The following is a 115,105-nucleotide window of genomic DNA, read 5'->3' as shown; positions in this document are numbered from 1 at the left end:
AAAGACAACACGCAATACACAGCTTCAATCATTGACCACGTGCAGTTTGAACTTAACACCTATCAGACTATACGACATAAAGAAAATAAGTTGATTTATGACTCGTGCACCCGAGTCCTGTCTATGCCACATTATGTAATTAGGCACGTGTGATACACATGACATGTTTTTATGTCTGTGGCTTGCAAACAAACTACATCCTTTTTTCTCGGATGACTGGATCTGACGGAAACTGGTGCAAACTCTTGTCAGTTTCAAGTCCTGCTTTGTACTTGGACGAATGACAGATTCCAGCCGCGCAGTAGTTTACTATCTCTACTGACATGATTTTTTTATTGGACCGAGCGCAAATTCAGAGAATATGTATTTTCCAAACCCAACATCTCTATATACATTCTTCATTGATAACAACTTCTTTTAGTGTATATGATTTTGTTTGACAACAGTATATGAATCCATACTGAAACGACGGATCAAGTACACTAAAAGAATTTGTTATCCATAAAGAATTTTACTTTCTGGTGACTGGCTATACTTCTAAAATGCCAATCAAACAGATCATCTTTCTCTACACACAATGAAACCTAGCATATCAGCAAATGAAACAGCCAATCGGAAGCCGTCGTTTCTTTTGAGTGCATATCCACCCGCTATGACTGGGTTCGGTCTCCCGAGGGCTTCGTTTCGGGGGAAGTAAGCCCAAGTACAAAATATTGCACTTTTGAATCGCGATTGTACGCTTATAATTGTGTTTATTTGTTTTTTTAAAAGCAGCAGTTATATTATATGTCATGAATAAGTGATAAATGTGTTTTAATTATGTTTGATTTTTTGGTTGCATGTGACCTTTAAGGTTCAGTAATACAGGGCAGTCATGAAGAAAACATGCATGAACATTATGATCCAATTCTGCAAGAAACTGCACGTCACAAATGACAATCAAGTGTTCCAAGGTCACGGTCGCAGAGCAGTCAGTATCTTGAGTGGCCACTGTTAGCATCCATGGTTGCTTGGCATAAGCGTCCCATAGACTGGACCAGATTCTGGATGAAGTTCCTGGGAATGAGTTGATACTCTTTCCCCCAAGGCCACAGACAGAGCAGGTGACGTCTATGGCTGGGGGGTTGCACTGTCGCACATGGCCATCCAATTCGTCCCACAAATGTTCAGTAGGGTTAAGATCCGGTGATGGCCAATCAAGAACCTGAACGTTGTTCTGGGCAAGGAAATCCCTGGTTATCCTTGCTGTGTGCGGGCAAGCGTTATCATGCTGAAAAATGACGTTCTGGTGGTTCATGAAAGGAAGGACAAGAGGCCTGATGATTTCATCACGGTAACGTCAAGCTGTCAAATTTCACTGGACCTGATTGAGATCTGTCCTGCCACTGTATGAGATGCCAGGACAAACCATGACACTTCCAGCATCAAATCTGTCCACTCCCTGTACACAAGTTGCAGCGTAGCGTCGATTTACAAGTGTTCGTTTGTCGGGACGTTGCAGTATGTAACGTCATGGGAGATGTTGGCGACACCACTGTCTTCATTGTTACCGATGTTGACGTGTAAGGACAGGTCCTCGCAAAAATCTTCTGGAACGAATACGTAAGCGTTTCCTGACAGTCTGATCAGAAATTGTTCTGAGCCCTGGCACTACCAATGCTGTGGAGGATGCTGTGGTGAACCTGTTCCGCAAATCTCGAAGCCGAAAAAAACCTGTCCTGAGAAGGCATGGTCACACGGGGTCGACCTGACCTGGAGCGCATTGACCCTTGCAGCTGGTAGCGATGCCAAAGTCTTGCTATGGTACTCTGTGACACATTCAGTGGCCTTGCAATCGCAGACTGAGACTCCCCAGCCTCCAAATGTCCAATCGCATTGTTTCGCTGATCCTCAGTAAGTCTAGGCCTGACTTTAACACCAAATGTAAGGTTGTCAACTGTCGCAAGAGCATTGAACTTCCACCCACCCATCCACCACCACCACCAAATGTTAATGTTAAATGTTATAATCCCTTCCGTTATATACATTACATCGTAAACCAAATAATCAGACGTAATGTTTCAGAACACACCGCTGTGTCACTTAAACAAGGATGAAGCTTTGTATTATTAGTTCTGTCTTGGGACTAAACGACACCGTTATTCACCATCTGGCACGTGGGATGAACATGCTGAAGAGCGAAAGAAACGCAACAAATGTCGCACTGAAAACATGTAGGGTCTGTCGAAGTTAATTATCATGATGTAGCGCACATGCTTTTGTTTCACTGTTTCAACTACTGTGCTTACCCCCTTGTAATACAAACCGATAGTTACGATTTGAATCTGTATGACCCATCAAAAGTTTAAATCATTCACTATGTGATGTTTAAATGTGTGGTTACATCGCAGATGAATTACTCCACTAACTTTGGGGAACCAGCTACAAGCCTTATGCAGATGAAATGCACAGGGATCATGCATCAAATTGCTGAGAAGCATGTGAAAATATTGTGCATGTGAAGAGCTTCGTTTGGGTGTAAAGTTTTGTTAAGAACTCGCTGATTAATGTTGAATATCTTTCGGCAAGATTCAGAGCTTAATCATGTATTTCCAATGTTAATTCTTCAGCAAGAAGATCGATGGGGTAGCCTAGTGCTTAAAGCGTTCACTAGTCACACCGCAGTCCCCGGTTCGATTTTCCCATCCGTGTGTGAAGCGCTTGAAATTGACATCCACCCGTGAAGGTCCCGTTTTAGAATAGGCGTTCAGTAACCCATGCTCGATAGTTAATACGTGATTGTGATGCTCATGTTGTTGATCACTGGGTTGTCTGGTCCAGACTCGGTTATTTACAAACCGCCGCCATATAGCTGTAACATAGCTGAGTGCGGCGTAACACTAAACTCACTGACTGACTGACTGGTATTGGCATCAAGGTATATACTGTCACTGACGAGGTTTTAGCACAGTTCTAAGTGTTACAAACCCTAAATTAAACTTGTGGGCATGGCTATTGTCTGCAAAACAGATCCTGAAACAACATACACAATGTAGCCCATGCTAACTGCAACAAATGTTTTAATTACAATACCTTCTAAAAATTTAGAAAGTGTCAATGTTCTCATTTTTTTTTGTATTTTATTAAGACAATTTTGGAACAGCTTGTTTTGTTTTTAGCACCACGTTCCTTCGGGAGAGTAGAATTTGGCGCAACACAGGTATTGTTCTGCAATAAGTACTCGTATAAATAGTGTTAGTGGGGATTTATTATTTTTTTTATTTTTCTGAGTCAATCAATTCCCTTCTTGGTATGGCGTTGAGCAAAAACAATCATGACTGTTACGCCATCTTCGCATCTTTCGAAACCTCATTGTCATCAGTGGGTCTCTTCGAAATCGATGAAACCAGTTGAATATGGCATACATTTTAGACGGAAGTTACTGTTTTCGTAAGTAGCGCAGTCACAAGTGAAACTCAATAAGTCACGAAAAGAGTGACGGATGGTACCTGAGGGGCGAGATACTCTTATACGTTGTTGCGAATATCTGGTGTCATCACCGATGCTCAAAGCATGTCGAAATCGTATAATACAGTTTTACAGTTTTCACCTCAGGATTTCACCACCACCGCCCCAATCATTCAAGAAAAATACTGTACATAATTAGAGTGAGTTAGTAAGATGGGGTTTACGCTGCTTTCAGCAATGTTCCAGCAATATGAAGACGGGAACACTAGAGATGTACCCGTGTGGAGATTTGAACCCTGGTCGTCGAAATCTTCAACCACTTGCCCAGCCCCTTCGCCCTACATATTTAGAAGTCAAGGTCACAAGAGGACACATGTAAAGATAGTAACAAATTAAGCACATGACACGAGTTACATATGTATATTTTCTAACACGGAGTGTATATTGTTTAAAGTCATTCACTGATGCTCCTGCTGCAAATCCGAGAAATCCACTGAAGTCGCTTGCCTACCGTCATGAATATGCAGCATGTCTGGTCAGGCTGGGGCCTTTTTATAAGCCTATCTACAGGATCTACATTTATCGTTGCTGTCCCTTTGCTTGCCCCTTTGCTGTTTCCATACTCCGGTCATATACCCCTGACAATCTGAGAATATTTGAGGCTGACAGTGGGATCGCATGTCCATGAAAAGACGGATTCAAACTGTTGCGACTTGAAAACAGAAACCTGCCACTGGTAGGCTCATCTTCCAAAAGTGGGTGAGGTTTAGTTTTACACGCGCTCAGATTATAACCCAGCTATATGACAGCCATCTCTACCATAATCAAGTGTGGACAATCCAGTGATCAACATAATGAGCATCGATGTGGGCAATTGGGAAGGGATGACAGGTGCCAACCATGTCAGCGCGTCTGACCACCCAGTGCAGATAGATGTGATAAGCATGATCAATATTCTAAAACAGACCTTCATGGGTTGGAAAGGGAGGAGATAATGAATTGTGAATCAAAGCCTATGTCTTGGAAGTGACATCTTTTGTGGGACAACTGCCACACTCATTTTGTGTACAGGAAAGACCCATGCATGAGAACATTAGACTGTAACCTCGAAAAGAAATCTCCTCAGTCACAATGCTCTGGAGGAAGGAAACTTCCCCTTTCTCTTTCATTGTCATGGACACTTTCTCAATCATATTTTTCTCAGACCGGAACAGGTTGGAACACGAAACCGGCCACAAATGTGCCAGAAGTTGCCTCTGTATGTAGATCTGATCTTAAACATGCATGATACCCATGAAGAACATGAGACAGTAACAGCTAATGAGATCAATTATGAAGAAAACAAAGCAAATGATATGCTATACATTTAATGACAAAAACAGAAGCAGAAACTGTAAAGCTGGAGAAAAGATGTCTTAAATTTGAAGGTTCAGAAATATACATAAATCATGAACATACATACATATATCATTAACAGGTCTACTCTAACCTGAGAAAAGAATTTTTTCACAGAGATCAGGCAACCTCCCTTGTCTCCAGTGACCTGAAAGCACAATTACTCTAGACATCTTCCTTTGTCTCCAGTGTGCCCAAAGCATACTTGTTCCAGACAACCTTGTGTAACTCCAGAGACCTCAAAGCATATTTATTCTGACAGCCCCCTTTGTCTACAATGACCATGGAGGAACCTAAAAGACTTTCATCTCAGTTGGCTTCACTGACAGCTTTTTCACACATCCTTCTTCTGAACTCAACAGATAACTTCTGACTGGAAACATTACTTTTTGCATATAGCAAGTGACCTTAGAATGAGATCCAACACCCAGAAGTGAAAAGTCTTTTATCAGTGTCTTTCAAATTAGACTCATTTTGTTCAAAGATTTCATTAAGTTCTAATGTTCTTTTTTAAAAATGAATCATCAAGTATCATGTTTAACACTTTATAATGATACAGGATGCAGTGTTGGGGAGAAGTCCTATTTGCTGTCTGGGTTGCTTGTAGAAAGGGCAAGGACCCAGAGCTGATAATGAGCCTTATCATGACTGAGACAACATCACCCAAACTCTCTCTGCTACATTTTCATCTTAATCTGTAAAGCATAATTCATTTACATAACACCTTGTATCCACCTGGCCAGTTGCACAATGGACCTCAAATCGTTATTACCCTTGATACTAACAGTGCACCATACAGTCTATACATCAAGTATGCTCAATGGGCTACACATTATTACCCTGACGGAATTGTACTTTCAAAACTGCTACTAAGCGCGATCATATTGGTCCATACATCCTGTTTTTCAGGTACCCATGTTATACAGCTGGGCGGACTGATTGCAATGTGGATGTAGTGCCTTACCCAGGGACACAACACGGTATAAGACCTAGGTAGCACATTTTGGTGTCTCCACCGGGATTCACACCTGGGCCTTCGGCGTGAAAGCCGAGCATGCTAACCACCACACCCCTCTGCTCCACTGGTTAAACCACTGGGGAAAGTTATGTCCATTGTTCTTGGAAGTGCTTTATCTGTATAACTTAGCATAACTGACCTAAGACTCTGATTAACTGACCTTGGACAGTTATTTCTATCTAAAAAACATAAAACTGTACTTATTTTGATAATCTTCACCATGCCTAATACATTACACATGTAATAAATACGTATTCCGTTGTAGTGTTAGCCCTTTAATACCCTCAATCCAGTATTTGTTATTTAAATGTTCTCTTCTCAAGCAAAGCATTCGCAGAGTTTATTTAAATAATTACTTTGTAAGGGTGATTAACCTATATACTATATATAACCCAATTTCCTTCCTTTTGTAATTCTTTGTCTTTTTGTACTGTAGAGTGCAATCTACTCAAATCTTTAAATGTAGTACTATATATCTAAGGAACACAAGTTTGTTACTACTACAGAGTCCATGAGTGAATTTAGTTTTACGCTGCACTCAGCAATATTCCGGCTATATGGTGGCGGTGTGTAAATAATCGAGTCTGGACCACACAATCCAGTGATCAAGAACATAAGAATCGATCTGCGCAATTGGGAACCGATGACATGTGTCAACCAAGTCAGCGAGTCTGATCTCTTGATCCCGTTAGTCACCTTTTACGGCATGCATGGGTTGCTGAAGGCCCATTCATCCCTGACCTTCACAGGCTGCAGAGTCAATAATAGTTGCTAAATGTATAACTATAATTAAAATGAGTGAGTTTAGTTTTTACGCCACACTCAGCAATATTCCAGCTATATGGCGGCGGTGTGTAAATAATCAAGTCTGGACCAGACAATCCAGTGACCAACAACATGAGCATCGATCCGCACAATTGGGAACCTTGCAATGACTTGTGTCAACTAAGTCAGCGAGTCTGACCACCCGCTCCCGATAGTCGCATCTTACGACAAGCATAGTTGCCTTTAATGGCAAGCATGGGTTGCTGAAGGCCTATTCTAACCCAGGACCTTCAGGGATAAATATGATTAAATATTTAAATTTTCCTCTGTCTTGTTTGCTTTCTTTCTTGTATTTGTTCACATCAAAATATAAAAGGTTTGTGTAGGATGCTGTACAGTGTGGTCAAGATTAGGTAATGTCTCACAAACTTTGGGAAAAAGGATTGCCCAGTTTGCTCCATTACCAACTTGAAAAAAATAACCCTGTTGTTGAGCATGACATATTTTAAATTAACCACCACTAACTCATGCAATAGTTAAAGTCTTTCGCTTGTTAATTTTTCTCTATATGACCAATACTATAGCCCGTCTCACAGTACTTGAATTACATCATTTTCACTATAACCTAGCCCTCCCTGCCATGCCGTTCAGGAACCTACACCTCACTGTAGCTACTTTTCAAGTTCAATCTGATCAATCCTTAATATCAAAATGATTTTCAGAAACTAATGTTAGACTATTTATTACAGAAAGTGTTGGTCTACCCGTAATATTATTTTCACGTTCATGTTCTGACCTATTGACTTTCAAACATACGATGTCCAATGCACGTGTGCCTGTGAGCAGTACAGCTGAACCTACATACCCAGACCTCAACTTGATTCGATTTTCGATATTGGACCCTCAATTTGATAATATTTTATCGAGTCTCCATACAAGTAAATACGTAAGATTTACTTTAACTTGCAGAGTCATCACTTTTAGGGTGAGATATGTCACCAACTTGGTGATGTCTGATACCAACAATTCTCATTGGATATTTAGCCCATTTCGCATTTCACCTTATTTCAATGCTCGAGGCTGCTAGAGTTAAGTCAAAATAATGTTCTGGCTGTAAGGAAATAATTTCAATAGGTACTAAAATATTGACTCGAAATAGTGATAACGGTTATCAAAAATCGAAAATGAAGTGCCAGATTCTATATTTGATGAATAAAATCGAATCACTGAAGCCCTTCTAAAGAACACAATAACCTTAAGCTGAGCTGTAATAATGCACACAGCAACATCATCAAAACAAAGATTGTGAAATAGATTGTGATCAACCCATGGAAATGCGCATTAGAATGTGGTCTTCAGTAACCATTTCATGTCGTAAGAGGCAACTTCATGGGATTGGTTGGTCAGGCTTCCTGACCTGGTCAACACGACATCATATCCCAAAAGAGTAGAATGATACTCACGATGTTGATCACTGGACTGTCTGGTCCAGATACCAATATTTCCAGACAGCTGTCACAGAGCTGGAATACTGCTGAGTGAGGTGTTAAACAGGAAACCAACCAACACTACACAGCATACAGAGCGCACTGGTACTGTTTTATCCTCAAGATGCTGAACGCCAGACTGGGCATCAAGCACTAAACTTAACACCCTTTTATGTCACTACCAGGGATTGCAACATCAACTTTCTTCACTCCATACAGATGTTCGATCCACTAAACTACAGTGGCGAAGACAACCCAAAGATTATCATGAGGATGAACCTCAGATAAAACACTGTTGACCACAGGGTGCATTAACATCGAAGGATACAGGCAACTGAGGTAAAACTTACAACCACTAAGCTAGACATGATCTTTCATATTCTGAGCCTGATCTACTCTAATCTATTTGGGGTGAATATGCAGGACATATTTAAGTTGTAGATGATATTTGACACAAGGAACCTTGTCAAAATTTAAAGACCCTGACTCAACAGTATTGTATGCCCCCTACCAAAACTAATGCTATTGTTTAACCTCACACTCAAGAATACCCCTGTTATATTTCACTTGTTTGTAAATCAAATTTAGAGTGAGTGAGAGAGTTTAGTTTTTCCACAGCATTCATCAATATTCCAATTGTATGGTAGCAGTCTGTAAATAATCAAATCTGGACCAGACAATACAGTGATCAACAGCATGAGCATGATCAGTGCAACTTGGAACCAATCACGTGGGTCAACAAAGTCAGTGACACTGACCACCCATCATGTTGCTCGTCTGTTACAAGATGCATGTGTTGCTAAAGATCAATTCTACCCTGGATCTTCATGGGTCTCAAATTTGGATCAGACAAGTGAATCACTGAATGAGATGAGTATAGCCATCAATCTACGCAACTGGGGCACAATGACCTGCATGAGTCAGAACCCCTTGAGTGTGTTAGTCAGCTATTTTGACGTGCATTTGATCTGTAAACATTGTAAAGAAGTACACTTGGAACCTGAATCTATTTTTAATGTTTATTCCACATTTCACAGTCAATAAATTTTATTCAATGCTAATATACAACCACTCATTGAGCTTGTTGTACACTCTCTCTGAAACGCAAATGGTACTCATATTATTGACAGAGTTGCCATAGTTACTGAAATTTATTTTAAAAAAAGCAAGCTACAATAACTGTTATCGACAGAAAATATGGATCATGCCGTAATCCACTTCTGATTTCAATAAATAGTGTTTACTGTATAACGATGACTTCTTTCCAGCATCAACTAAACAATCATCCCAATCTTCTCTTTCTAGTTAGCCAAGCATTTCCTTCTATTCTGTGACTTCTTGGTCTTTCAAAATTGAAGCCTGGAATTTTAATGTCCAGTGAAGGCAACACTTTTGTTATCACACCAGTAAGGGCAGTCAGTTTATTTTCTCTAATTGTGTATCGATGTCCTACGGAGAATACCATTGGCTTTCTCAATAGCACAGTTGCTGTTACAGTGTCTCCTCCCATCACCATATCCCTGCCTTCAGGGAGCTTCACCATTGCGGAAATGTTCCACATGTTGCAAAACAACATTTGAATATATTTGTCTGTCAAAGGTTTTGACCGACCACCTTCATTCTTTGTTAAGACGTAAAGCTGAGTCTCAAAGGTATCTCTCTGTTCAAACAGATCAGGATGACAAAAAAACATTCCTCTTTGAACAAATTCTGATTTCACTCCTCTCAAAAGAATGCCAACATTTTCACCCGCAGTACATTGAGGAACTGATTTATTGAAAACCTGGATATCAGATGCTGCTGTTTTAAGAGCATTTCCAAATCCAAGAATATCGGCACTATCACCTCTTTTAATAACACCCTGTTGTACTGTTCCAATGACAACAGTTCCTCTACCACGAACAGAAATTGCTCCTTCTATCGGCATATAAAACGGGCCAGATGTGTCTCGATCAGGGATCTGCACATGCTGATCTATGCTTTTCAACAAGCTGTGAATTGAGTCCTCACCAATGCTTGGATCACCCCCATGTAAAGCTTTAAGAGCTGATCCAGCGATAACAGGAGTGGTATCTCCATTGTATCCATATTCAGTCAATAGCTCTCGAATTTCTAATTCTACAAGCTCGACAAGTTCTGTATCTACCATATCTGTTTTGTTGATATATACAACAACATTCTTTATACCAATCTGTCGAGCCAGAAGTAAGTGTTCTCTTGTCTGTGGCATAGTGCCATCTGTAGCTGCCACAACTAATATTGCTCCATCCATTTGCGAGGCTCCTGTAATCATGTTTTTCACATAATCAAGATGTCCCGGACAGTCCGTATGCGCATAGTGTCTGTTGTCAGTTTCATATTCAACGTGAGTAGAATTAATTGTTATTCCACGGAGCTTTTCTTGGGGCGCTCTGTCAATTTCATCATATTTGATAAATCGGGTTCTGCTCCCAGATTTACTTGCAAGTACTTTAGTAATTGCCGCTGTCAAAGTGGTTTTACCATGATCAACGTGCCCTATCGTTCCAATGTTACAATGAGGTTTATCAGCAGTGCTAGTCGGTGATGTATTTGTGCAAAAAAGCTTTTGGACATTCCAACTGAGTTTAACCTGGGTCTCACTCAGCAGCATCCTGGTAGAAAGCTGATTAAAACGCCATGGCACACGCCACAGGTACTGGAACATGTGCGCGGCCATGTTTATCCTCATTGACCTTGACCCTGCGTAATAATAATCTTGACGTTTAAGCGGCCATTAAGAACCACTATACCTTCCTGATTTTTTACCGATTTTGGCAAAAAGAAATACATTTACACTTGTATGTTCCCAGTGTTAAGCTGATACGTTTCTGAAAAAAAAGAATTTGTAGAACTATGTTTGCGTGTTGATATTTCTTGTCATGTGTTATAAGGCACTTCCGGTATTGGATTGCACAACTTCCTTCAACTGATAAGTCAACAATAGGGTGATATTTTCCCCTGTGGTGCAATACCAGCTTGGACTATAAATACCGTCGTTTTCAGTGCTCATTGCTCCGTGCCTCTTACTCCCATTTGCAGGAGTGAGGAAGTCTCGTTCTTTAGGGAGAATTTAATTTTTGTCGTTATTTTAGGCTTTGTTTGCACTTAGGCCTTGACCTAGTGAGCAAGTCAGATTGAACTGTCACCTGACAAACGAGTAATTCTTTTCGCCAACTTTTTTGCGGACTTACCACAGGTAACTGTGTTGCCGAAGCCTTCAAAGAGGAGAGGTAACTTCATCACGTTCAAGTCCACAAGTTCAGAGGAGTTGGAAACAAAGGTCAATCTGTTCAAGCAACAGTCTGAAGAAGGTTCAGTTTATCAGGTTATGTCATTTGTATCAGGACAATTGTGTAGATTTTATTCAAGAGGAAAGGTATGTCGATACGGTGACGCTTGTCGATATCAACACACAGTAAGAAACTTATCAACTTCTACTGATCATCTACCAGGTGGACAACTTGTTGAAGAATCCCCTCCATCACTTCTGAACCCAAACAAAGAAGTAAATCCCAAGATCACTACTGAAGGTAAATATGAAGGCCTAAATCAGGAAAACTGTGATCAGATTGTTTCTCAGGCAAGCAACATTTCAAGTGAAAATACCACAAGTATCAAAATATGCAGCTTTTTTGCTAAGCGCAAGTGGTGCAGTTTTGGTAGTAAGTGTCGTTTTCTCCATGAAATTCCTGACTCTCAGAATGCAGTAAATCAAGCATCTTCACCTGCTCCTATAACATTCACTGAAGATTCATTATCAGTTCGACAACAAGACAATCACGATGATTTTCAAGCAGTAGATGGAAAACTAGCACCTGGAACTTTTTCTCAGGATGGCAAGAGTAATGAAAGAAAAATTTGTAATTTCTTTGCTAGAACTGGACGTTGTCTCTATGGGCAACGATGCCATTTCAGACATGATAGAACCCGACGGAAGGTTGTTAAACCTTCAGAAAATATCGACCAAGAAACTAAGAGAGAGACAGTGCAGGCTCCAGAGAAGTCTGAGAAAGCGGCTAATCAGCCTGAAGCAACTAAAAAAGACAAGAGACTTTGTCCTTATTTCAAGAAAGGGTACTGCAAATGGGGAGAGAGATGTCGGTTTTGGCATCCCGTGGACATGATGAATGATTTGACTGAAAATTTTAATGAGTCAGTTGAAATTCAAGAAACGCCTAATCATGGTGTTGAATCTATTAATGGGTCTGAAGCCAAACAACAGACAGACTCTGGTCGAAGACTGCAGACCTTCCCCAACAGGCCTCCTGTAAGGCCCCCAAATCAGAAAATCCTCTTGAAGAGAGAGACTGCCTCACAAGAAGAATTGGATAAGCTGAGGAAAACAGAGATTGAGCAGCTGCAAAAAAGATTTCCCAAAGACAGGTGCAAAGTCATTAAAGAAGGTCCTGACACGTTTCAGTGTAATGTCAACTTCCATCCAAGTGACCCAGATTGGGTAAGTAGTTAAACGAAATGCAGTGTTCTCGAATATTTTGAAAAAAACCCCAGTCATCAACTATGTTAAATTAATGTACTGGCCTATCAAACTACAAGTTTCAAAGTATATTGTTCCTATTTCTGAAGATTAACGTTTCACCAACGTGATCAGTTTATTGTATTTACTCATGTTTATTCCTTCTTTTGGTTAATGATAGCAATTTCCTTTATTCCTGTTACTTCTTTTTTGCAGCCATATGATGTCAAGAACTTTGAACTTGAATTTACTATCCCTTCATCCTACCCCCAGGAGGTATGTTGCAACTTATATATCCATTAGCAAAATATGCTTTGTGTTCCTTGTCGAATTTAAGAAAAAAATTAGATTGTTTGTTGAGAAGTTTTTAACGTTATTATATTTGTTTTAAGACCTTTCAGTAGAATTTTCTTATTAAATTTGACATGAGCTATGATTGAAGACCATGTGTATAGCAGGTAAAACAATACAACTGATGTGCAGATTTTGTTTCAACATCCTCATCATGAACTGTAGAAGTTGGGTAATGCAATTATGATTCGGCATATTCTTCAGATGTTGAGTATCTCTGTGCCAGAAGATCAGGATTTGCCTGCTACAGTGAGAAGGTACACAATGTTTTATAGTTAACTCGCTGACAAAACTTACTGGAACAGTTAAGACATGAAATGATGAAGAAATGAAGTAGCATCAGTACTAAGAATCAGGTTGGGTAGTTTGAAGTTTTGGTTTTACTGACATATCTCATGATAATTTAAGATTACCAAAAGTGTGTAGACAACAGTTGTATCCCATAAATATGATGAACACAATATCATAAAATCAATAATTATGTTTGAAGTACAGTCATGAAATAAAAAGTTTTAAGCTGTGAAATTTGTTGATTATTGTGGTGAGCATGATCTCTAATTTTCACAGATACCTGAACAGTTGTGTTGCTGACTGGGTGAAGGAGAAAAGGGACAGTCTGGAATCACAAGGAAATTATGAGATTATCTTCAGACCATTTCTCCGATGGTTTGACAAGAGCCTTGAAGCAAACGTTACTGAAGCTCTGAGACAGGTAAATCATGCACTGCTACACTTTTAACATGGACATATGGAGACTTGTGTGAGGCTGTGATACAGTAACTGATAATATACAGCAATTACAGTAGTCTTACAGCAATATACAGCAATCCTCGTATATTACGAATAAGACTTGTATTGCATGAAGCCGTGGGGAGGACAGTAAAGTGTATATCAATATCATTGCAAATGTTTATGTGTAACCAGGTTGACATAGCATGATCGAACCATTAATATATAGATACCTAATACCACTGACAGTGGTCAGTGTCAAAGTAACCAACCAGACTAAAGTTCCACTCTTTCTGTTTTCTAAATGTATGATGGGTACAACATGTGGAGTGGTGTATAACAATACTTTCTCACTCTAAAATGTATGATGGTATATTTATTTAGTAGTCTAGTAGCCTAGTAGGTAAATCATTTGGTTTTCTTTCTGAAGACCAGGATTTGTTTCCAAACATGCTGCCAAACAGGTTGTTTCTGATGTATTCTGGAAAAGTGGTGTCAGTGAAACTAATTTCTTCAGCTCACTTATTTCATCATCCATTTGACTTCAGGGATTCAGGGAGGGTCTCCTTTTTGTTTACAGATGAAAAGAGAAATCGTGGCTAAAGCAGCTGGCTTTGAGTTCATTAGTGCTACAGAGCTGCAGGAAAAGTACAAGACATCGGAAAATAACGATGACTCTGAACTGACCAGCTCTGAGGAGGGATCAGAGGAGTTCAGTGACGCTGATCCAGAGGAAACTGTTTCGGACGAGGACAGTGAACCCACAACTGTCTCCAACAATGCTGACCGTAGTGTGGACACAGAGAAGAAAGGAACGCAGATCAGTTTGAAAAATTTGCAGTTGCGAGAAGGAGCATCCACCTTGATATATGACAAGATTCACATAAACATTCAGTGTGGACGATGTAAAAACCACACTGACTTCAACACTCCTCCACATAGAGTCAACTCGGTGTCTTGCAGCAAATGCAACCAGACACAGCTGCTTACCTTCAGACCAGTACTCATGCACCAGTTCTCATCAATCATGGGCTACCTTGACCTTGAAAACTGCACAGCCTTTGACGTTGTGTTACAAGAGTGTGTGGGAAGGGTTGGTTGTGACAACTGCTCCAAAGAGTCAAAGATTGATGTAAGCCATCTACTTTGTCTACTTTATATATATAATGCTTTATGATAGTTATAGTGTTTATTTTCTCTATCTAGGTATTGACTGTTGATTAACGTGGGGGCAATGGGGTAGCCTAGTGGTAAAAGCATTCGCTTGTTGTGCCTAAGACCGAGGATCGATACCCCACATGGATACAATGTATGAAGCCCATTTCTGCTGTACCCCACCATGAATATTATTGGAATATTGCTAAAAGCAGTGTAAAACCATATTCGCTCACTCTATTCCCTGCCCTGCTTGATTAATTCAGACCTCCTTATATTCCTTTGACTGTATGGCGATATGTATCATAAGTCTGGAAAGGGGGAGTAGTATTATAGGCATGTTTTTGTTGTATTCAGCCTGTCTTTCTGTAACTGGTAAACTCACCCTGCTCAGTTTTGAGTGATACATGAGTCTAGTATTTGTTTCTTGTACCCAAAACAGGGATTTCTGCCTTAATGTGAGCCATGTATTTGGAAAAAACCCACATTCTCATGATGATTGTCATCACTGAATCAGTATCTTTTAATCGTTAGTAAATTTTGACTAATTTCAGAATTTTTTCCTAAATTCTAGGGTCTGGCTCCTGGTCAGGTGTCCAACACCTGGTGTCGTCACTGTCATCAGAAGTTGAAGATTGCTGCTGACTCAGTACAGTTTTTACAACTGCAGCCGTCTGGTGTCGTGACAGGTAGGTTGGACTAGGAATATATACATAAGTCCTTCAGTTCAGTATATTTTATGTTAACTCCGCACTCAGCAATTTGGCAGCGGTCAGTAAATAGTCAAGTTTGGACCATACAATCCAATGATCAACTATCTGAGCATCAATCTACACAATATGATGACATAAGTCATCCAACTCAATGAGCCTGACTACCAGATCCTGTTAGTCACCTCCTTCAACAAGCATGGTTAGACTTGAGGTAATTAGGGTGCCCACAAATACGAAAAGGTCCAAAAAATTAGCATAGTTCGAAAGTTCCAGAATTATCATGATTTCATCTTGAATATTTTGGCCTACTAACAAGTAAATTATGTTTGGTCACAGAGTAAGCTTAGGGGTCATCTTGTTTATTTTATTTATATTCCTTCTTTTTGACTTGAGAAAAACCATCATTGCTCAAACCCAGAAAATTAGAGATCCTCACACATTTTCCTCTAACCTATGTGTCAATATTTCAGACTCCAAACAGAAAGTTCATGAGGTTGCTGTTAAGAAACGACGGGTTCCAAAGGACCCTGCAATCCAAGAGGGAAAACCACTGCCAGCCAATGGTACCTGTAAACACTACAAGAAGAGTTACCGCTGGTTCAGGTGAGACATCACTGTCAGGTGGAATAAACATTGTTGTTGCAGCTGTAAGACTGTTGACCTCGCATAGGTTTATAATGATTTGATGGAAATACAAACTGTTTTGGTCTGAGCCACTTGCTGTATATTTTAGATGAAATGTGTGAATGAATTATGGTTATAAAGGCCTAAAATTTGTGGTCCAACTGAGTTCATAATAACTGCAGACTACAGAAACATAATTTAATAATCCACACATAAATATCTTATTCAATAAAAGTGAACATTCTACTTAAGTACATGACTTAAGTGCAGTCATATTGAGTATGTAATGCTGTACCAGCTAGGTTCTAACCCCTCCTGACCACCTACCTGGTGTATTTCAGGTTCCCATGCTGTGGTATGGTTTACCCATGCGATGTGTGTCACGATGAGCAGTCCGACGGTCATGAGATGGTGTTTGCCAACAGAGTCATCTGTGGCTTCTGCTGCAAGGAACAGGTGAATTTTCATGTCACTATGAGATATTGACCTGGATGAAAAACTAGTACATAGTGATATTTAGCAATACCGACCATCTGATTTCCTAATCATAACTTCAAAACTGTTGTATATGACTTGTTGAATTTTTGCAGCTAATACCAGGTTTGTGTTTGTGTTAGCAGTTTCTCATGACTTAGGCATTTTGTGTTCATTTTAAGAAATATATTTTCGGACCTGAACTGAAAATGAAGGTTGCTCTTGTTTCCTGATTAGTACTCAAAAAAAGATCAGGTTTACTGGCGAACTGGTGCTTTTTGATGATCTGTGCATCTTATTGTTTCATTTTTAATGTTTTCATAGCTCCAAATCCATTACAGGAATCTCAGTGAAACTTCTATACTGATCAACGTATATGGGAACTGGTGTCTTTTTATGATGTGAATAAGCTTTTTGTGACGTAACATATCTGTAATTATTTCTCCATTCAGGTGTATGCCCCAGACCGACCATGTACAACTTGCCAGCAGATGTTGACACGAGGGAAGTCATCACACTGGGAGGGAGGACTAGGTTGTCGAAACAAGGTCAAGATGAGCAAGTAAGGGAGCTGAATTCCTGCCACAGATAGAAATATATATGAATCGTGTCATTAACTAACAGGAACAATTTGCACTGTTTGAACATTGGAGGTTTCAGATGAGTGGAAGATGGGGGAGGTAGGGGTTGTTTGATGCCAAGGGATGTAACTCTGATCAGTCATCTGAAAAGGCATACTTTAGGTTTAGTGTTTATGGAGGGATTTTGAAGTAGGTTTTGTTATAAATGATCAGTTTTATAGGCATTATGTAGTATACTATTTAAGAACTTACTCGTTAATGGGTGAAATTCATTTGTAATCTGTCAATAGTTAGTCCATTTTCAAACAGTAGGTGTCTTCACTCATCAGGTATTGTACAATCTGATTATACTTTTATATAAATAGTCAAATTACTGAAATAATTGATGATTACCATCTTTTCTGACAGGAATGACAGCCAGAAATACAGTAATATGAACAAGACAATATCCAAACAAGCTCAGAAGCTGAAGGAGAGCAGGCAGAAGAAGGGAACCAAATCTCGACATGGCTAGCAACACTTAAGTGTTCTTGCAGCTTTATCAGCCTGCTCAGCTGTAACCATGTTTGGAAGACATTTCCACATCATAAGCAATGATGTGCGTGCACTTAGCTGCAAACTGCAAGCATATAGAGGCAGTTAGATTTGAATCCAAGTTTACCTATGAAGTTTTTTACTTACTTGTTTGAAAGAAATTTTGTCATAATTGTAATGATGTTTTATACCTTTATAAGAACTTGATTATTAATATTCTCAATATTTGGCATATGAATCACTCATCAGCTTAAAAGGTGACTTTGGCTTCTAAAAATTATCGTAAAATTACGATTTTTCGATTGTTCAGATGGAAACAGTTTTGACCAAGCCATAGAATATTTTGCATGAAACTATGTATGTGTGGTTACCACAGCTCAACTATTGCTTTTTCTTTCTCGAAAATTCTTTGCTTCTACAGTAGTATTTCCATGGGAACAATAAGGCCTGATTTAGTTTTGTGAGTTAAAAACACTCTAAGGTAGATCCTAGGGTACTCATTAACCTAGACGAATAAACTATGCAGATAGTCATTTTGGCACATCTGTAAATAAAGTATGTAGCTTTTATTAGTTGGTCAGTTTGTTGTTATTGCACTAACATTTCACCAGTGGAGTGGTGGGTAACGAGTGAGTGATTCTTGCTGTAAAGAGGTAAAGACAGATGTGGCAACTTGCAATGTGCATTATTTCATACTATAGGACATTATATAGTGCACATATCCATGCAACTATTACATGCTCAAGACGCTGGTATTTTTCTCTTGATTACTGGATGTCAATCTTTAATGGCAACGTTGTTATATATCAGTTTCAACTCCCTGGGGACCATACAACTTGCAGACACTCGGCACACTGAGTTTCCCTTCCTTACGAAGGAACCCATTCATATCTGGGTGGACTGGGGCACATACTTTGTCCATGTTTACTGCACGAGGCTGTACCCTCAACTACGTGTTTGACATAACCGATTCATGGGTTCTTTTAAATGCACCGGGTTGTATACTGTGTACTAGGGGTTTTGACAGTACTGTAAGAGTCTGCACCTAAAGTTGACTCCAAGGCTTTTACACCCACCCTGGAGGGCTCAATCCTGGAACCTAAAGCTCGCTGGATCACTGCCCTGGTGCCTCAGACAGCTCATCCACCATGCCCCCAAAAGGATGTATTGTCCTGTAGCAGAGACAACTTTTATTGACCCTTGGGGTACTCAAGGTATTCACTCTGTCACAGAATGTTACCAAGATAGATGACAGTTGCGTGGTAGCCATCAGAATGTATGTACAACCCCAACACATCCAGCAGCTGGCACTGGTAACTGGTAACCTCAAGCTGTGAGTTTGGCGCCCTTACTACCAGTTACTTGAAGTCACATATGGTAATAAAAGGAAATACTAGTATATTTAGGAGATAAACATCATGCGGTGGCCAATTTCAGGGTGTTACGGAGTATTTGAAGCATGGGAACACATTTGGAACCGACTGCGTCAGCTGTTTCTACCTATTAATATGTAGCGAACAGGCCTGCAGTTTCTGGGAATCAAATCCTATTTGATCGTGTTTTTCAACCAATCAGATTACAGAACACACTGACTTTTGGTTTACAATTGTGTAAACGGTCCTGTGAAGATCAGTACTAGAACTGATCCTCAGTAACCCATGCTTCTTGTAAGAGGTGGCTAATGAGATAGGGTGTTCAGGCGCTGACATGTCATCACATGCCCATCGTATATATCAATGCTCGTGCTATTGATCACTGGATTCTTTGGTCCAGACTCAATTATTTACAGACTAAGTATGTCATGAGTCACTGATGTGAATATTCTGGAACCCAAAGGATGTTCCTGATTCTACTAGAGAAGAAAAACATAATATGAGGCATATTTAATATTTAAGTGGATGTCAATACGCAGCATGAATTACTTGCAGAGTTTCACTTACCAAATATATAATGTATATTTCTCAAGACAAATAATAATAAAAAATAAAAATTTCATATGACTATACATGTAGTTCATCTGTAATGATTTGAGACACTAAAGTGAGCGAGTGAGTTTGGTTTTATGCCACACTCAGAAGAATTTCAGCTATATGGTGGCAGTCTGTAAATAACTTGAGTCTAGACCAGACAAGACCCGTGAAGGTCCCGGGGTAGAATAGGCCTTCAGCAACCCATGCTTGCCATAAAAGACGACTCAGCTTGTCGTAAGAGGCGACTAACGGGATCGGGTGGTCAGGCTCGCTGACTTGGTTGACGCGTGTCATCGGTTCCCAATTGCGCGGATCGATGCTCATGTTGTTGATCACTGGATTGTCTGGTCCAGACTCGATTATTTACAGACCGCCGCCATATAGCTGTAATATTGCTGAGTGCGGCGTAAAACTAAACTCACTCACTCACTAGACCAGACAAATCCTGTGACCAAAAGCCAGAGCACCGACCTATGCAATTAGGACATGATGAGAAAGAGAAAAGTTATGAACAAAATTTTGTTTTTCATCTTCAGTGGACAAGTACATAAAATTTGTTCCCAATAATACAATAAGTTGGAAGTTCTGCTCAAGATGTGGAACCCATGGATATCGTAGCTCTGTTAAATTCGTTACCAGACTTCTAATTAATCCTGAACCCTGGGTCGTCACAATGGCACTACAAATTGACCAAGCTGACACAACTCATAAAGATCATCATTTAATATACATTCTGTACATCAGCTGAAATTTTAAACACCTTTCAATTTACAATGATAAATGTACATGACAGGTCCTCTACAGCGAGTCTGGTGACACAGAATATACACACGCAATCCACCAATATATACAATCAGGATGGTTGTCTAGAACAGAGGTCCACACAGAAACAACTGATGTATATACATTCATCTCAGTACAAAACACGTCATGAAAGCACAACCATATTGAAAAACAAAATATCATTAACAATATTCACTGTAAAACTGACTACATATTCTGTGTATAAAAGATGGCGCAGACATGTCAATGTACAAAATCTCTATAAGTTAGGTTTGTCCCAACTTCGAACAGCTTTTCAATTAAATCGAGGTGAAAACATCCCTAAATGTCTTGGAAATTGTTTACAAACAAGGATCAATGAAAGGTTTGCACCCACAGATGCTGTCCCATCTAAAGGATGCAAGCCTGGACAGTGATTCACCGTCTTGATACTGATCGAGTTTATTGTTCATCATTGATAAACCACAGCACCTAATGCCATAACCTAAACAGTCCACACTGAATGTGAACGACAAAACTTCAACTGAAGGAAAAGTTATATGATGGAATCAGAAGTTACTTAGCAGATTTCTGTGGGAGGCAACACAAGACACTTTAGCAGCAAACTATTAGCACCTGGGAAATACTTACAACATACTGAAACTAGACTGTATTAATCTTACAACACAAATCTGATGTTAAATTAACATATTTCAATACATGTTGATGAATGTTTCAGCCCTTTGGCTTTAAGTGTAGCTGCAGTTAGTTGGGGATATTCCATTTTGCGAGCTTACCACTAGCCAATGCCAATGCTTTATGGGAAAAAGTAATACATTTCCATACAGGCTAAACATTTCCAAAGGAATGGCATAAATTGACACATTTTCCCTTAATTTCTCAGTTTCTTCTTTGGCTTATCATTTGCATTTTATCAATCATGTAAATCCAAGATCCCCTACTTGTTTTGAATGGTATAGGTTGCAGTTGGCCATTCTCCAAAACAGGGCATGATACAAGTGTGTTTTTAACATAAACCCATAAGAAAATACAATGTATTACACTGAAAAGTGCATTAGTGTCTGTTATGATGAGATCATGTTAATTTACCAGTGCTTATCAAAATAATAACTGATAACATAGGATAAAACAAAATGTGCTTTTTCAATAAATTAATGAGAAGAAATGATTTTATAGCATGAACTGATAGGTGTTTTACACTTAATAATATTTAATGTTTATTTTATGATGTAATAATCAAGTCATGCAGGTAACACATTAAACACAAACACAGGTGCAAAGAAAGTGAGGCTCAGAATCAAAGAAATCTAAACTTGTACCCAAAGTAACGATGCACTGAATCTTAGTGATACAGATTGGTTGGTTGGTTTGTTGTCCAACGTCAAACTCAGCAATATTCCAGCCATATGGCATTGGTCTGTAAATAAAGGAGTCCGGACCTGACAATCCAGTATCAACACCAAGAGCATTGCTCTACACAATTTGGAGACAATGATTTGTGTCAACCATGTCAGCCAGGCCCATAGTGACACAGAGCTCATGGTGGCAAATATATACTGAAAATATTTTACAGTGTGCAGTTCAGTTCTTCTGAAACTTTAAACAGAGAGAAATTTGTAGGCTATGATCCTATCAATTAAGTTACTACGTCACTGAAGTGAATTCAGCACAGGAAAATGTCTCCTGCAAGCTCCATCCCGGCTGGAACTTGAGTATTGCCTCACGTGTTTACATTCCTTTCATGTCACCAGCAACATTGAGTAAATAACAAAGTTCATATCAGCTTTGCCATGCTGGCATGTGACCTTTAGAATCTTGGCTAAACATTAACAAGTAGGAACATTAATCAGTCGCGCATCCACACATACCATTTTTGGCAACTTCCCTGACATATTACTTTTACATCTACATTTTTCTTCTTGTATGACATCAGTTTAACACTGTCATCAAGTTTAACTACTTGTCCAAAATCAAAAATTAATATATATATCTCTGTTTTATAAAACTAACACGTGTAGTATACATCTTATTACATATATATTTCCTATTCTTACCACTAGAAACCACCAGAAGTAATTGCCTCTTTATTTGTTGTATTTTTCTTTTGACTGACTCAAATTATAGCCATGGAATAGGACTGTTAGAAATATTGCCATGCATGAGTTAGAGCTAGAAAACTCTACAGGTGTACAAAGGCACCTATTGATTATCGAACATGAGAATTTTGCCCGGATTTTGGTTTAATTTGGAACTTATTTTAGTTTTTTCTTGAGTTGATTTTTTTCCACTACAAGGGATCAAACAGTCTAAGAGAGCATTCAAAACACACTTCAAAACATATTTCTGTACACATCAGGATTAGAGGACACACAACCCCCCAGTGTCAAAACAATCCTCATTTCAGTCAGGTCTCCTGATGAATGTTGGACATGTCCCACAAGTTTTGCCGTCACAATCTAACCAGCCAATTATGACATGAAAAGGCAACAGGTACACAGCCGTCTCCTTCAAACTAAACACTCCTATTACACACAAAATTTGCAAAAATTTCCTTCTGGCACTAGTGACACACTTGGGACTGAAGCTTCTGACCGGTTGTAGATACATCAATGAGAGAGTCCAGTTTTAGGCTTCTTTTAGCAATATTCCAGCAGTATTCCAGCAATATCACAGCGGACTTCAGAAATGGGTTTTACACATTTTACCCATGTGGGGAATCGATCCTGGGTCTTCAGTGTTACAAGTGACTACTTTAACCACTATCACACTGCCCTGAAACATCCATGAACACACACAGAAGCGGCATCTCAGCTAATCTCAGTCATAAATATCACTTGTGCAAAGTAAGATAACATACTGATCATAGACTTTCGTTACTGGTTAATGGCTCCAACGCGTTATGTCAGTTTGCCAATGCAAACTGTATATACACATATATCTCATATTTCATATTAATCTTTTCCAGAATCTAAAAGCATTTCAACAAACACCACACGGATGGGCTAAAACACCTCACAACTTAACCAAAATCATTTTTATTCCAGTAACGATTTTCTTGCCATTTTTTCTGCATAATTAATAGCAAGCCTATTGCAATATAGGAAGAGAACAGACTGGCCCAAAATGTTGTGATCAAGTGATTCAATGTAGTTCCAATAATTAAATAGTAATTGTTTTCTATAGCAAAGTACAAAAATGTGTTACAAACATCATGAACAAAGAAAGACAGTAGAATTTATATAAGATCTTGATTCATATTGCACATATGGAAACAAAATTGGCTTTGATTTATCCTCATCTGACTGTGAGCAAATGATAAACGACAACATTAAGCAACAACACAGGCACCTTGTCAAGCCCTGCAGTAAGCAATACTGTTGGAGTGCCCTACAAAGTCACAACGCTATGCAGTCCACTGGTGCACCAACACATGCTATTGATTATCGCACACATGCTCTTTAGTTTAATTTTATCAGCACTATCCTGAAGCAAGTCAGGAATTCTTAAGACTGGGTACATGGGGTTTTCTTATTTCTAAAATCAGGCTCAATATTAATAAAAATATGTTATTCTCATAACATGGATAACTGATATCAAAACTGATATAGGAAAATATCACTGATCTGCAACTATTCTGTTTATAAACTAAACATAATCAGGCACTTTTTAGTGCCAAAGAGTTTATACCCTCTTCAACCATAAACTTACAGGAACATAAAGGCATTGTCTCCTTGCTGAGGGGGCATTTCTGACACATACTGTGTGTTTATTCAGAATCCCTGCATTACAATGACAATGTACATGTCAACTATGTTAACACCAGGAACTCTTTACTGCAAAAGATACGGGAAATTTGTACTGCTACCCTTTCTATGAATGAGTGTGTTTTCATGCCTGGTGTGCTTCCTCACAAATATCACAGTTTTGTGTTCTACCCTATAACAAAAGTAAACCATTTGTCTACCCCGTGAACAATCTGCTCATTATGTCATCTACTGGTATTCACTTCCATACATACTTAGCCTGTTGAATGTGATGTCGTGGTTTTGTGATAGGACTAGTGTTGTCCCTTGTCCCAGAAACAGAATATCTATATTTCATAGCTCATGACAAGAGCTAGTGAGCAACACAAAGGCCAAATGACAGAGCAGAATGACAGTTAAGGCACACTATCATGCCACTTCTCCCAAAAAAATCAATATTGCATTTCTCTCATTAATACTACAGTCCATCTGGCTCAAAAGCTGACAGATGAATCGGAAATCTACCTCAAAAACTAATCAACATAAAATACTCAATGAAATGCTGATCATAAGCAAAACATCAGACCAACATTATGAGTTTTTTCAGAATCATGTCCTAAAAATAAAAGCAGTTGTTTAACAAACTATCATTAAAATATTGACACAGTTACCCACAGAGTTGATTCACTTTTGAGCCAAATGGACTGTGAAGCTACCACTGATTTATTAAAAAAAACAAAACTATGCATTGGTATAACATGAAATTAAAATGCTAGAATGAATCAATGCAACACTGCATGAAATCGAGTCTCGCGTCATCAGCCAACCAAACTACATTTCAAGCAAGCCCAACAGTTATGCCCCTTGGAATGCTCTTTACAGATATCCTATAACGCAACTTCTGATTGAGGCATGTTACAGTTATACATATATGGCAAGTGTTACCAGTTTGGAGACTGTTCGCCTCAAAGTTTCAATTAACGATTCCAGGCAAGTCTAAAGGGGTAACAAGTCTTTTACTGCATCAACAGGAAGCTAAAGTGAGTGTATATACCCCAAAATATATATTGTAGACTAACATATTGTCGAAAAAGCATGACAATGTATCTTTAACAACAAAGGCTAATCAGAAAGGTTTCACACACCCTTGTCCTTGTGAAGAGTAATTGATGCTGGTTTTGGTCTGCCCAGTACCAGCCCACTCACCCACACAAATTACTACCATGACTGCCTAGAGTCTGTGTACGTTACCTTAGTGTAGACTAGAATGCAATGCTGTTTAATGCTGACTAATCAACCAGTCATGCAGTCTACAAACAGGAGATCACCTACTAGAAACAAATCTCAGTGCAGTAGAACTATCACACAGCATTTTAATACAACAGAGCATATCACTGCCTCACAATTTTGTTCTGGAGAAGGTTTCAGTATTTCTGTGCATCAAGCCAGCCAGTCAACACTCATCAGAAAAAATATGTTTTTGCTACTTTGTTTCAGTAACAGTGAATTGTCACATCAGAGTATTTTTTCTGTTTATAAAACACATTTAACAGAAGAACAAATTGTAAAACTTAGCAATTAATCCAGATGACATAGTGGGTTGTCTTGCAGTTGTCCATGTACCCAACTTGGTTAAAACACTGTGATGTAACAGACTTAACAATACAGAGGTGATCACAATGATGTATCAGCTCTATCTCGTGGCTTGTGTCATGCAGTGAGAAAGTCCAAAGCTTTGTCACGATCCATATTCTCCTTGACAAGGGCTTCTCGAATCTTGTCCTCACCAAATCCTAATTCCTGGAACTGCACAAACATCTCGAGGTACTTCACAGCCTGAAATATGAACAATGTGCTAGGTCAAGACAGATATTCAGTCCTTTCAGACAATAAAAATAAAGTAACTTTCACATTCCAGGAACTTGCCAGTTGTACCGTTTTTGGAGTAAAGACATCTCTACACTTCCTCCTAGAAACAAAGAGTGAGCTGAGTGAGCTCTATGCCTCACTCAGCAATATTCTAGCTATATGGCAGTGTTCCGTTGAGTCTGAACCAGACAATCCAACAATCAACAGCATGATCATCTATCTATGCAACTGGGGTACGTTGACATGTGTCAACCAAGTCAGCGAGTCTGACCACCTGATCCCTTCTGTTGCACCTTATAACAAGCAAAAGTTGCTGAGAACCAATTCTAACCCTATCTTCACAGGTTACAACAAAGATGAACAATGAAAAACAAAATCAAAACACATAAACATAATAACTGTGAACTTTCTATCAAAACATTTTTCCATTCTTGTTTTCAAGCAACAGGATTCAATAAGAACCCCTTACACAATGAAGTAGAAATGAACTATTCATTTCTGAGCTTGAGTGGAATGAGTTTGAACACCATTATGAACTACATGCCTTACAATCAGTGTAGCCTTCAACTAAATGAGGGTCTCTAAATGCAAACTATGCTTACTCTGAGAAAATCTATAAACTTAAAAGAACAAAGGACTTCATTTAAATTGGAAAGGGGCCCCAGTGAATTGGGCTATTTAGGACTGAGGGCATTGTAGACTTGCTTCATTCAAAGTGTTTTTTTTATTAAAGTTAGATATGGAGAAAGGAAAACAAGGTTCAAGACGTTGACACAAAGAGTATGTCAGGTAATTACTCCAAGCCATTTATGAACACATGACAAATTCAGCAAATGTTGCTGAAGAGGTTGTCTGAGGTCGTAAATAAACCGGAGACCACTGACCAACTCTGGTCATGGTTGGAGAATATACACTGACAAGTAAAACATTCAAGTTCAATATATGATGGAGGTGATGGAGGCAACCGTACCTTCGGGAAATTGTTGTCAAACAGATTCAGTGCCACCTCAGCACGGATTGGGTTGAATCCTTTTTCTACCAGATTGTTAACGTGACACAAGTACTCCACCACCTGAAAACAAGATCGCAGCTACAATATGTCTACCATGCCCAGATGAGCTTAACTGTCCCATATCATGTCTATTAGCGGCATTGTGCTTGATGAATTCAAAAGAAGTTTAATCCATAATAGATCCTGGTCGTGTCCCATATCAGTTCCCAACAATCACGGTAATAATCTTAAGGAGTAAGTTGCAAGGCTCCAGATAATTTTTTAAAATCTGGAGTATGTACTCCTTGTTATTTCAAAATAAGAGCACTGGAAAAAATGTAAAGAACATTACATATATGCACAACATTGCTACTCTAGCGTAAACAAGTCAAAAAACAATAAAACATTACTTCTTCAGATAAAAACGTCTAAATGATTATAAAACTGTACATCATTGCTGTGGTGCATACCTGCTATGGTTATTTTTCCAATTTTTTCCTAATGTATCGTGTATATTTTTCACTCCATACACATGCCAATATTGCATTTATCTGGAGTCCTGCTATCGCCTTTAAACATCAGTGACAGATTACATGAGACTCAATACAGCAGATGATGTTCATAACAGACATCCTTAAAAAGTACTGACAGATAAAACAAACTGTGTCATGCCCCCTTCTACACGCTGTGTGTTATAGATGTAATGTGTATAATGAACTATGATTATCAATAGTCATTTTGAGTTTTCAACCCTAGTTTACTGTATCGAAATTTTAACTTGATTCACAGACCTCCAGTCATTAGTCTAAAAGGTCTTTGTGGACAAGATGAAGGCACAGTTTGAACATTTCTTTAGAGCCTGAAATGAATCATTGATCATGTGGATGAAATGAAGCAACTAAACGAAGAAACCAAACTCTTACAGTCATAGATGTGTTAAGGGTACAATGAATAATATTGTACATCCCTCTGCAATGAGTACTTTATATGAGCTCATTCTCTATATTAGAGTGTACAGGAAGTCTGCATGCTGCTGCATTTCTTCATCACCTGTTTTTCATCTGTTCCCCTGCTATGTACAGCCCGGGCCACCTGTGGTCGGGAGAAGCCCATGGAGATGAGGTTGGAAGCAAACTTCTGTGCTTCACTGGAGAGGGACGTGTAAGGATCGAACTCGGAGGGACTGGTGAGATCCGAGCTGCTGGAGGATGAGGACTGCACAGAGGAGGACATGACATCAGGTGTTGGGGGTAGGGGCTTGTAGGGGTTCCAAGTCTGAAACCAAAATCACACATGAATTGGTCTGATGCAACAACCTACCATGCTTAGAAATCTGTTCATAAAATTATCTTTAATTTATTGACACAAAGAGTATGTCAGGTAATTACTCCAAGCCACTTATGAACACAAGACAAATTCATATCAATAGTACATCTGTTACATAATATGTGACCATAAGGCCAGACAAATTATTTTTCTTGTTTCAAGGTTTCTTGTCCTCTGACAACCTAAAGACAGACGAAAAAAAAAATAGAAATGAAGTGAATAAGGGCAAAAAAACACAACTCAAACAGTATTTGCTTGTGAGTTTACATTTTTAGCCAATAAAAACATTAGGATTTTATTTTTGAACAGGAGAATTTTTTTTTCTTGTTCTTCAAAAAATACAGCAGGCAGATCAGTAAAACAAATAAAATTGGTCTGGCCTAAATAAGCAAATGTTTATCCAAATAGCAATCAAATCTGATTAATTAGCTTTGGGATAATGATGAAAATGATCAAACATCTGAAAGAAAAACAAACAAGCAACAAAAGACGACCTCAAGTGAAACTCAAAGTGAACATAAAGAAACAATAGAGCATGTTAGTAGTTTGCATGCTTAGTTAAATGTAAATACGGTAACTATGGTAATTCAGACATTTCAGAAAAAGCAGACTGACAACAGAAATGGGAGGGTTACGCAACATGCACACATGCATATTTTAGTTCAGTAGTTACTACTCTAGAATGATTAAATAGGCATAGACTCCTGAATGTCAGTGATATGAAGAATCATGTCCATCACGATCATGACCATCAATGTCAATATGACCTCACAAATGTAACCATGGTAACACTGTGAGTCACAGGTCACATGGTTTATACTGGGCTAGGGCATCAGTAGGCATTTCAGCCATGTTGCTAAGCTGCACGCAACCCACCTGTCCTGATGACGGCCTTGATGGCGGTGAATTAGAGAGAGGATACACAGAAGAGTTGTTGCTATGCTTCGAGGACAAGTCAGGATTACTTCGTGCTGGTCTCATACTTGCCTCGCTCTGTTGTGCAAACGTGACGGGAGACCCCTCCCGATGTCGACTGTACTTGTTCAATACGCCATTCCTTACAGCAGAAGTGGTCCCTGCTGCAAATGTCGTACTGGGCTCAGGGACACTGTTTTCACTTAACGTCTTTGATAAACTATCTAGCCCAGGGGACGACACTGGTCGGATTTTTGACATTGGGGTACCTATTGGGGGTAACACTTGTCTGTATATCATATTGCTTACAGCAGGATCCACTCTTGGACCGCTGTTGTCAACACTGTCTACAGTTTCGTTGTCACTGGCCTTGTAGGAGACACTGTTATTCCCCTGACTGTTGTAGTCTAGCCGCAGTTCAACATAGTCACCCTCCTCGAAGGGCTGACTCCGAGGAATGAACACCGGCACAGGACTCACTTTCTCCCTGTCACTGCCAGTCTGTTGTGCTGCTGAGCTCTGTACATCTGTATTTGACACAGCGCCATTGAAAGCAGGACTGTTGCATGTGTTATTTGACATGTTGGTATCACAGTTATTTGTACTGTTGCTAGGTGACACGTCTGTCGGTGGATTATTTGGAGGCCCTAGCAGTGTTTTGAGTTCCTCCATTTCATCTATCAACTGACGTTCAACATTCTCAAATGGGTCATCCTCCCTCTCAAACAGAGCAAGGTCAAGGTCGACAGGCTTTGTGGTTTCTTGTTTAACTGGTTCAACAGTCTTTGCTGGCATGATGGGAACTGGGGTGAGGATATCACTGGACATGGTAGCAATTGCTGGCTGAGGCAGAAGTGCAGGTGCTTGCTGGGGGAGTAATGCACTTCCCTGGAATGGTACTTCAGCTGCTCCATTTTCCTCCCCACCTGAGCTATCACTATCATCTGAATCATGTGGTTGAGATAACTCTTGGATAGCATTCGCCACCTTTTCTGCCTTCAGCCGCTCTTGTTCTACCTTGGCCTCTTCCCTTGCTTGTGCCCACCGCAACACAGCCTCCTCCGTCTCAAAAAGGTACTGAAAGAGTAGCAGCATAGACGTACGAGTGAGCATAGACAGAGCATGATCAGGTAGAAGCACATGTACTTTACCCTTTGGAAATCAATTCAACAACTTCAGTTCACTGAACACACCCTTGAAAAACCATCCCATTTACCATAATTATATTATTGTCACAATGGTACCGTTTCCCTTGTTAGTGATGTTATGCTTGTTGTTAAAGAATTTGTTGACACATCATCCAATAGCGGTGATTGTTGCTCACAATGTTGATCACTGGACTGTCTGATCCAGATGTGATTATCTACTGTTGTATAGCTGGAATATTGCTGATTGAGGAGTTCAACAAAAAAGAAACAACAAGCAGTATCAATGGAAAAAGCTAATCAGTTTGAACGATTGTATATCATATTTAGGGAAAATCCGGAGTTACAACTGGACTCCTGCAACCTATGCTTGAAGTAAGAGGCGACTGACATGATCGGGTGGTCAGACTTGCTGACTTGATTGACCCATGTCATCATATCCCTATTGCGAAGATCAATGCTCGTGCTGTTGATCACTGGATTGTCTGGTCCGGACCCGATAATTTACAGACCAACACCACATAGCGGAATAAAACTAAACTCACTCACTCATATTTAGAGCTGATGATGACACTACAGATTGCCTATGATGGTCGTCATTCCTATCATAATCTGACAGTCCATGGACAAAGAACACCTGTTCTAAAGTCATGCTCACACGAGATGGAACAAAATTTCATGTTTCCTGCAGTAACGTTTGTTCAGCATATATTTGTTTAAAGAAAGGTCTGAAATGTAAAACACAGTAATGCACTTACTTCATCATTCACGGCTCGGGAGGCTTTGGTCATATCCTTGAACTCAGGTGGTAGGAAAACCTACAAATTGGAGGAAATTGTGGTGAAATATAGAGCAGCATTATTACTTGTAAAGGGGTGAAATAGGTTTAAGTATAGGATAAAGCATGTTCAAACCACCATCTGTGGGAATTACAAACAAGCAAAGCTGTTTTTCTGAGGGAAATGCCTGAGGACAGTCCTGAAGGAAAACAGCCTTACTTTTTCATTATGCCCATGGGTCATGCTTTATCCTACTTTTAAACCAACTGAAGACACAGTTCAGTTATGATTTCAATATTTAGTGTTCACTGGGGTGAGACTAGCAGCAGATGCCTTGCCTTCCACAAGCTACCTGTGCCCTGTGCTGCCCACCCTACCCATCTTGCAAGGAACACACGGTTCATACCGAGAAACAATCTCATTCTTTACAGCCATCCTATGTAACCTCATGGATAAAACCGCCAAACTAGTAAGCAAAGGGATGTGGGTTCGAAACTCGGTGCCTGCACTTTACATGTTGAAACTTGTCAATATTGTCATATTTTACTATCATATTCAGAGATGGCAAGACAAAGTCATATCAATCTACAAAACAAGTTACAATTCAAATTTCGGGGTTGGAGGGACAATATCAAAGTACGGAAATATCCAGCGGCAGAGGTACGATATTAAAGTAATGCCACCTCATTTGCCTTGCAAGAACAATACAGTGGTGTCACTGGAGGTTTATAATGCTCCTTAACATAGATATATCTGATATGTGTGGAGGAAAGCCCAAAGTGATACAGGTTGGTTAACATGAGACACAAACAAAACAGACCCTAGCAATTAAGACACCTCCCCTCCCACAACCTCGAGAAAATGACCACCGTGCTGGGGGGAATGTCCTCGGAAACTTGAGAAAACGGTCACTATGCTGTAAGAAATGGCCAGTATAGTTTCACAAAGATCAAAGCAGAAGGACTTGAACATGAACAATAAGACATGTTGCATGTTTAAGTACTTGCTGTAGTTTGAGCACCAACCATAACAATACGAAGTACACTCAATACCAATCTGTATTTTGATAAGCAACTTCACACATTGTTTATTAAGGTAAGTAATATTTCTTACGACTGAAGGGGCTTGTTTCCTTGCAAAAAAACTTGGGTATTTAATAGTTGGAAAATTTCCTTATTCAGTTTTAAATGCTGAAGACTTTATTGACAGGTGTGCCATCACATTGATTAAGGACAATCAGTGAAGGAAGTCCTTAAGTCTTCCCACAGAGTTCCATAAAAGGAAGATGAATTAATTTTCACCAGATGCATGATGTCAAGAAAACATTAAGCATAACCTGGTTGTACACTGCACCCTTAATTAAACAAAGCTGAAACACAGTCCGGTTTCACATTAATAAATTATGCATTTCTGTGTGTGTTTTCTAATCACACAAGGTCACAGAAAATAAAATATATTACATTTGACCACTTTCTCATATGCATTTTGTATTTGTTCTTGTACATCTCAGGGCATGGTTGTAAACAAGACTGGAACTTACCCTTGGTGGTGGTTTGAACTTGAGACCCACTTTGAAAGGCACTCCATCTAGACAAGAAATGCTGGACGCTAGGCCTGAAACATCATCCAAACACCATGACTAAAAGTCACACAGGAAAATCTGACATAATTCTGGCTGAATATCTGTTCAATTCACTAACATGCATTTAGCATGTCTAGCTGCCACTAGTGAGTGAGTGAGTTTAGTTTTACGCCGCTTTTTAGCAATATTCCAGCAATATCACGGTGGGGAACACCAGAAAATGGGCTTCACATATTGTACCCATATGGTAGCTGCCACTAACTCTGTCTACACATACATCACACCCACACCCCACAGTGTTAAAACACAGAGCTCCAGATAAGGCATGTATTTGTGTATTTCATGCAATAAAAATCACTAGGTGATAGAGGATGAAACTCTGGGTGAAAATACTCAATTCTTGAAACTGGACTGGGAGTACACAAAATGCTAGTTACTCCTCAAAACATGCACTTACTCATATATGACCTGGCATGGGAGTAAATACCCAATTACTTGAAAAAGTATCTGGAGCTCTCAGAATAAGTGTTTGGTGTCAAAATCAAGTTACGTAACCTGATAACTTGATCAAGGTGAAATCAACCATGGGCTAGTTACATAGTTCCTGGTGTCTACACCTCAAAGCATGAACAAGGCAACACACAGGAGAGAGCATAGTAGTGCTGGTATTGACTTGCAACCTGTGATACACTACATTATGATGCTAAAATTACTGTCAAAGTATTGTGCAGCTGCGATACAATACGAATCCTGATATAAGGGACATGATATGTAAAACCTTTAATTCTAACACTTTAGGATCAAAATAAAAAAAATGTTTAAATGAAAGAATCTCTAAATTGTCACATTAGGCATTTTTTCCAAAACAAGTAAAAGATAAATAAAACATAATACAGTTATAAAAAGACAACATATATGGAAGACATCTTAAATATCTGCTGTCCCTGCACTCACATAATAGCATGAAATTTGTGATGATTTCAGTAATGGTATATCTTGACATATATCATGATTCGGCAATATCCAAAGTAAAACGTTGATGTATCATGGCCCATTTGGTGCACTGTATCAAGATAATGACAATGTAAAACTTTGTATTGATTCACTATATCAGTGACCCATGAATCAATGCATCAGACAGACAGACAGACAGACAGACAGACAGTTTATTCAGCATTTTAGGCCAAATGATCCATAGTACAGTTACATGTTTTTTTCCAAATTTTCATACGTATCACGTTTTACCTCTAAAAATAAACACATTTTTAAGAAAATGTGCAACAGAGATAATAACATCTTCATTTCAATGAATCGTCACACCATTAGTGCATTGCCAAAATAACCATGATGAATCGAAATAGTGCCTTTACTGCATTCCATGGCAATGTAAATAATGAGATGGCAGGGACAAAATGTTTTCAATGTGCCCTGACACTTTGATTTATTTAATGGACAATGCGATAAATTTAACCAGTTGAAATGATTCAGAATCTTTTTTTGCACCCGAACCGACTGTTTATTGGTGTACTCTCAATTTCACACATATTCACAATGGCACACCTAAATGGTCTGTCTGATGCCCCATGACCAATTCCGAAAAAAACTGCACTTATGTCCCTACCATATTAACAGTGTCTGTCAGACACCATTCCGTTGAAGACAACTGGGATTAGCATAGTCTAGCTTTCTCTGTCATGTTGCTGTTAAACACCACACGCAGTTATCAATATTCAATACAAACATCACCACCAACAATGGCATTACAAAGCAATAGGATTGAAAGACTGTATCTACAACGGTCAATATTTTACCTCGCATGGTCAATGCACTTTACAATGTACTTATCACATTCTTAATCACACTGTTAATAAAAGATGAAAATGAAATATGCGTAGCAGTGTACAAAATAGCATCAACCTGGTGGCCTGCTGCTTGCTAGTTACATGGCAGGCTTATGTTACAACTTTATTTCATAGCCTGCCCTATGGGCCAATACATTTTCCAAGGGCATATATATTCTTAAAAAAATAAGGGATAATGAACTTTCAATTTGGATAGGAAGTGTTAATGTTAACAACGTTAAACATTTCAAGGACAGAAATCTCATGAACGCACCACCAATTCCCTCTATTACCACCCAAAACACAATGCATGATATGCACGTACACAACACAGTAGCCTGATACAAGTGCATGGAGCCCCATTCTTGATTTTGACGTTTTTTCAAGAAGGTCGAGAAATCACTTTGAACATTAATTTTGACACTCATCTTGCACCACACATTTGTAAGTGTTTGTTTCTAGTCATTTGTTTTAAAATGAAAATCGTATACATGCGAATTACATACCATTCATCTTGCAAAAGCGACTACATTCCAAATAACTATGGTTTTAAGTGTAAATGGTGATGCACTCTCAAAACATTCAATAATATCAAACCAACATTGACGGACTCCTATAAATCTCCCAAATATTTTTAACTGTAAATAAACAAAATAAAGATCCCCTAGTTTTTGAAGGGTATATTTGACTATGTCATTGGCTACAGGAAACATTTCCAAACAATTTATAGCCGTGGTAGGCAGACGATGTCTGGTTAGACCATGATCAATTAAACCATAACATCCACATGCTTTCATGTTAACAGGGCCAGTGACATTTTTTCAGTTATCAGCCCTGTGGGCTTCAGAGATTTTAGTTTCATACACTGATGTAGTAAGTACATACCTGTGCTTGAACTTCTAGAATGACTTCTGCTGTATGGGTAAGCCATTTCCTTTGTGACCTACAAGAGATTGAACACACAAGACATTTAAGAACATAGCAAGACATGATTTTATTAATACATGTATTTTATTAATACAATAACCCAGAAACAAAACCATTTTAGGAAAATCTATTTTCAGCTGAAACCTTCATATTGTGTCACTGAATGAGTTCAGGGGGATATATTTAGCTGATTCACACAAATGATCAACTTGAAATAAAAATCAGTGGAAAATTGCTGTGATGGGAATTCTAAAGGAAAAAGACAATGTCACCCACATCTACAAAGTTACACAATGAAATTTACAAGGAAGTGATATAACCATTTGGTATATAGTGGGTCGTCAGGCCTGCTGGCTTGCTTGACACGTCATTGGTTCCTAACTGCACAGATTGATGCTCATGCTCTTGATCACTGGATTGCCAGGTCCAGACTTGATTATTTACAGACTGCCGCCATGTAGCTGGAATACTGCTGAGTGTGGCGTAAAACTGAACTCACTCATGATCACTATCATCAGACGCTACGTATGAGGACAGAAAAGGTTTAAACATATCCCAAAAAGTGGTGTTTCTGAAACAACACATAAGTTGTTTCAACATATATTAGAATATTCATAAAGTTAATTTATACTATACTATTTTGACATGGTTTAGGAAATTACTTGATCCTGATTTGTCAATTAAGCTATCAAGTTGTCATAACCACCCACTGGTTGAAATAGCCATATTTCTACCAAAAAAAATTAAAATTGTTGGTTGGTAGTTTGGGTTAATCATATCTGTAAAATTTTCTACATCATAACTAGCGCTGTGGTGTTATAACAGTAATCAGTACGGTGAGGGGGTTTCCTGAATTCTTAACTCTGCATGATAATCTTCTAAAATTAAATGAACTCATACTAAGTGAACGTATATGTCAAGGTAGAGACTGCAATTTGGTAGAATCAGAGATTCTACCAGCAGAAATTGCGATCAGAGCCTCTACCAGTAGAAACTGCGATCAGAGTTTCTGCTGGTTGAGTCTCTGATCCTACTAGTAGAGATTGCAGTCAGAGTCTCTACTGGTCGAATCTCTGATCCTACTAGTAGAGATTGCAGTCAGAGTCTCTACTGGTAGAATCTCTGATCCTACTAGAAGAGATTGCAGTCAGAGTCTCTACTGGTCGAATCTCTGATCCTACTAGTAGAGATTGCAGTCAGAGTCTCTACTGGTCGAATCTCTGATCCTACTAGTAGAGATTGCAGTCAGAGTCTCTACTGGTAGAATCTCTGATCCTACTAGTAGAGATTGCAGTCAGAGTCTCTGCTGGTCGAATCTCTGATCCTACTAGTAGAGATTGCAGTCAGAGTCTCTACTGGTAGAATCTCTGATCCTACTAGTAGAGATTGCAGTCATAGTCTCTGCTGGTCGAATCTCTGATCCTACTAGAGATTGCAGTCAGAGTCTCTACTGGTCGAATCTCTGATCCTACTAGTAGAGATTGCAGTCAGAGTCTCTACTGGTAGAATCTCTGATCCTACTAGTAGAGATTGCAGTCAGAGTCTCTACTGGTAGAATCTCTGATCCTACTAGTAGAGATTGCAGTCAGAGTCTCTGCTGGTCGAATCTCTGATCCTACTAGTAGAGATTGCAGTCAGAGTCTCTACTGGTAGAATCTCTGATCCTACTAGTAGAGATTGCAGTCATAGTCTCTGCTGGTCGAATCTCTGATCCTACTAGAGATTGCAGTCAGAGTCTCTACTGGTCGAATCTCTGATCCTACTAGTAGAGATTGCAGTCAGAGTCTCTACTGGTAGAATCTCTGATCCTACTAGTAGAGATTGCAGTCATAGTCTCTGCTGGTCGAATCTCTGATCCTACTAGAGATTGCAGTCAGAGTCTCTACTGGTAGAATCTCTGATCCTACTAGTAGAGATTGCAGTCAGAGTCTCTACTGGTAGAATCCCTGATTCTACTAGTACAAATTGCAATCATAGTCTCCACTGAATTGTCAAATTCCAATTCAGCTGGTAGAAACACTGATTTATCTGTGGGACAACAAAGACACTTCACTTGCTGAACAATAATGTGCATTTTACTCAGGTATATACTGTTTTACAGATTTACAGTGTAACACCTCTGACATCTGACATACCTACGCCCCAGAATATCTACATTTAGTTAAAACAATAAAAGACTTATAATATATATTATATTATAATGGAACAGTCCTAAAGGCCAATTAATCCATGACAGTAAAGGAAGAACCAAGGGGTTAGTCCCACTTGTCCGATTAGTTTGATGTGCCGACAGATAATCCCGGATGGTTTGTTGTTATGAGGTGAAGGTGGCATGTGGCCGTTCTGGGAGGAATGGTGTTGGGGGAAGCGGATAAAAGACAGCATGCATTTAACATCTGACTGTAGACAATAGGAAAATAAGTAAATCACTAAGCTTTTCCAGGCAACTAAAAGATCTAGCAACAACCTAAAAAACTGATTTTTCCTACAACCAGCACCAGCATGTAAGGAAGGTGTGACATATTGTTTTATGTTTACATTATGTTTACATATATGAAAATAAATTTTGTTTTTCTAAATATTCACTGGCTTGCATAAGTGTAGAATTGCGGTATCTACCCTGACAGATCTGCACCTCTACTGGTAGGGATTGTGATTGTATAGGTTATTTCATATAATCAGAGTCTCTGCCAGAAGAGACTCTGATCGCAATTTCTACTAGTAGGATAGGAGATTCTACCAATAAAGACTCTGATTGCAATCTCTACTGGTAGAGACTCCGATCACAATCTCTACTGATAGAATCTCTGATTCTACCAGATCGTAATCTGTACCCTGACATATATATTTAAAAGGTTGTAATGTTATCCTTTCCATTGCTGGTACATAAACAGACCCAAACAAGCTCAAAATGGGTTTGATAACAGCTTGTGGACTTACTCAATCAACGTAAACAAAGGATAAAGGTGCAAATAGAAAGAATTTGTTATTTGTTTTCTTTAAGGGTGTTCACAATGAGGTTAAACAGTAAATAGCTTAAACGGACTGTGTGAAATGTGACAGGGGTACTATGATGGCTACTTGGACCTTTTGTGCAAAATGACTGTATCAATTACGTGGCTTCACAGGACCTAGGTTGCATATTGTATATGGAATCTGTTTTGATCAACACAGGCTCTTCATTCATCAAATAGTATCTTGCCAAAAAAGAGCTTTTTCTTCATTTTGCCAATGACAACATCATTATTCTGTATATCACCTGTCTTGTCCATCATTGTCTATTGTGAAGAGATCTTTTTTTCTTTTAAACCTAAAAGCGTGAAGTCACGCTTGGGAAATGTTTAATGCACAATCAAGTAAGCCCAAGCATTGTTTATGTTACTTGGGTAAGAGTTCCATATAACATTTGTAAGTTAATATACACTAACATTATTAACAAAACATAACACAACAATTACTTGAGAACTAAAAAATTGACAAAGTCACAAAATTTAAGTTGTGTTAGGTTTAGGGGAACGGAGGAAACTCTTTCGTAATTGGTAATTCAAATACCGTGAGTGTGATAATGGGAGGAGGAGGTAAAATACACACCTATTCAAACAACTGCCATATACATGTAGAGTGTAATTCCCAAAGCAATTGTTTCATAAACATCAACACAATGAACAACGGACATCACGACAAGCAACTTTCAGGTTATCCGGAAGCCATAATGTGAAAGTACATGTCACAATCAACGCTCTCAAACATCAATTCCAAAGAGATATAAACATGCTTCTAATTTCGTCCACACTAGACTGTCATCATTTTAAGCACTTTTCCACATGTTTCAACTCTCAGCTGTCGCTCCAGACTGCTGTTTTGCGACGAGAACTAACCCACCCTGCACGATACAGATAATTGCTTCACAAAATCAGAAAGCCTTTTTGAGAGTTACAAACGAGGCTAAAGCGTTTCTGAATAATCGGATGCAGAACTCACACATCAGTTTATCTCCAATGAAACCATTGCGAAATCGTCACAAGATCTTGACATCTAGTTCCCTTTTACTCATTCTTCTGCCATTTTCTCCACTGACGTCACTTCCGGAAACAACAGAAGGGAGGTAACCAGTGTTTACACTGGAATTCCTGTGATGAATCCTTTTAACAAAATAATCAATGTTCTGGTCCTGAGCGAATTTATTTTTTTCTTAACATTTAGGGTTCACTTATTTTAATATGAAACAATGTCGTTATCATTCAAAATAAATATGAGTAAATGGACTGCAAAATGCACGAGATGTAGTTTAATGCTCTTTAGAGCACATGAATCCAAATCACAATAACCAATCACTTGTTTTTGTATAGGGAGAATAGAGGACGCTGAAGATATATGTTTATGCCTTTGGGTCGCCTTTGCCAGTTCACGTGTTCGAGTCGGTGTGCCGCAAATTTAATTTGCAACACAAATTCAAGTAAGGGAATCTCCTTTATACATTTGTTACATTTTTTATCAAATAAAATTTCGATTTCTAATCAACACCACTATCTTCATAAGCGATAGAACAGAAGCGTTATTGTGGTTGCTTGTAAAATTACCAATGGAATTTAAAATCGTTTTACATTGTTGTAGAATATCCCTGATATAAGGAAATTGTTTTCACTTTCATTTTTTTTTTGGCTGAGGGGTAATAAGAGTTGAAATGTATTGCCAAATTTACTTTTTAAAACTGAAACTTTCAAATATTACATATATTATGAACTTTATTGGACATTTGCTACTAAGAACTTCAAGATGAGCATTATCGACACAACAATTTTGGCCTATTCTCTTCATTTAGGCTGGTATAAGCAGGGAGACTATATATAGATTATACCTGGTATAAGACCTACATATGGTCCCGATAGTTAAAAGGAACATTCGATAACAAATAATGATATATTTCGAAATGTACACATGGACGATTCAACAACTGCGGTATAAAAGTAAAACAATGAGATTCGACCTCGTGCAGGTATTTATTATTTCGCGGTGATAAGAAACGTACACGTATAGGATGACTTACCTCCCTTTGACTAGTCACGGAAGTTGTCACCGGTGTGTTGGTAAGACCTTCCTTTTTCGATATTATAACGTACAGCGGATCGAAAGGGGGACCAAAATGTATCAAGAGGATTATAATTCAAGGACTCTGTCAGGTCAATATACTCAACAGTTCAGACGTTGTTACACTGTAGCTGTTATCGTCGTCCGAGTTACTCCCTGAGGCTGTTGTCCCAGGCCCAGAGACCACGGGAAGGCCATACACTTTTGACAGGGATTAACAAGCGTAGTGCTGTTTCTGTGTTATGTGAATGCGTAGATGTTGCGTTGATCCAGTTCAGCCCTGCATACTAATTGCTGACTATTTTCTAAGTTCGTGTAATGGCATGATTCACCGTTACAGACGTAATAATATCATTGATGTATCCCAACAGATTAAGTACTAATGGAATAACACAAGGCGTGACCTTTGCTATTTTAGAATAAAGAGTTACTGTCAAATTGAACTACATAACCCAACATATACTGGACAAAGTAAGTTAGGGATATCGGTGTTTTTATGACTGCTATTTTATAAGTATGTCAGTGAATAAATATATCATTGTTCATAATCTCAAAATTTACAAATATCCCAAACATTTTGTGTCCAGTATATTTGGATAAGTGAAGCCAATGGAATGTCTGATTTGTCACCATGCATGAGTTTTGTTCGAGACGACTGTGCTGAATTTTACGTCGCCCGAAGTGATGTATTTTTAGTTTAAGACGTGCAATTTCGATCCATTTTCTTAGCTGTCGGTTAAAACGAGCACGTACATTACGCCTGGGAAATATTAACTTTTGAAGACGTATTAACAGCGATTCTGAAAAGAAATCATCTTGGTGAAATCGATCTCGCTCTCGGAAAAGCATTCATTGACTTGATTTCCCCCCGACTCTTCAATTAAGTTTCTCCGAAGGGGTCATGAAATATATCAATTTTAACTGCCATGAGCGATCAAATCATGCATCATGCATTTGAACTTGTAGAGACGTGTGGCTGTGTATGGCTGAAGTGTTTTGTGACTGTCAATGTACGATTCAATGGCGTTCCAAATTAGCGTAGACTGTATCTTTCAATATTGCTCACATTACGTTTCATGACTTTCCGATATATACAAGCTGGTGTCTCCTATTCTCGAGGTACTTACGGATATCGGCTGAAAAAATAATACAGCTCTTTTCGTATGTATGCTTGTTGTTTTTAAATGAAGAGATTCCCCCTCTAATATCTGCATCTGTCAACTGCTTGATCCATCACGTGTATTATTGCACTTGATCTCGATGAGAAACATGGTCGTCCGCCACTGATTTTTGCATTCTTTTCCCACAGATGTTACTCCTGTCATATCATCCAGGAATATATGACAGGAGTAACCTCTGTGGGAAGAGAATGACTTTTTGAGGCGTCTTCCTTTTCTCGCGGCTTAACGAAAAAGTAACGTTATTAGGTATAAGGAAGGGGAATCTTGTCGGAAAGGGCGCGGGGAAACTTACGATTTTTGAAATATTCGTTACAATGCAACATTTTGATAATCCACAGACTTGGGCCACTCCCTATAGTTACCGGTCTGTGATGTAAACAGCCGCTAAGTATCACGCATCTGCAATTTCTGCAGAAAATGTGTTTACCGCGAGAATAGGAGACGGCCCTATTATATATGCGCTATGTTTATAAGAAGTATGATGTCACGTTTGAAAGACTCTTGCATGCATTGTTCATAACGTTGCAGATTGATTTATGGGAAATATTATGACCATATTTCCAAGTTCTGAGACACACGGCGATACTTGGTGAATTAGCTTCCCAGCCAGCAGACATTGTGACATATTTTCAGAATACTGCTTAAAGCAGTTTCACAAAAATTATCCCATCTCACACATTTTTGGTATGCTGAACAGTGCATCACCAGGACGATAGTACAAGTGCTGCTTGTCGTAACAGGCGACTAACGGTATCGGGTGGTCAGGCTCGCAGACTTGGTTGACACGTGTCATCGGTTCCCAGTAGCGCAGATCTTTGCTCACACTACTGATCACTGGATTGTCTGGTCCTGACTCGATTATTTACAAACCGTCGCCATGTAACTGGAATATTGCTGAGTGCGGCATAACACTAAACTCACTCACTCACTTACTCATAAACCATCCTCAAAATCAGATAATCACTTGACACCTTACATCAGTTTGTAGCAGGGATATTGTTGTTGAGATCGACTAAACGAGAAAATGCCAATTGGCGTCCAAACCTCAAGAAAATAATTTTTTTCCATCGCATATAATTTTCGCATAGCCATGCTGTACACTCAGTGCAATTGGTGTTCCCATTCACATACAGTATGCTGTGCTGTTGTGTTATTGATTGTAGAAGTAGCTTGTTCAACTCAAGCGTGTAACGGAATCATGTAGCAAACAAATGTAATGTCAAAATGTGTCATGTTTCATTGATTGCTTCTCGCGGAATGTGTTTACTATGTGATTTAGATCAATTAGATTTGAATACTGTGAGCCAGTTAGCGGTATTTTCTCTCACTCACGTTGTGTTGATGAAAGAATTTCTATCCTATGGGGACCCAGGTTTGAATGTGCCTCCATCGCTCCGTTGCTGTGACTAAATGAGAGGAGGTTGGAATCTTAGGGTCTATTTGATGCCGAGTAAAGCATTCGTAACTACTCGCCTCTTTCCGTTACCTACGGTACCCGGTTTGCCGGAATGACACGCGTAGCTACGAATGTTGAGTCGTTGTCGACACGGGTACTACAGATGTGCACCTCAGGTACGGAGCTCTATGCAAGAATGTATCCTAAACCAGGTGAAAATACAGAAACCTACTCGGTTCCGTAAACAGCGACCAAGTTCTTACTCCGCAACCCCAAGCAGAAGGTAACCTTTCAACTGACTGCAAGTGGTAATATGCAAGGTTACTTCCAGTGTATTGTTAATTTTTATATAACGCAATTAAACGCATGTAATTCAACATTATGGCAATTCCGATCACGAAAAAAGGCACAATGCGGAATGAAATCGTCATGGGTTACGTATTCTGATTTGGAATAAGGTACGTTTCTGTACACAGAAAACATCTGTAGTATGTGCCGATAGCCACCCCTTCAGCCGAGTTGCCGATGCTACATGACGTAGATATGACGTTCCAACGTACCCAGGGACGGTGGGGTGGCCTAGTGGTTAAAGCGTTCGCTCGTCACGCCGGAGACCCGGGTTCGATTCCCCACATGGGTACAATGTGTGAAGCCCATTTTCTGGTGTCCCCCGTCGTGATATTGCTGGAATATTGCCAAAAGCGGCGTAAAACTAAACTCACTCACTCACTCACCCAACGTACTCCTCTTAAGGGATTCATTGCAAATGTTCTGGCCCAGATCCGATCATGTAGAAGGCATATTGCTGAGAGCATCGCTGAGTTACGCAAACGCACGCACGCATGCACTCGCGCAATTGTATATCTGTATGTTGGCGGACCAGAGATTAAGGGTGCGTTGCAAACAACCAATCGCTTGCAAGCGATGTACAGCGGTTCACCTGTCTACGGAGCGCTAACTTTCAGCCCCTTGCAATCGCTGGATGCGCTCTCTTCGTTCTCAAACCGAAATGGCGGCTAAGGAGAAGAATTCGACGGCGGAACAAGAATTGTTTGACCAGCTCATGGGCAAAGACACCTTACATCCCACCACCCTCAGCTCCTTCCACTGTTTCAGTGTGTTCATTAACGATAGTAAATTCATCACTTGTCATCGAGATGTTTCTAATGCGTTCTTTATTCGGCCTAGACGAACAAACGGTAATCGCTCCGCCATTTTTGGAAGGATGAGAAACGCTTCGACCTGTTGCAAGCCCGGAATAAGCGATTCATTTGCTTTCTGTATGCGATTTCCGGCTTACAACGCACCCTTACACATCTTGTTTTGCTTTCCACAGGGCGACCGAGTGAGCTGCATGGGCTTCAAATGAAGATAGCAGATAAATACAACATACACGAGATCACACGCAGGCTGCAGGTACGCAGTATTACATTCAATAGTTACTGAGTTTCTTTGTTATAACAGGATCCGGTGGTCGTGGCTCCGAATAACAGATTATGAGTTATGATCCCGACTAACATGTTGAACACTCAAAGATGTCTGGCATTTGACCATTTGAGGACATCATAGTTTACTGGGTAATTTAGTGTAATGATGCAGACCATTATGGATTGGAATCTGAGGCTGATAAAGCAATAACTGCCATTATTAGCTTTATTTCTCAGTTGCATCCTGCCAAGTCATCGAGTCAGACCGTCTGATTAATTTATCTGTCACCTCTGTGGGCGAGCTTTTTGCTCCTAAGGACGATAACTCTAATTTTTAAATGAGACGGCCGAACTTGAAATAAATCGCCCGTCTGTGAGGTGGCATGCTTGCGATCCTAATGTTAATTGATCTGGTTGACACACAAGCAATAGTTGTCATGTCATGAGTCTGATCTGTGCCACTACACCATGGCTAGCAGCGCTAAATGTCCCTATCTAAAATGTAGAAGAGGTGTTTTTCTCACAGCCCACATTGGTCCTCCGATTGAGTATTCTCGGACTGTACAATTTGGAAGTATTTCTGATGTGTAATAAAACAACATAAACGTCAACACTGGAGACGAATAGTGCTGGATTAGCATCTTGAAACAGATCTCGCGGGGCTCAAAAGACATATGAGTGAGAAAACCACAAAAATGGCTAAGGCAGATTCAGGAATTATCCGGGGTTGGAAGGGGTGTGCCGAACTTAGGTTCCCCATCCCGATCGCCCAAAGAAGTGAATGGGTCAAGCGATCCCCCAAGGTGCCCACGAAAGGGCAAGTGTGTCCTGTCGTATTGGCCTCCAAACAATTGAATTATGACCTCACAATATCGTGATCGAAAGTCAATCCAGCTGTAGTTATGAATGACATCAATCATATTTCAGCTGGACGGGCCTGAACTGAGCAACTTGAAGGACAAGTCTGACATGCAAAAATACCAGGTAGGCCTAAACTAATATTTGATAAATTTAGAGCAATGTATCTTTATAACTCGAACCCTGATGCACAACTGAGGCTTACTGGTTGTTGAAATAAATCATGTTAATCATCACGTTGGTTGGAACTGGGTTCAGCCTCATGTATAATCTCGTTCCACTCACCCATACACTGCAGGATGCTGTATCATGTGCAATACGATATTTATTATCCTTGAAAAGTAAAAGCCTCGGAACAGTAAGGACCTCGGTGAAAATTGTCAAAGGTAGATTTTTTCTGGAATGTTATTACAACAATTATTTTTTAAATATTTGGAACATAACTGACCGGGAAACAGTACAGTGAAGACTGTCAAAACCAGCATCTGTCCAATCCGGCAAGTTGTCAACACTGGCGTAAAATCTCAGCCCCGTCTGTGACTTGTACATGTATCATCAGCGCTACAATCCGGCACATTGTCTATACCAGATTTGTACTTAAGTCCCAATTAGTGCTGGTTTACACAGCTTCCACTGTTTTCGCTTCCGCACGCTCTAACAGATAAATATGTCTGTTTCAGTACTCCTTCGAACTTGAACGCCGTGTTCTGCAGAGAATAGACATGGCCAGCTTGATGGAGTCATCGTCGTAGGACATCTTGAGAACTGACAACGCCAGATCTGTAACCAGGAACGCCTTTCTATATTTCGTTTGCTCTTCAGCACAGCTGAGAAGTCTTAGATTTTGCGTATTTTGCCAACAAGGACATGTCTTCTTTAGGATGATTATGTCAGCCTGCTGCCATCTTTTGTGTGTTTCATGTGTTTGGTCTGTAGTTTATGACGATTTTCTCGCTATCTATTTACATCAAGCTTTCTTTTCCTTTGTGCGTGTGTGTTTGGGAAACGGTACCTACTGGACTGCATAATTACTTGACGGATCTGCTTCAATGTCCAGAAAGAAGATACTGCCGTTCAATGCTATTGATCTGAATGCCTTAACTTTCTCCATAACCAAAAATCTGCTGGCATCAGTGCTCAGGTGAATACACAGTAGGAGTGTTATTTTTATAATGACGGTTTGACACCGATATCGTCACATTGATGAGTGGCTAAACATTCTTCTTATGGCCATGATGAGAAAACGGATCAATCACAGTAACATTCACGACCTATTTTACTCGCTGATCCATGGGGGCTTATCCGTCTTAGATAGTTTTGTAAGAAATGGCGGCTCACTAAAGATCAAAGGTCCAAACCGGAAGTCTCTCCTGATTGGATGCATTGAAGAGGAGCAGGAACGTGTGTTCTTTCGGTGTCTTCAGTTAGGAGTTGATGTTTCAGCGGCAGATGAGTCTGGGCGAACAGCTTTACACTGGGCGTGTATGCAGGGGAAGATTGAGTATGTGAGGCCCTTGCTTGCCCGTGGAGCAAATGTAAATCAGATCGACAAGGAGTTGAACACATGTCTAATGCTAGCTGTGACGAACAACCATTACGAAATCGTAGAACAGCTTTGTAGATCAGGCTGTGATGTCAGTGCCAGAAACGAGGATGGTGTTTCTGCTTTGCATTTGGCTTGTCAAAAGATGCAGAGGGACGCTGTGAAATTGTTACTGCAGTGTGGTGCTGACTGCACAGTCAAAACCTACCGAGGGGAATCCCCAATAACCTTTTGTCTGTCCAACAAAGACATAGAAACAGTCCAGATTCTCCTAGAATCAAACGCGAGCTTTGCAGAAGGCGACACGTATTCCCAGGATTTAGTGCACGCGGTTGAAAGAAATTATACAGATGCTGTCCAGTTACTTCTTTCATCAGGTGTAGATCCATGCCCAAACAGTATAACCGATTCGGCCAAGTCAATTATTTTGTCAAATGTTACTTGGCCGATTCTGCGTACTTCACTTATGTCAGAATATGGCTACCTTACAACTTCCAGTCCTGTGAACAAACTTGTGCAGCACATCGTTGGTAATCGCCTGTTTGCGAAGGGATCACGACAAATCTTGGAACTTGCAGTCCTGTATGGCCTACAGATCCCCAGCTCAGGAAAGATGTGGGTTTCTCCAAAAGGCTTACCTGATATGTGTAGGTCGTATTTATTAGCTATCAAGGACGAGAAAGGATACCAAATGCTTAGTTTAAAATTACTATGTAGAACCCGGATCAGATGTTGTTTGGGTCTAGGTGTGGTCCGGAAAGTGAAGGCACTACCGCTGCCTAGTAGGCTTCAACGATACTTGTGCTTCTCTAGAGAATATTGCCTTGATAAGCCATTGCTTTAAACTGTTAAAGGTCGTTTTTACTTGAACTCGTATTTTGTAGTAATGGAACTTCTAGTCTCCGTGAAATTCTGGTGTGTGCACAAATATGTGCCCCACCGTGATATTTAGCTGCGTAATTGTTGAATGTGGTATAAAAGTAGCAATATTCAAGCTATATCACGGCGGGGAACATCTAGACTACGATATAGCTTCTGAAATGAACATATTTAACGTAAAATCAGGCCCTAAATTATACTTATAAAATGTACTAGTATTAAAAAGGAGTCACGAGACTTTCTTCATTTTCAGAAACAGCAGAAATCATATATTTGTTTTACTGTCTGTAAAAGGGACACCAGATGTTGGCTTCACACAAAAACTAACACCCTTACTAGTCGCTACATTAGTTGAATTCTCAGTACCCGTGTGCCACCCACAGTTTAAATGTCAAGGGATGTATGATTTTGTGAGATATATATTTGATATCTGTATATGTATATAAAAGAAAACATTTTTGTTGTACCTGTATGAAAGCATCGATTTGGAAATGGTGAATAGAAACATGGGTGCATATATTTTTATATATATGAATAAATAATATATGGGTGAAAAATGGATTTGTTATACTTGTAGATTAACCTCCACAATCTGGAATTCACTCGCCTTCCGTGTTGCTGTAGAAACAGGCAAAATGTCAGCCCACCCACGCATATGGGATACCAATGCTATAGTCTGTCCAACAAAGACAGAAACAGTTCAGATTCACCTAGAATCAAACGCGAACTTTGCAGAAGGCGACACGCATTCCCAGGATTTAGTAAACGCGGTTGAAAGAAGTTATACAGATGCTGTCCAGCTACTTCTTTGATCAGGTGTTGATCCATGCCCAAACAGTATCACCGATTTGGCCAAGTCAGTTATTTCGTCACATTTTACTTGGCCGATTCTGCGTACTTCACTTATGTCTGAATATGGCTACCTTACAACCTCCAGTCCTGTGAACAAACTTGTGCAGCACATCGTTGGTAATCGCCTGTTCGCGAAGGGATCACGACAAATCTTGGAACTTGCAGTCCTGTATGGCCTACAGAAAAATGTGTGACCTCTGGACAAATGTGGGTTTCTCCAAAAGGCTTACCTGCCATTTGTAGATGGCATTCACATTTACATATGGAATACCAGTCTTATATAAAGTAATTCAAACTAGAACATATATTTACAAATATACAGTTGTAACAGTATGAATGGATTTCTGAACTGCATCCCACAGACACAAATATTCACTGTTTAAAAAGATGAAACCATTCCAGAATTCAGGGGTTGTAATTGGGCGCCCCAATACCACCTCCTAGATCGATGACTGTATAGTTATCAGAAGTACTCTCTCTCATTGATTGTACAAGTGTGCACACGACCCCGGGCTAATAATTTCAGTGAAACTCCTTGTCTTTGTCGGATACCATGCAAACAAGATTTTCCCGCCGCGATATTCTAACTACAAACACCGTGTTGTAGTTGGCAGGACCGACGTAAATGTTTTGTGTTGTCTAAGGCTCGATACAGCCGAAAATGATGAACAGAGAAGCTATATGAAGAGCCCAAACTTCGAAGACCCTATATAGATGTGTCTCACCGCATGCGTATGTGAAGTCACTCATTTCGTGAAATGACTAAGACATTTGTGTAACACAATCAATATACTTTAGTCATTTCATGACATTTTACTTAATAACTTAATCTACAAAAGTAAATCACAATTTCAACATCATTTATTGTCACTAACAGGTAAAACTATTGTGACAGAGACTGTTGTACTTCAGCCTGACCTTTTAGCATTTACACCTGTTTGTTTGATACTTTCTTGTGTCCAAATGACTGATATCACAATCTGTAAGATATATAGTCTATATATAGTCTGACGACTGAAGCCGGCCTGGTACAGTAATGCGCATCTTACGGACTTCATAAGATAACCAATTCTAACCCGTACATGCAAGCTTGACAAACACGTTTGTGTATTCGTTGAAATAAGCTGTACAGGTGCTAGCTGTACAGGACCCTACGCTACACAAGCACATCACAAATGCTGTGACACTTCAGGAAGCCACAGGAATACATAGTGGTCAAAGAGGAATCCTGTACCAACTATCGCAATACACCCACTCTCTCTCGAATATTTGCGACTACAAGATTGTTGTGATTCATTGTCAGAACCACGACGAAAGAGCAGTAAGCTTACACCCCGTCTGGCACTACCAGCAGTCAGATAATGAAACCGACATTATCAATCGGAAAGAATTTACTGGTGTTCACATTTATGTGAAGAAATCTAAATAGTTCATTTCAACAAAGCCCAAACCTGTCAGCGCCCAGACTAAACCACGAATCGAATTTTCTGAAGTGAGAAAAAAATTTCCAACCACAGAATTACAACTGACTCTATAACTGGAGTATCCTCTGCAGACAGATGACATTCGCCAGGCGACTCATCATTCTACTGGTTCAACACTGAGAGCCTTTACCTATCTTGGTCGATGTGTCCATTCAGCTGTTGAACGAGCTATCTGTACCTCTCACTTGGCCAAGGCAGTCCCAACGGTTTTCATCTAATTGTGTGTTTTTCTCTGGATTTCGATTTAATTTATGCTCACGTGAATAGACTGCATGTGTTGCGTATTTGGTTCGAAAAAAAACCCAGCATTTATCTGAACACTTACATTCCTTAGAAAATACATAATAAACAGTGTTATTTATTTAAGTCAAATATAAGATTTCATTTTTTAATCTGTAATTTCAAGGTTTTTTATGGGCCCTTGTATTCTTTTTTGGTTGATTGATTTAACGTTTAAGGCCACACTCGGCAATGTTCAGCTATGTGATCACGGTTTGTAAATAATAGCGTCTGCGTCAGACTACCCAGTGATCAACAACATGAGCATCGATCTACACAATTTTGATACGATGACCTGTGCCCGTCAAGTCAGCTAGCCTGACCATCCGATCCCGTTAGTTGCTTTTTACTACAAGGGTGGGTTGCAGAAGATCGATGCTAACCTGGATCTTCATGAGTACAAATGTACGTGTGTATGGTCTTTGTTAATTTACGTGTCAAATAACTGTAAGCAGTAAGAATGGTTTCTTTTTATGAGGGCTTGATGTGTTTAGTCATGACTTTCAGCTTCAAGACTACGCAAGTCCAGTTGTCAGCCTTAGAATCTTTGGTAATTTCCAACACTGATGATAAACCGAGCATTTGTCATTTCTAGTAAAATGAGATGTTTTATAACGGACAGCTGATGCTTCTATTGTCATGTATGACGCAGATCCATGGCGGACTTTGTCAGATCATGCAATGAAAAGTTCAACACGTCCCAGGTCGGAATATAACATACCCTGTAATAATGATCATAGCATATAATTAGAGCAAGTGACATTTCATACTGGTTGGGCGAAAATTATATGACATTTTCAATGTAACAGTCGTTTCGGTTGATGTAGAAACCTATTCGGAACAACAACGTGCATCTTCTAGTTCTTCCACAAAGGTACATAATAGGAATGATAAGTAGAGCTGTTGTAGCTTGTTCAGCTGTGTTCATAAGGTGGCAATTAAGGTATCGATTTGACAGGACTTTGAAAAGATACGTCATTTCAAAATTCATGAGAGGACAAAATTATCAATATCCCGCGGAGTGGAAACTACTATCTTGAAAACAGAACAACACTTAGTTTTACTGATTGCATGTCAAATGTGATAGCATTTGTGGATTAATTTATTCTAAATTAAAAGGATAAAACATAAACTATTATTTTGTACAATGTTGTTAATCGACATTACCTATGGATTCAGTTAAGGTGCTGGTTTCAGATATTATATGTTTTGTAATTTATTCCACTGTACAGACTATCACAATTGTAATATATTTCACTGTACAACCTATCACTACTGTAATATATTTCACTGTACAGACTATCACAACTGTAATGTATTTCACTGTAGAACCTATCACTACTGTAATTTATTTCACTGAACAACATGTCACGTCAGTACTATACAACCTACCACTTCTGTATTACGTTTCGCTAAACCTCCTCACCACCTTCATGTCAGAGAGAGAGGGAGGAGAGAGAGATCCTTCATTCCTTCTGTACTAGATTTTATTTTCCATAAAATCACCTCCTATATAGTACATAGCTAAAATACCGTTAACAGTTCTCTAAGATTGTTTTTCATTTGTTCAATAAATATCACTTGTACTTTTGACATGTGTCTGTTAGCTCTGCTGCTATAATATGCAGATGCAACATAAAACTTCACTGTTCCACATTACATCAATGTGGATGACACTTTAAGTTCTCTCAGGGGTTATACCGTATGATGTAGCAGTGTCACCCGAGCGGTTTTGTTTGTTCCCAGAATGCCAATCTACCAGAAAGCATCTGTTCACCACGAGACCTATCTTTGTGCCAGTTTTGATGAGGAAATATTCTGGGGTTTGCAAGATCTGCTCCAGAAAGGAGCAAAACTGTAGTTTCCAGCCTATTCAAATTAGTTGGCATGGAAACTAAAAAAAACGTATTTTCCAAAAATGTGAAATCGATCAAGTCATTAGCTCGCCAGAAGACATATGTTTGTGTCACACTGGTGAAAAAATGTATTGCCATGGAAACTCTAACAGTTATGTTTCAAAACAATCAAAAGGCATCACTTCCTCAATAGACATAGGTATTAAGGCCACATATTACTCATCACATTATACACAGCTACATCTAGTCCACACACATACAACTGAAGGCATCACACCTTTATCAAAGACACTCATGTATTTTTACAGGCTGTAAAATATTTGGATTTGACACCGTATTGAAGAATATGCCAGTGTTATTGCTAGATTTCAAGTGCAATAAATATTCACAGCATATTTATCGGAGTACTGTCAGTCACATGAACTATGAACACACGTTCCTTTATTCGAACTTTAAGAACTTAAATCACACTCTGCAATATTCCAGATTTATGACGGTCGAATCCAGTGATGTAAATAACGCCCTACACTCTAAGCAGTTGAGATAAGACCAGTACAGACAAAGTCAGCCAGCCTAAAGAGTGGTATGGATTGCTGGACCAAGGAGGCAACGTTTAGTGAAATACAATATTATTACTTTTAACTATCTTGTTCAGTTAATGTGTATAAATATCCAACATACTACTTCAGTAGAAGTTTGATTCGTTACAGTAGATCTTATTTCTCAAGTCCAAAAATATGTTACTTTTTTACATAAATCTGCAGTTACGCATCGGAAATTTTCTTTGAACGCATTGAATAAGAGGCAAGCATACAAGCATCTGGTATTAGGAAGAACTACAAAGAAGACGGGTGTTACGAATGCAAGTGTTCTTATCTGTAGGCACAAAACAGGACTCAGTGTGTGCATATTATGATATTATACCCTGTGACAGAATGCTGTTGCTTTGTTTACATTTCAAGGAAAAGACAAGCATATTTCACGCAGTCAGGTATATTGTCCTTAACCCCGTGCAGTGTTTAAGGTTTTCGATAAGCCATGACCCATCGTGATAAAAATAATTGCGTCTGAAAGATTTTTTCGGGTAATAAAGTAACAGTCTGCAGAAAATCCTTAAATATCTTTTAGGTTACGAAAACAAACGACAATTTCCCCTTTCAATTTATGAGCGATGGATCAGGATATGGTCATTATGGGCTAATAACGTTTTCGCCAGTTGTCACTTGTCTGACCTTTCTCATTCTCAGGTAAAATTACTGTTAACCCATGTGTGCGATTATTAAAAAATCTTAACCCTTTTTACCTTAGTTTAGCGGTAAAATGATTTGAAATATTAACAGTATTCACTATTGGTAAGTCTTTACAACTTAGATAATCATATGAAGTCACAATACATTCTATGGTCCATCAAACTGTCGTAATTTCGTATATACAGAAATTATCAGAACTACCTGATTCAGTTATATTCATCCATGTCCGAAGCTGAGGCGTTATATCACTGCCATTACCCAAAGCATTCAATTCCCCATTACGGCGAGGTGGTTAAGGTTTTCTATAAGCTTAGTTTGTTTTGCTAAGATAATTACATGACCCACTACTGTGATAAAATAATTGCGTCTGAAAGATTTTCTACCGTAATAATGCAAACAGTCTGCAGAAAATCCTTTAACATCATATAGTTTTCGAAAACAAACGACAATTCCCCCCTTACCTTTTGGAGCAATGGATCAGGACATTTGTGGGGTAATAACTTGTTCGTCCGTTGTCTTTTGTCTGACCTTTCTGATGTTCGGGTATAATTATTGTTAACCAATATGTGCGATTTTAAAAAAAAAATCTTAACCCATATCTGGACATAGAGGCAAAATAATCTGAAAAGTGAAAAAAAACCCATTCACTATTGGCAAATTTATACAACTATAATAACTACATCAAGTGACAATACATTCTATCGCACATGAAAGTGTAATGTCGTATATTTTCAGAAATATCAATATCTTCATCCATATCCGACGCTTAGGCGCTATAACACTGTCATTAACAAATACAGTGAACATGCAATTCCCCATTTCGGCGATGATCTGGTTAACCGTAGGTGATGTAGTTCATACACAATACATTTCTCATTGTATACGATCTCATAGACATCACCGAGACCGTACCATACCCCTAATAGCTGACGAAACCTCTTTTAGCAATAACAGGATATCTAGCCCCACGAATGACCGGATCACTCATAGGCGTTTACTCTAAGTAGCAGCTAATAAATGATTTAGTGTACACATGCGTATGGATATTAAATCCCGGCAATATCGATCTTTGTAGCTATCAGCCACAGTGGCGGATCCAATGGTAGGGGTAGGAGGCTCCTGGATCCGCCTATGAGCCGTAAATTTAATTTTAATCCGCAGACAGAAACATTCCACCTTAATCACGGGACACGTACTCAAATCGCGCCTGGTCAGGCGTTCTTCTGTTGTATGAAAAAAGATCGTATCGGTAGGGTCCGAGGTCAGATCGCGCACTATTTGCAATGACGCGTGATTTAGTGACCAACCAATCTTGACTGTAATATACAGCCGGTATCACCATTGACCTTGTACCAATGGTAAACTTCAAAATTTTAATGGACCATTTTTGTATTCTAATGTGCAAAATGGCCCAAGGCCCCTGCCGTTCCCAATCCCTGGTAACAGATTAAAAACAAATAATGTGGCATCTAATCATTTATACAGGAGCACATGGATCAATAAGTCAACGTTTTCCACAACTTATAAAATTAGTTTAATGACAGTAAGTAAATATACATCATGCATAATGTTTATAAGTGCACAGGTATGTAAAACCGAGTTGAATGAAGAGCTAGGTGGCCCCTGGTTATCAGAGACTGAGAGTGGGGAATCAGTTTCCGGTGTCTTTGATAGCCTCCTTTGAATCAATAACCGTTGCGTTCTGAAAATAGGAAACATACTGTCACTTCGAGTGAAAATGTCAATCAACAAAAGTTTTGCTCGATTGAATTAGCAGTCGGAATACCCGCCTCACACTAACTTAGATTTCAAGGTTCAAGAACTGAGAGAGGCCTCCTCATGAGACATTTATGTGATTAATGAGGTCGTCGCCATTCTGTGTCACACTGTGTGCCCAAGCGAACAGACTGTTGGAACGAACACATGGAACAGCCCCATTATAAATGTCTTTGGCAAATACTGGGAACCTAACTGGACTCCATTATGTTTTAGGAAACCTAAACTAGAACCTAAGTTTAATAATGACTTAACTTATGAGACAGAATGAATCATGTATTGAACAGAATATGAAGCCAGCTCCCAAAGCCAGCGCGAAGGTAACATGTGTTGTAGTGTAATTCTTGACAAGTATCCACAATTACGATTTGCAGCATTTGTCTGGGCATTTGGAAGTACAAGGAAAATTAATAACAGGGTTTTGCATTTGATTCGTTTTGGGAAAACAATGACATCGCTAGAACTAGAGCAGGTTTGAGCGAAAACTCTGGTGTCTTAAATGCTTTAAATGGATTCACATTTTCAACAATTCAAATACTACATTCAGCATTTAGTTTTACACCCAAAGACAGTGTTAGATACATTTACTCCATTATAGTCAATGCAGAGCTGGAAATCTAAAAAAAACCCAGGAAACACAAACCATAACAATCATGTGAAGAAATATTCGGTTGGTAAAAACACAGATCCTGGTAGCTTTCACAAAACTGAATATACACCTGTAATTATCCATATGTTGTTTCGTAGCAGAACATTACCATTTTAGCAGCTAAAAATGAATGATTCTTAACACTTGTTGGAACTATCTAATCTGTACAATACTTATGAAAATGAAAGGAATCTGGTCAGATGATATTCAAGTATGTTCGTGCACGGAATATCGCCTTTCGTGACCAAACACAGAATCGTGCTTTACGTAACAATAGTGTTAAACGCTCGTAGCCTGAAGAGGCATTTACTTGATTGCAACCTAAAGCAAAGAAATGCGTAATAGGCTACGTTACTGATATACATATGAAACAAGCAAACACGCACAAGGGAAGGGAATAAATATCAGTACCGACCCCCCAATTGCCGTTTCTGATGAAGGGACAAGTAATCACCAGTACCGGGTTATCCACGGTGTTCAGCATGTGCAGATCAATAATTTCTAGTCTTGGCGGGTTTAAATCCCTCTCGTGTTTCGCCGACAGATACGGCGTATCGTCATCGTCGTCTTCAAACCGCTGACCACCCAGACAAGCAAATGATGTCAGTGCTGTAGAGAGTGATCGCCGTGCCCTGATACCGATTTTTCGGAGCCTATCCAAACTTGAACGTCTCTCTAAACTATGCCTCCTCATTTTAACATTTTCCCCAGATTCTTCTAATTTGGAACGTTGCTCTCTTTCCAGTGTATTCTCGGGGCTCAATTCTTCTATCAGTTCCCCGTGAATCGCCGTGTCCTTTTGACGGGACCATCGCCAGCTGGGCACGCGCAATCGGTAGAATTTGAATGATGGGAATTTAAATGTCTCTTTGCATTTATCGTCTCCCGACTCGTGTATTGATGACTCCGATAACGCAGCTGATCCTTTTCTTGTATCCTCCCCGGAAGAAACTGTTGCAGAAATTGTATCATTCGAACAGTCCATGTCTTCCTGATACTCATATTTTGACCACATCGTCATATTCGAGAGTCCATCACTGTCTATTCGTTTCTTGCGTTTTGGGTGACAGTTATCGTCATCATCCGGGTTAAAGGTGAGCTCAAGTCGCACTGTGGTATCCGTGGCCATTATGCATGGAAACAATCACTCAAAGGTTCCAGTAATTCTATGTAAAGAGCATTATTATTCGAAACATCAACATCGTTCCTTTCTGATTAGCAGACGATGCATCGAAGTGCGCATGCTCAGACAAGGGACATAACTGTTGAGAACTATTTTCCAACCACCGGACAGAACAGTCGAGGACAATCAATAAGGAAAATATCATGTGGTGGGCCTGTATGCACACGTGTGCAGTAAAAAAAAACCCCAAAGCATTGTAAACAAATCAATTCTTTATCAAACGCGACCTATTAGCATAGTTAGGGTAATAAATCAACAAGATTGTAGAATGATCAAATTAATGTAAATACACCTGATACCAGACACATTGATTTGCAAAGTTGTGTTTTGGATTTTTTATTTTGTTGTTGTTTTGTTGTTTTTGTTGTTGTTTTTTTGTAAATCCGGGAATGCTGTCAGTGAAATTTCATATGCTGAATGACCTAAGACATGATTTTTGTTTGTTGTTTAGTCCAGCAGTCAGACTGTCGCAGGGATATGGCGGCGTTTTATATATAATCGAGTCTGGTTTTCACAAGTCAGTGGTCAACGTCAGGCAGCGTTCGAAATACCTGCCTGTCCTGAACGGGATATTTTCAACACGGATTCTCAAATTCACCTGCCCAACGGTCAGGTGAAAATTTAGACATGTATATGGAGATGTTGTGTGGGTGGGTACGTTTTGGTCAAGTTTTACATCTAACCAGCACTCTGAAGTTTACTATTGGTACAAGGGCAGTGGGGCATTTTAAAATTCAGAAAAAATCTTTTTAAACGCCATTGTATTATACAGAAACTCCTGTTTCATGTAATGAAATACTAACTTATTACAGGCACTCATTGGGACTGAAGAAATAATCCGGTTTAGACAATGTCCCGGATTATAGAGATGATGATAAATGTACAAGCCACGCATGGGACTGAGATTTTATGTTGGTGTTGACAACTTGCCGGTTTTTACAGATGCCGGTTATGAGAGCTTCCACTGTATAAGTAGATTTAGGAAGACCGGATATTGTTGGCAAAATAGTGCAGAATCGTAGCGGCACTTTCAGAAACAGTCATCTTCCATCAAACGAGCACGATACGTTCATCTGTAACCATTGTAGCGGCATGTCACAAATATAATATATGTCAGATTCAGGCTGAACAGGCTTCGTAATACACGTGTCATGACCAGTGTGCGAAATGGTTTCCAAATTTTGGTAGACAGTCGAGTTAGCTATGGCTTACATTTACTAGCCCACAAAATAACTGACTAGCCCGAAATTCGAATGTAGACACGGCTTTTTTAACTCCGCTGCAAATATGGTGAGATTTTAATCAGGCCAGAATTTTTCTTGATTTAAAAATGTATTACATATACATGTAACTTAACACGTCGGAGGAAGTGATATACATGTATTTAAAAATGACCCCATGAAAATTTACTTACCAGTCGTGCCAGTTGATTGACTACACTTTTACTAGCCACGTGCTAACGGACCAGTGGCTATTTCGCACCCTTGACGGTACAAGTACACTGGATGCTCTGAATTTACTTATTTTTGTTTATGTTTTGAAGCATAAGCATTTTAAAAATCCCATGAGGATATCGGTAACTCAGAGTCTGAGTTATCGACATCCTCACGCCATTTTTAAAAAAATGCTTTATTCTTCAATTCATAGACATTAATAAGCAAAGTTAGTGCATTCAATGTATTGGCACCAACAAGGCTTATCAGTGTGCTAAATAATTTTGATTGTATACTCGTGGAATAATCGCCAAGCAATCTACCTGCCGCCATGCTGGCAACGCATGTTTTTTTGTTTGTTTGGTTGGTTTTGTTTGTTTGTTTTGTTTTTGTTTTTTTTTAAATCACAACCAACTATACCGCTGATAATAAAACTTACTTTTGCATTTGGAGAATATCCTAAATTTAGATTTTATCTTGAAGGCGTTTATGTCAACTTTGTTCATCAGGTACTGTCTCTGTCACAGACACCAGAACATAATATACACTAAACGCTAGATGGAGCGTTATCGTCTTTCCTTAATGAATTTCTTCAAATCTATTCAAGTAAGGATCCTCTGAAGGTCCGGGGTATATTAGGCCATAAACAACCCATGCTTGCCATAAAAGGCGAATATGTTTGTCGTAAGAGGCGACTAACATGATCGGGTAGTCAGGCTCGCTGACTTGGTTGACACATGTCGGGACAATTCCCACCCGGACAATTCCCACCCGGACAAATGCCACCTGGACAATTCCCACATAGGACAATTCCCACACGGACAGTCCTCACCCCAAAATATAAGTAACATGAAGAACATTGTTCAGTTTCAACATTTATTCAGTTTAACATATGTACTGTTTAAAACAATCATGAACTATTACTTTCTTCTTGACATGCTTTAGTATCAGTTTTACTGATCCTAACTAATACATAACAAATGATAGCATTTAAGTAAGGAAGCACTACTTTGTGACATACATAAGGCTACTGTAACTTTTAATGATATTGCCATGTTTGCATTATCTGGTCCAGACTCGATTATCTACTGGTCGCTGTCATGTTGCCGGCGTAAAAAGAAACTCACTCACTCAAGTGAAGGATATTGAATCATATGGTCACTAAAATGTTGTGTTGTTAAAGGTCACGTGCAAACAAAAAATGAAACATAATTAAAACAAAATTATCACGAACAGACTTTGAGTTTTATCTGTGACAGGCTGCTTAATCACAATCAACATGTGTTCTCCATGTGTTCCCATAGACATGAATTAAAACATTTTAGTTTTCAAGAAGACACATTTAGTTGTTTAATTGGCCTCGGTTTCTCTGAAGGTAAATCACAAATTTCGGAAATATGTGCAACTGAGGAAGAAGAGTTTGGTCAGACATTTTGGGGCAAATTGGCTCTTTGCTGGTGACTAACTAATTAACTCAAATCGTAAATAATTTGAGATGTACTTGCAGGGGCAGGTGCACACTTCGGAATCTATTCCAATCAGAAGGGGATTATTCCAGGGGGATTCCTTAAGTCCTTTGCTTTTTTGTCTGTCTTTAAATCCCCTGAGCTTTCCACTCATTAAAGAGTAGGATTACCGTCAAGGACCTCCTTAACACAGATACCTAACACCCCTTACTCATCTCCTATACATGGATGACATGGAGCTCCTTGCCAAAGGAGATACCAAGTTGAAAGAGGTTCGCCTCGTCGAGTCAGTTTGTAATGATTTTGGCATGACATTTGGACTCGACAAATGTAATACTTTTCATTTGAAAGGCGGCAAGGTAACTAATGATGGATCGGTCAATTTATTAAACATTCTGGTATTAAGCATCTTGTAGAAGATCAGGGTTACACCTATCTTGGAATGCACGTTCGAGACAAGCTCCAGAATGCCCAGATTCAAGATAAACTTCGGACCGAGTAAAAGTCTGGAAAATCTGGAGCCCAGAGCTAAATGCTCGAAAGAAGGTCAAAACCATCAATACTTTTGATTTGGAGTAGCTGATTGGATAAAGCAAGATATCCGGAGTGGGAAGGAACATGTTTTGTAACAGAACTCACCAATCTCGTTCCTCTGTTAATCGTTTATATTTGCTTATCTGTTCTAGAGGTACGGATTGATTAATGTGGGGGCTCTTCATGATTGAATTTTATTGTGTACTTTTGCATATATATATATATATTCTGAGAAGCCATGGCATCGTGTATACATGCAGTGTGTGGAACGGAATAGCAATCCAAGCGACTACTTCCCCTGGGTGAAACCCCACAGAGAAAAGCCCCTTTGGACAAAAGCCCACTGCCAAAAAATACATAATAAACAAAACAAAACAAACAAAAAACAAACAAAAAACACAAAAAAACCAAACAAACAAACCAAACCACGAAACAAACCAAACCAAACCCCAATAAACCCATAGGAGACAGAAGCCCCACATTATGTTTTCAAGGTGGTCTACGCAGGAGGTTGAGGAGGAGGATGTGAAATTACGGATTAAGGCATTTAATGTTTTTTTTGTTTTTTGTTTTGTTTTTTTTTTGACTGGAGGAGGAAATATTAATTAATGTCACGACTGTAAACTCAACAATATCTATAAAACAGTCAAGGTGCTGATAATGGCCACCAGTGAAAATGGAAATTCTGTGAAATAACAAAGGTGGTGTCAAACTTAGCTTTCAGGGCTTTATAAACACTAAAAGAGCGTAAATAAGTCGGCCATTCGATGGGAGTGTCCGTGACCAACATGCAAAAAGACTGCAAATAATCTGTGTATGGGCTTAAAAGATAATGTGAAAACTGTTCCCGAATTTCTCAAGGATGTTGGACACACAGTGAGATTAGGTAAGATGTAAACAACATTAGTATCAATATCAGGTTTCACGTGACAAGTTTTAGTGGTGCTGCTACTTTTGTATTCAAAAGCTATGTTTATCTTTCATGTAAATAAATCTTGTTAAATCTGAACTGTTTTCTTTTATGTACTCCTAAAAAAGTGTAGGAGAACTACTTTCAATGTACGATTGTCGAAATTGGGAGATATATGGGATTGAATCAATGTTGAATAAGAATGGATGTTTTGAGAATGCATCACCACGTGGATTTCATTCATAGCAAAGCTGTCCGCTCAGTTATCCCCCTTGTTAGGTGACTGGAGCATGACTTGAAAATGTCAGGTTTACAATTTTCACTCAGTAGTGTGTGATCTGATCCTGAAAACTCTGACCATTCACAGTTGCAAGAAAATTATCGAAAAATGGTCTGCAGTGATTCATTCACCTGCCTGAAAAACGTCAAGATTCGTAATCACATCCCATGCACGTGCAGGAGGCTCCCACGTTGTGCACGTGCTTCCCATGCATTGTGGTTGCGTGTGGTGATAACGTGAAATGGGTTTCTTTCTACCAGACATCAAAGTTCAGGTCCCATACTTTTTTCAAGTTTATATTATCTGGGGCTTTTGTCTGAGATGTCTGGGGTTTTGTCCAAGGGGACTTCTGTCTTGTGGCGCTTTTGTCCGCCCACCGGTGGCTGGTCTCAGATGTGAAACGGAAGGCTTCTTTTTAGTTGACCAAGACCGGTCACTTCACAAATGCAATCCCAGAATGTGATGCTTAAACAAAATATTAACATGAAATGTCGACTGTGTAAATGAATTTACAGAGACTGCCTAACACCTTGTCAGTGGATGCCCTTCGTGGGCACAAACAGCAGATCCTAAGCTTAAAGACGTGATGGCATGTCTCGCTATGGCTTGCATGACTTTGACTCCGATGTCCATCCATAGTACCGCCCTGAACATATGCAAGGCGTAATGTAAAATGATGCTTTCCAACATTTAAGTGTTGAATAAAAAAATATTTCACGTAAGTATAATTCTTCAACATGGGGTTGGAAATGTGAGAGCACAATCCAATGAAGAAATTGGTGTATACTTTTGATGATGGCGATGTTTTATTTTGACATGAAAAATATTTTTCGAACCGAAGCGAGGAAAGTACGTTGACAACCTTTGCTCGCTTCGCTCGCATCTAAGAGGACTAGTCATATTCTCTATGATGCGCAACCCTTTAGCGCTATAGTTTGCCTGTGGTTCGACTAATTAAGCAACGTTTCTTGGGAAAAGTCACATTCGCTGTCCAGGCTGCGTGTAATAAAAAATAAGGCGAATAGTATTTATATAGCACTGACTTTCACCACATAAAGGCAATACTCAAAGCGCCGACAAGTCAGAGTTCATATCTACAAAATACATGGATTTGTGAAACATTGTTGAAAGAGGTGTGTTTTGAGTCTGATTTTAAAGAGCGGCAGAGTTGGTTCTAGCTTTAGAATACAAACAGCTTTGGCTAAACATTAAATATGTTTGTTATTTAATGCCGCAGCATTCAGTGATCCAACTGCGGCCTGTATATGATCGAGTCTGGACCCAGTAATCCTGTGGCTGACATTGACAATACCGATCTACGCAATTTGCAAGTCAGGTTACGATCGATTCTATATATTCTACGTACGCTTCATATACTAACGACAACACAGGTGAGCACGAGAGTGAGTGAGTGAGTGAGTTTAGTTTTACGCCACACTCAGCAATATTCCTGAAGGCCTATTCTACCCAGGGGCCTTCACGGGTCCAGAGAGAGAGAGAGAGAGAGAGAGAGAGAGAGAGAGAGAGAGAGAGAGAGAGAGAGAGAGAGAGAGAGAGAGAGAGAGAGAGAGAGAGAGAGAGAGAGAGAGAGAGAGAGAGAGAGAGAGAGAGAGAGAGAGAGAGAGATGGGGCTCAAAGAGATCGGTTTAGAAATATTGCAAAGGTCTCACAATTTTTGTTTGCTGTTGTCGATTTTCCTTTCGGAAGATCCTATGAATTGGCAATTATCACAGAAAGCCGTAATTTGATGTCACATTTGAAGATTTCTCAGTGTAATTTGAAATGTCCTTACGGGACGTCTGATATACAACAGGTACATATTCGCTTGAAATTTGCATTAAACTCCGACAGGCTGATGTTATGTAGAGTTTTCAACCTTTACTTCAAATGCAGATACAGTTTCACCTCCGGGACACAACTTGTATCGGTTTGATATAATTTAAAGTCACTGAATATAAACACCGTGTTAATTACCAGAAATAGGATACCCGTGTGGGGAATCGAACCCAGGCCATAGGCGTGACGAGCAAACGGTTTACCCACTGAACATACTGCTCCACCACGATATAAACCATTCGATCAGTTTTATTGCATTTTCCAAACTTTTAGTTCTACTAATGTCTGTTTTCGGTCAGATGCTGAGGCTGATCCTCTACGTCACAATATTTTCCTTGTGTTCGTTGCAGGCTGTCCACTGTACCAGGGATAATCTAGGACAATCTATATAATAATAGTCTCCCTGATTGTACATGATTCGTAATCGGGGAGATTTTGAATTACCCAAGGGGAGGTCACTCTAGAATTCGTCCCTCCCACCTCAGCTACCAGCTGTCAACGTTTGGAGGCATTTTATTACAATCCCCATACAATGTTCATACGAGCGTCTGTGCCAAGTTATCGGAAAATCAAAGATGAACACGAAAACACATTCACGGTGAGTTCTACCCGAGGTTAAGTTACAATGTATACGTCTATTGTTACAGGAATAAATCGCTAGCTTCGGTGGCTTTCTCTGAAACCCAGGAAACGGAAAAGTCAGTCTTTTCATCAACAATCACTACATCCATGTAAATGTTACAGTGAACATGCACTGCTTATAACATGACATTTTCTTAACGGCTGCCTGTAGGTCATAACAGGTATTTGCCAGACCTTTCAATGCCCTCTGTAGTTATAGTTTACATAGCAGCCTAAGTCTTTGTGAAAATACTTTGTTACGTAAGGAACAAGTGCGTGTGTTGAGATGCTTTCAAAACGGCCTTGTGTCAAGCGGCCTCAAAACTTTTAAAATGTCAAGACAGTCACACAAACAATTCAGAAACCAATTGTCTTAATATCCTGAACAAAAAGTCACAATAGACACAGATGAACGTCAGGTCTGTACTAATTTTCAATAAATACAGTATATACTTTCAGAAATACATTGTCACTAATTCTGTAGTTCTCATACAGCTTGTGACTGTCATCTGTTTAATATCACTTTATGAACCTTTGCTTGCAGAACAGGTATCCAAACTATCAAGTTACAACCAAATTAAAACAAATGTGTTGCTGTTCAACAAATATTACAAGTCTGCCTAAAGCCATTTTGCAATTATATACAGCGATTAGGTAACAGATTTAACAATCCTTATCTCTGAAGCAAGCATAAAGAAAATAACCTGTTAATTTACTATAAGACAAACATATCTGTTTGCCCCTAACATGTGAATATGAACATTTATGCAAAGACTGTCATCTCCAGGATCACAGTGATTACACTTAATGAATGAATGAATGAAGGTAAAGAGAATTGATGTAATGTCTCTAACAAAATTATTGACTTTTGTTTACAATGTAATTTCTACCATTAGAAGTTTCTTCTTGTTTTGATCAATCTCAATGACTAAATCTCTGTAGTGACCAGTGAACCAGCCTGTTGAATAATCTTTGATCCTAATGAGGAAACCTTTCTTTGTTTTTTGTTTCAACATATCAACAACATGTGTAATACATATAAAACAAGCAGATTTAAGAACTGTTTTCTGTCTTTGAAACTCCCATAAATTTCAACCATACCACAGAGCTGGTTAAATGTAAAACTTGACAACCCTAACCAAAACTTACCTGCGCACAAAATATCTTCATATATATGTGTGTTATATGAATCTGAGAATTTTGCTGTCAGTATTGAAAATAACCCATCTTGGATGGTGGGGCATTCAGGTATTTCGAAAGCTGCTTATATGTACAGTGCATGTAATATGGGATCCAATAATTTGGTCTGTTGTACATACTTTTTGTCTGTTTTATTTTTTTTGTAGCCCTTCTGATTGCTGGTGGTGACCTTTGAAATTTTTGTGGCCATTTTAATTTATCTTTCTAGGCCATTCTGACACTAGGCTGTTTTGACCTGCGTAACAATGTCAGCAGTTTATGCAGTGATTTTCCATTGCACTTTGAAAATAATCCTTACATACAAAAATTAGCAATCATCCTTGAGCTGGTTACTGTTTTATCGTTCATCAAAGACTGGAATAAACAAATTAAATTTATTATCATATTTCCAAGTAGAACCATTTGAATTACAGGTGTTTTTCTTGGAAGTTTGGGTGTCTGGTAGATATCACACAGTGGAGAAGAGGTACACAGAGTTTGAGGAACTTCATAAACAGGTAAAACATTTTTGTGAGGGACCTTTGAGTCAGTGATTTTCATAACTATGTTTGAATTACAAATGTGTGATTGGTAGGATGAATACTCTGTAATCTGATCCTCATGATTTGAAAAAAGGCAACAACCATGCCCACACTCCCCAAAAACTATTCTGCACATACAACCATTAGACTTACACTTTGTCTGTGAGTGTAAAGAAAGATGTGGGCGGCAAGTGGAAATAATGTGGTTCAGCTAGCAGGAGACATATTGCCACTGCTGGCTGTAGTTTCCTGTGATTGTCTTTCTCTCACAGACAAATATTTAATGTTTTTTCAGAAGGCTACATTTGATAAATCACATAGAAATGTCTGTAGCATTATATTACATTTCAGCTGAAGAAAGTTATGAGAACACCCGAGTTTCCTCCAAAGAAGGTTCTCAAGTGGAATCCCAAAGTATTAGAGCAGAGACGAAGTGGTTTACAAAACTATTTACAGGTAGGTACACGTGACTGTCTCTCAAACTGTATCATGGGAGGATTTTGCATGGCCAAGATGTTAAAGCTTGTAACACCAGTGATCTAAATGGTCCATAGTTTCATTGTAGCAGATGTGATATATTTATTAAATCAGGCAGGTTTTTTAACCTCAGTTGATCCTGTGGCTGGGGGAGTCACTGATATGGTCTCTTAAAGTGGCTTTGAGCAATTTTAGAAACTCAGAGCTATGAGGTTCCTTACTCTGTGTTTTGAGGGGACTTTTTATTTTTTGACAGTGTAAACATGTAGACAGTGCAGGGTTCAAAATTAACACTTTAAGGTAGCAAATTTGCTATTCAGAATCCTATTTTGCTAACTGAAAAAACACACAGTAGCAAAAACTTGCTACCTGGTAGATTTTAGTGAAACTGCTTACATTCATCAATTAGCCATTATTTTGAAAGGAAAGATCTCCACTTGTGCACTTTCACTGGTAAACTGTTATTCGGCTTTTATTTTCCCCAAAATGCTCATTGTAACTTAACTTTGTCACTTACAAATCATAATACTTGCATAATTGCGACACAGAACCAGTCAGCCCAGTTGTGCAGAAGCAAAGTGCACTCTATCTAATCTAATCTAATTCAGACTGGCTTGGGACTGACTAAAAAGTCCAAATTAGACTGCAGTCCCAGTTACACAGAAATTTTGTATAAAGAAGGATTATGTTGGGACCGTAAGTTCAGTCCGGTATATACAGCAATCCGAGAAAGAGAGTCTGAGTTGGAGAGACTGCATTGTATAACATTAGTGTTTCATATGTTTGATAATTGATGTTCATCATTTCCTGAAGCGATAAAACGTTGTCTGATAATACAAGTAAAGGTATTACTTTCACATAACTTGATAAATACCAGTATGCAGAGGTACTTAGCACGCTGTGAACTGATTATATGATATATTTTATGCACTAGGAAAAAATACTGAAAACGGATAAGGGACTTAAAACAGGTAGCAGGTTCTTGCTACTTCATAAAAGAGGTAACTTTCAACACTGCAGTGATACTGAATGCAGTGTTATGTTAGCTGGATGGTGGTTTAAATTTAAATTTGGGTGTCATTTTGGAACGATAGCAACCAAAAAAATCTAAGAAGCGGTCCATTTCACATGATTCTAACCATCAATCATCAGTGATCAAGACTATTAGTTTTTATCTCACATCACAAATAAATGTCGTTTTCTGATTGGCTGAGCAATATACCCTGCTGCCAATAGCAACTCATTCGCTACTTCGTTGTAGTTACTTTTGTATCTTGAATGATATTAAAAGACACATGATGCACAGAAATTACAGATGTTTTGCGACTAGAAATCGATGGAAGGGAGATAACACTAAATCTGTGTTTCTTGTGATGTCTGCAAAATCTAGCGATGGATACAAACACATTTGACTCTCTTTCCATAGCATACATTTTGACAAAACGTTCAAATGTAGTTCCTAAGAGGGGGAATTACATCGCAGTGACTTTCATAAGACAGTACTTGCAGGAAAAAACAGCAAGATGCAAGATTCGAATCGTTTGATTCACATAGGTTGGCTGAAGTGTACACTCTAATAGGTATGCTTCAAACAGACCAAAATTAATATTGAGGTGTTTGGTAAGATAAATACATTGTTCACTGGTCCCTCGGGGACCATGGGTTGATGTACCCTCTATGTTTGTTAATGTTCCCCTCTACCATAGAGGTCAAGGAACATAAACAGACATCCAGGGTATCTCAACCCTTGCCTCCCTCCTCGAGACCAGTGAACAACTTATAATGCAGTGCAGTGTCCTCAATCATTATGTTAGCTGGATGGTGTTTTATATATAACTTGGATGTAATTTTTGGACGATAAAAACCAGAAAAATGCAAGAAGCAGTCCATTTCACATAATTCTAACCATCAATCATCAGTGATCAAGACTATTAGTTTATGTACCGCCTGATTAATATTGGAGAAGGATTCCAGCAAGTCACAATCCGCTTATTAGTACTGGCTTCATGGTTGTGTATTCACCTCATATCATCTGTATTGCATACTAAAAAGGCAGAGGCAGCAGGGTAGCCTAGTGATTCAAGTGTTTGCTCATCATACCTGAGACCTGGGTTCGACTCCCTGCATGGGTACAGTGTGCTAAACCCATTTCTGGTGACCCCTGCCATGATATCGGTGGAATATTGTGGCATAATACTAAACTCACGCACTAGTTGGCTACTCCTTTCTTACAATGCTCCATGTGTATGAACCCAGTCGAATAGCTGTGTGTAAACTTCTCGTCAATACTCTGTACTTCATGTTTTTCATAATGGTGGTACAACCTTCTCTGAAACTTTGCTTGTATTGTCATATAGAAGTTGTCCATACATCTTGTCTTTACTTAGTACTCTGATTTGGAAATACCTCCCAATGAGTTAAACTTATGACACTGCAAGCCCAGACTATGTCTTTATAAGCCTTTTCAGTATGATAAGTAATGATTGCTTTCTCGCTTGTTTGGTTTTAGACCTGTGAAGATCAAGATTAGAAATGGTCTTCAGCAACCCATGAAGTCTGGACGCCTTTCTTTACAGGCAGCCAATATATAACTGGAATATTGCTGCTTGTGGCATTACCTAGATGGTGCTCACTTGACATATGGACTGAGGGAAAAATTCAAACTAACAACGAAAATAATTAAATAATTTTACTATATCATAAGCCATTCATAATTTTATAACAGTCTTTAAGTTATTTTATGTGTGACAGTTTTCCTGATGCAGTGTTTAAGGTCATGCATTCCAGCAAAACTCCACCATTTCAAAAACTGCAAAAACAGTGTCATGTTTTTGGTATTTAGAGAGCAAATTATCTCCCAGCTTTGTCACTAACCCATATATCAAGTGCATGACCGAGCGGTTTGACACTGGAAGCATCTCTGGTGGCCTTTTGGTTAAGCAGTTCACTCTTTTGATGTAATGAACTTTTCATAAGAGGCGACTAATGGGAAGGGATGGTCAGGTTCGCTCACGTGGTTGACACAGTTTTGCAGATTGAGGCTCATGCTGTTGATCACAGGATTGTCTTGTCCAGACTCGATTATTTACAGACTGCCACCATATTGCCCTTATATTGCTGACTGCAGCATAAAACTCACTCACTCACTCACTCACTCACTGCTGCAGTTGTTCGTGGTCTGATGACTATAAGCGTTGATCAGTGTATCACCTTACATCAATACAGCATTGATAGTTGTGATAGATGAAATGTAGCGTAAAACACTGTCATTGTTCAGAAAGACCTCGATATCTATTACCCAGCCTCATTGATCAGAGTTTTATCATAAATGACTATGTATAAAATGTCCCATGGGTCAGTGGTTGGAGAAACAAAGGCAACACAGTTGAATGATTATCCCAAGAGTTGTGTATACATCCTGAATAATCATGGACAATAACAGGAATGTGCTGGGTCAACATATTATGGTGATAGTGGATGTGTCCAAGAACACCTAGCTTAGCTGGAGAGGTATGGTGACCAGTCGAAGTAAACTTAGGCTTGGTATTATCTGTTACACTGTTATACTGAGTCTAACAAACTCGAGTAGATGGTTGTGTCAGCTAAACATTTGAACTGACCAATCAGAACGTGGGTTACCAAATCGTGAAAGTTACCTTTCGCACATGCTGTTTTAAATTTTACCTTCAAAACGTTTGTACTCAAATGATTCGGAACGCTGTTTTCTACATGATTACGTGATACACATGGAGGACACCATTATTCACAACAGGGAGTAAACAATCACTGAAAATAGTGCTTTTTTCAATATTCCAGGAATCTTGTGGAAATATGTGTCAATAGTAATCGTGTCATTGGATGCGCCAAAGCATACATACTGCAGGTCAGGGCCCACTTGCACAAAGCAATTTTAGCGCTATGACTGTCTTAAGCCTATGTTGAAGAATGGAAGTTCCAATCATTGTAGCGTTAAGATTGCTATGTGCAAGTCAACCCTGATATCTGTGTTTTATGCAGATTTTCATTTGCTGCCGTATTGAAAGTCCCACTGAACCTTAAAGTAGTTGGCGTCTGATTGGTTAAATGCTTTCAGCTTGCTTGCTTTTGATTGGGTGGTCATAGTTTGTTCAAAAGGTTTGCAGATACGACCTTGTAGTAGGGCTTGTACTAGACTAAGTATAGCAGTGTAATGAATACTACTGAGCCAAGTCTACTTTGACTGTACAAGGACTTGACCCTGTGTCCATGATTCTGTCTGGGGTAAAGCTAACAATAGGGAGGTCAGGCTCAGTTTGTACATGCACTTTGTAATTATTAAGGAGTGTACATATCCATTTAATTAATGCATAAATGAGTTAAAATAACACACTTTTCTATCTTAATGTATGTGATGAACATTTTGAGATCAGGTACAGTTCAGGCATAGTGTTTTGCCTTGTGAATCCTGGCACACTTCCTACTTTTATTGCTATAAAGATTAGATGGCCCCAGTCTGGCGAATAGGAGGCTAACCCAACAATCCAAAAAAGCGCTATACTTGAATAAACATATGATTAATGGTGAAATGACAAGGAGAACAAACAACAATAGGCATAATGGTTTGTTATGGCATTCACAATATGCATGTATCTTGATCAGTCTGTAAATTAAGGGACCCATGAAGGTCCACCCACCCACCCACTGTACATTAAATTCTGATGAATTTTGATTAGATTCATTTGAAAAACAAGATGGTGACCAAACCATGTGTGACCATCCTGATTATATTGCCATTGTCTCATGACCAGAAGTAAATAATTCATATCTATATTCTGGTTGAATATAATGACACAGCTGTCATTCTCATGTCAGATGTTGAAGATGGGTGAAAGTGAAGGCATACAACTGGATAGATGTTAATTAACAAAGCAAGTGACTTATTTCTAACATGTGGCTGAATAATTAACAACAATTAATTGACTATGAACATATTTCAATTTTTTAGTTTTTTTTGACACTGGTTGATTGTCATCCGAAATGCCATTATGATTTTTTTCAAATTTTGTTATGACAGCGATGAATCAAATCAAAATTTAATCAATCCACAAAGGCATCCTATTTACATTTTCCGTTAACAAAATTCCTATGATGGCATTGCAACAGAAATGGTAACCTTCTAAGATATATGTTGCATCAGAAAAAGGACATGTTTTTGATTAGGCAGGAATTGCTGAGTTATAGTTTAGGCTGGCCTGACATGTCTTTGCGTCATGCAACCAAAATACCAGGAATTTCTGAGATAAAATTTAAGCTGGCCTACCATGACTATGCATAATGGAGCTCAAGCTGACATCTGGTGAGTATACAATATGGCAGCTGTCACGTAGGTTGAGTTCCACTGCAGGATACGTACTTACTTATCTGTGAGCGATTGTATGACCTGAATGAGATTAAAATGTTTTCTTTGTGAAAAGTACTGAATTTTACATGTAATGGACATGTAAAAAGACACTCGAAAGTAAAAGTTTGTACTTAGTAAGATTTACTTCCCAAAACACACTCCCTGTAAATGAAAATTCTTAGATAACACCATGATAAGTTTAAATGTTGACTTTATTAGTAGGTCTGCTTTCCCAAATTTTTGCATTGTCTAAATAGCTTCGTAAGTTTCTATGAAGTTACAAAACAGAACTTTAAAGTACGAAATCACTGTCAGAAAAATATTCTGATTCATTAACCAGTTTGTGTTAAATCTTGTTCTAACAATATCAAATTAGAAATGTTATTGTCAATGTATGGAGTCTGTGTAAGTGTTATGTTTCGAAAACTGATGCAGAAATAAATAGGATAAAACTCACTTGTCCCACCTAAGCCTGGGTTTGGTTACACTCTGGACCTTTGAGGTGACTCATGGTGGATAGGTACAAGTGCTGTGAGGTAGCCTAGTGGGTAAAGTCATCACTTGTCATTAGAGCTGTGACGATATATCGTAGTCTCAATAATCGTGATACTTTATCGGACAATTAATATATCAATGCTTTTTTCTGTATTGTGATACATATCATTCACCATAAAATTGTTCATTTTCTCTGGAAATTGATGGTTATGTCAAAATTTGGACTGTTACTTGATATCAAAATGTGTGTTTTTAAAGAAAATAACAAAAGATAGCATATTGTGATATGCATCGAATCATATTGTATCATTCCAAGATATCGTGATACTTACCGTATCATATTTTGAATTTCTGTATCGTCATGCCTTTACTTGTCATATCTAAGTGAGTGACAGAGTATGGTTTTATGCCTCTTTTAGCATTGTTCCAGCAATATCAGCAGGGGAGGATAGAAATGGTCATATATTGTACCCATGTGGGGAATCAAATTTCGGGGTTCAGCATGACAAGCGATTGCTTTAACCACTAAGCCACACCGCTACCCTTGTAATATCTGAAATAAATCACATTATATAGCCTCATGTAAGAATGTCGAGTTTTGATTGGTCCATGTGAATCTGATAAAATACCAGGTACATCCATCACGATCCACCAGCGGGAGTATAAAAGTCTTATACTCCCGCTGTAAAAGTCATATCACCCTGCTACGCCTCGGTGACGACGCGAAGTGAGAAAAGCGTGTATCAACAAGCCTTTAGTAACGTGTGGTGCATTGAGGTCAAACGATCAGCTGGTGTCAACATAGCAGCAAGTGGATTCGATGTGTGTTGTTTTGTTTTGATTTAGTGAAAACATTCAGCTAGATAAATGCATTTTTTTATCAACCTTACTCGGGACTGATAAAACCCTGTATTTCCCTCGACATGATGTGATAACTTATAGTGTAACAAGAAGAAATCTACATTGCCATCCTCAGAGTGTTCCATGTGTGAGTTTCAATGTCTTCCAGTACACCTGCTGGTATATTGATGGTAAGTCTCTGAATATATATAATTTTGATAGAAACAAACCCATTAAAATTGATAAAGAGACCCAGTGAGATGTGAAATTCTGGGAAATTGGACTTGCTTCAGCATTGAATGGAGGGCTAGGCTGAATGAAATGTAATGTAGTTCAGGGACTGTGAGACAGACTAGTGAAATCTAAACTTGCTACATATAGGGCTTGAGCATTGCTGGGAGGGCTAAGTAGTAGGGAAAAGAATACTGTTCAGGAACGGTGAGACAGACTATGTCTGCCAGTATACTAGCTGGATGACAGTGGTGTTTCCTGGTTGATGATCATTTCCATGTTCATGTTTCATCTTGGTTTCTGTTTCAGGGAACACTAGATGGTGATCATATATATGTCCATGTTGCTCATCATGGTTTCTGTTTCAGGGTACACCAGATGGTGATCATATATATGTCCGTGTTGCTCATCGTGGTTTCTGTTTCAGGGTACACCAGATGGTGATCATCATTGTCCGTGTTGCTCATCATGGTTTCTGTTTCAGGGTACACCAGATGGTGATCATATATATGTCCGTGTTGCTCATCGTGGTTTCTGTTTCAGGGTACACCAGATGGTGATCATCATTGTCAGTGTTGCTCATCGTGGTTTCTGTTTCAGGGTACACCAGATGGTGATCATCATTGTCCATGTTGCTCATCGTGGTTTCTGTTTCAGGGTACACCAGATGGTGATCATCATTGTCAGTGTTGCTCATCGTGGTTTCTGTTTCAGGGTACACCAGATGGTGACCATCATTGTCCGTGTTGCTCATCATGGTTTCTGTTTCAGGGTACACCAGATGGTGATCATCATTGTCCGTGTTGCTCATCATGGTTTCTGTTTCAGGGTACACCAGATGGTGATCATCATTGTCCGTGTTGCTCATCATGGTTTCTGTTTCAGGGTACACTAGATGGTGATATTCTCCCCAAATCCCTCCTCAAGTTCCTGGGAATTACCAATTTCTCTGATAGTATCGAGTAAGTACACGTTTTAATCCTGTGAGGATAGCAGGTTAGAACTGTATGACAGCAACCAATGCTGTATATGACCTTAAAGATCAGCAAAACCACATTAGAACTGAAAAGGTAAATAATCTTGTCTAATGATGTTTTGTTGCAAACATTTTTTCTTGTTCTTTCACGCGAGGCGGTATGATGATGTTTTCTCACTACCAGAAAGTATAACACATACATAAACTGACCCCTTTATACCGTCTACTTTTTTAGGTATTCAAAGAGGCAACACTAACGGGATCAGGTGGTCAGACACATGTCATCGGTTCCCAATTGCGCAGATCGATGCTCATGTTGTTGATCACTGGATTGTCTGGTCCAGACTTGATTATTTACAGACTACCGTCATATTTTCATTTGCTCCTAGTGAAATTGCTGAGTGTGGTGTAAAACTAAACTCACTCACTCACTCACTCAGGAATGCTTCAGACAACAAGGAAAATTATAACAATATTATGGACACACAGGGGGAAATAGCTGTTGCATAGTTGTTTTGTTGTGTATTTCAGCCCTGAGCAAGAATAACATAGTCATGTGTGGCTTGTTATTTATCCTCCTCAGTGATGTTGTACAACTATAACATCTCTATAGCATCACCACATCTCTCAGGGCCGTTGTAGTGATGATATATGTTTCAGTTGTGCGACTTGTAGTGATGAGTATGTTTCAACCCAGACTTGTAGTGATAATGCAAGTTTCAGCCCTTAGACTTGTAGTGATAATGCAAGTTTCAACCCAGAGACTTGTAGTGATAATGTAAGTTTCAGCCCTGAGACTTGTAGTGATAATGCAACTTTCAGCCCTGAGACTTGTAGTGATGATGTATATTTCAGTCCTGAGACTTATAGTGATGATGAATGTTTCAGCTCCTTGGACAAATTGAGCCAAGACATGCGGGTCAGTCACCAGCCAGTGATCTCATTCCCCGCTGACTGTTTCCTCCAGGAGAATACCACAAGTGAGAATGCATTAATACTGTCCTTGTACCATACTTTAGTGTGCTAAACACCATACTCTTCTAGCGTGCCATACTGTCCTTGTACCATACTTTACTGTGCTATTACACTATACTCCTCTACCCTGCCATACTGTCCTTGCTCCCTTCTTTTCTGTGCTACAACACCATACTCCTCTACCCCGCCATACTGTCCTTGCACCCTATATTTCTGTGCTACAACACTATACTCCTCTACCCCGCCATACTGTCCTTGCACCCTACATTTCTGTGCTGTAACACCATATATCTCTACCCTGCCATACTGTCCTTGCACCATACTTTTCTGTGCTATAACACAGTGCTCCTCTACCATGCCATACTGTTCTTGTACCACACTTTACTGTGCTATAACACTATACTCTTCTAGCATGCCATACTGTTCTTGTACCACACTTTACTGTGCTATAACACTATACTCTTCTAGCATGCCATACTGTTCTTGTACCACACTTTACTGTGCTATAACACTATACTCTTCTAGCATGCCATACTGTTCTTGTACCACACTTTACTGTGCTATAACACTATACTCTTCTAGCATGCCATACTGTTCTTGTACCACACTTTACTGTGCTATAACACTATACTCTTCTAGCATGCCATACTGTTCTTGTACCACACTTTACTGTGCTATAACACTATACTCTTCTAGCATGCCATACTGTTCTTGTGCCATACACTTTACTGTGCAATAACACTATACTCTTATAGCGTGCCATACTGTTCTTGTACCACACTTTACTGTGCTATAACACTATACTCTTCTAGCATGCCATACTGTTCTTGTACCACACTTTACTGTGCTATAATACTATACTCTTCTAGCATGCCATACTGTCCCTGTACCACACTTTACTGTGCTATAACACTATACTCTTCTAGCATGCCATACTGTCCCTGTACCACACTTTACTGTGCTATAACACTATACTCTTCTAGCATGCCATACTGTTCTTGTACCACACTTTACTGTGCTATAACACTATACTCTTCTAGCATGCCATACTGTTCTTGTACCACACTTTACTGTGCTATAACACTATACTCTTCTAGCATGCCATACTGTTCTTGTACCACACTTTACTGTGCTATAACACTATACTCTTCTAGCATGCCATACTGTCCTTGTACCACACTTTACTGTGCTATAACACTATACTCTTCTAGCATGCCATACTGTTCTTGTACCACACTTTACTGTGCAATAACACTATACTCTTATAGCATGCCATACTGTTCTTGTACCACACTTTACTGTGCTATAACACTATACTCTTCTAGCATGCCATACTGTCCCTGTACCACACTTTACTGTGCTATAACACTATACTCTTCTAGCATGCCATACTGTTCTTGTACCACACTTTACTGTGCTATAACACTATACTCTTCTAGCATGCCATACTGTTCTTGTACCACACTTTACTGTGCTATAACACTATACTCTTCTAGCATGCCATACTGTTCTTGTACCACACTTTACTGTGCTATAACACTATACTCTTCTAGCATGCCATACTGTTCTTGTACCACACTTTACTGTGCTATAACACTATACTCTTCTAGCATGCCATACTGTCCCTGTACCACACTTTACTGTGCTATAACACTATACTCTTATAGCATGCCATACTGTCCTTGCACGCTTCTTTTCTGTGCTACAACACCATACTCCTCTACCCCGCCATACTGTCCTTGTGTCCTACTTTACTGTGCTATAACACCATACTCCTCTACCCCCGCCATTCTGTCCTTTATCATTTTTTACACTGCTATAATATGATACTCCTCCACCACACCATACAGTTTTTGTACCATACTTTACTGTGTCGTATACCATACTCCTCCATGCCGTTCTGTTCTATACCATACTTTACTGTGCTATAACATCATATACCTCTACCACACCATATTGTTGGAAATGCTGTAGCTTGTGAAAATTTTAACTTGCAGGGTTCATAGTAATCATGGTTTGTAGCATTTTTGCTCCAGTAAATTCATTTGTTAAATAAATACATTTTTTTCAGCAATGTTAATATCAGTATAGGAAAGATGTAGAAAATATAGCCTGTCCACAGGACTGGGCGGTCTTTTTTTTTACCACTCCTGCCAAAATCTAACCTGTCCTCCAAGTGTGAATATAACGCCATTTCAAGACTTAAAACTGGTTTGTTTTATTTTAAGCCATCATTTAATATGCACAAGAAGCTGAGGGAGAGAACTCAGTTCTTATATAGCAAATCAGTTTTGTTTGTGATAATTTTATCTGTTTGATTCTTCTGGTATCTTTTGACAATATTCAAAAAGGTTATAATCATAATATATATGTCATTGGTTTGCTAAAACTGACCCGACGTGAGGACAAACTAGATTTTTTTTAACCCGTCCTCCACAAAATTCACCTGTCTTGGACATTGGACTGGCTATTTTTCCTACACTGCTAATATGCAAGTTACAGTTCACATTTTCAAATCTGAGTTTGATGCACATTCTCACAACAAAGTAGTTCAAACTCCATGGATAGATACACAACTTATTGTTTATCAACAAAAGATTAATTTCAGTAATATGTGATAAAAAATGACTTGAAGTCAACATACTTTATGTCAGTGTATTGTGTATTGGATGATACGTACATTACTGTTTCATATAAGAATTTGAAACTTGGAGTATGAATACATGTGTGAACCTGGAAGTGATAACAATGTTTCAATTGTCCACAGGTACCCTTCCTGACATAGTTGCTGAGGGGGTGACAAGGGGTCTGTACTCCCCAGGAGACGCTGGTTGCCCAAGATGACACATACCCGCCATGGTGTTGAATGTTCCGTAGCATTGGTCACCATGTTCCTTGTGGAAAGTGGAAAACAGTTTGATATCTAATCTTACAGATATTTGATGTTTTGTTGTATCTGAGATAAATATTTGTATGTGTGTTTGTATTCATACTCCTTTAGCTATCACAGTCAGACTTGTCCTCTGTGGATATAAACTAAACAGGGATTTTTCCTCCATATCTCTAGGGTATACGTTCTGATAAGTCTCCACTATACCCTGGATTCATCTACAGCTAAGCCCGATAAATTTATTACCTCCCTCGGCTGGCTTTTTATCCACTCAGGTATATATGCTGGGAAGTTGAGCGAACCAACCACAACTCACTTTCGCTTTTTAAATTATCTGACCGATTAAACTTGCACAAACCATGCACAGGTTCTCTGAAAGAGGCAGAAGGAGTTCTTGCCTACTTTTTTTTAAAAATAGTTGGATCTATCAATGTGTCTGTATGATTTCCCCATAATCTAAGTCACACTGCGAACAAACCTTCTGCTGCGACTGCTATCTTTGTTGACACTGGCAAGTTCTGTTGTAATGGCGGCATAGCTGATTGGCCACTGTGAGAATGCGGAGCCAGCAAAGGGAGGTTATAAAATTTGAGCGAACCAACCACAACTCATTTTCGCTTTTTAAATTATGTGACCGATTAAACTTGGACAAACCATGCACAGGTTCTCTGAAAGAGGCAGAAGGAGTTCTTGCCTACATTTTTTTAAAAATAGTTGGATCTATCAATGTGTCTGTATGATTTCCCCAAAATCTAAGTCACACTGCGAACAAACCTTCTGGTGTGACTGCTATCTTTGTTGATACTGGCAAGTTCTGTTGTAACGGCGGCATAGCTGATTGGCTACTGTGAGAATGCGGAGCCAGCAAAGGGAGGTAATAAAATTTTCGGGCCGAACCGTAGATGCATCCAGGGTATATTGGAGATTCATTGGAACGTATACACTGGAGATATCGAGGATGAACAGGGACGTGGGGGCTTTTCTTTTCTGGCACTATGAAAGTCTAGTGTATAAAAGGTTGTGTCTAATGTGATTTTAGGAATGAGGAGTTCCACACATGGGCTGTGGAGTAATCTAGTTGCTAAAGTGTTAGCTTGTCACGCAGAAGACCCAGGGTTTGATTCCCTACATGGGTACTATGTGTGAAGCCCATTTATGGTGTTCCCAACCATGATACTACAAGAATATTGCTAAAAGTGTCCTAAAACTGAACTCACTCCATTCTACATATGTAGAAATAAACAGATAAACAAAGAATACAGGTACTTACGGACTAGTAAAATGACAATTTTATTTACCCAACAATGTCTTCTAGCCTTTGGCAAATGGACCAGTATTAATTTCCATTACAACTTGTAATGTTTGAAATAAGGTCACAACTTGGTTAGGGAAACAATATATGTTGATGTATACAACAGTCACTGTAGGCACGCGGCTGGAAAAGGCTCTTTTGGTCAGCTTCTAATCCAATTCTGAAAGTATTTTCCTGGAGATATGCTACTACCATAGAAAATTAATCATCCATATTTCCTTGTGTAAATTAAACTTTTAACAGAGAACAGCAGTTCAGAAAGTACTGTGAGCTATCTTGTAGCTACATCAGAGGTATTTCAAAACAAGTTTCACATGTTGGCAAAATAGGCTCAAGAGGCAATCATCTCCTGTCGGTAACAAAGAACACCAGGAGACGTTTGTTTCCTGTGCCTTTTTTGTCAGCATGTGAAACTTGTTTTAAACTATCACTGATAAAACTGTGAGATAAATCATAGTGGTAATTTCTTCCAGAACTGATGCTATGAGGATTTGGCAGGGCACCTGTTATGGCAGACACACTGTCAACATATTAGTGTATATTAATCGTGTCACTTTATTTAACAGTTATACAAATGTTTTTAGTTTCATCAGTGTTTGAATTAAATTTTATCTCTTTCTATCGATTTATGTGAAAATTGTGTATGGTTCCAATAAAACCCACCCCTTTTGTCAGTTACTTAGCACAGGGACTGCCACCACAAGTATACCCATAGTATCATTGTCTGGCCCATTTTGCCACTGTGAGCTATCTGGTAGCTACAACAGTGGTATTTCAAAACAAGTTTCACATGTTGGCAAAATAGGCTCAAGAGGCAATCATCTCCAGTCAGTAACAAAGAACACCAGGAGACATTTGTTTCCTGTGCCTAATTTGTCAGCATGTGAAACTTGTTTTAAAATACCACTGATACAGCTGTGAGATAAATCATAGTGGTAAATTCTTCCAGAATTGATGCTGCGAGGATATCTATGAGAGACAGTCAACATATTAATTTGGCAGGGCACCTGTTATGTAGACACATTGTCAACATATTAGTGTTACAGCATGAGAATGTGAAAAGGAAGAATGTGGTTTTTAGCAGAGAGGTAATCAATGACAATCTGCTTCTCTTTGGACTTTCCTCCACGGAGTTGTGTACTATTCGAAGTGGCATTAAACCCATCTGCCTCGCTGATGACTTGTCTTTGTTCAGTTGTTATTGTCAATGTGTTATTGTCATGCACTGAAGTGATGAAATACACAGTGTTATTTGACTGATTTCTTGTTTTCTATTCTTGCCTTATTCTATGAGGTTTCTGATGGTACCAGTACAGGGATCTACGGAAACAAATTCCTGCATCCTATATAAACAAATGTAAATAATGGATGCAACAATAATGGATGCAACTTGGTTGGCACATGTCATTGTATCAGTTCCCATTTGAGCAAATCAATGCTCATGCTATTGATCACTGGATTTTCTACCTCATGTAGCTGGAATACTAAACTCACTCACTCAGTACAGAAGAAACATCACTTTACAAATTTCAAAGACATGATTGTCGAGAAATTGTTTTGTAAAACCACAGACGGTTATTAACGCCACTTGGTCAAAGTAAAATGTCTGTGTGACCATGATGAGCATCAATAACAGCTTGGCAGCTGTGGTCGAAGGAAGAAAGAATATGCCGAGTGCTGTCTTGAGGAATGTTCTGATACTCTTGCTGAATATCTTTGATAGGCATTCTAGAAGTTGAGTAGATGAAGAATGAGGACTATGATTTATGGATATACAACTTCTTTTATTCAGTGAGTGTGACATTTCGACATAGATACTAATGTTGTTGTCAAGCAAATGGTACAGGGTAATGAATTTCTGGAGGAATATATGCATGAATTGTTGTTATAATGGATGAGAAGACGAGTTGTTTATACAATTAATGGCGTTGATGTACACAAGCAGATGGGAAGCCAGAAGTTAATGAGGAATAGGGTATGGGAGATTGGAAGTCAGTAGGGTGTTGTTATAACAAAGTGGATTGAAGTACAGAATTATTTTATCAAGTGATGATATGTGAGTGTGATTTGGTAGCCCTCATCTCTGTTGATCACTGGTTCGATCTTCATGATGTGGAGTGCCTGTAGTAGCTTGCGGATTTTGTAGTCTGATTGGTTCTTTTCTAAGATTTTAATGATGTTTTAGTTGATGGAGTGGTTTGGGTAGTCGACAGTGGCTGATTTGGGGTCCTGTTTACTAACTGAGGTCTGGTGTTCCTTGAGTCTATGGATGAGGGGTCTGGAGTTTTCACCTACATAGGTGTCACCACAGTCACATTCAATGTGGTACACTACACCTGCTGGTTCTGGCTTCTGGGCAGTCTAAGTAAACTTAGTCTCAGTGTATTTTGTTACACCCTACCACTGAGTCTAACAAAACCTAGTAGAAGGTCGTGTCAGGTAAACTTTGAGCGACCAATGGCCGTCCAATCAAACGCAAGACGATTAAATAGATTTCACCAATCAGACAATGGCTACTATTTAGGGATCGGAGGGACTTTCAAAATATTCAGGTCACTAACACAGATCTCTCCACAAACAAAAATCTGCATATAACACAATTATTTGACCAGCAGTATATATCCTTGGGGTTTCTGTTGACATGGTTACCATTAGCTGATATTTCCGCAAGATGAAATCCTTGAATATTGCCAAAAACACTATTTTCAACGCGTGTACTCACCGTTGTCATGGTTGTACATATGCTGTGTGCATGACCCGGAAGCGAGCGTATGCTAACTAGCATTCGGAATCCTTCGGGTACGAACCTTTTCGAGATAAAACATTTAAAAGGTATGTGCGAATGTCCACTTTTGCGATTTGGTAAGCTGTGTTATGATTGGTCAATCTCAAAGGTTACCTGAAGCGACCTCCCATAAGGTTTTGTTAGACTCAGCAGTGGAGTGTAACGAAAAGTACTGAGGATAAGTTTACTTATACTGGGCTTCTGGGATGCTGTGGGCCTGCCTGTTGCTTGCAGGAGGTTCTGGATGGTGTTGTCTCTTTGGAAGGCAACGTCGATGTTGGCCTGTTGTTTCATTAGTCTGCGGATGTGGTGGCTGGTTGATCCAATGTACAGGATGCTGATGGTGAAGGGAGCTGATTGTTGTCTGGGGCTGTTGGTGGTTGGCTGGAGGGTGCTCTTGATGGTCTGGTTGACAAAGGAGGGCGAGTATTCGTGAAGAAAGGCGTTATCGCAACCCTGACCCGTCGTGCACATCTCTACACCTGAACTACTCGAGATCAAGCTGGGCCACCTCAGACATGCCTTCACAACGAATACCATATACCTTTGTCAACCAGCCACCACATCCGCAGACTCCTGAAACAACATGCCAACATTGACGTCGCCTTCCAAAGAGACAACACCATCCAGAACCTCCTGCAAGCAACAGGCAGGCCCACAGCATCCCAGAAGCCAGAACCAGCAAGTGCAATGTACCACATTGAATGTGACTGTGGCAACACCTATGTTGGTGAAACCTCCAGGCCCCTTATCCATAGACTCAAGGAACACCAGACCTCAGTTAGTAAACAGGACCTCAAATCAGCCATTGCCGACCACATCAGAGACCACCCAAACCACTCCATCAACTGGGACATCAAAATCTTAGAAAAGAACCAATCAGACTACAAAATCCGCAAGCCTACTAGAGGCACTCCACATCATGAAGATTGAACCAGTGATCAACAGAGATGAGGACTACCAAATCCCACTCGCAGATCATCACTTGACAAAATAATTCTGTACTTCAATCCACTTTGTTATAACAAGATCCTACTGGTTGCCAATCTCCTATACCCTACTTCTTATTAACGTCTGGCTTCCCATAAGTTTGTGTACATCAACCCCACTAATTGTATAAACAATTCGTCTTCTCATCCATTCTAACAACATTTCACGTATATATTCCTCCAGAAATTCATTACCCTGTACCATTTGCTTGACGACATTAGTATCTATGTCGAAACGTCGCACTCACTGAATAAAAGAAGTTGTATATCCATAAATCATAGTCCTCATTCTTCACTCTTGTTGAAGTGGTACGTGCAGTTCATGTAGTGGCTGAGGTGACGGATTAGGCAAATGTTCATTGAGAGCATCCCATAGATATTCACTTGGGGACAAATCAGGTGATCAAGAGGGTCATGGTAACACCTGAATGTTGTTTTGCTGGAGGAAGTCTTAGCAAACAAGTCAAGCATCGTTGTACTGATAAGATCCACAATTGGTGATGGGAACGTGATGTAACCGGCCATAAGGAGGTTCAAAACCATATTTTTTCCAGTGTGTATATTTCTCTAAGTGAAATTACTACGTTTCTATTACATGTCTTAGCATGGATTTGTATTCATGGACTGTCAGCTTGGTTCCGCCACTGGTTGCATTTTTCTTAGACTGTTCTCTATGCCACTGTTGCCCTATGGATTTGATGTTTAATTTCAATAGTCCACGAAGCAAACACATATAGATTGAAATTATTTATTAAATCAGATGTACACACATTCACAATACAAGTGTGTACATGTATATGCAGATGGACAAGAAAGGGAGATAATCTTGTACAGGTAGAAACAACTTGTGAATATAGAAGTGAGAATGGACATATAGTACAAAGAGGAATGGGGCTGGGATATCTATTGTATCTATGTTTCTAACAAATACTTCTAACACAAACACAAATGTAAACCACCTGATTTTCATAGTACAGTCACCTTCTTATTTCAGGTTACAGAGAGTATCTCACCCAGTATGGCCTTGAAACAACTAAATATCAAATGACAATTCTAAAAATAAAAATGGAGGATCCAAATAAATACATGTAGGAATTTCTACATAATTCAAGTCTAGATATATTAATGAACATAAAACAATCATTATGGTACTCTGAAACACAGATCCCCTGAAAGTTGATACATCACACAACTCAATCTAAGCACTTATCAGGATAAAAGAAAAGTAATCAGTTTTCCCATAATTATGACCTAAAGACAGTAACAATTGACAAAATACAACAAAACTGCCTTTGTGAGGTATCAAAATGAAAGAACATTCCTTATGTAAACTCAGTGCTTAGCTAACAGTGAAGGATATTGTCACTATTTTCACGTAAAACTTGGGCAAGTGATGGAGATTGAATTCCATTATATCTTTGTGAAATCCCAACTGAAAATACTTCTTGCTGGAATGTCGCAAGACTAGTAGCAGCAAGTTTGTACAGCTCAGCAGACTAGGTGCACTGACTATTACCCTAAACACATCCATATTACATACATGTTTATAACAAGGTGATACTTCAATGTAAGTTTATGACAAGCATGGCAGGTGCTTGAACACCAGAATCTGTCATCCCTGGTGTCTCGTACATGTTATATTTCCTCCATTCAATGCAAACACAAGTCTAAGAGCCTAACAAGGATGTGCTTACAATACACACGGTTAGTAAAGAGAAACTTCACATACATCACTTGACCCACTTTCACACTCCTATGGAAGATTAAAACAAAATCAAGCATGATGATACACTATAATGAAAAGCATCCTTGTGAATACTGGACGAAAACCAGTTTCAGAAGATCCATGCTAAGTGAATGCTGCACCTGTATAGTAGAGAACTAGTATGTAAAGCACTCCACCATCACTCAGCAACATGTGAGTGAGTGAGTGGGTTTAGTTATATGCCTTTTAAAGAAATGTTCCAGCAATATCATGATAAGGGACACAAGAAATGGGATTCACCAGCAACATGAAAGATGTGTCATAAGTAGTAACAAAACCATGATTCAGTCATCATGGAAATGAATCGTTTGATGACAACACTTAACATGGCTTGACTTGCAACTTCAAACTGTGTTGCCATGGAAACAACATATGCTTGTGTTGCCATGGATACAGGACAACAAGCATCTGTTGCCATAGAAACATGCAAGCAGGTACTGCAATGGAAACAAAACAATAAACATGCATCCTCACCTAAACATCACAAAATGATATCACAGGACGAGCTCTGCGCAAAACTAGTACACTGTTCATCTCATATACATGTGCCCAACACTTCATCAAGTGTGTGATACAGGTAGCAGGATCTCTGAAACTGGTCTGGCAATATTCTCCGACATCATCTCACATATACTATTATTTTTTGTGTATAAGCAAGATGCAAAGTACCTTGCTTCCTCCCTGCACAACATTCACATAGAATCACATCTCTACATATATGTTGGAACCTTTTTTGTGTGTGTTCAGATTCTATCATGATTCGTAACTGCCCACTTCAAGCTAATGAAATTTTCCGAAAACCAATCAACTTCTACCTCCTTGCAAACAGCAAAATGTCCTACATGCTATAAAATCTGGATATTAAGGTACAATATATACAAGTTCAAACAACAAATGCGGTAAAGAAAGCTCCACTACAGAACTGTGAAAAATATCAACAACAACAACAACCATTCTCACATCATATCAAATGATACCTTGGTTCACAACTGATAAAATATTCAAACAATTCTGGCACACATAACTGATGGACCATATTCATATCACTTAGAAATCAATCATAAGCCATGGCCACTTAACATAATTAGACAGACTTTTAAAGACGTGAATGTAATCAGACAGAGCTGGAGTATGCATATCAAATTCAATAACAGCTAATGACTCAGGACCTGCTCATGAACTTGGTCTATAATTTGAAAGCAGCTCAAAGTAAACAAAGGTATCATTCAAGGCTATCACTTTCTCTCTCCCTCAGACAAATACAGTGGAGCAGGCAATCCAGTCAGCATTATAATGAATCAGAGAGACCTGGGTGGTTGGTATTGTATGAAAGTGCCAGCTCTTGAAGTTTGCGATTACAGCCAAAGAACTAATACAAGCCCATGTGGTGCACAGACCTTGAAGGCTAATATTAGTTAAAGCTTTCACGCTATTTCATTAGGTTACCACCAGGCTCCTGTTAACATATTCTTGGATATTCTTATGGAGCTGGCTTGGAATCCCACACAATGTCTTCAGTTCACAGGCAGATGTCTGGTTGCCTAGATATTTCTAGTTTATTAAGGAATACAAGTCGGAACTTCACTATCCTGCTCTTGTGATGTCAACTAATCCAGAAATACAAGGTAACTATTGAGGAGCCCATGTTTCAATTGGATCACGGACCACAAGCATGGTGATCGCAATTAATACCTACAGTTCACACTATCAGCATAATACGTGGAGTTACAAACTTAAAACAATGCATATTTACAAATAGAATCAAGAAATTACAAATGTATAATTACATATCCTTTTATGTTCCTGACATGATAAAATACTAATCACTCCAAGATATCTACATGAAGAAGTGTGATGACAAAAAAGTGAATGTTAAAAATCCAAATTTGAAAGCAAGGTTGTACCAATAGAAGTGTATAGAATCAATACCCCTTGCTCATACAAAGGGTAACATGGATGCACTGAGGCCACTGGCTGAATGAATGCTTCAGCTGCACTGTCCATGTACACATCATTTAGAGTCGAAACAGGTGATGACCAGATATAAACATCTGCAACATATGTATCTAAACTGTGATGATTCAAAAACATTTTTTCTACACAAAATTAATTTTCAAACTATTGAAATAGTGGCAAAAAAAACCTGGTTAAAATTTAAATTTGACCCTAATAATGCTAAAACAATCCAGCTGTATGTTCAAACTGTACATTCTAGATAAGTCACAAGCAGCAGAATCAATTCCGCTAAAATCTGTGACAAAGTACCGACTTACAATTCCAACATGTTCAATAAACATGATAAAACATTTGATATATGAACAGAGAGAGAATTTAGGAACTATCATAAGACAGAAATTATAACAATTATGTAAACAATATCACCATGGAAACATAACTGTAAATTCTCCCTCTGTTTTTTTACAAATCTGATATTTTAAAATGATCACAATCTGTAGAGATCTCCAACTTCCCTCCCAAGTCGTGGAATGCCTAGACAGATACAAGGAGGTAAATCTAGGCCAATTCAGGTAATGGCGTCAGTCAAAGAGATTGTTCTATCTCTGATATCCCATTCTGTTAAGATGGTGAACATGGTGATCCACAGCTCCCCTTGAATCGATCCACCATATCGCTTGTGTAATGGTATGAAACATCTTTTGAATACGTTCTCACAAAGTTCCAAAATATCCACATTTACTTCTTCTATAACTCAATTCTGTAACATTATGATAGTAGAGAACTCTTGCAACTTAAGCTCGGACATTCCTCTGCCTGACTTCATCTTTGCCCTTGTGGTCAGCAGCATTGGCGCTGAAACATAATGGCCGCAAACATCAACACCAGTATCATTACATTTATAAGAAGAAAGTACAGGAAATACAAGTTTGTTGAGATGTAATATGTTTACACATACAGAAAAACTGTACTGTCTAGAAAGTTGAGGTGTACACCTATGCCTGCTTCAGACAAATGATAGTTCCTTGGTATTCCTTCCTTTTTCATCCTTTTCAGTTGAGTTGTTCTTGAATGCCACACACAGTAATATCCCAGCTGTAAGGCAGTGGTCTGTAGATTATTGAGGATGAACCAGACTATTCAGTAACCCAGTGATTAAAAATTGTCCAGTCTGATCACACAATCCTGTTTGTTGCCTATGACATGCTTGGGTTGCTGAAGACCAATACTAACACAGACTTTCAAGGGTCGGGTTTAATTAGATTAATAAAGATTAATAAGACTTTTGTAACGATTACAATGCTACAGAGTTTTATGACTAAAAGGTTTGCTTTGTCTATAAGGGTGGTAACTCTAGACTTTATTCCTTCTAATCGTCAGGGATGCTGAAGACTAACTTGGACCTGCACAGGTATTGGGTTCCAAAAACCTTAAGTGATACACCACACCTACTGTATGGTACAAAACACATTTTTATACAGGTTCACACAAAGCTTGAATTTTGCTTTCCAAAACATCCACATTTACCTTTTTTTTCATTTTTCTATAAATTATTTCTCTTAACATGACTTCACCATGACAATGATCCTACAGATGAGCACATGAAAACCACAAAGATTTAACAAATACATGATCACTAGAGCATTTCTTAAAATTCCTCCCAACTGCTTATGGAAGAAACTAACAAAAAAATAATACTCACGAATTTCCTGCATCTGCATCATTGACTTCATCCTCAGATTTGCCACGCTTCTTTTCATATATGAAGATGATGATGCAGAGGACAATGACTTCGGCAACAATGCCAAGGAAGGGCCACAAGGCAGCCAACTTGTCTGCAGAAAACAGCACAGATCCTTACTACACATATTACACATCTGACAGATCTTTGGAAGGGAACTTCAAAATATATACCTGACATGCAGGCTTTAATGCAGTGGAGAAACGTCTGTTCAGTAAGCACAACGGATGCAGACAAAACAAATCCAAGGGATAAAGAATAATGTGAACTTAACTAATTTCTTGACAGGCCATATGAGTGAGTGAGTATAGTTTTATACTGTTTTAGCAATACTCCAGTGAAATTCATGGTATATGGCAGTGGTCTGTAAATAACAAAGTCTGGACCAGACTGTCCCCTTATTGACATCACTGACTGATCCCTTGGGATACAATGATATCCATCAACCAAGTGCATCAGTCTGACCACCTGATCAGTTAGTCGCCACTCATGACAAACATGCGTAGGGAACACAACGTCTAACAAAATAATTTCCCAGTACATGTGAAAAGAAATGTGAACATACCCTTGACTCTGACAACAATGGTGCCATTGGCGGACTGGTTGAAGTAGGAGCTGTAGGCAAGGCACATGTACTTTCCTTTGTCATCAAAGTCCACCTCAGCAATTTGCAGCATGCCGTCTTCGATGTTGCTGTGGTCATCAACTGTCACTACAATTTTCTTGTGATCCTCAACGCGGACATCATCCTTGAACCAGGTAATGGATGTTGCTGGGTAGCCCACAACATCGCAGCGGAGAGTAAGGGGATCTCCCTCGATCAGGTTCTTGGACTTGTCAAACTTGCGTACATAGGGTGGTGCTGCAAATACATGGCATGTTATAGGAAGATCTGGTGGCTTGCCAGCTTCAGATACAATGGATTCTGTGATCACTGGATAATGATTAATACCTTGACAATGACAGACACTGTCACTTTGTATATATCCACCAAGACGTGTAAATGCTAACTCCAGTATGGTGATACTGTCACTTTGTATATATCCATGAAGACATTTCCCACAGCTGAAAGCCATTTAGAATATGGTTACATGCAACATATGTTAGACTGGGGAGTACACTTTTGTAATAAAGAACAGATCCTAGAACTTTTGTTGGGCTAAATCTCATTCAGGATTTGAACCCACCCCTTTTTCTGAAAATAGCATTTTTGCTGTTCAGCATTCTAATAATTAGATGTACACAGTGTCACTTTGTACAGTCATGTTTATAAATCCTAAATACTAACAATTAGATACAGAAAATGTCAGTTTGCATAGTCATGCAGGGCTCCAGATAATTTTTCAACACTAGGAGTATGTATGCCTTATTTTTTAAATATAAGAGTACTGGAAAACATTTCAGTACTGAATGGAATTTAATGTAAGTAATCTTGTGATTCGTTTCATCTATGCACCACAACATAGTAAACAGGTCAATATACAATAAAGCAATACGTTTTCAGATAAATACGTCCGCAAATGATTATAAGACTGTGGTGCTGCTGCTATGTTTTCTGATTTTTCCCCCTACCATATCATGCATATGGCCCTATCTGGAGCCCTGGTCATACATATGAGTCACCGAAGATGAATTATTACCCAGATCCTCACAGGTGAGCAGAAACAAATACGTACCATAGAAATTGACAGGAACCTTGGCCACTTGATTATCATCCTTGAATTTGAACACACAAAAATACTCGCCACAATCACTGCGAACTGGAAACAAAACAGACAAATATCCAGATTAATATTTCAATATATTCACGATATTGTTTTGTTATCTAAGTCATCATGCTGACACTGATAAGGTCTTTACATGAACACTGGAATCATCGACAGCGTAAATAGGCCAAATCAAGCATTTAGTGATTTTATGTAGCTGACAAAAAATTAAATCAGACGTAGAAATTTATGCAGAATTATACGTAAGAATTTGGATACCTGCATAAAGTAAACAATAGACAAACATTTCAACATGCCCACAAATCAAATATCAGCCAGGATAACAACCTACCTGGGTTATTGATGGTAAGGCTATCCTCAGTTATTTCAATTTTCTCGTCTTTCTCAAGCCTCTGTTCCCCCTTCTGCCAGTACATAACATACTTCTCTGGGTCTATGTTAGTGGCCATGTTGCAGGAAAAGGTGGCAGTTTCCATGCCCTTAACATACTCTGTGTTTGTTGTTGTCACTGAAAGGGCATACAAAATAATGCTTATCAATAGTGGTGGTCCATTTAATTGAATATTGGTCACTAAGACCAAATGAGCAAGCAATCAACCACACTCTCTCTTAATCAAACACAAACGATTTTGAGATACTGATGTAGTCTTTGGAACACTTGACTATGGAACATATCTTCGAAGTTGTCAGGGCCAGTGAATGTGTTGTCCTCTTAGAAAACTCTTTTCACTTACTGAAAAGTCACGACTGAACAGTTCATGAAGACTCCAGAAGTGTTATGTTCATGATATATTGGTCATCTCGTTAAAGTAGCAAGCTGCATCAAGTTATGCTTATCTGCAATAACAACCTGGGTAGGAAAATATGAAAAATGACACTAATCAACTTTTTTAATGGTTGACGGTAATGAAGCAATCATCGATTGTGAGATTTCAACCAATTCCCAACATTACTTATCGTAAACCCAAAATATCAGTTACTACACTGACATTAAAGATTACATGTTTGAAATTCATACTTTACTTGAAGTTTACTATCCTGACACTTAGGATTACATCTGTGTAAATTATAGCTTACAAATAATTGAATTTAGACAATTTATACATAGTGTTTTCCATTCCATGCACTAGAAAAAGCATAAAGTTAGAGAAAGAAACTCAGTTTGCCTGCATAAATATAAACATGATACAAAAATCAACCAAAAATTTAATTAAAACTGGAAAACCCTTCAAAAAAACAAATTATTACTGACTATCGGTATCATCGTTAGTTTTAACAGAAAATGGCCAGTGATACACAATTCTTCAAACAGCTATTTATTATTTTCTTCATTAGTTTGAAGTTCTCTTTCAGTCCTTCTGTAAAGTAATTAGCATATAGAAACATAGGGGTGAAAATGGATGCTCTGCTGTTGGTCCACAATCTCAACTCAATCTGGTCAAACAAACAAAATGAAAAGGGACATCTAGGAAAAAGTAGGCCAATGATTTGAAAGGGTGAGTCGCTTAAAAATGACAATTTCTTTCAGTGAATTTGCATTCACATACGTCACCACTGGCCATAACATGTGGGTTTAAGGGATTTTGTTTGTTGTTTAACCCTGCATTGAGCAATATTCCTACTATATGGTGGTGGTGTGTAAATAATCTTGTCTGGACCACACAATCCAGTCATCAACAGTGCCATCAACATCACTGGCATTAATCTACCCTATATGGATAAGATGACGTGTCAACCACTTCAATGATCCTGACCACCCAATCCTGTAAGTTGACTCTTGCGACAAGCATGGGTTACTAAAGACCAATTCTGACCCGGATCTTCACAGGTTGGGTTTGAAAAAAAAAAAGTAAGATTCTTGTAATGATTACGATGCTGCAGTAAGTTCTGACTGAAAAGTGTGCATTGTTTATAATACAAGGGTGGGCACTCTAATCTTTATTCTTTGTACGTCCTTTTAGCATACTTTTCCACGCGGTATTCTATGGAAAATGTGGTGAAATCAGAACTTTACATGTATTTTTTGTTTTCATACTTACTTGAAAAGTTAAATATTCTGTACGAGACCACCTCTCCCAGGAATTAGGAAAGGCAGGGGCAATGGGCCCACTAAGATTTTGAAGTTTACTATTGATACAAGGGCAATGGCCAATTCTAAATTCAGAATATGGCTAATACTTCTGAAAATGGCCCATTGTCAAAGTTCCCTCTCCCAATTCCTGCTCTCCCAAAAGCAATTGCAATTACTCTTCAATTTAGACCACAATAGTCAATGTGACCAACATAATCAGCAGGATGCCATTACTATTTCAACAATATCTGAATGTGCTTTATAAAACTTCAACTCAAGACAAAACAAAATCAATGAATGTTCTCAGTTAGTAATTAAAATCTAGGTCACCCGAAATGGCACCTTAAGTGGAAAAACAAAAATTCATATTACAAAACAGACAATACTGACTGAAGCAAAGCAAATGAAACATTAAGCACCCACACTAAAGGTGAAATGACAAAAGAAATGAACAAACGCTAGAAAAAAACTCTCAATGGTGCAACAAAGCCTGAAAAAAATATAACATTCAAAATATTCTTACCATTTAGAACCTTCACTGTTATGGTTCTGTCTGGGGTTCCTGTAAGTTTACATCTGTACTCATCGGAATCTTCTGGGGTGGTTGATGTTTTCTGAATTGACACCAACTCTGTTTGGTGGCTCCTGTCGCCTGGTACGTAACTCATCTTGGTGACAACCTTAAAGCCGGCATCTGAAGCTTTCTGTGTCCCTTTGTACCACACCACATCTATTTGATTTTCTCTAGTATCTTCACCTGTGCAGGTTAAGTTGAGGCCATTTGGGGCAACCACGTACAGGGTAGCATAGTTAGGTTCTATGGTCAACTCAGATTGCACTGAAAGACAATATAATGCGAGGTTAATATGAGTGTGAGTACAGCTAAGGTCATGAAATTTGTTTTAAAAAATACTTTATTTGCATTACCTTGATGTACCGACTTGTATGTGGTGAATCAGTAATCAAGTGCTAACTTACAATACAGATCTGTGCTTTGTCCATGTCCATTGTCTAGGCATTTCATTGAGACATACACACTATTATTTGAACAGTTTGACTTTACACTCCTAACTATGCTGACAGGTTAAGAGATTATAACTTTCAACATAGGATCACAATAAAGTTAGCAAATTTACCCAATTACTTTGGAAAATGTTTCTTAGTCACTGTTTTTTACGCTGAATTAAGCCAAATGCTGCATACACTCTTCCATACATAGAAGTGTTACTGTTCATAGTTAGAACCAGGATTTCACACAACTCACAAATGTAGAGAATGAACACAGACAAAAGACCAAAATTCACATTGATATTTCTATGTGTTTGGTTATTTCTTTCCAGGCATTTTAGTGCATCATTTCATCCAACAGTCCATAAGGTCACTGATTCATTCCAGGCTCAAAAAGAATCAAGACATACAGTTCTCAATGCCATTACTTCACACAGGATTCTCACAATATGGCTCACATTGTCTGCAAGGACTCCTAAATATATTGCTACTGTAATGTTGGGATCCCCATGTTTGTGAGTCAAGGAAACAATATCAATGTTCATGAAGTTATTGGTACAATCAACAGTACACACAAAGAGTTTCAGAAATAGCTGAAAGAAGAAAATAACTGGTCCTTTTAGGTCGTCGTGTGTGACCAGTAACCATTACTGCAAAAGTAAAATGATGAAAGACATATGATGGACTTTGACACTTCAATAAAGAAGACTGGTTCAATATCCATACTGACCAGGGTTAGCAAGTATTTAGCAAATGACTAACGTCTGTGCACGTTTCTAGGAAACATTCGGAAGATAACAGACTTTGGAGGAATTTCCGACATCTACTCTCTTCGGTTCGAATACACAATGCCTTCGTTACCGACTAGGAGAGTAGATCTAGTACTGAACATACTCCATAAACCCAGGCTAATATATGTCCCGAATATACCTCAGCATGCACATTGCTGTAAATCAGGCCACCTTGTCACAATCTCCCCGAGAGGCAGATGTATATCAAAATCGCCCTTACTAGTTTTAAACTCAGGATGTAAAAATACGGTGCGTAATATGTGACCATGTAGATCAGCTGATTGCAAGCCACAGAATCTGACCTTGGCTTGATTTTAGATCCAGTTATAAATGCGTTTGGTAGAATGTACTCACCATAAACGGCACTAAAAACCACGGTAAGAGGTGCTAAAAGGTTTAATAATTTCGCCATTTCGTACTGATCGACAACTACAACACACAACTGGGGATTTGAAGGTTGTTTCCTCTGTTCGACGATCCTTGTATGTCTCTGACAATATACTTCTTCGATAATGGAGGAGGAGCTTAATGCGCATGCGCGAATTTACCACAAGTTATATCCTGTTTCATAAAAAGGAACTGCTTCTTCAACAGAGATCTAATTATGTTAATTAGGTACACAGAGAGCTTTATATCGCAATTCACAAAGCGATTGGGGGAGATTTTACACACTTTTCTTACCTGCAGGCATACCGTGACATGACATGGATAAGATCATCAAATGTTTTATAAACTAGAAACGAACACTAACTGACCTACTTATAGGGTTCACGCAACTGAGATAATCAGCTGTGACCCTTACTTACTGTACACTCCGTTCACGACAGGGTAGGATGTACGTATCTGTTTAAAGAAAACGTGTCTGTCGTGTAACCTCTGACGGTAAACAGTCTCAAATTTCTGCTTCAATATGAAATCCAAGTAGGGGTTCAGGGGGTAAAATTCCAGTCGGGCCAGTGAATCTTCATGGGGCTATTTTGTAAATAATTCACAATCTACGACTTATAATACACTCAAGATTATGGTCAGCTAAAACTATTCAGCATATTTACAGTTAAATGATGAAGCTTGTACCATGCCGACAGTATATCTTAATTATTTTGATCTATTTTATAATCTTTTGGTATTTTCTACATTCAAATTTTGGACTAGTGAATTATTTTGTGGGCTAGTAACTTTCAGGCATATAGCCAGTCCGGGCCGCCGACCTGGCTAGCACAATGTTGAAGTAATTCGCACACTATGTGATAAACCCATTAAGGTTTATCTTAAGGTCATATGCAACCAAAAAATCAAACATAATTAAACACAATCATCACTTATTCATGACATATTATATACCTTGCTGCTTTTTAAAAAACCCCAAATAAACAAAATTATAAGCGTACAATCGCGATTCTAAAGTGCAATATTTTGTACTTGGGCTTACTTCCCTGGAAACGAAGCCAGTCACAGCAGGTGGGTGTGCGCTCAAGTGTAACGACGGCTTCCAATTGGCTGGTTCATTTGCTGTTGTGCTGAGGGCACATTGTGAAAAGTCAGAAAGATGATCTGTTTGTTGGGGATTTTAGAAGTATGATGAATCACAAGAAAGTAAGATTCTTTATGAATAATGACTTCTTTTATTGTACTTGAAGCGTCTTTTGAGTATGGATTCATATACCATTGTCAAACAAAATCATATACACTAGAAGAAGTTGTTATCCATAAAGACTGTATATAGAGATGCTGGGTTTTATAAATACATGTTTTCTGAATTTGTGTTCGGTCCAATCAAAATGATCTCAGCAGAGAAGGTGAACTACTGCGTGGCTGGAAACTGCCGTTCGTCCAAGTACACAGCAGGACTTGAAACTGACAAGTTTGCACCAGTTTCCGTCAGATCAATTCATCCGTGGAAAATGGATGTACTTGTTTAGCAACCCATAAACATAAAAACCATGTCATCTCTACAAGTATCACACCTGCCTAATTACATAACGTGGCAAAGACAGGACTCGGGTGCACGAGACACAAATCGGTTTGTTTTGTTTATGGCATATAGCCTGATAGGTGTTAAGTTCAAAATGCATGTGGTCAATGATTGAAGCTGTGTATTGCATATTGTCTTTAGCAGACAGGCAGGCATATAGGTGTCAATAAACCAGGCATTGAGCTTTCTCTGTGATAGAGGCTGTTTACCACAATCAACAAGTCTTTTTATGTAACGAGTAGATTATTTACTTGTTTGTGTACACAACCAAGATTAGACTACTGCTTACGACCTCATACCCCGGGCATGCATACTGTTTCAAGCTCCGCGAACCTGTTCACTGCGTATGCGTTACGGGCGCAGCGCAGCACAGTTGTTCAAACCACTTTTCCCCAACACTGGGGAAAATTTAGTGAATCGTTTGAACTCTGATTTCGCGGACTGTTTTTTCATCGCGTTCATCCTGTTTTTTAAATGATTTGTCTCGGTAAGTGCATACCGAAAGGTATCAAACTCTGCAAAGTTGCGTTTTGTGTGACCTCTAATGTATGTGCACACTAAACGATTGCAAAGTGTATGGTGACGTGTTAGTTCGCACCTGATAGTCTGTGGATGTCAATCGACATTTCATTTTACTTTTGCTCATTCGCACTAGAAGACAGAAATGTTCATCTGAAAGGGAGTGAGTGAATGAGTTTTGTTTTAGGCCGCACTCAGCAATAGTCCCGCAATAAGGAGGCTGTCTAAATAATCGAGTTTGAACCTAACAAACCAATGACCAAAACCATCAGCATCCAAACATATGGGATACGACAACCGGTGTAAACCAAGTCAGCGAGCCTTACCACCTGAGCCTGTTAGTCCCTTATCTGAAAGAAATAATCAGAAAACTTTATAACATACATTTCTTGAAGATCCCAGAAGATCGCTGCCGCTCGTATTAAATGTCCTAGGGGTTGAGCTTGAACTCCGTTCACCTCATTTATGTCTTGAGGTTGTGGGGAAACCTTGTTGTTCGATTCCCAACATGGGTTCAATGTGTTGCCCATTTCTGGTGTATAACCCGCCGTTATTGCTGAAATTCTGCTGGCCGTAAACGGCGTAAAAACATACTCATTCACTCATGAGCCTGAAATCCTTGTGATTTCTGAGGGTGTATTCAACTCTATGTGCACTTGATACTTATTGTGTAATTAAGGCTAAATAAAAAAGATGAAATGTTTGTTTGAGCGCGTACAATTTTTCTATCGTCATTAAAAAAAAAATAATTTAAACTTGTCTGCGTCCCGATCACCAATTTGTCCACTATAGGAATGAGCGTCTGTAAGAACGAGTGTGACTGAATTTACAACCCATTAACTCGTTCTAAACTTCCAAAGCCATCAGTCTAAGTAAACTTAGTCTCGGTGTAACGAAAATCACTGGGGATAAGTTTACTTAGACTGCCAAAGCCATATTTCTGAGAGACAAAAATGAAAACGCGTTCTTTCCGCGTCACTTTTTTTCTTTCAAAAATTTAAAAGAGAAGCTATAGCGCCCTTGTCACTTTTGGCAAAAAATGTGCCCGAGAAACATTTAATTTTTTTTTATACAGCCTGTTTTGGGGTTTGGGAACAGAACGGTTGTCGCCAAAGAGTTAGTTACCCTGTTGACAGACCAAAGATAGTCAGGATCATAATCCTAACGAATATCTGATCCGAACCCGTCTCAAGCAGATCCACACAAGCACAGTCGACGAAAATGTGCCGAACTAATTGCGACGTCCTCAATCAGTCCATGCTTTCGCAATCCTTGTAACAGGTTGTGGGTTCGAGTGACAATGAATAGTATACATGAATATCTAGTGCCATGAATATCACGCGCAACGCGTGTACCAGTATAATGGAGATTGAGATTTCTGGGGTTGTTGCAATCGACATAGCAATAACTATCGTCGATCCTGTATTATTATTATTATTATTATTATTATTATTATTATTATGTTGCTCAGCAACCAGTGCATTCCGCCAAGTTCGTGCTCAGGGATCAAGAGTTTATTATTTTTTGGTCAAAACTGGCCAGGAACCCTTGCCCGTTGTACGGTTAGACGATGTTGATGCACGTCACCGTGACTACATCTATTCTCATGACATCAGTCACTAGATTATCTGGTCCAGACTGTACTATAATAAGATACAAATCTACTTTCTCTCTCTCCCTCTGTCTGTGCGTGTGCGTGTCTCTCTCTTTCTCTCTCTGTCCATCTCCCTCACTCTCTCTTTCATGTTGCATTGTAGTTTCTACCGAAACAAACATTCTGGTCAACAGCTCCACTTCGTACTATGTCCCGTTAATCTGTGTGCTTCCATGCCATCTAGCTCTCATACCCCCCAACCCCCCCACCACACACACACACACACACACACACACACACACACACACACACACACACACACACACACACACACACACACACACACACACACCACACACCCCACACACTCTCTCTGTATGTCCCACCTGACTGTGGCATATCTCTGTCATAACACAATACTTACAGAATGAACAGTAACACACTGTTCTATTGTACATTTTCGGTTAGGTGGGTGTATAAAGTACGGCTCCATTCTATTTGTCTGCGAGATAAGCGATTGTGGATCAGTGTATAAACTTGAGAGGACATCGAGTATGATGTGACGCATACTGACGTGACCATGTGTGGTGCTCAACACAGGAAGGAACTAGAGGCTCGAATAAATGCACTACAAAGGTCGAATCCGTCATTACTTACTGTCACTCACAACCATCACTTCTTGAAACAGTGTGTACTCTTCTGTCAGAATGAGTCTAGTTTTATGCCGCTTTTAGCAATATTCCATCACCATCACGGCCGGAGACATCAGAAATGGGATTCATAATTTGTACCCAAATATGTGACGAGAGAACGCATTAACCACTATGCATACGTACACGCGTACGTACCCGCGTATGTATGGAATGAAGAAACCAGAAATTTAGAATTGTTTTGTGCTATTTTTAGATTAATTATAGCAATTCTTTGTTCGTGGTCTTAAAAAGACTTCAATTATTTCAGTTTTTGGTCAAGGGAATGTAGACCAAAGTGTTATATATGAACTTTAGACGTGGACCAACTGACTGAATAGTCACCGCCCCACAAGAGAACAGAAAAATGGAACCCATATGTGACGCAATATCGTGTGTCAAACGTTGCTATCATACTTTATAGTCCATTTCAACATCTGACCTCCAACTTGGCAAGGGGAACGGATTTAGAGGTTGTGCCGACACGAATATGCGGCGTCACACACCATTATAAATCTACCGATACTTTTGCCTGTGTCATTGTAGTATCTGGTTTCAACTTTGTGAGAGGTTCACCTTTCAAACAAGACCAGCTTGAAGGTTTTAAATTTAAGTCAATTGAAGACCTTGTATGTATAAGTGACCTGTCACAGCTTTATCTGAACAATGATGCATCGACTGTTGTTTTTCAACTCCAGGATGACAATGAAACATTGTTCATCCTTACATGTAATAATTTCACTTGTTGGCCTTTTATCTTATTCGTTTTATACGGCGAATGCTGTGTGATTTCACTATAAGGTATCAGGGTGTTTTAGTATTCTTTCAGGTGTATGTCACGATGGTTCAGCCATTTATACAGTCAATGCGCTTCTTCCATGGTCAGGCTGAAAACACCAGGGTGATGTTTCAGTCAGATACTTCAGAGAAGAAATGTTTCTAATGCAAGCTTGTCCATTTCGGATACAGGGCTCTTATTCTCGAAACGTTCGTAGCCCTAAGAATACGTAACTTTGATCGTAGCCAGTGTGTTGAGAATATGCTTAAGACGTTCGTAAGGCTACGAATGTATCGGGAACAGCTAGCCTGATTCGCAAGCCTTCCCACAGTATTTTTAAAACCGGTTGTTGGCAGTTTGTTATGGAGATATATTGAAGATGTCTGTGTAATCTTGCACGTGTGATTAAGATTTTACATCGCTTTTAGCAATATTCCAGCAATATCACACAACACAAGAACTGGACTTCACACATTGTACCCATATGGGAAATCGATTGCGAGTCTTCGGCGTGACGGACGAACGCTTTAACTCCTAGGCTACCCTATCACCGTTTATAATCTTTAGCATATCCACGTTTTGTGTGCAAAAAAGAAGGAGTGTATGTTTTCACGACGTTCTTAGTGATATTCCAGGGGCTTCACACATCGTACCCATGAGGGGAATCGAACCCTGGTCTTCGGCGTGACAAGCGAACGCTTTAACTGCTAGACTACACAACCCTCCCGGGTTGCTAAAGAAAACAAACTCTGTTTGTTTAATCTCTAAGTAAAAGCGGTTTAATCTTCAAGTAAAAGCGTTTTAATCCTCAAGTAAAGCGTTTCGGAGCAGATCCTATATTTTCGATAGAAAGATCGTAAGTTAATGTTAATCTATGACACTTACGGCTATTCTAGCTCTAAGAGAGCTTTAAAAATATAGGTTCCGAATTTTAATAATTTTATGATGCTCTTGATGAGTTTGTTTGTTTCAGTGACACCTCTGTCTCCCGTTTTACTACAATGTGTAAAGTTCCCGTTACAAGCGTTAAGTCAGATATTGTGTGTACAGCTGAAAGTCCCACACACGGATCACCATCACAGTAGGACTGGGTATTCGCCTCGAGACGAGCAGACATTGCGCTAGGATCAACAGGACGTAATCCATCTGCAAGATTAATACCTGCACGGAACAGGTGACATTGTCCTCAGTTGTACGCTACATAATATAGACTCAACACAAAGCGTCGTCCATTATCCTATAGCTGTAGCACCGACACCGGGGCCATTGTTTAAATAGTTAGGACTGGCAAGCTGACACTCCTGAAGTGTGGACAACCAAGCAGGTTTAGCTATTGTCATGCTGTGACATTCACGGTAGAAACATATGCAAAGGCCACGGACAGCTGCATTGGGCATGTTTTGTTTGTAACAAAGATATTCAGAGGATTTTCAACCCCAAAGTGGTTTATGTCCATCACAAGGGGATGGATTTACTGTTGCGGACCCTTAAGCATTACAAGCGGTAGGACTGGTCGAGTTCCTATTGTCTTGTGTAGTGCTCTCTCTCTCTCTCTCTCTCTGTCTGTCTGTCTCTCTCTCTCTCTCTCCCTCTCTTTTATGGTGCATGGCATATGAATCGGCGATCTCGACAGACACTTACATACGTACACATATATACTCTCACATAATGACACGCACACGCGTTCATTCACACACATATATATTTATATACAATGTTGGGCATTTTTAAAAACCTATATTTTGTATGCTATAGTTATATCTACACTGGGGATGTTACTCAACTCTAACAGCTGTTACTGAGCGCCAGTTTGTAAATATCAAATTCCATGACCGAATAATTGTTTCTGTTTGTCTATTTGTTGAACATGTTGGGTTTATTGTCAGACAATGTATGTTTCAACACTTAATATAAATATCTCTTGACAGCAATTATGAAGATAAATTATCATAATCTTCTGTTTTTCCCACTTCGTCTTTTCTGGAACATATTCAGTCATTCAGGGAAAGAACCAAGCTCTTAACAACAAAAAACCCAACAACAACAAAAGAAAAAAAAAAGAAAAAAAAGAAAGAAAAGAAAAAAACCCCAAACAAGCAGGTCGTAAATATTCTGTAATATTGTGCATCCTACATCAGACATTCACACTACGTCTGTAACGAAGTAACGGATGTCTCGAACTGTCCTTTTGGTCCAGGTCACTTGCTCTCCCTATGTACAACATGCGCATAACTAACTACGATATTAACGAAGTAAGTTAGTTGTCCTTTTGAATTCGACATATCAGTAGCAAGCTGTGTTTATTTACATGATTCAGACCACTGGACAACTGACAGATTGCTGTGAAAATTCGAACTACAACAGACTGGTTGCTTAGGACTAACATGTACGCTTGAGCTGTTTATTAATTGATTGAAGATGAGCACCGTCGCCATATGCTGGAATGGGCGTTGATAATGTCGTATTCATATTTCATAGCTGTCCTGACAGAAGCAGGGGTCTATGCGTGTACAGAATATGCCGTGCGCTGTACGTTCAGCTGTTTTGCAGAACGAGGCGATGTATTCATAGTTAGGGCTCTACTTATGCAGATTCAGCCTCGATTCAGCATATATAATAATTATTTGTGGTGGTGGGTTTCACAATTCGCACTGATATTCATGCATCGCAGCCAATGCACTAGATTGGAACAGTCTTCGCGTGGCGTCGGTTTGAACTGCTTTGAGTCGACCAGATCCGGTGTATTCCAGTACATCACTGTGTCGTCACAATACAGGCTGTTTGCGGTTGGCGCATGTGACGGAGTGAGGGACTTTACACAAGCATAATAAGTTCTCCTCCGTGTGATTTCTATACAGTGTGAAACTTCTATGTAGGTGCGGTTGCACTGTAATTACGTTTGGTAAGTGACAGCACACACCATAATCGCCTGAATATGTACGGACATGTTATCTGTACAGTATTAGCCACGCAATGACAGCCGTTGCCAGTGGTTACTCACTGCATGGAGAGCGATGTAATTATACAATTAGTCATAAAGTCGAGGGTTAGATATTTGTAACGCTATAGGTGCTGTGCTTGAGATGTCGTCAGCACTGTGTCCAACGACAGTAGCGATACAGTTTGAGGTCATAATATGTACTGACAGCAAAAGAAAACCAAGTTTCGAACAATATGAAATCTCATAAAAGTAAGCATGTTTATGTCTTCTATTTATAACCTTGACAAAAACCAGAGTCGAGTTTCTTTTTCTGTATAGCATACGTTATAACTGCTATCACTGAATCTACAAGTGCGGTGAAAAAATAAGCATAACCCATCAAGCCGCATCCTTTCGGTACCTTTTGTTTGAAAAGCCGGTAATATCGACAGTGGTTGTGAGTATATGGCAGATTGTGAAATCAATCATTTCATGTAATGACTAAAAACTTATACCGTGAAATGAGTAAGAGCATTATCCATTACTCGTCATTCTGTGTAACAATATCGATACTTCGGGCCATTTCATGAATCGTCACTTCATCTATATGTGGTGGACGGGGACTTGTGAGGTGAGGTGCAACAGCTGAAGTGCAACAGTCTCTGTCACAATAGTTTTAACGGTTAGTGACAATAAGTGATGTTGAAATTGTGATCCACATTTGTAGATAAAGTTATTAAGTGAAATTTCATGGAATGACAGAAGGTTATTGATTTTTGTTACACAAAATGACACGAAAAGACTGACTCTTATTCATTTCACGAAACGACTGATTTCAGAATCTGATTGTAACATATATACCTCACAGGCGCTGATCTTTGTGTTATAAGGCCGATAGAACTGTCTGCAGTTCTAGATGCTCTCCTTTCGAATGGGCTAAATCGATAATTGCTCCATTATTTAAACATGGAAACATAAATGACCCTAACAACAAGTGTTGTTAGTAAAACATTTGTATCTGTTATCATTATTAGGCTAAAGCAGTGGTCAAATACGATCGGCTTGATGGATTTAGAAAGGAATATTCAACCTTTGATCACATTCTTTCTGTATACTTAGTAATTGAGCGATGTTTAGTTTTTAGTGAAAGAAAACTGCATGTAGGTTTTGTTGATTTTAGAGAGGTTTTGATTCTGTTGGTAGAAATATAACGTGGAAAGTCTTAGATATAGAGGTCTTAAAGGGGAAAAGGTTGATATTATCATTTCAATGTATTCAAACGTAAAATCTTGTGTTCGATGTAGAAATGCTGTCAGTGACTAATTTGATTGCCCTTTTGGTGTACGACATGGGTGTGTCCTAACCCCGATACATTTCTCATTCTCTATCAACGAATAATGTTTAGATATTATGCAGTCTGATAGACATGGCATCTAATTAATTTCTGATCTAGTTTAACTTTATATTTTACACTTTGCTCACGAAAGGATCCTTATGTCGAGCACTATTATTGGCTTTCAGAAATAAATTATACACTTTCGTCTTATTCAGATAACTGGAGACTTGATGTTGATGTTGAAAAGACCAACATTCTTTTATTTCGTAAGGGTGATGCATCTCCAACTGAAGGAAAGTGGCACGTATGGTGAACGTATGAATGTTGCTAACTAATATAAATACCTTGGGGGTACTGTTTACACATGTATTAAATGTGGATAAATATATGAATAATTTGGCAGTTAGAGTGAAAAGGGCCATACTTCAATAATTGCTCTCTGCTACACCAGTGTTGGAGGCTGTTGGTCCCAATGTATTTTTCAAATTGTTTGATTCGCAAGTTCATCCTTTTCTTCTTTATGGGTCTGAGATTTGGGACTACAAGGGATGTCATACCATTGGGCCGATTCACATTCCTGCTTGTAAAAACGTTTCTAAATGTTGTGATATCTATCCCTAATAACATGGCGTACGGTGAATGTGGGAGATTTGGGACTACAAGGGATGTCATACCATTGGGCCGATTCACATTCCTGCTTGTAAAAACGTTTCTAAATGTTGTGATATCTATCCCTAATAACATGGCGTACGGTGAATGTGGGAGATTTGGGACTACAAGGGATGTCATACCATTGGGCCGATTCACATTCCTGCTTGTAAAAACGTTTCTAAATGTTGTGATATCTATCCCTAATAACATGGCGTACGGTGAATGTGGGAGATTTGGGACTACAAGGGATGTCATACCATTGGGCCGATTCACATTCCTGCTTGTAAAAACGTTTCTAAATGTTGTGATATCTATCCCTAATAACATGGCGTACGGTGAATGTGGGAGATTTGGGACTACAAGGGATGTCATACCATTGGGACGATTCACACTCCTGCTTGTAAAAACGTTTCTAAATGTTGTGATATCTATCCCTAATAACATGGCGTACGGTGAATGTGGGAGATTTCCTTTGTACAAAATTTCTTGCTTTCGCTGTGTTAAGCATATAAAATAAGCATGTAAAATAATGAACATACCAGAACATCGCTTGCCCAAAACAACCCGCGATATGATTGTCCATCTTGATCATATTATCAAAAATACTTGGGCAACCCGAATTCGTAATCGCTTGTTCAGACACGGCTTTGGATTTGTTTGGTAATCAGGTGATGTTAACGCATTTTTCAAACATTTTCGTATCTTTAAACTAGTGACATTTATCTTTTTTATGAAAGTTGAAGACTTGGCTTCAATGATGTATGTAACAATCAAAGACAACATGCATCTGTTGTTTATTCACAAAGGTTCTGTCTATCTTGTAATACTACAGAGAATGAATTACACGATATATTTCTTTGATCTGTTATAATGACATTGCTAATTCATTTTCAACAATGACCAAATATTGATGCTACAAAACTGTATTCAATGCTTTCATGTAAAGAATGCTTATTACAACATAAGGTAGCGCTGTTTATTTATTATGCCCTTTTATTGGGAAAAGATAAATTTACTGTAACACTGTAAGTCGCATGCTGTATATGTTGAACATATTATTCATATTTATGTTGTATATGTTGAACATATTATTCATATTTATGTTGTATATGTTGAACATATTATTCATATTTCCGTTGTATATGTAGAACATATTATTCACATTTATGTTGTATATGGACCTATGGTTTTCATGCAATAGATTGATTGATTAATAATATGTCCAGGGGCTGTTTGATGTGTTCGTTATAGGACTAAGTCACTGACCCTGACAACCAATACATTAAACCATCGACCCTGACAACCAATATATTAAACCATCGACCCTGACAACCAATACATTAAACCACTGACACTGACAAAAAGATCTATGAAATCACTGACCCTGACAACCAGTCCATTAAACCATCGACCCTGACAACCAATACATTAAATCACTGACACTGACAACAGATCCATTAAATCACTGACCCTGACAACTGACCCATTAAATCACTGACACTGACAACAAATCTATTAAATCACTGACTCTGACAACAAATCTATTAAATCAGTGACCCTGACAACCAATATATTAAATCAGTGCCGCTGACGACCGACCCATTAAATCAATGACCCTGACAAAAGATCCATTAAATCACTGACCCTGACAACAGATCCATTAAATCACTGACACTGACAATGGACCCATTAAATCACCGATCAGTTACAGAAACAGTTACAGCGTCCACACCGTTCAGACAAACCTCCTATGTAGTAACTGTACACTTAAAGTGAGAGAAAGTAACGTACCCATGTCTACTGACATAGTGCAACTACCCAGCCACAAAACCACAACCAAAATGATCTTGTGATGGAGATCTTAGCTCAGGGTCAACATGTGTCATATTCTGACCCATATCAGCTACACAGACAATATATGATGATTTACACTGGCTTAAGACGCCGCACAATGCTGAAAGGGTCACATCCTGTCCCCATTCTTGTGTCAATATGTTCTCTGTTGAAGTACGCGAAGGCCATTACAGCTATCACGTTTACACCCTGCACTGATTCAGGTTGCCCTAGCCCAATCTCATAACTAGTGTTCCCACAAACACAACTTGTCGCACATACACCTCTATGAAAACACGACACAGCATATTAAACAATACGATATGAAAATGATGCAATATTTTCTTCAATTACGATTGCGTTAAGAACAAAACCCAACAGTTTTAGATTAGCTTTCAATGACAGTTTTTACATTTCAATTTATGCATTTATATTCTTGCAAAAGAATTGTGCTAAAGTCGTGCTAAAATGTCAAAGCATTTCACTTTGAAAGAGTGATCTCCCTTTGCTCGAGATACAACGTTCAAATCACTGAGACATGTTTTGCTCGTTACTTAATCATATACAGTATTGAATCGCCTCATAATGTGACTGCTCACATCTTTGTCGGCACATTGACCAGAAGGATTACCGTAGACAAGTTATACAAATGATACTTACATCAACTTCTCATCTTCCAACATCATAATACGTATTTGTACCGCATGGGTACAGAGTGTAACAATACTGGTATCACATGTAACAATACTGGTATCACATGTAACAATACTGGTATTACATGTAACAATACTGGTATCGTTAGAACATTGATAAAATCGGTTTGGAACTAAACTCACCCATTCACTTGTTCACAGTCACCAGGTGAGGGGATGAGTGAGTTAGTTAAGTTTTACGCCGTTTTTAGAAATATTCCGGAGGAGGACACCAGGAATGGGCTTCACACATTGTGCTGATGTGTGGAATCGACCCCGGGTCTTCGGCGTTACGAGTGAACGCTTTGTTCACTAGGCTACCCCACCGGCCCTGCTGAGATGTTGAAGGTGGCAGAAGAATGGAGTTTTCTGAAGATAAAGTTGGAAGCTTTAGCTGCTGGTTACAACCTTTCAGCCAAGTCAGCTTCCTACTGTAAGTGTATTTTCTGTATTTCTGAAATCATTTGAAACTCACAAACCAGTGTTACAATAAGGGGGAAAAAAATTTAGTCACATTTTAACATATTTATATCTAAAGTTCAGATATATCAATAAACGCATATCGCAAACAGTACACTCAGGTGAAACCGCTGCCAGCTAAGCTCAATAACCGACTAAAGATGTGATAAGAGATTGAAACACATAAAAAAATAAATACTTATCTGACATTCATTTACACTATAACAAACCATAAAAATCTCTCGGACCGTGACGATCCCGGTTAGAAGTGCTCTTCAGCAACCCATACATGTCGTAGGAGGTGACTAACAGAATCGGGTGGTCAGGCTAGCTGACTTGATTGACACATGTTCGTGTAGTTGACCACTGGATTGTCTGATCTAGACTCGAGCATTTACAGACTTCCTCCTTACAGCCGGCGCATTGCTGAGTGCGGCGTAAAGTTATACACACTCACTCATAGTATTCTCTTTCTTCGAAAGTGATGTCCAAACATGGCAATTTCAATGCTGACAATATAGTACAATAGCAATTTCATACCACATATTGCTGTAGAACTAAACTAAAACACTCACCGGTTATGAATATTTTAAGAGATAGAAAATGAAATTATGTACACAGCCTTCTTTTAAAAATATCCCCCCCCAAAAAAAATATTCATCACCACTAACACTGCCAGTAGTCTCTGAAGCATCAGTAAAATATATTCAGGAATTTCGTCTCAGGAGTGGTTGTCATGAAAATGGTATTCCTCTTGTTATTCAAGTGAAATTCCTGATTGAAATGCTGGAACTCAGGCCGGCCTTATACATATTCTTGAAAATGTTCATAAACAGACGAAATGTACACGATAATTTTCATAAGCAGACACTATATATGCAACATATTTCACTTTAAACAACAAGAAAATAAAAATCAACACTCAGTATATTTTGCCTTCATTTCAATATACCACCAAACTACAAAAGTAAACTACACACTGTGATATACGATGTTTCGTTGCTTGCAGGTGAGAGCGAGTGAAATATGTCTCTTTTTCAGCGTGCGATCATTTTTATGAACTGCATGCCAATGTTTTATAAAACAGGTGTTCATGAACTACATGCTTTGGAAAGTGAACGGTTCACGTTTTCTGTATGTCGGTCTTGAATTGGACCATGTATGTACCACATTGGAGAGCTGTACATGAGCCTGTGACTGTATCAACGTCAAGTGTTCCACAGGAACCTGTGTCTAGCACCGTCTAGTGTTGTACGTGAACCCGTGTCTGTCAGTGTCTCGTGTTGTACATGAACCTGTGTCTGTCAATGTCCAGTTTTGTACATGGACCTGTGTCTGTCAATGTCTAGCTTTATACATGAACCTGTGTCTGTCAGTGTCTAGTGTTGTACAGGAGTCTGTGTCTATATCACTGTATTGTGTTGCAAATGAATCTGTCTCTATCACTGTAAGGTGGCGAACTGGAACCTGTATCTGTATCACTGTAGGGTCCTGCACACGCACCTGTGTCTATCGCTGTAAGGTATTAGACACTCAACCGTGTCTGTATCGCTGTACGATATTGTTCATGCACCTGTGTCTGTAGCTGTAGGGTGACAAACTGGAACCTGTATCTATGTCACTGTAGGGTCTTGCACACGCACCTGTGTCTATCGCTGTAAGGTATTAGACGCTCAACCGTGTCTGTATCGCTGTACGATATTGATCATACACCTGTGTCTGTAGCTGTAGGGTGACAAACTGGAACCTGTATCTATGTCACTGTGGGGTACTGAACATGCCCCTGTGTATATCTCATTGTAGAGTATTCAACACGCACCGGTGTAGATCTCATTGCAGAGTATTCAGCACGCCCCTGTGTATATCTCGTTGTAGAGTATTGAACACGTACCTGTATCCATATCATTGTGGGATAATGAACACACACCTGTGTCTATATCATTGTAGGGTACTGAAGACACACCTTAGTCTATATCGTTGTAGGGTATTGAACACGCACCTGTGTCTATCGCTGTAAGGTATTAGACGCTCAATCGTGTCTGTATCGCTGTACGATATTGATCATGCACCTGTGTCTGTAGCTGTAGGGTGACAAACTGGAACCTGTATCTATGTCACTGTGGGGTACTGAACATGCCCCTGTGTATATCTCATTGTAGAGTATTCAACACGCACCGGTGTAGATCTCATTGCAGAGTATTCAGCACGCCCCTGTGTATATCTCGTTGTAGAGTATTGAACACGTACCTGTGTCCTTATCATTGTAGGATATTGAACAAACACCTGTGTCTATATCATTGTAGGGTACTGAAGACATACCTTAGTCTATATCGTTGTAGGGTATTGAACACGCACCTGCGTCTATCTCATTGTAGGATATTGAACACGCCCCTGTATCGATCTCATTGTAGGGTATTGAACACGCACCTGTGTCTATATCAATGTAGAGTATTGAACACACATCAATGTCTATATCATTGTAGGATATTGAACACGCACCTGTGTCTATATCATTGTAGGGTACTGAAGACACACCTGGGTCTATATCATTGTAGGATATTGAACACGCACCTGTGTCTATATCACTGTAGGGTACTGAAGACACACCTGGGTCTGTATCGTTGTAGGGTATTGAACACGCACCTGTGTCTATATCATTGTAGCATATTGAACAAACACCTGTGTTTATGTCATTGCAGAGCATTGGACACACACATGTGTCTATATCATTGTAGGGTATTGAACACGCAACTGTGTCAATCACTGTAGGGATGTGAGCTGGAACCAGTATCTCTCAATGGCGGAAATGTTTGGAATTGGTCACACAGTTGAGGCACAACACTCCATTGCTGACATAAAAAAATACAAAAATGATTGGGATAATCACCAGAAAAGAAAACATCGGAAAGTTAAACACGAATATTTATTCCTTTTTCTAAAACATATAAACATTCGACAGTTACATACAAGCAAATCGCCATGGCAACACCGTTGAACCTTTATGGTAGACGTTCACGCGAGCTTCCTGTACTTAATCAGACAAACCCATGACATCACTCATTTCAGTTGACAAATGAAGGGAGGGAGAGCACTGTGTTAAAACACTAAATGGTCATCTAGAATTGCACAGATTATGTCTGTGTTGTGGCCAAACGCATTAGCATAAGTGAGGCAATTTACCTTTTTGATCATGACGTTTAAAAAGTCTTCGCTATCAATCATATAAATATTACGTCTTAACATCCACATTAGTGAAAATGGTAAGATAGCTGGAGATTAAACTTAAAATTTTTCAGTTATGTAAAAAAAACAAACTTTCAATTTAAATTCACGCGAATACATTAAGCATCCGATGCATTATATCGGTTTTTCCTGTTCAAGGATACAAGGAGACTGACATACCCCACACTGTTTCACAGGTAACCTTCTCTTTTTATCAAGCATACTAAAGTCTTTAAAAAACAAGACACTGACAGCAAAGCCACAGCGGTCGTGAAGCAGCGGTTATCTTTACTGTATTCATAACGCGATGTACAGCCAGGAGCAGATAACACATTGAGGATAGATACATCGATCGCGATGGACCAATCAAAGCTTGAGACATGACATTAGTATACTGACTAAACTAAATAAGGGAACATACTACATTTACATATCATGACATAAGTATGTGGGTCGTTTCTTTTTGCCTTCAGTATTTAAGGCTCGTTCACAGAGAAATGCCCTATCTTCAATAGCACTGCGAGCTGGCTAGTACCGAGCACCGATTCAGAACAGAAACGACCAACCAGTTGTTCAATATTAAGTCAACATACACATATTTAATTTAGTGACATGTGTTCGGACCTAATTCTTTTCCCACTTATATTAGATGTACTTTCACTCGGACCAAACCTCCAGCAACTTTCGCTGAGGTCACTAGATATTCCCGTCGTGAACGGACAGCACTAGGTTTTTCAAAGACGAACTCACAATTTCGCTATATTGTAGTTAACTGCAGAGCTACACATTATGTGAATACGTAATCATTAATATCGATCAATCAGCATGTACAATGAAAATGTATTAATGGCTTAATGAAATAAAACGTATACATGTTTAAATGAAAGTGGGGGACAAAGCGGTAAGGTATATATACATCCTTCATTGCATTATAACACTACACAGACAATGGCCATTACATTAGTGAAGCTAATTTATATAAGCACTTTCAAGGACTTGAAAATTCTTGAACACACGCCAATCATATTTAAAGCTCTTTGGTATTTCACATCACAAATACAGTATCGGACCATGAACATTAAAGTGAGTGGGAGAATTTAGTTTCACGCCGCATTTACCAATATTCCAGCAGCATCACGGCGGGGGAACACCAGAAATGGGCTCCACACACTGTACCATGTGGGGAATCGAACCCGGGTCTTAAGTCTGGAGGGCGAACGCTTTAATCACTAGGCTACCCTACCGCCCCCTATGAATATTAAAACATGCTTACATTGCCATACAATAGACATCGGCTATTCAGTAGGCATTTTAACAATTAAGATATTGTACTCACAGTGGGCCTGTCTCTTTTCAGTTCAATACCTTCAATGTTCCTGGTACTGTGTTATTAGAACTTGTGCTGACATCCCTGATTGGGCAAGTATTTAAATGCATTTACTGGAACTAAAACTCAGATCTGTTCTCACTTCCGTCAAAAACAGTTTTGAGGACATTCCGTTATTGATCACGACCTTTCATCTAAACCAATCAGAGCGTCGGTTTCAAAATCCGAAAAGCGACAATCGGATTGTGTTTTTCAATCATGCAAGCTGGAAAAGGTCACCTCGGGGTATTCCGAACGACAGTCTGTCTGATTCAATGGCTATCATTAACCATGATACATATTTCAGACAGGAGACTTTTTATAGTCCGTTTGAAGTGCTTCTATACAATCTCGCCAGTCTATTGGTCATTCGATAACTTTCCTTTCTTCAGGTGTGTAATTTTGAAACGAGACGTTTGCCAAATACTCCTTCAAAGAGCAGCCTGGAGTGAAAGTCGTAAGTTTGAAACTAGGACTGTGAAATTGTGAAAAGGTTGTTCCTGGCTCATGTCGTTGGTCAACCTGGTTTGTCCTGAAAAGTGATGTCCAAGACCTTTGCTTGAAGGGAGGGAGAACTAAAGTCTGGTTAATGAGACCGCTTATAGTTCAATAAGGCTGCACGGTATTATAGGTAAACCGGTATATCGCAATACGCTTTTCAAACGATAAGTATTGCAAAATTCTTTTTCTAATAACCGGTATATTGGGTAAAGGACATAACTGAAGTTTTTGCGATTATCTTAATGATTTAAATTACAATCTACACATGCTCTCATTCACAACAAATGTTTTTCTTCGTTACTCAGTGACAAAACAACATACTGCAACACTATTAATAGTGTATGAAAAACGAAGTAGAATCCATGACTATTACAGCCTTACTGTAAGATTGCTGTTATCAGAAACATAACTGTTATGTTTAAGGGCTTATAATGTAGACAATAGGATTGGCGTGCGCAATTAGTGACACTCACTGTCAAACACTTAAGTTCCCAGTGTATCGCCATATCGGTGCCCGAATCGCAATATGTTGCAATACAGTTGAATTGCCAATACACAGCCCTATAGTTCATACATAAAGGTGTGAATCTCAGTTTCACCTCCTTCGTTCCAACTTGATGCGAAAATCGTTTATCGTTTTGGTTAAAAACTGTGAGCACTCGAACCGATGACTGCAGGTTCCTGGCACATCCAAGGGAGGAAACCCTGCACAACGAATTGCTCTTGCCTTAGACGACTGCGCAACCTGTTCCTGGTCATGCATAATCATAGAGTTGAATTACTTCAAAACTGATGAGTACTCTAAATATTCGTAAATTTTCAAGACCAGACATTCATCAGCGAGTTTCAGTTGTAGATTAAACAGGTTTGGTGTCGGAAACTGAACCGATGCACCTGCACAAAACACTTTTACAGTCTACAAATATACAATGCTCAAAATATCCATTCCATGCTGAAAAAGTACCCAAAATATTTATACTGAGTATCAACATCAAGCAGCTAATACGAGTAGACAAGGAACCCGGGAATACTCCGCACCAGTGTACATGAACACCCGAAGTGTTAGTTCGCAAAATGACACTAGAGCACAGATTCCGGGTTCTGTTCTGCAAATATACAGGATGGGTTGATTGTTTTGAACAATTCTCTACGGTATTCCTCTTTAGTGTAATATATACAGTGCAAGGAATGAAACCGGGATTGTCACAAAGAGGGCACCTGTTAGCAATGTACCGTTAGATCTAAACACTTTATTACAAGAACTGTTATCTTGTAGAATGGTGGATGAGCAACGTGTTAATGTTTGCAGATTCATAATTGCAGCTTCTGTGTTACATGCACTCGTAACGATTATATATAGGGATATATATAACGTTGAATCAGACTTATACAACGATCAAACACAGCCGTGGTGTTCTGTTCATTATGCGATGAAGCAATTTGATTTGTAGTGGTACGTGACTGCTACAGTAGGTATGGATGGACATGTTAAAGCTTTAACCTGACTTGAGCTGCTTCCTAGAAGCAGGGAGAGCAGTGTGTGGAGCTTAAGGCGGAGGCCACGTGGTCTCCTCGTCAAAGATGGAGGAACTTCCCCTTTTCATACAAAGTTGGCCGTGTTCATTCAGCATTTTCTACTCATCTTTGAAAGGGTATAACGAGGTATCACACTCAGCCCTGGGGGGCCCACAAGTGTTCACAAACCTGTCTAAACTGGGCCACCCCCAACCAAACCCCAAAACACACCTTACCACAATATTGGATAAGTCTTTCCATGTTCAGGACATTAACAGAGTTTGCATGTGTCACCTGGGACTGAAGCTGAAAATGTCTCATTTCCAAGGCTACATGGACTATTTGACATGGAAACACCTCGAAGCCATCACACCCTTTCATTCTTATCTCAACACTCAGAGATGAGTCAATCGTATGCACTAATGCACATCATAAACGATGGTGTTAACCGATTAACATGCAGTTGTACAAAATATCAGGGTAATTCGAACACATGAATCCATTAAGT

General features: G+C 39.1%; 7 protein-coding genes across 8 annotated transcripts; 3 read left to right on the top strand and 4 right to left on the bottom strand.

Annotated features, from left to right (window-relative positions):
• Window positions 1-9,117: 9,117 nt before the first annotated feature.
• On the bottom strand, window positions 9,118-10,829 carry LOC137277053 (elongation factor Tu-like). Its single transcript, XM_067808713.1, has one exon. The coding sequence runs from the start codon at window positions 10,820-10,822 to the stop codon at window positions 9,395-9,397; it is 1,428 nt and encodes a 475-aa protein (XP_067664814.1). The 5' UTR covers window positions 10,823-10,829; the 3' UTR covers window positions 9,118-9,394.
• A 203-nt stretch (window positions 10,830-11,032) lies between these two features.
• Window positions 11,033-18,340, top strand: LOC137278397 (uncharacterized). The gene is made up of 10 exons (XM_067810692.1): window positions 11,033-12,589; window positions 12,824-12,883; window positions 13,163-13,215; window positions 13,526-13,670; window positions 14,268-14,819; window positions 15,417-15,531; window positions 16,026-16,158; window positions 16,521-16,635; window positions 17,106-17,215; window positions 17,643-18,340. Exons 1-10 carry the CDS (start codon window positions 11,462-11,464, stop codon window positions 17,746-17,748), a joined length of 2,517 nt encoding a protein of 838 aa, XP_067666793.1. The 5' UTR covers window positions 11,033-11,461; the 3' UTR covers window positions 17,749-18,340.
• A 2,106-nt stretch (window positions 18,341-20,446) lies between these two features.
• Window positions 20,447-39,732, bottom strand: LOC137278396 (ubiquitin-associated protein 1-like). Of its 2 annotated transcripts, none has more exons than XM_067810691.1 (8): window positions 39,621-39,732; window positions 35,598-35,655; window positions 32,830-32,903; window positions 31,269-31,328; window positions 29,438-30,442; window positions 28,175-28,399; window positions 27,104-27,205; window positions 20,447-26,100 (listed from the first exon to the last, which is right to left on the bottom strand). In XM_067810691.1, the coding sequence occupies exons 2-8, from the start codon at window positions 35,641-35,643 to the stop codon at window positions 25,975-25,977; spliced, it is 1,638 nt and encodes a 545-aa protein (XP_067666792.1). In that variant the 5' UTR covers window positions 35,644-35,655; window positions 39,621-39,732; the 3' UTR covers window positions 20,447-25,974. The 2 variants fall into 2 exon arrangements, with proteins under 2 accessions (XP_067666792.1, XP_067666791.1); XM_067810690.1 differs by having other exon boundaries at window positions 24,257-26,100; window positions 29,327-30,442.
• Window positions 39,733-46,815: 7,083 nt separating this feature from the next.
• LOC137278395 (putative ankyrin repeat protein RF_0381) lies at window positions 46,816-47,976 on the top strand. Its single transcript, XM_067810689.1, has one exon. The coding sequence runs from the start codon at window positions 46,816-46,818 to the stop codon at window positions 47,974-47,976; it is 1,161 nt and encodes a 386-aa protein (XP_067666790.1).
• A 7,266-nt stretch (window positions 47,977-55,242) lies between these two features.
• LOC137277052 (uncharacterized) lies at window positions 55,243-57,395 on the bottom strand. The gene is made up of 2 exons (XM_067808712.1): window positions 56,618-57,395; window positions 55,243-55,434 (listed from the first exon to the last, which is right to left on the bottom strand). The coding sequence occupies exons 1-2, from the start codon at window positions 57,284-57,286 to the stop codon at window positions 55,384-55,386; spliced, it is 720 nt and encodes a 239-aa protein (XP_067664813.1). The 5' UTR covers window positions 57,287-57,395; the 3' UTR covers window positions 55,243-55,383.
• A 6,856-nt stretch (window positions 57,396-64,251) lies between these two features.
• Window positions 64,252-80,973, top strand: LOC137278394 (sorting nexin-24-like). The gene is made up of 6 exons (XM_067810688.1): window positions 64,252-64,397; window positions 66,034-66,117; window positions 66,493-66,597; window positions 74,450-74,526; window positions 75,429-75,520; window positions 78,283-80,973. The coding sequence occupies exons 1-6, from the start codon at window positions 64,332-64,334 to the stop codon at window positions 78,357-78,359; spliced, it is 501 nt and encodes a 166-aa protein (XP_067666789.1). The 5' UTR covers window positions 64,252-64,331; the 3' UTR covers window positions 78,360-80,973.
• Window positions 80,974-84,225: 3,252 nt separating this feature from the next.
• Window positions 84,226-95,074, bottom strand: LOC137278392 (basigin-like). The gene is made up of 7 exons (XM_067810687.1): window positions 94,905-95,074; window positions 93,275-93,589; window positions 91,012-91,188; window positions 90,630-90,713; window positions 89,519-89,815; window positions 88,915-89,047; window positions 84,226-88,067 (listed from the first exon to the last, which is right to left on the bottom strand). Exons 1-7 carry the CDS (start codon window positions 94,960-94,962, stop codon window positions 88,007-88,009), a joined length of 1,125 nt encoding a protein of 374 aa, XP_067666788.1. The 5' UTR covers window positions 94,963-95,074; the 3' UTR covers window positions 84,226-88,006.
• Between the last annotated feature and the right edge of the window lie 20,031 nt (window positions 95,075-115,105).

The sequence above is a fragment of the Haliotis asinina genome, chromosome 3 (genome assembly GCF_037392515.1).
Source record: "Haliotis asinina isolate JCU_RB_2024 chromosome 3, JCU_Hal_asi_v2, whole genome shotgun sequence".
NCBI lineage: Eukaryota > Metazoa > Mollusca > Gastropoda > Lepetellida > Haliotidae > Haliotis > Haliotis asinina.
Note: the sequence above shows the minus strand (reverse complement) of the source record. Positions and strands in the feature narration are given on the sequence as shown.

Bases quoted from the DNA above. Each gene is read 5' to 3' on its own strand.
- LOC137278395 (XM_067810689.1), top strand. From the start codon at position 46,816: ATGGCCATGATGAGAAAACGGATCAATCACAGTAACATTCACGACCTA.
- LOC137278392 (XM_067810687.1), bottom strand. From the start codon at position 94,962: ATGGCGAAATTATTAAACCTTTTAGCACCTCTTACCGTGGTTTTTAGT. The intron at 93,590-94,904 runs GTGAGTACATTC...ATTGTCTTTCAG, and splicing joins GGTTTTTAGTGCCGTTTATG to TGCAATCTGAGTTGACCATA. The intron at 91,189-93,274 runs GTAAGAATATTT...ATGCCCTTTCAG, and splicing joins AACAGTGAAGGTTCTAAATG to TGACAACAACAAACACAGAG.
- LOC137278394 (XM_067810688.1), top strand. From the start codon at position 64,332: ATGTTCATACGAGCGTCTGTGCCAAGTTATCGGAAAATCAAAGATGAA. The intron at 66,118-66,492 runs GTAAAACATTTT...ATTACATTTCAG, and splicing joins TTGAGGAACTTCATAAACAG to CTGAAGAAAGTTATGAGAAC. The intron at 74,527-75,428 runs GTAAGTACACGT...TGAATGTTTCAG, and splicing joins AATTTCTCTGATAGTATCGA to CTCCTTGGACAAATTGAGCC.
- LOC137277053 (XM_067808713.1), bottom strand. From the start codon at position 10,822: ATGAGGATAAACATGGCCGCGCACATGTTCCAGTACCTGTGGCGTGTG.
- LOC137278396 (XM_067810690.1), bottom strand. From the start codon at position 35,643: ATGGCTTACCCATACAGCAGAAGTCATTCTAGAAGTTCAAGCACAG. The intron at 31,329-32,829 runs GTAAGTTCCAGT...TCCAATTTGTAG, and splicing joins AGTTCAAACCACCACCAAGG to GTTTTCCTACCACCTGAGTT. The intron at 30,443-31,268 runs GTAAGTGCATTA...CTACTCTTTCAG, and splicing joins CCCGAGCCGTGAATGATGAA to TACCTTTTTGAGACGGAGGA.
- LOC137278397 (XM_067810692.1), top strand. From the start codon at position 11,462: ATGTCATTTGTATCAGGACAATTGTGTAGATTTTATTCAAGAGGAAAG. The intron at 13,671-14,267 runs GTAAATCATGCA...TTTTGTTTACAG, and splicing joins TTACTGAAGCTCTGAGACAG to ATGAAAAGAGAAATCGTGGC. The intron at 16,636-17,105 runs GTGAATTTTCAT...TTCTCCATTCAG, and splicing joins GCTTCTGCTGCAAGGAACAG to GTGTATGCCCCAGACCGACC.
- LOC137277052 (XM_067808712.1), bottom strand. From the start codon at position 57,286: ATGGCCACGGATACCACAGTGCGACTTGAGCTCACCTTTAACCCGGAT. The intron at 55,435-56,617 runs GTACTGGTGATT...TCCTATTTTCAG, and splicing joins TGAACACCGTGGATAACCCG to AACGCAACGGTTATTGATTC.